The sequence below is a fragment of the Jaculus jaculus genome, chromosome 5 (genome assembly GCF_020740685.1).
Source record: "Jaculus jaculus isolate mJacJac1 chromosome 5, mJacJac1.mat.Y.cur, whole genome shotgun sequence".
Lineage (NCBI taxonomy): Eukaryota > Metazoa > Chordata > Mammalia > Rodentia > Dipodidae > Jaculus > Jaculus jaculus.
The window spans coordinates 23272304-23416482 of NC_059106.1; the positions used below are offsets into that span (position 1 = coordinate 23272304).

General features: G+C 46.0%; 3 protein-coding genes and 1 long non-coding RNA gene across 14 annotated transcripts in view; 2 read left to right on the top strand and 2 right to left on the bottom strand.

The window, feature by feature from the left end:
* Window positions 1-42262: 42262 nt before the first annotated feature.
* Window positions 42263-99873, bottom strand: C5H2orf76 (chromosome 5 C2orf76 homolog). Of its 10 annotated transcripts, none has more exons than XR_006637205.1 (8): window positions 99793-99860; window positions 75910-75978; window positions 74175-74319; window positions 65530-65580; window positions 59041-59078; window positions 55218-55299; window positions 43188-43327; window positions 42263-42444 (listed from the first exon to the last, which is right to left on the bottom strand). XR_006637205.1 is itself a non-coding variant. In XM_045150264.1 (8 exons), exons 3-8 carry the CDS (start codon window positions 74305-74307, stop codon window positions 43262-43264), a joined length of 411 nt encoding a protein of 136 aa, XP_045006199.1. In that variant the 5' UTR covers window positions 74308-74319; window positions 75910-75978; window positions 99793-99871; the 3' UTR covers window positions 43194-43261. The 10 variants fall into 10 exon arrangements, 7 of the variants coding, with proteins under 7 accessions (XP_004659792.1, XP_045006204.1, XP_045006199.1 ...); XM_045150264.1 differs by lacking the exon at window positions 42263-42444 and adding an exon at window positions 43458-43498 and having other exon boundaries at window positions 43194-43327; window positions 99793-99871; XM_045150267.1 differs by lacking the exon at window positions 42263-42444 and adding an exon at window positions 43458-43498 and having other exon boundaries at window positions 43194-43327; window positions 99788-99809.
* A 123-nt stretch (window positions 99874-99996) lies between these two features.
* On the top strand, window positions 99997-105784 carry Dbi (diazepam binding inhibitor, acyl-CoA binding protein). Its single transcript, XM_004659736.2, has 4 exons — window positions 99997-100150; window positions 101198-101315; window positions 103812-103874; window positions 105537-105784. Exons 1-4 carry the CDS (start codon window positions 100142-100144, stop codon window positions 105608-105610), a joined length of 264 nt encoding a protein of 87 aa, XP_004659793.1. The 5' UTR covers window positions 99997-100141; the 3' UTR covers window positions 105611-105784.
* A 15487-nt stretch (window positions 105785-121271) lies between these two features.
* Window positions 121272-135255, bottom strand: LOC123460894. Of its 2 annotated transcripts, none has more exons than XR_006637269.1 (3): window positions 135206-135255; window positions 134490-134667; window positions 121272-121686 (listed from the first exon to the last, which is right to left on the bottom strand). It is a non-coding gene; the product is annotated as an uncharacterized LOC123460894 (long non-coding RNA). The 2 variants fall into 2 exon arrangements; XR_006637270.1 differs by lacking the exon at window positions 121272-121686 and adding an exon at window positions 133128-133143.
* Window positions 135256-135755: 500 nt separating this feature from the next.
* The window catches only part of Tmem37 (transmembrane protein 37), a 9063-nt gene continuing 639 nt past the window's right edge, over window positions 135756-144179 (top strand). Inside the window, exons 1-2 of the mRNA XM_004659656.2 lie at window positions 135756-135832; window positions 143905-144179. The exon at window positions 143905-144179 is cut by the window's right edge and continues 639 nt beyond it. Coding sequence (XP_004659713.1) covers window positions 135812-135832; window positions 143905-144179 — 296 coding nt within the window. The 5' untranslated portion in view covers window positions 135756-135811. The remainder of the gene's footprint in view (window positions 135833-143904) is intronic.

The following is a 144179-nucleotide window of genomic DNA, read 5'->3' on the forward strand; positions in this document are numbered from 1 at the left end:
TTGAGACAGATTCTCTTGCTGAACTCGATTCAAGCCAGCCTGGGATCCGCCTGTCTCTGCATCCCCCAGTGCTGGGATTTCACGCGTGCTGGATTGTACGTGAGCGTTGGTGGCTCTGAGCCCAGGTCCACATGCTTTTATGGCATGCACTTTACCCACTGAGCTATCTTGCAGCCCTGGTGACCTTTTAAATAGGTTTAGTTCTGGTACAGTCAGTAGATGAAAAAGCTCTCGTACTCACAGATCTGGCAAGAGCACTTGTCATTGCATGGTTGGCCACGTGGGGGAGCACTGGTGTCAGTCGGGAGGCAAAGACAGACCAGGACGTGCTGGGTGACTTTCTTCATTATGGTTTCTGCCTAAGGTAAAGGCAAGGATAGAGGGTTTAAAATTTTTATGGGTTCTGAGGCATATGGGCTGTCTCTTGGCTGTCAGATGAATATGTGGGAGCCTAGTGGCCTGGAGTGAGAGCCCCATGCATGGAGGTGCTTGGGTTATAGGTTAAGGACTGTATTTGAAAAGTGCGCTCAGAGAGAAGGGCTCTTGCAGAAAAGGGAGGTGACAGAAAGGCAGGGGGCCAAGGCAAGGTGACTCGGAAGTCTGAAATAGACAGTAGGGCAGGTGGTAAAAGACTGGGTTTGCAGGAGCTAGAAACGTAGCAATCACATAACTTTATGCCAACATTGCTGCACATAAACAAAAGCCCAAGTCAAGTTGAGGTACTCATGATGAATAAGATGTGGAAAGTTGCCCTTCCAAATGTCAAGATGTATTTTAAAGTTATACTAATTAACACAGTATGGCAGAAGCACAGGAATAGATAGAGCAGAGAGCCTAAAAACAGATATGGAAACCTGACACACCATGTTGTATTGATTTCTGAGATATATTTTTTGCATATTTTAATTTCTGGGATATGAGAGTTCTTCTAACTGATCACCTGCATCACCATCACTGACCAGTAGTTATTTAAGCTGTTGTCTTTTGACTCCCATGGGCATACTTGGTCTTTGAGACAATGAGTTGATAGAGAAATGTCAGAAAAAGAAAGTGGTTTTGGTGGGTGACACACACCTGAAATTGCAGCAATTGGCAGGTGGAGGCAGAGGATTAGGAATTCAAGGTTATCTTTGGCTACACAACAAGCGTGAAGACAGATTTGGCTACTTGAGACAAGGAGAAAGAACGAAAAGGAAAGGGGGCAGGGAGGGAAGGAAGGAAGGGAAGAGAAAGAGAGAGGGAAGTAGGGAGGAAAAGATAGAAATGAAGAAAGAGAAGGGGAGAGAAAGAGGAAGAAGAGGATGGAAGGAGGTGGAAGGAAAAGAAGAAAGGAAGAGAGGGAAGGATGGAGAGAGGGAGGAAGAGAGAACTGGGCCAGTGTCTTAGTATGTAGCATCTGTCCTATAGGCATGAGGATCGGAGTTTTAGCCCAGAACTCACATAAAAACGCAGGTCATGGTGCCATGCACTTATAACCGCAGGCCAGGGAGGCTGGGAAATCCCTGAAGCTCATGAACCCACCAGTGTAGCCTAATTGGTGAGCTCCAGGCCAATCACGAACACCTGGATGATGTACCTGAGAAACAACACCCAAGGTTGTCCTCTGACCTCCACATATACATGCACACGTATGCCATCACAATCTCACACACACACACACACACATGTGCCCACACACATATACATACCACACAATGCAAATAATTTTTTTTTTCTATTATAACTTTCAAAACTGATTATCAGCAGCATGGAAGAAAATTTCAGAGAAAAGAAACATTCCCAGTGTTCTTCTGCAAGTTTTGCCTTATAAAAATCATTTCAGTCCTGATACAAAAGACTATTAGTTCATCCACAGAAAATTTGTGCTGACCCAAAAGAAGCCAGTCGCAGAAGAGCACACGCTCCAAATCCATTCACATAAAATTTTTGAGCAGGCAAAAATTAAGAGACAGGAAAAAGAATGCAGTAACATAAGGACCGAGAAGAGGGGCCCCTTGGGGGGTTGAGATGGACTGGGGGTGGACATGAGGGATCTTTCTAGCATGACAGAGATGTTCTGTATATTAGTTAGAGTGTGAGTTACCGGGGTGTAGAGATTCCTTACCACTGGGGAGAATCGGTGACAGGAGAGCTGAAGGTCTACGATTTAGCAGTATGCTTCTTTAGCCTGAAAACACAGAATATTAATTTTCTGTATGTGTGTGTGCTTTGTTTTGTGTGTGCGTGCAAGCACATGCATGTGCCTTGTGTATACACATACAGAGGCCTCAAGAAGATGTCTGGTGTCACCGCCTATCACTCTTCTGCCTTGTTTCCTCAAGATACAATCTATCATTGAACTTAGAGCTCCCGTGTTTTTTCTTTCTTTCTTTCTTTTTATTTTATTTTTTTGAGACAAGCCCAACAGATTGGCCACTGGCCTTCTTTTTTTAATAGGAGAAAGAGAGAGAGAATTGGCACTCCAGGATCTCCAGCCACTGTAATCAAGCTCCAGGTGTGTGCGCCACGTTGTGTGCCTATGCAACATGGAGGGCTTGTGTCACTGTACGTCTGGCTTATATGGGAGCTGGAGAGTTGAACATGAGTCCTTAGGCTTTGCAAGCAAACACCTTAACTGCTAAGCCATCTCTCCAGGCCCTCCCATTTTTTGAGTAGACCCTTTGGCCAGGGAACTTCAGCAAACCTCACATCTCTGCCTGACTCAGTGTTGGGGTTGCAGTCATGTGCAACACACCAGCCTGGCTTTTTGCATGGGCGCTGGGAATCAAACTCAGGCCCTCATGCTTGCATAGCAAGCAGTCTGATCCACTGAGTCATCCCCAAGCTCTCAACACTCTTTCTTCTTCTTCTTTTTATCCCAAATGTTCTTTATTTATGAGAGAGAAGTTTGGGCATGTCAGGACCTCCTGCAACTGCAAACAAGCTCTAGAATCATGCACCACTTTGTGCATCTGGCTTTATGTGGGTGCTAGGGTATAAACCCTAGGCTAGCAAGCTTTGTACGCAAGCACTCTTGACAGCTGAACCATCTGTGCAGCCCCAACACTATTCCTTTTTTTAATTTTAATTTTAATTTTTAAAATTTTTATTAGCATTTTCCATGATTATAAAAAAATATCCCATGGTAATTCCCTCCCCTCCCACACTTTCCCCTTTGAAATTCCATTCTCCATCATATTACCTCCCCAACTCAATCATTGTACTTACATATATGCAATATCAACTTATTAGGTATCCTCCTCCCTTCCTTTCTCTTCCCTTTATATCTCCTTTTTCACTTACTGGCCTCTGCTACTAAGTATTTTCCTTCTCACGCAGAAGCCCAATCATCCCAACACTATTCTTGATGGATCAAAGTTTTCATATTCTGTGAAAAACATGAAATCATTTACTCTAAATCATAAGTGAAATAACAGTAAAAATGATAGGACTTTCGAAATTCTCTCTTCCATAAAAAAAAATAAATAAAGTTAAATCTAGAAAAAACAGTCAGAAACAGGCCTGGGAAAATGATGGCTCAGTGGTTAAAAGTGCTTGCTTTCCAAGTCTGCCAGCCCAGATTCAAGTCCTAAACCACTCATGTAGGCCAGATGCGAAACGACGTGGCTTAAGTATTTGGCATTCATTTGCAGTGGCAAGAAACCCTAGCATGCACGCGCGTGCGCACACACACACACAAATAAATACATACTTTTTAAAAAATGGTCAGAAACAACTTTCTCTGAAATATGGAAATTAACCAAACACCACAATCTGGGAGCATGTCCGTGGGAGCAGCTGACTCAGAAAGAATAGAGCTGGGTGTTGTTTTAATGTGCACGGCTGCTATTCCTGGCCCTCTAGCTCTGAAAATTAGGAACTGGAAAGCCACAGGAGAGCCCAGGAGAGGTGTGGAGCCCTCTTGAAGCCTGGTTCACACAAAACTGTCACCACCTCAATGGCGTGGTGGTCCCCAGAAGACCTCAAAAGAGCAGGGCTGCCTTTATTTGGCAGATCTGAGTGTAGCCAGTGAAAAACATTGTTCCCCGGGGCCATTGAAGCTTGGTGACATTATTGCTGCTATCATGCTTTGTCGTTGTTTGGGGTTTTTTGTTCTATTTTGTTTTTGCTTTTTGAGTCAGGATTTTACTATGTAGTCCAGGTTCATCTGGAATTTACAAGGTAGCCCAGGTTGGCCTTGAACTGCCAGCAAACTTTATGCCTCAGTCCCTTGCATACTGGGATTATAGACATAAGTCATCATGTCCAGCTTTAAAAAACTTTTTATTGGGCTGGAGAGATGGCTTAGTGGTTAAGGCACATGCCTGCAAAACCTAAGGACCCCGGTTCAATTCTCCAGGTCCCACATAAGCCAGATGCACATGGTGGTGCATGTGTCTGGAGTTTGTTTGCAATGGCTGGAGGCCCTGGCATGCCCATTCTCTCTCTCTCTCTCTCACTCTCCCTCTAATAAATAAATAAAATTTTAAAAAAACAAAACTTTTTATTGCATCTGTGTATGGTGTCTCTGTATAGTCATACACATGTGGCCACATGTATGTTCGTAAAGGTGTGGGGACTTGTGAACATGTGTGTGGAAGCCAGAAGTTGATGTCAGGGGTTTTTCCTCGACCATTCTCTCTTATTTTTTGAGACAGGGTATCTTCCCTTTACCGATTTGGCTATTGCCAGAGTCCCAGGGATTTCCTGTCTCTGTCTCACCAGGAACAAGATAGCGTTGCCCAACATTTTATGTGCAAGCTGGGGGTCTAAGCCCAGGTTCTCATGCTTGTGTGGCACTGAGACATCGCCCCACACCTGACTATGTTTTTTTTTTTATTTCAAAATATTGTATTTAGGAATTTTAGACAAATTCAATATATAATATCTTTCTTTACATTTGGTATTGTGTACATTTGTCATAATTACGATACAAATTAATTGTAATAGATTTTTTAAAAAATATTTTTGTTCATTTTTATTTATTTATTTAAGAGTGACACAGAGAGAGAGAGGCAGATAGAGAGAGAATGGGCGCGCCAGGGCTTCCAGCCACTGCAAACGAACTCCAGACGTGTGCGCCCCCTTGTGCATCTGGCTAACGTGGGTCCTGGGGAATCGAGCCTGGAATTGGGGTCCTTAGGCTTCACAGGCAAGCACCTAACCGCTAAGCCATCTCTCCAGCCCAGATTGTTTTTAATTACTGGGACCTTTAACTTATGAACAGAGTGCAAACTGATTGTATTCCATCAGGTTATCGTATTTTGTCCTCTCTCCCTCATCCCCATTCTCCTCAGGACACTCCTTACTGGAGATACCAGTCACCACTGTTGGGTCATGAATGCACCAGCCAGTTCCCGTTTATGGCTCCTCCATCCTTTCAGCCCCTTCCGCGATGCTTCCTGAGCCTGAAAGTCTTTAGTTTTGAGTTCTCAGCAGCCTCTGATTTTCTGCTTTTGAGCCTCCTCAGGGTTTGCTGCCCTCTCCACAGAGAAGCTTCTCTGGCTCCTGCTTCAGTTTGCTGAGTCGGACTTTGACTCTGTAGCCTAAGGGTTCTCTGGAACTCACTATATGGTCCAGGTTGGCCTTGAACTCATGGAAAGCCTCCTGCGTCAGTCTCCCATATGCTGGGATTACAGACAAATGTAATACATAACACCATGCCAGGCGCATTTTTTTTTTGAGGCGGGGTCTTTCTAACTTGCTTACTGAACTTGAACTCACATCCTCTGCCTCAGCCTCCTAAGTAGCTGAAAATAAAGGCACATGCCACCACCATGCCCAGCTTAGGGACACGTAAAAACACAAATTCAGGTACAATTTACTTTGTAGCTGCCTGTTCACACGGGTTATTTTTCATCTTTAACAACAACTAAACCCAGCTCAGTTTGTTGATCCCCAGGTGGAGCTGAGAATCACCTCATTAGCTTTCATGATGATTAGAGAACTGGCTGTGGCCAAACGGCAGCAATGGCCAGCTCTGGAGTGCGACACTGACGGGCCACCATTCAGCAGGGCTGCGGCATCCGAGACGTTCTTGGGCAGGGCCAGGAAGTCTTTCAGCCACCTCCTGGAGTGCCTGTTGTCTGACAATCGGTCCTGGTGCTAACTTTTCCTTGGAATTTTTGGGATTATTGTAAATTTATTACTGCTCATTTTTGGAATTATTATAAGTTATTACTGCTTATTTTTGTTTTTATTTTCCCCCTCCTCAGTAGTAATAGGGGAATCCAATTCAGATGCATTTTTAGTCACCAATGATTAAACAGGAAAAGAATGTTTCTACAGAAATTTCTAAGGCTGTAATGTTTAAACAGATCCTGAAACTACAACTAGTTTGAATAAACAAAGTTTCTCAGCACCACAAATGTACATTTTACCTAATGAGACATGTTCCTCACAATGCTACATGCCTTACCAATTGTTCCCAAGAAACATTACTTTCCTGAACCTTCAGATGACTTACTAGGAAAGGAGCCTGAAATGCTAGGGAGCAAAAGTGAACATCTTTCAAATAATCGGGTTAGGCCCACACAAAGAAGTAAAACAGAATGTGTAACTTTCAGAATTCACAATACAGTTTGGTGGGCTCCTAAAGGTAAGACATCAATGCAAACCACTGGTTGGATAGATCAACCCTTACCATATATGAGGGCATACATTAATGGAGTAAGGATGGTCTGGAAAGATGGAAAAGAATTAAATATCAAAATCTTCCTTTTATGGAGAGACTTGCAAGGTCAGGACCAAACTGTAAAATGGAGCAACAAAGAAAGTTCATAGAGAGACAGTTAAATCAGGACAAGATTAGAAATAGGGAAGCGTACTGTCATTTAGGCCACAAGATAATATTATGTAGAGAGGGGCTGACACAGCAATAAAGACATAAAAATAACTGCTCTTTTTGAGGTCAAAAATGTCTATCACCTTATAACCGCAAGAGCTGCCTGCCAGGGCTCTTGGCTAGTTTCCATGAGCCTGGGTAAGATATTAACCAGCTTGCAATCTTTGACTTGCTGGTTAAAGATGTTATCAGAATGTCTATGGGGCAAGAGGTTCATGAGTTAAGCAGAAGCAGGAGAAACCAAGGGAAAAGAAGAACAGTGTGCAAGATTTCTTAGAGAAAAGAAGCCACAGGAATAAGTTGCTATGTCTTGCTTAAAAAAATATATAATGTATTGTAAAAATATAAATAAAGAAGCAGAGTTTTGCTCTGCATCCAGTATGCTTCACCTAAACTACTGGCCTAAAATATATTCTCATAACGCCAACTCCACACATCCCTTTTGAATTCTGCAACCCCGCTGAGGCTGGACCTCGGCAGAAAACTTGATGGTGTCTGGCTCAGTTACTGAGGCTCTGGAAGAGTTTGGAACTTGGGAAGAAAAGACCATTGTAGTCAGCTTCATGCTGCTGAGATGAACTTCCAAAACCAGACACAATTAATGGGAGGAAGAGATTTATTTGAGACTTATAGATCCAGGGGAAGTTCCACTGATGGCAGGAGAAGCTGGTCTCCTTTCACGGAGCCAAGCAGAGAGATACAACCTCCAGCCAGCAACACAAGCCTGAAGCAGCAGGACCCCCAGAGCTCACTCCACATACCTCAGGCTGGAGTTCAGAGCTGCCCCCCAATGACAGGCCCCTCCCTAACCATAGAAGGCATCTGCCTGCTAGGGGCAGAAGCTGCAAATTCAATTTTAATAACACCTGGGGGAGTACATATTCAAACTACCACAAAGACGTATGCCCTAAACAGAGTTTAATGGGCCATTCTGATTAGAGTTTGGAAAATCAAATGCTGACAGAAACATTGGCAGTGGAAGGCCAGCTAATGAGGTTTCAGAGGGGAACAAGGACTTTGTGAGAAACTTTGCTCCAGGCAGTGCATGTGATAAACGCTGGCAAAGAAACTGGCTGCATTCTGCCTGTGTCCTCAGAACTTGAATGAGGTGGAATTCATATGTAATGGGTCAATTTGTTTGGCAGAGGAAACCTCAAGACAGGATTACATCCATCTCAGCACCTCTGCTTTCTGACCACAGATGCGACGTGACCAGCTCTGCTTCTTCATTCTCCTGCCACCAAGTTCCCCACTCCATGATGGACTGTACCCTCAAACTGAAAGCCAAAATAAGCCCTTCCTGCATTAAGCTGCTTTCACCATGTATTTTGTTGCAATACTGATAAAAATAACTAATATAGGTGCCTCGTAGAAAAATCAGCAGTGGTGTGTGTGTGTGTGTGTGTGTGTGTGTGTGTGTGCACGCACATGTGCATGTGTCCACAAATAAACCAATCCCCACAAGGCTCTGCCCTGCAGAATCAACTCACAAGAAGTTTTATCAGAACCTTCAGGGACTCTTATTAAGAGTGTGCTGGGTCTGAGGCCAACTGCTTATTTTGCCAATTCCTTCTACGTTCTGTGGGCCAGTAAGCATTTGCTATTAGCTTATGAGATTCATCAAAGTTTCTCCATGCACTCAAAACAGACCTTTCATAGACAGAGGAAGTAATGTTGCAGATTTTGAACGTGATGGGGTCTCTTGGCCCAGGTGGGCTGGTCTTGATGACTAAGAACCTCAAGTCATGACACATGCCAAAGAAGAGGCACGGAATACAGACAGTAAGAAGAAGGGGCACAGGTAGACTTTAAGGAGCTGGGTGTTGTGACGCACACCTTTAATCCCAGCACCTGGGAGGCTCAGCTAGGAGGATTGCTGGGAGCTCAAGGCCAGCCTGAGACTACATAGTGAATTCTAGGTCAGCCTGGGCTAGAGCGAGACACTACCTCAAAAAAATAAAAAGAACTTTAAAAAGTGGACATTAAGGAAAATAGAGGAAAAAAACTCCCAGAGAGTAAAAGAGTTCCACAAAAGTAAGAGAGAAGGGGGTTTCTGGAGAAGGTGCTTGGAAAAAATATATAAAGATGGAAAAGCCAGAAAGTGCCAGGGCAAGCATGCTTAGGAATTCTGCCAACATCCAAAAAAGAGAAAGCAAAGCTACACTTTTTGAGTTAGAATTCAGAAAAAGGGGCAGACTCTGTCAGCAACTGTACCAAGTACCAAGAGAGGGGCTTCGTGAGGGTATAGCCCATTATCTCATTAAGGGGTAACTATCCCTCCTATTTCTTTAGCATGTCTGTAGGTGAGGGATGGTCTCTTGACCAGGTGAGTGATTGACAAGCTCTCAGGACCAGAGGTCTTTGTTTGGAAGTGTCTCTTTCCTTTGTAATGTTACCAGGGAACCAGGTGGTGGGGTCCTTCCTTCAGTGACCTGTAAGCCTAATGTCTACCTACCTACAGTATACTCAAGAGTTAAGACCCTGAAATCATGTAGGAGATGGATGACGACTCCAGGCTGTAGTGAGGTGTAGAGATGTTTGAATGTGTACCTTCGAACATTCAGGTCTTGAGAGACAATCAGAGGAGGACCCAGGTAGATGGAGTTAGACTCTTGTAAGACCATCTGAGGGTGGATTGACTATAAATGAGACGAGCAAACTTAAACAAGGTTTAAAGTTTAATAGGATAGGTGGGAGAGACATAGGGCGACTGTTGGGCTGGAGAAATAGAGTCGTGGTTAAGGCACTTGCCTGTGAAGCCTAAGGCTTTATATTCGACTCTCCGCGTCCCACATGAGCCAGATTCACAACATGAGCATGCAATGTCACACATGCACACAAGGTGGCGCATGTGTCTGGAGTTTGGTCACAGTGGCTGGAGGCCGTGGTGAACCAATTCTCTCATAAAAAAAAAAAAAAAGACCAGTCTGTTGGGCTTGCCTCAAAAAAAAAAAAAGTGACTGCCTTGTTCCTGATCTCTGTCAGTACTACTGAATGATAAACATCTGTACCATGAATTGGAAGGTTTATTTCTTGCCATTAGATATTGTGTATGTGTATGTATGTGCAGGTGCACATGTGTGTGCATGTGGAGACCACAGGACAACCTTGGGTGTTATTCCTCAGGCGCTATCCACCTTCTTTGACACAGAGTCTTTCACTGGTCTGGAGTATACCAAGTAGGCTAGACTGTAATCCTGACTCTATCTCCCTGTCTTGGTGATCGAACACGGGTCCTCATGCTTGTCCCATGAGCACTTTTCTCTCCCCAGGCCAAGCTGTTTATCCCCACACTGGGATTACAAATGCACACCACCATGCCTGGCTTTTTATTTTGCCCTGGGTTTTGCTGATCAAACTTAGTTTCTCATGGTTACAAGATATGCATGTCACCAACTAAGCTATCTCCACTGTCTGCCATAAGATCTTTAAAATATCTATATAAAACCTTGAAATAATTTTTTTAGTTATTTAAAAAATTTAAATAAAATTCTATTTGCTGTTAAAACCCTTAGAAACCTATTCTTTCTCTCTCTCCCACATGTGGTGTGCATGTGTGTGTGGGTATGTGTGTACATGTGTTTGCATATGTGTAGATGGAGGCACACACATGTATAGGTGTGTGTACACATGAATATGGAGGCACATATGTGTGTTGCTGTGTGCACATGTGTAGTTGTGTAGACACACACATGTCTAGGTGTGCAGCACATGAGTATGTGTGTGTTTGGAGGTACATGTGTGTGTAGGCACATGTACACTTGGGCATGCATGTGTGTGGAGGTCTGAGGTTGACATTGGGTGTCTTCTTCAGTCATTCTCCATCTCATTTTTTGAGACAAGATCTCTCACTGAACCTGAAACTCAAAACCTGGTTATACTAGCTATCCAGTGAGCTTGTGGGATCCTCCAGTCTCCACCTCCAGTGTTGGGATTACAGGTGTGTGGTGGTTTGAAATGTCCCCGTAGTCTCAAGTGTTTGGAATCAAGTCTCCTGCTGAGCCCCGCCCCCCAGCAGAGTTTTTAGGAGGCTGAGGGGTGGATCTTGGGGGCCGGTCCAGCCCTATGTATTTGGAGTTAGCTTGTGCTTCTGGCACTGGCCGTTCTCTGTGCTAGAGGTACAGTGAAATGAGCCAGCTTCTGCCACTGTGATGGAGCTTTCCCTCAAAACTGCAAGCCTACAACAGATACGTTCCTCCCCTCGGCTGCTTTGGGTTGTGTGTTTTGTTCCAGCAACAAGAAGGAACAATCTATAACAAGGTCCATGCCACCATGTTTGGCATTTCACATGGGTTATGGCGACCTGAACTCTGGACCTCATGCATGTGTAGCAAGCACTTTATCTACTTGGCCATCTCCCAGCTCACTTATTCTCTCTTTCACAAAATAAAACAGTAATAAGGAGACTGGATGGGGCTGGGGTGCTTCTAAGGAGAGACCCAGTAAGCTGAGAAGTCCTCTCCCCACAACCAGAAGGCCTGTCAGAGAAACCAGAGCAACTTTCTTTCTGGACCACCACCCAAGACTGTCTGGCAGCCCAACAAGATTGTACGTGTTCTAGAGAGTTCTAGAAAGGCCATTAAGATGCAGATAGTTGAGGGCTGGGGATGTAGCTGAGGGGGCAGAATGTTGCCTAGAGTGCACAGGGCCTGGCTTTCATCCCCAGCACTGCATAAAACAGGCCTAGTCGTCCATGTCTGTTATCTCAGCATTTGAGAGGCAGAGGCAGAGGCAGGAGGATCAGAAGTTCAAAGTCATCCTCAGCTACATGGCAAGTTCAAAGCTAGCCTGACCTACATAGACCCTGTCTTAGAAATAAACAGGGACTGGGGAGGACATAGCTCAGCAGTTAAATGTGCTTACTTTGCAAGCCTTCTGGCCTGCATTCAATTCCCCAGTACCTATGTAAAGGTAGATGTAAACCAGAACATGCAACTGAGACCCCAACAAGCCTAAAGGAACAGAGGGGGAGCGAGGAGAATTGGAGAGCTCATGGCCCAGATAAACTAGCTCATGCTAAATAACAACATCCTGCCTCAAAGCAAGTGAAAAGCAAGGCTGTCCTTGGACTTCAGTGTGTGCTGTGCATTTACATACCCCCATCCGCATGTCACACGTAAATTTTAAAAAGTAAGTAAAGTAAATAAATAAGAAGTTAAATAAATAAATGAAAGATAAGATGTAAACGGTTGAGGAAGTATGTTCCAAGTAGCCCATACAAATGAGAAACCCTGGGTAGCAGACGCCCCGTGTAAATCTGTTTAGCACAGACATCCCTGAGCTGAGAGGGAATTATCTAACAACCAAGACGCTGGCTCGGATGCAGGAATCTGTTTTCACTTTGAATTGAAGCTGTGTTGTCCTAGGTACCTCCAGGGTAGAGCTGTCACTCACCAGGCCTCCCTGCTGTCCTTGATCCTGGGATGACTCAGCGCTTTCCTGAAGGGGACTCCAGGTGACAGCCTGCAGCGCACCTCCCCTCTAGCCTGCTTCGCAGTGGAACTGATGCTTCATTTCCACGCACTTATTTCTTCACACTTGAGACAGAGGGCTAGAGGGTGTTAATAGATTTGAGATCTTGGCACCACGAAGCTTTCTGCCTGGTGTAGCTTAGGTGGCAAGCCTCTGGAAAGTGTCTATCTCAAGGGCCTTGGTGGACAGGGGGAGCACCTGTGCCTCCCCTCCCGTGGGAGGATCACGGAGTTGGTGGAAGAGCAGAACTTCATCCCTTTCTCCGAAGAGCAGCTGTCACGTTGCCACAACACACAGTCCTGCATAATCAGGCCAATAGAACAACAGAAATCGGAAGGGAAGATTAAAACAAATAATCCAGGTTTTCTAGCGCCAAGGGCTGAGATAAAATGAGAGTTGGGTGAAGACATAAAACCCAAATCACCAACAGTTCAACGTCCTCAACGATGCTAAGGAGATGGCTCAGCAGTCAGAGTGCTTGCTGGGCAAGCATAAGAATGGATTTGCAGGGACTAGTTGGAAAGGAGTTTAGTGGTAAGGGGTAGGGAGAAGGGGCAAAAGTGGGTGGCGGGAGGGGATTATGATCAGGGTACATGGTGCATATGAAGGGGTTGTCAATAAAAAGTTTCTGAAAAGAATCTGAGTTCAATCCCCAGCACCCAGGTAGAAAGCCAGACACGGTGACATGCATTTGATATCCCCCTGCTGGAGAGAGTGGAGATAGGCAGATCCCTGGGGCTTAATGGCTAGCTAAGTCTAGACAAATTGGCAAGTTTTAGGTCAGTTTTGTCTCAAAGAAAGGTGATGGCCTAGTGAGAGCTGAGGTTGTCCTCTGACTTCCACATGCACACGAACATGTGCCCTTCACACACACACACACACACACACACACACATTTAGAAGAATAAAGGGGAGTTGTAGAGTGGATCAAGGAATAAGAGTGCTTGATACGTAAGATGAGGACCTGAGTTTGATCACAAGCACTCATGTAAAGAGCCAGACATCGACACACATGCCTATAACCTCCGTGCTGAAGGAGGAAGAGAACGAGGGATCACTGGGGTTCACGGGCCAATCAGTTTGGCCAAGCCAGCAGCTCCAGACTCAGTGACTCTGTCTGAAGGAAGTAAGGCACCAGAGTAATAGAGGAAGATACCCAGTGTTTTCCTCTAGCCTCTACATAAGTGTGCGTAGGGAGTATGCAACACACACACACATAATTGAAACCCACAGACTCCTATCGGAAGAAACCCACCTGCTCTTGAAAGAAGTCTTCAAAAAGTTCTTTCTGAAAGAAAGAGGGTCTCACTGTGAGAATGCACACACAGGAGAAGCTGAGAAAGTCCAACTTTCTTGGCGGCGGGGGGGCACAAGTTATTTGCTGGTCTGGTCACTCTTGGGCCCTCTTCACTGCCCTCCCTGACCAGGCCCTCTGCACAGGGCCCAGGTGCTAAGAGAGATGCCGGGACACACTTGGCTAGGTGCCAATGGGCGCTTCAGAATGCGAAGCTGGGCATGCACCAGGACTAATAGCTGCCTGGTGGTTAACCCCCGCCCTCCTATTCTGTGGTTTGTGTATGGTGCTTGGCAGGGGAAGTTCCAAGCCACCCTCCAGCATGGCAATCTCCTCTCCCCACGCTCCTGGGCACTCAGCCCAGCGTCTCTGCATTGGTTCCAAATTTCTCCTCCCTCAGTCATCCTCACATTCCACTCTCTTCCTTTCTCCCCCATGTCCATGCCTATTTTATATTATTTAAAGACTCAGACTTGAGGATTTTTCTTTGCACGTGTGCGTGTGTGTGTGTTTGTGTAGTGTGCATGTGTGTAGTGCACGTGCACACGTGCGTGCATATGTGTAGAGGGCAGAGGTTGACATTAAGTATCTCTCTCGGCCATCTTTCCAGTTTATGTGTGACGCAGTCTCACTGAACCCAGAGCTCACTATTCAGCTAGACTAGCTCGCCAGCAAGCCCCAGGCTTTCGCCCGCCTCCAGCCTCCCATGCTGGCATTACAGGTGCGCACACCACACCCAGCTTTTATGTGTGTGCTAGGGACCCAAACTAAGGTCCTTATGTGTACAGGGGAAGTGCATTACCAATGAAGCCATCTTCCCACACCTGAGGACTTTTAACTTTTTATTTTTTAAATTTTTATTATGAACATACTGCAAAGTGGTCTTATTTCCATTGGGTTATCCACTTATGACCCCTCCCCCTGACCGCACTGCCCTGAGGGCCCTGTCCAATGGGGTATTGGTAGTCACTGCCACATGGAATTTACATCATACTATCCGATCCAGAAATCAGAATTTGAACTTAGATCATGAGATGGAATATTAGACACTGTGGTTTCCCAGAAAGTCCTGCAGGAGAGCCACAAGCGATGACACGATGCAATGACACAAACTTTCACAAGCTTGTTAAAGAGAGTACCTGTTGGCTTGTTTTTCCCTTTCTGCATATGAGTCTGATGTGTGTATATGTGTGTGAATGTGTCAATTCTCACCCTCCACCTTGTTTGGGACTGAGTCTTTTTGTTGTTCACTGCTGTGCGTGCCAGACTTAAAACCTTCAGAAGATTCCCCCATCTCCATCCCCCTTCTTACTGTGAGAGCACTGGGATTCTAGACACATGCTACTGTGTCCTCTTATGGCAGTTCTGGGGGCCTGTATTCAAGTGTTCAGTGGGGAAAGGAAGCACTTTACCCACTGACCTGTCTCCCAGCCTCATGCTGGCTTGTTAGTGGCATATGTTGTCCCACTCCCTGCTCACCCATGACGGGAGACCCCTGGGACCTCTCCTCCTCAGAGCTGTGTCCTTTGTTAACTCCAAGCCCCAAAGTTCCCAGTCATTTCCAGTAGTAACCAGCACCAAATTCAGACTTTACAGGCACCTTATAAACCAGTGTGGTGGTGCTCATCTGTAATCCCACCTCTAGTGACATGGACCAGAGATCCAAGGATGTGTTTGTCTACATAATGAGTTTGAGGCCAGCCTGGTCTACACGAAACCCTGTCTCAAAAAGAAAGAGGGCTGGAAAGATGGCTTAGCAGTTAAGCGCTTGCCTATGAAACCTAAGGATACAGGTTCGAGGCTTGATTCCCCAGTACCAATGTAAGCCAGATGCACAAGGTGGTGCATGCATCTGGAGTTCGTTTGCAGTGCTTGAAGGCCCTGGTGCGCCCGTTCTCTCTCTATCTGCCTCTTTCTCTTTCTGTCTCTCTCAAATAAATAAAATAAATAAACAAAAAAAATAATTAAAAAAGAAATAAATAAACAGTGCTGAGGAGACATCTTTTTACACAACCATGGGAACCTGAGTTTGGATCCCTGGACTCACCTAAAAGCCAGGTGTTCCAGCATGCACCTGTAATCCTGGTGCTGGAGAAGCAGAGACAGGAGAACTCCTGAGACTCGCTGGCTAGCTAGCCTAGCTGAATTGGTAAGCTCTAGGTTCACTGAGAGAACTTGTCTCAAAAAATAAGATGGAGGGTGACTGAGGAAAATATCCTACATTGACCTCTGGTCTCTACAGACATGTACACATATGCACCCACACAAACACACATGCACAGATAGCACACGGAAATATGCACACTAAATAAACAAACCATAGATATTAACATAACCTTATGGTTGAGAATTTTCTAAAGGATTTAACCCATAATTTCAGGAACTTAGAATGAACTCAGATTTGAATAACCTATAAATGGCATAACATGAAAGTCTGAAAATGTGAACTTGTCGTGCAGGCTGTGAGAGGCCTTTGACAGCTCTATCTGCCTGAGCTTAGGTGTAATCAGTAGCGGCAAGGTTGCGGGGCGGTGGGGGGGGGGGGGTCCCATGAGGACAGAGACGCGAGGCTCGCTGGTCCCAGCTCTCCCCAGACACTGCCGCCCTCATCATTGTTGTCTCAGGTGCTCCCAAACCAGAAATCCAGATTTATTTACATGTGACTTCTTGAAAATTGACAATGTTGTCAAATCCACATCATACAAACATATAATGAACTTCCCTCTGTCCATAAAATCCTTTGAAAAGAATGACACAATAACTGCCAACTGACATTTTACTCAACGTGATATAGTGCTACGGTCTCAGCACAAAGTGACCTTAACTGCTTCCAAATTCCTTCCTTATTTTTACTGCAACAAATCATACGGTGAAACAAGACCTTCGTCAGGGTCACACAGCTTTCACACTCGAAAGTTCTTCCTCCAGATATAGGCAGGCACCTCTGGGGACGTTGGAAGAAAGTCTCATTAATTGGCTTTAATGGAGTTTCCACCCACCCCAACCAAGTAGCTGTCTTATTTGCCTTTTTTATCTGTCAGGTCTTGCATACCTGGGACATTACCTCTGTTCTGTGAGAGAGAGAGAGTATGTGTGTGTGTATGCACGTGCACACGTGTGCACATGTGCCAGAGGTCACTGTGACTTGTCTTTTGTCAATTGCTATCACCTTATGTTTTTATTTTTATTGTTCATTTTCAAGTAGAGAGAGGCAGAGACACACATACACAGAGAAAGAGAGAGAGAGAAAATGGGCACAGCAGGGCCTCTAGCCATTGCAAATGAGCTCCAGATGCATGAACCTTTTTGTGCACGTGCCTTTACATAGGTACTGGGGAATCAAACTCAGATTGTTAGGCTTTGCAGACAAGTGCTTTAACTGCTGAGCAGTCTCTCTAGCCCATCCAACTTCTTCTTATTATTATTATTATTAGTCGTAGGAGTAGTGGTGGTGGTATTAGAGACAGGATCTCTCCCTGAAGGGAGGGGGAAGCTTGCCAATTTGGCTGAACAAGTTAGCCAGCAAGCCCTATGGATCCTGTTGTCTCTGCCTCCCCAGCACTGGGATTACACACACACCATGACACCCAGCTTTTATGTGGGTGCTAGGGATCCAAATTCAGATCCTCTTACTTGTGTGGCAGGTCCTTTACCCACTGAGCCATCTTCACAGACCTTTTCCTTTGTGTTTGATGCCCCATCTCCAGCACCCACATGGACAAATAAACTGTAAACACGTCATACTTTTCCAACACGGAGTGTCAGGGCACAGAGACTTCTGCAGGCATAACTTGTGGTCTTAACTGAGAGGCTCAGATAATGCTGACCAGAAATTATTGTTGGTGTCAGCATGTCTTTATTTGAGTTTAGCAAAGCCCAGTAACTTTTAGGAGAATATCCAACACAACAGGGAGAGATGATTCACTCATCTGTACACAAACAGATCAGTAGTTTTGTTAATTCCCAGTATGCACCACGTAGTGGAGACACAGCAGCAAACGAGACTTGTTCTCTAGTCTCAGGGAGAACCCCATCTTGTAGGGAAGGTAAATACACAAAAGGCAGGAAGGGTGAGGAGATAGTTCGGTGGGTAAAGCTCTTGTCACGGAAGCATGAGGACCTGAGTTCATATTTCCAGAACCCATGTGTTCACCTTGATGGTAGAAATCACCCAACCAAGAGCAGCTTGTGGAGAAAAAGAGGTTTACTTTGGCTTACAGACTTGAGGGGAAGCTCCACGATGTCAGGGGAAAATGATGGCATGAGCAGAGGGTGGACATCACCCCCTGGCCAACATAAGGTGGACAATAGCAACAGGAGAGTGTGCCCAACACTGGCATGGGGAAACTGGCTATAACACCCATAAGCCCACCCCCAGCAATACACTGCCTCCTGGAGGTGTTAATTCCCAGATCTCCATCAGCTGAGAACCTAGCATCAGAACACCTAAGTTTATAGGGTCACCTGAATCAAACCACCACACTATGTAAGATAGACACAGTAGCACACATCTAGAATCCCAGCGTTCATGCAGAGAGATGGGAGGTGGAGACAGAACCCCCAGAAACTCATGGGCCAGTCAGCCTGGCTTACGCAGCAGTGAACACCAGAGAGACCCTTGCTTAAAGTAGGTAAAAATGAAGACCAACTCTCAAGGTTGTCCTCTGTCCTCCACACACATACCATGGCGTGCGTGATGTGCACATACATATCATGCCTACACAACAAAAAGATCATGGAGGGGGTTGGAGAGAGGGCTCAGTGGGTAAAGTACTTGCTGTGCAGGCATGAGGACCTGTGTTTGGTTCCCCAGAACCCACATAAAATGTAGGACCTGACAGCGTGTGTCTTTAATCCCATTACTAGGGAGCTGGGGACAGGTGGATCTCTAGGGCTCACTTATTGGTAGTGTAGCCAATGTAGCAAGCTCTAGGTTCAGTAAGAAATCTTGTCTAGAAGATAAGGCGGAAAGAGACTGAAGAGGTCACCCAGCATCAATATCTGGCTTCCACATGCCCATGCACACATGCACAAAAGCACTCCCACACACATACACAAATGCATGCACACCACGCACACGTACACATCCCCCTCCCCGCCAAAGCAATAAGGAGTGACCATAGCTGAGGTGCAGTTCAGGGGTGGAGTGCTTGTCTAGTAGGCATTAAAGTCCTGGGTTTGGTCAGTCCCAGCAATGCAAAACAAACAAAATAAGGCCAGTGGTATTAACAGTGCCCCGAACACAGTGGGCAGGTCATGGGGAGTACTCAAAATAAAACAGAGTTCCATCCATTAATAATGAGGTGATAGAAGGGATGGGACAGGAACTGTCTTAGGGACGTGATCCTTGCTAACAAATTCCAAGGTGAAAGCAAGTCTGGGGTGGGCTTGGGGTGGCCATGGTTGAACATTCCGGAGACCAAAGGAAAAAGTCCAAGGAACGTGGCAGCCTGTTGAATTCAGGTAAATGGGACAACAGAGAAATGTGTTAAGGCAGGCTGGAGTACCAAAGAAGATAGCAAGAGCAATGGTGGGAGATGTAGCTGAAGACTGCATCAAGTGAGTAGTCCCTGGATGCCCTATGAGAGAGCGTGCTTTATCGTGAGTGGGAGCAGCAAGCCATCAATGGCTATACATAGGGAGGGCTGTAGTCAGACTTTCATTTTGAAACGATCCCTTTTCTCTGAACAAGCATGAAGGATGGACTCAGGAGAAGAGAGTCCGCAAGGAAGGTCACCTGACAAGACAGTGTGCTGTAGTTAAGATGAGGAATGAGGAGGCATGAACCAGGCAGCCACAGAAAGGGGAGGGTGTTCTTGGGATACTGAGCTGACTCCTAGGGAGGGGTGCCAGCAAGAGGTGAAAGGCAGGTGACTGAGACAGTGAGTCAGGCAGCAAAGTGCTCGCCGTGCAAGCATGAGAACCCGAGTTCAGATCCCTGGCACCCACATAAATGCTGGGTGGGCATGGTAACCCACCTATAATCTTAGCACTTAGGAGATAAAGAGAGGAGATCCCTGGAGAAAGCTGGCTAGCTGCACTAGCAGAATGGGCGAGCTCTAGGTTCATGTGAGAGAGTCAGCCTCCATAATTAGGATGAAGACTGACCGAGGAAAACCCCGGATGTCAACCTCTAGTCTTCACACATATGAGAACATGGCACAAGTGTGTCCACACACAAGGTAGCATGCATACACACATGTACACATGCCATCCATACACACACACGGAAAACAAAATAAAAAGGGAGTGATGGGCACATCGGGGTGTCACTCACTGCAGCCACACCAGGAGTCTGTTTCAAGCCTCCCCCGCTCCCCCGCCGTGAGGACAGGGAATTGCGCTTGGCCTGAAAGCTAGTTATGAGACGACTCCTCCATCATTCATTGACCAGGTAGCTTCAAGCAGGACACTGTATCTTACAAGGCCTCGTTCCTCATCGCTAAAATAGCCCTCCGTATCTGTGGGCTCTGCATGTTGATCAACCAACTAGATATAGGAAAACACAAATCCATGCACACAGAAAATAAAATTGTACTAAATGTACTAAATGTACTAAATGTGTATAAGCTTCTTTCTCTTGTTGTGATTCCATAAGCAGCGCAACAAACAACTGCGCACACAGCATTTACCCCGCAGTTGGTATTAGAAGTGATTTAAAGTATACAAGAGGATGAATGCATTTAAAGGCAAAGGCAAGCTGCATGTCATTTGGTATAAGAGACTTGAGTGTCCTTGGACTTTGGTGCCGATGGGGCCCTGGAACCAACCTTACATGGCTAGGAAGTGACAGCTGTAGATACTCATGCTTTAGGGGAGACCTGGCACAGTACGTGTCCCATAATCACTGCCTGGTGTGCTGCAGCCTCCCTTCTCCTAAGAGCCTGCTGAACTTCATTGTTGTGAAAATACTTGGGACAGTGAAATATGGCTTTTGTCATTCACAGAAGATATAATGTGAGTGACCGCCAGACAGGAAGAAACCAAACATTGGTACTCCCTAGTCCTCACCACCCAATAATACAAGTCAGCACCTGTACCCTTGGACAGGACCTAAGATCTATCTGTCACCACAGCGCCCCTGTGAGGAGGGCCTGGAACACCAGTCTGGTCAGCCGAAGATTGTTTGAAAGGAGAGCTAATTATACAAGGGCTTGTCCTGGTGACAGATTAGATACACAGTTGAGCCCAGTGAGTTCCAGGTTTAGTGCAAGACCCTGCTTCAAAGAATAAGATGAGCGGCTGAGGAAGACACCCTGTGATGGTTTGAATGCAAAATGTTCTCCATTGCTTCATGTGTTTATGATTAATCTTCCTACTTAATTTCCAACTAGTGGAGTCTTTGGGAGGCAGAGCCTTGCCTGAGGAGATGTATCACGGGCGGGGGGTACTTTGGTGCGTTAGAGGCCCGCCCTGCTTGCTGCACTTAGCTCATTCTCTCCCTCCTTCCTCCCTGCTGATAGGACATAACATCCAGCCGTCTCCTTCAGCCATGCTTTCCCTACCCTGGTGAAACTTCCCCCCTGAAACTGTAAGCTAGAAATCAACCCTTTCCCTCTGCCAGCTGCTTCGGGTTGGATATTTTGTCCCAGTAATGAGCAGATACACACTGGACACCTGTTGTCACTCTCTGGCCTCGACACACATGTGCATTTACACCCCACCACAAACAAATACACAATTAACAGATCCCACCCAAGCACAAGGATTGATTCAGCATTTCAAACTTAAACACGTGGCCATCCGAGGAGGGCTGCTACCAGGTAGGGGGGGAAACAGAAAGGGAAAAAGAACGCTAGAGAAATAGGTAATGCAAGGAGCAGCATAACATATCTCCATGAAACATTTTTTTTTTTTTTTAGAGAGAAAAGAGATTTTATAACAGGGCCTCTTAAAATGAAGAGTTTAAAAGGCCCTAAAGGGAAAGGAACACGGCGCAGTTAGTAGAGTACTTGCCTGGCACGTTCAAATTTGATCCCAGCACCACATAAACTGGCCATGGGGGCACATGCTTGTAAGCCCAGGACTAGGGCGGTACAGGCCAAAGGATGAAGAGTTAAATGTCATCTTCAGCTACATAGTGGGTTCAAGGCCAGCCTGGTCTACATGAGATCCTGCCTCAAAAAAATAAAGCCTCCAAATATTTTTTTTTTTTTCCTGCTAACTTGTTTTTTAAGCCGTTTCTCTATCCCATGTGGAACAGAAGCTGAATTCACCTCCAGAGCACTGGCCCATGTCAGCCAGGTGGATATCACTGACTGCTACTCATGGGGGAGGCTGAATCTACTCAGGCATATTTCCTGGATTTTGTTCTGGTCTATCCTTCCCATAATACATAACACTGCCATGGGGGGCAAATAGAGAATGGCTAATTCCCCAGTTCTGGCTAAACTGTAAATAACTCCATTTTCCATTTTATATACTTTAGTTTTATTTTTCAGATTTAAGCTTTGAGCTCCTATGTACCTGAGATGACCTTAAACTTCTTATCCTCCTGCGCTCAACTTCCAAGTGCTGAGATTATGGCTGTCAACCACCACAGCCAGTTTAGGGTATACTGGTGACCAAACAAGGGCCTCAAGCATGCTAGGCAAGCACTCTACCAACTGAGCTACATTGCCCAGCTCCTCAATATGTACAACATTTTCACTTACTTCTAATGTAGGCCAGCAGTGGTGAGGAGTTAGGCTATAATTGTTTGTATATCACAAGTCATTGAGCCAGGCTCTCTACAATTAGGGCCTGATTTTTTTTTTTTAATTTTTATTTATTTATTTATTTGAGAGCTACAGACACAGAGAGAAAGACAGATAGAGGGAGAGAGAGGGAATGGGCGCGCCAGGGCTTCCAGCCTCTGCAAACGAACTCCAGACGCGTGCGCCCCCTTGTGCATCTGGCTAACGTGGGACCTGGGGAACCGAGCCTCGAACCGGGGTCCTTAGGCTTCACAGGCAAGCGCTTAACCGCTAAGCCATCTCTCCAGCCCTAGGGCCTGATTTTTAAAAACCGGGATTTAGGACTAGAGATATGGCTTAGCAGTTAAGGTGCTTGCTTGGGAAGCCTAAGGACCCAAGTTCAACTCCCCAGAACCCATGTAAGCCAGATGCACAAGGTGGTGCATGCGCACAAGGTGGCATACACATCTGGACTTCGTTTACAGTGCCTGAGGCCCTGACATGCCAATTCTCACTCACACTTGCTCTCTTTCTCTCTCATAGACAAAAAAAAATCCAGAAATTAAAAAAATAGAAAATAGCCAAAGAAAAAAAATAGCTGGGTGTGGTGGCGCATGCCTTTAATCCCAGCACTCGGGAGGCAGAGGTAGGAGAATCAACATGAGTTCGAGGCTACCCTGAGACTACATAGTGAATTCCGGGTCAGCCTGGACTAGAGTGAGACCCTACCTCAAAAAAAAGGGGGCGAGGAGAATTTTAATTTTATTTTTAGCCTTTTTGTCTCTACTATTATTTGTATGAATTTGTGGTTACAAATGTATGTGTGAAAGAAAAATTACTAGTTCTCTACTTTACAAACTGGATTCCAGGTTCTCATCTGACTTGAAATTCGATTTGTGCTTCCCTGTCTACCTGCACCTGCCTCTCAGTTCCTGAGTAAAAGTATTCCAGAACTGTTTTTAAAGAGAGAGAGGAGTGGGACTATGAGAAGAAGGAGGACAAGCTCAGGTGGTGGTCCCCGCCTTCCGCCTTGGTTGACCCAGGACCTCTTGTTCACCATTGTGTCTACCAGGAGATCTGGCCAGTGAACTTCTGGGGAATCTCCTGTCTCTGCTTCCCATCACGAGAGGGCCAGGATTACAGATGTGCACTATAGCATCCAGCTTTACATGGCTTCTTGTACCCTGTGGTGGTTTGATCCAGGTGTGCCCCATAAACTTAGGTGTTCTGAATGCTAGGTTCCAGCTGATGGGGATTTGGGAATTAACACCTCCTGGAGGGAGTGTATTGTTGGAGATGGGCTTATGTGTCTTATAGCCAGTGTCCCCTTGCCAGTGTTTAGCATACTCTCCTGTTGCTATTGTCCACCTTGTGTTGGCCAGAGGGTGATGTCCACCCTCTGCTCATGCCATCATTTTCCCCTGCCATCATGGAGCTTTCTCCTCAAGCCTATAAGCCAAAATCAACCTCTTTTTCCCACAAGCTGCTCATGGTTGGGTGATTTCTACCAGCAGTGTGAACCTGACTGCAACACACCCTGAATTCAGGTCCTCACACTTGTGTGACAGGAGCTTTATCCACTGAACCATTCCCCCAACCCTCCAGGAGACTTTGGTGCTCAATTTTCAGTTTCCTAGAGATGCCCATTGTCTCCATCTAGAGGATGTTCCTAGGAGAAGCCTGGGATCTTGGATGGACCTCCCCACAAGAGACACCTCCATCCCCCGCCCCCCCCCCCCCCCCGTGGGGTTTCCTCCGGTTCCCAGCCATGAGCTCCCTCCCCTCCCCTCCCCTCCCCTTCAAGCCATCTAGCAAATGCTCCCCGACTGTCTGAGGTCCTGAGAAAAGACTCTGTGCCGTCCTGCCTTCTACCCTACCGGCATTGTTGGGATAGGACAGGACAGAAAAGACAGAAAGCTGCATGCAAACGTTCATTGCGTGTTGCCACGGCACCCATATGGAGGTTAGAGGACAAACTCGGGATGTTGGTCCTCCCCTTTCACCTTGTTTGAGACAGGGTCTCTCATGGTTTTGCCGCTGTGAAGGACTAGGTGGCCCACAAACTGATTCGCCTGACTCCAGTTCCCATTAATGCATGTGCACTGGGATTACAGAGGTGTATGCCACTTATGTCCATGTTTATGTGGGTTCTGGAGGTCTGAACCCTGGTCATCAGGCTTATGCAGCAAGCACTTTTAACCACTTAGCCAAAACCCAGCCCCACCATAGTCTTTGAGTTTGTGTGTCTGCGTGTATGCGTGTGCATGCACACACATGCCCTGGTGTGCATAAGGGGGGTAGAAGACAACCTTGTGGGGTTAGTTCTCTTCTTCCATCTGTTTGTGTGTGTGTGTGTTTTAAATACATTTTTAAAAATTTATTTGTTTATTTATTACAGACAAGGGAGAGAATGGGTGTGCCAGGGCCTCCAGCCACTGCAAACAAACTCCAGACATATGCGCCATCATGTGCACCTGGCTTACGTGGGACCTGGGGAATCAGACCTGTATCCTTAGGCTTTGCAGGCATGTGCCTTAACCACTAAGCAATCTCTCCAGCCCTCACCTGCTTTTCTTTTATTTATTATGTATTTATCTATTCGTTCATTTGAGACAGGGCCTTTCTTGTTATCATTTTGTCACTGGGAAGGCTGGTCTAGCTGGCCTACGAACATTGGAATTCTCCTTGGTCCACCTCCTGTTGCTGCAGGCACACTGGGAGACCAGACATGTGCTGCTTTGCATCCAGCCTTGTGTGGGAGGATCCAACTCGGGTTGACAAGCTTGCTGAACAAGTGCCTTTAGCTACTGAGTCATCTCCCCTTCTCCTGAACTGTTTTGTTGTTGTTTGTTTTGTTTTTCAAGGTAGGATCTCGCTCTAGCCCAGGCTGACCTAGAATTCACTGTGTAGTCTCAGGGTGGCCAGCAACTCACAGTGACCCTCCTACCTCGGACTCAAGAGTGCTGGGAATAAGGGTGTACGACCCCACACCAGGTCGGACTGTTATTTTGACAAGCTACTCTGTCCCCATGATCTGGTGACCTTGAACAAGACCAGGTAGCCGGGTTCCTGGACCCTTGCCAAGCAAGTCCCAGCACTTTTCCATCGACTGTAGGGGAGAGGTGTGGAGACTGTGGAGGCACACTGGGTCAGGGGAGTTCCACCTAGTTCAGGACGGCAGGAATTGGGGACTGGAGAGTGTGAGTGGCAGTGGGAACTCTGCACCCACGCAGCAAGCCCCCCACGAGCCTCCTCGCACCCTTTTAGCTCTGGTTTCTCCTACACTTAATCAAGTCTCACTTCAGCTGTTTTCTTTTTTATTTTGCTTGTTTGTTGATCATTGTTTTGTGTTCTGCATATGTGCGGAGATGTACTGCATGTATGTGCATATGTGCCTTTGGAGAGGACATCTGGCATCATCCTCAGGAACGCTATCTCTTTCCTTCGAGGTAGTGCTTCGCAGGAGGCTAGTGAATTCCAGGGATCCTCCTGTCTCCATCTTCCCAGCACTGAGATCACAGGGCGTGCCATCACATCCAGACTTTACATGGATCCTGGGCATGGAACTCAGGGGCTCATTTTTGTGAGGCAAGTACTTTCCTAAGTAAACCATCTCCCCAGTTCCACTCCTCAGCTTCTTTTTTTTTTTTAATATTTTTTTTGTTCATTATTTATTTATTTATTTGAGAGTGACAGACACAGGGAGAAAGACAGATAGAGGGAGAGAGAGAGGATGGGCGTGCCAGGGCTCCAGCCACTGCAAACGAACTCCAGATGCGTGCGCCCCCTTGTGCATCTGGCTAACGTGGGACCTGGGGAACCAAGCCTCGAACCGGGGTCCTTAGGCTTCACAGGCAAGCGCTTAACCGCTAAGCCATCTCTCCAGCCCGAGCTTCTTTTTTATACTAACTTTATTTTTATTTATTTATTTGAGAGAGAGAGAGAGAATGGGCATGGCAGGGCCTCCAGCCACTGCAAGCAAACTCCAGACACATGCACCCCTTATGCATCTGGCTTACATGGTTCCAGGAAAATAGAACCTTGGTCCTTTGGCTTTGCAGGCAAGAACCTGACCCACTAAGCCATCTCTCCAGCCATCTCCTCAGCTTCTTAATACGGAGGCCTCTCCAGCTGGGTGTCTGCTGTGACACACTGAGAGGACTGGGGACTGAACTGACACACAAGGAAGTCGCCAAGGCTGTGAGGAAGCCTACCACCGGAGCCCCATTGCCAGGCTCCTCTCCTCGCCTCACCTCCATGCCCCATCGTCGGCCCCCGCAGAAATGACCCAGGCAGAGAATCCACAGAGCCATGGCACATCGGGTTTCATTCTGTCTGTGGTACTTGGGATGGTTCATCTTGGCTGGCAACTTGATGGGGCCTGGAATCACCCAGGAGATAAACTTCTGGGTTGTGTCTGTGAGGGCATTTCCAGAGAGGATTAACTGAGAGAAGACCCTCAAGGTAGGTGACACCTTCTAAAAAAAAAGGCCATAGTCAAAGCAGAGTTGCCCAGCCTCACTTCTTGCCAGCAAACACATCTCTGTGCCAAGCTTCACTGACATCAGACTCCAGCTTCTTCAACCTTCCCACATGGACCAAAGACCAGTGACTCTCCAGGAATCTTCCAGACTTTCAGCACCAGATCTGAACTGCAGAGACATCCAGCTGGGTCAACTGAGCAGCTTCCAGGTTCTCAGCTCTCTGGCCTGCAGACGGCCACTGCTGGACTGCCCAGCCCTATCAAGTAAGCCAATTGAATAAATCCCCTTTGTATTATATACTCATTCTATTGGTTCTGTTCCTAGAGAACTTTGTCTAATACACTAACCAAGTGTGAATTTGAAAAAAAAAATTATTGATTTTTATTTGCAAAGAGAGAGAAAGAGAATGGGTGTTCCAGAGCCTCTTGCCACTGCAAGCAACTTCCAGATGCATACATCATTCTACTAGTATTTGGAAATTGAACCTGAGCTGGCAGGCTTGGCAAACAAGAGCTTTTAACCATTGAGCCAACTCACCAGCCCATGAAATTTGAAAACAATCGACACACATGTCAAGGCATTTGTACAAGATGCAGAGTTAGCAGCACTGCCCAATCCCATGTGAGAACAAAAGACAAGGGGAACCCCTCAAAAGGTGATTCTGCGTCCTTACGGTGTCGGACCCTGTGCCTCCAAAATGCAGACAATGTCGTGTGCAAAGAACAGCTCCTCAGCGCTCCCTGCTGAGCAGAGATTATCTCTGCAATTGCTCAGGAAGGGTTTTATCTCAGCATCCTCCAGGGGCAAAGCAACTGTACAGAACTCGCAGTCTTTCAATCCTCAGCTTTGAAAGGTAATCCTCGACAAATAAGTGGGGGCATTCACTGAAGTGTTTGCATGTCATTGATATTCTAGAAATCAGTAAGAGGACAGAGGTAGAACCAACTGAGGGTGGGTAGTATCTCTGAAATGATTAGCTACTGCCTTTTAAACTGTATCCAAAAGTTAGTGTCTGAACAGAGTTAGTTCTGAATAGAGGACTCTCAGCTTTTTTTGGGGGGGGGGGTGGGTGTCCAAGGTTTTTCTTAGTACCAGTGAGACAGCAAAAGAAAATGATGGAAGGGGGCTCTGAACTGAGAAAGAAAGGTCCAGGGCCAGAGGACTGGAGCAGAGCAAAGGGGGAAGGAAGTTCTGAACTGAAAAGGAGAGGAGAAGAGGAAGTCTGGAGCAGAGAGGACAGGTGGAAGGAACCGTCTCGGAACCTGAACCTGGGGGCAGAGAGAGCGAGAGAAAGAAGAGAGACAGGGAGTGTATACACGACAGACAGACAAACAGAGAGGAGAGGGGAGGAGTGAAGGGAAGAAGGGAGAGGAGAGGAGAGGAGAGGAGAGGAGAGGAGAGGAGAGGAGAGGAGAGGAGAGGAGAGGAGAGGAGAGGAGAGGAGAAAATAGAGGGGAAGGGAGGAAGGAGAAAAGGAGGAATGTTAGCACCTGGAATAGGAAAGCCTAGAAGAAAGAGAGAAGACCAGGAAGAGAGTTTTTAAATCCTTTGGGAGAAAGAAAGGAAGGGAGAGATTATGCATTTTACCACAGGGGTGGGAGGCAGAGGACAGAGGAGAATCTGCAGCAGGTAAACTGGCTGGACTTCCTGCTGAGCTCCTTTGGGGAAATTAGCCTCCTCGCCTCCCCCCCCCCCCACACACACACCAGTCAACAGGGGATAATAGGAAGTTTTTCTCTGAGCTCTGGTGCAGTAAAGCTCAGTCACAACACCATGATAGGAGGAGGCGATTCTAAGATCAGCAGACCTAGTCTGAGCAAACAGGGAAGGGGAAAAGACAATGAACACTTTTAAAGTCTCAATTATCATTACAGGAGGATATTGCTTAGCAGTTAAGGCGCTTGTTTGCAAAGCCTAAGCACTCATATTTGACTCTCCAGATCCCATGTAAGCCAGACACACAAGGTGATGCAAAGTCTCATATGTGAACAAGGTGGCGCACACGTCTGGAGTTCTATTGCAGTGGCTAGAGGCCCTGGCATGACAATTCCCTCTATCTCTCTTTCAAAAGAAAAAAGGAAAAATTAGATGATTGAGTGGTTACAGTGCTTGCCTCACAAGCTAGAGAGAATGCCTGGGGCTCATTGGCCAGCCATTCTAGCCTAACTGGTGAGTTCCAGGTCAATGAGAGACCCGGTTTCAAGGAGGTGGCTAGCCCTCGTGGACACTATCAAGGTTGTCCTTTGGCCTCTGCATGAACAGACACACATGCATGCCCAACACACACACACACACACACACACACACACACACACACACACACAATTTAAATTGTTTGGCTGTTGCTAAGTAGAATATAAGCCAAGCAGAAGAAAGGGGGTGTGGAACAGGATGTGACAGGTAGTGTGGCCAGAGTTGTCTACATCCAAGGATGAAACACCTGAGAAAAGGCAAAGGGAAGTCAAGGCGTCTTAGAAAACAACATGAAGTTCCTGTTTCTGAGACCACTGCACACGGGTGTTGCTGGGGTGGGCAGGCAGGGTCCTGTCGTGTATGAAGAGACCTGGAGCCACCACAGCTGTTTGATGTGAGGTATAGTGTCTCCTCTCATGTCTTCACTATCTTTGTGTTTGTACATGTGCGTGTGCATGCACACACGTGCCACAACACAAGTACGGAGGTCAGAGGACAACTCTGGATGTAGGTCTCAGCCTTCCATCTTGTTGGAGGCAGGGTGTCTCCTTCTCCACAGGGTTCACTAGGCTAGCTGGCCCAAGGGCTTGAAATGATCTCTGGTGAACAGACCTAAGGGAAGCCATCTTGGGCCACTCAACCATCTTGACATTCTCAAGGAGCTAGAAAAGATTAATGATTAGCACAGAGCATTAATTACAAGAATGGGGATGGGTCCCAGTAAGGCATCTGCTGTTTGCTCTCACCCTGAGGTCAAGATGTCCTGATATTTGGCATCTACCTCAAACCTGGTGCTAACTGTAAAATTTCTGCTTTTGTAATTATGCTTGCTTGCTTGCTCTTGCTAAGGAAAATTGTGTGTGGAGGGGGTGGCTGGGGGGTTTTCAGATCATTGTAAAGGAATGTGGGGTCTGCCTTTAAAAACTCACTGTAAAAGTAGGATGGCTGCTCTCCTTGCTGTGAGGAGACTGACACCGGCTGGCTTAATAAAGACTCTCCTTTTTCGTTTTTATTTGGGTGGTCTTCTGTTCATTTGTGGTCTGGGACTCACTATAAGCTTCTGGGCAATTCTCCAGCCCCTGCCTCCCTTCTCACCTTAGGCATGATGGGATCACAGATGCTGGCGCTAATGTCCAGATCTATGTGTGTTCTGGGGATCTGAACTCAGGGACTCAAATTTGTGAGGCAAGCTCTTATCCCCAGCGCCATCACCCAGGCCCCTAGTGTCTATACCTCCTAAGTGATGAAATTAACTATGTTTTTGGTGAAACATTCAGGAGACAGAATAGTGTATGCATGGTAGGCACAAGGCCAGGTTATTTTACTGCAGCCTTGGGGTAATTCTGTGAGGTCAGTGTCGACATCCCGTCCAGTGGAGCAGGAGACTAAGGGTCCAGGCCAGCCCTGGTCGCACGTTCTTCCACGGCACAGCTCCCTCCCTGCAGAGCCCAGCTTCTGGTCTCTTTCTCATGCCTGTCTAAAGCAAACACAGCAAGACAAATAATTCCAAGCCCCGCAAAAGTGCACCATTTGCCTTTTCCAATTTGTATAATTTTAAATGTCACCACAAGTTCACTTCTAGGTCACTTTTAAACAAGCAATTTTGCTTTAAGGCAAGTGGGAAAGAATTTGGCTGTAACCTGTACAGTTGTAGAATCCGTCCTTCAGTTTTCTCTACTCAGCTTCCCAGGGACAGTTCAAATGGAAGCAGATGACAATCTAGGACACTTATCTTGTCTATTGTGAATAATGAGCACAATGGTTTGTTTATGCAGGTTGAAAAAAACGAAAAGAAAGAAAGAAAGCTTTCACAAGGCGCAGGATGACCCCTGGGCAAACACGGGAACTGCGTGGCAGGAAAGCACGTCCGCCGCGCGGAGATGCAAGCGCGTTAGCAGTGGGATCCTGATGAACGCAAACCAACTTCTAACACAACTTCAAATCGCGGTTTCCAAACTCTCTTTGAAACGCATAAGCACTTCGGGCTTCTGAGTAATTTATTCCACATCCCAGTCTATGCCAGTTCACGAAGCTGTTGAATGTTAATTTGTTCCGTCTACACAGACCCACAGGATCTACTTTGCTATGAGATGAGTGCTAAGAATCAGCCAAGTTTTGCTTTAAAATTAAAACACAGTACTGGAGAGATGCTCAGTGGATAAAGTACTTGCTGCACAAGCATGAGGACCTGAGTTCAAATCCCCAGAACCCACATAAAAAACCAGTTGTGGCAGCATGTGCCTGTAACCTTAGCACTGGGGAGGTAGAGATGGGGGGGGTCCCTAGGACTTACTGACTAGCTAGTTCCAGCCCAATTGGTGAGTTCTAGGTTCAGTGAAAGACCCTGTCTCAAAGAATCAAGTCTAGGGTGACTGAGGAAGACACTGGATATCAACATCTAGCCTCCATACACATGCACACATACATGCATATGCACCTACATACACATTATGAACACACATACATACATGTGTACTACATACATGCATAAATAAATATATAAAACTGTGAATATTAAAACACAATCTGAAGTTACTCATTTATCTAAGAAATATTCATGCTGGTCTATACATTGCATTTTTGCTTTTTAACATATTTATTTATCTGCAAGGTTAAAAAGAGAGAGAGAATAAATGAGAATGGGTTCACTAAGGCCTCTTGCAACTACAAATGAACCCCAGATGCATGGGTCATTTTGTGCCTCTGGCTTTATGTAGGTACTGGGGAATTGAACCTGGGCTGGCAGGCTTTGAGAGTGAGTGCCTTTAACTGCTGAGCCATCTCCCCAGCTGGCATTGAATTTTTAATAACAAGAAGCAAGGCAGGAAGTATGCAAAGGCCCTGAGGCATGAATATGTTTGCTGTGTGGAAGAGAAGAACCAAGAACATTATGACTCTTTCTGGGTAAAAGGGATATGCTAAGAGATGGACATCTGAGAGCTGGGTGGAGCTGGTCACCTAGTATCTCAGAAGTTTCCTCAGGAAACTGGCTTTATGGTGTTTGAAGTGAGGCAGGACAGGATCTAACAAATGTTCTAGAAGAACACTCTGACCACCTGGGGGAAGGATGGAAATGGGAAGCCCAGTTAGCATGAAAACTGTGATAATAATTAAGTGGGGGAAGAGGAGGGAAGAGAAAGGATTCCAAAGTTTGGGCCTGTAGGAAGGGAAGGTTGAGTTCATGTTCTTTGCTGGGGAAACTGAGGGAAGAGGGGAGGGGGAGAAAGCACAGGAGCTCAAGGCTCACTGTGTTGAAGTCTGAGGCACATACTAATGGAGACATTTGCTTATTTTCCCTTTTGTGTGTGTTGGGGGGCACCCATGGCATGTTGTGCAGGTGAAAGTCAAGACGACAATCTCAGGTGTGAGTCCACCCAGGATCTCCAGGCCGGCTGACCCATGAGCTTCGGGGGGATTCTCCTGTCTCTGCCTCCCATCTTGCTATAGTAGGCACACTGGGATTACAGAAGTCCTCTACAGAGCTTAGCTGTATAAGATCCAAACTAGGCGCTCACACCAGTGTGGCAAGTGCTTTATCCACTGAGCCAGTTCCCCAGCCCACTCTTTTAACAGACACTGAGTAGCTGGTGGGATTCAAGGGCTTACCTGGGTAGGCTGATACGGCACTTAACTGGGCGTTGGTAGCATCTGCGGTTTCCCAAGTCAGTTCGAGGAGTGGATGAGACTCGAGATGACAGCAGACCTGGGGTGGACCACTGAATTCCATGGAATTGCCAGCCACCTGAAGAAAGTGTCCACAAGAAGAGTGTCTTGAGGCTCAGTTGGTAAAGGGCTTACCTTGTGCAAATATTCCCCACACAGCTGCCTCCACTTACTTCAGGAGTCATGTGACATCACCTGAGACCCAAAATGGATTTTCTTCAACCTAAATCTCACTGAGGTCACCCTGTGGGAAGAGGGAGTGTCAGGAATGTGAAGGAGCAGAGACTGGCAGATAGGCACAGGGGCAGGAAGAGGGTGGTACGACCCACACACTTGTAAGTGGGGTGGGGTTGAGAGACTTCTGGGGACACTTGTGGAAGAGAACTGGAACAATGGAGGCATGGGGCTTGGTGTGGCCTGGGCTGTGGCTAATGTTAGTGACTAAAGGAGGTGATTAAAATATCACAGTTGAGGGACTGGGACAGATAGTTCAGTTGGAAATGTGCTTCCCTCATGTGGTGGTTTGATTCAGGTGTCCCCCCATAAACTTAGGTATTCTGAACGCTTGGTTCCCAACTGATGGAGGTTTGGGAATTAACACCTCCTGGAAGCAGAGTATTGTTGGTGATGGGCTTATGAGTGTTACAGCCAGCTTCCTCTTGCCAATGTTTGCACACTCTCTTGTTGCTGTTGTCCATCTGATGATGGCCAGGAGGTGATGTCCACCCTCTGCTCATGCCACTGTTTTCCCCTGCCATTATGGAGCTTCCTCTCAAGTCTGTAAGCCAAAATAAACCTTTTTCCCCACAAGCTGCTCTTGGTCGGGTATTTTCTGACAGAAATGTGAACCTGACTGCAACAGTGAAGTTAGCACTGAGAAGTGGGATCATTACTGCTAGAAACCTGACTGAATGGCTTTTGGCCTTTTGGAGCTGATCTACAAGAGGAATATTGAAGGATTTGAAATCTTGGCCTAAGAGATGCCTTGTAGTGCAGTAAGCACAGCTTGATGAGCTATTCTGGTCAGAGTTGAAAGACCTGAATGCAGTAAGAACTATGGACTGTGAGGTTTGGCTTATGAGGATGAGAAAGAGCTGTGCCTGGTCTGGGTTAGAAGCAGTTTGTATGAGAGGCTTGCTGTTATGCTCATGTCCTGAGAAGTTGTGCAGAGTTGTACTGCATAAAAATGGACTGGTGTGAGCAGAGGGCTATGGCACAGAAAAAAAATGAAATCTTTGGGCTGAACTGCTGCCCATTCAGCTGCAATTGTATGAGAGATTACAACCATTGAGATTGGACCAGCTGAGCTGCATTGGGACAACAAAAAGAATGAGACTCTTTAGAAGGGGCCTAAATGCTAAAGGAGTGTCCTGTTCTTCAAAGTCTGCTTTATTCCCCCCTGGATTAACAAGACAGCAGCCCACCTGGCATTAGGAAGTACAGCAAATGCAGGAAAGAGAAAGCCATTGAATTTGCAACATAGTTATTGTTTTGGAAATGGCTATGGGAAGTGTGAAGCAGGCTTGTTGGACTACCTGTGTGGAGCCCAATGGAGCCACGAGAATGAACCGTGGGTTGCAGTAGGGACCTAGTGGAGATGCCAGGACTATAGAATGGCTGCCAAGAAGAGCTGCTGGCACTGGTAAGTAGCCTAGCTGGAGGGGTGGAATTGGAACCTCAGAGATTTGTTGCTGGTTAGAATTGTCAGACTTAGACACTTGACACTGGTTAGCTATTGGACTTGGAACTACAGAGTTTGATGTTCTCCCTGGTTGTTTTGAATCTTGCATTGGTTGAATGTTTATTTATATCCAATGCCATCTTTTGCAGTGTGAATGTTTATTCTATGACATTATGACATTGTGCTCTGGCACACATACACACGCATACACACACACCAACAAATGAATGAGCACACATATACATAATTAAACAGGTAGGTTACCGAACTGCAGAGATTGCTTAGTGGTTAAGGTGCTTACCTACAAAGCCTAAGGACTCATGTTCAACTCCACAGATCCCATGTAAGCCACATGCACAAGGTGAAGCATGCACAAGGTCACGCATGTGCACAAGGTGGTGCATGCATCTGGAGTTCGATTGCAGTGGCTAGAGGCCTTGGTGCACCAATTCTCTCTCATAAAAAAAATTACACAAAACAGGTAGGTGATAGTTGAGCTGACTGGTGATCCAAGAAGCCCCCAGAATGTAAAACTCTTGCCTGTGTCTACACCGAATGACTTACACCAGGAGTCCTTTTGCAGACAGTGAAGAGTAAGTTTGTCTGGGAGCAAGGGAGAATGCCATGTGGCCCCAACATTTCTGCAGTAGGTGACAGGGGATGGAGAACAAGATATAGTCTAATGGCATCAGGATCAAAGCTAGGGTTATAATGAAGAAGAAAGGCTGTGATAAGGAAATTTTAAAATGCAGTGTTTTTTATTGTTTTTGTTTTGTTTTGTTTTGTTTTGGGTTTTTTTTGCCAGACAGTATAGTGGAAGAATTAAAGACCTTTATTCTCTTTCTAGCACTTATGCCCTGCCAAGTCAAAAAGCAGGGGGTAGGGGTGCCCACCTAGTGAAGTCCTTGTCCTTGTTCCCTTAGGAGTAACCAGGTCTCTGTTCTGAATGAGTGGATTTGACTGATTCCAAGAATGCCATTCTCAATGGAAATATTTTTCCTGTGCAATGAATTTAGGAGGAATAAAGCTAAGACAAGCATGCCTTCCTCACACCAAAGTCCCTCAGTCTTCCTTTACTTATTTCAAAAGAATCATATGCCATCATCTGGGACCCAAAATGGATTTTTTTCTACTTTGTCTCACTGCCTATGAATGGCATCATTTGCTGAGTACTCAAACGGAGTGCCACAGGCAGAGAATAGAGCAGGGCGCCACTCTCTACAAAGCACATTGTGCGGCAGCATGACACACTTCCGGATGCTTCTAGTAAGTCATTACACTTACCTGATCCTCTTATAGACTAATGTCCGAAAAGATGAGTCTCCAAAAACCATTATCTAAACTCTTATGTGCATGTTCTCACCCAAAATCCATGTTTGGGGGGGGCAGCCGGATGTCAAGTCTGATTCATTGAATAAATGTACCTGGTAGAAAGAACAGACACACGCCTCATCGTTCTCCTCCTCAGGGATGCTGGTAATGCACAGGGAATGTAAAGGGAGGGCCTCATACCGGATCACTATGAGATGTGGGGGTCTTTCCAGGCATGTGGAACCTCCAAACCCTTTGCCCTGATGATGGAATTCGAACCAACCTCAAACCAACAAATGAATGTTCCACTTACTGAGTTGCCTGTGCTAGGCTGAGGACTCAGGGGTTTTTAAAGAATACAGTGAGGCCAAAGAGCCAGCCATCACATGCACACACAATGAGAAAAAGATGACCCAAGTCCAGTCGCTTGGACACTGTTGTGGTTTGAAAGACGTCCCCCATAGGCTCATGTACTTGAACACTTGGGCCCCAGCTGGTGGTGCTGTTTGGGAAGGTCACAGCACCAAATCCCTTCATTTCTTATGTTGCTTCTGATCAGGTATTTGTTCACAGCAATGGGAAATAAACTAGTATAGACCTCTCTGCCCACTGGTAAAGTGATTCAACAATTCAGGCCTTTAATCATCTTAAAAATATTTTAATTTATTTGAAAGCAGGGGGGGGTACACCAAGGTTTTCTTGTACTCCAGACACATGTGCCATTCTGTGCATCTTGCTTTACATGGGTACTGAGGTATTGAACCCAGGCTGTCAGGCTTTGCAAGCAAGCACTTAAGGCACCAATCCACCTGCCCAGCCCACCTTAGTCATTTTTAAAGACATTTATTTTCTTTTTTATTTTTTTATTTTTATTTTTGTTTATTCTTATTTATTTGAGAGTGACAGACAGAAAGAGAAAGAGGCAGAGAGAGAGAGAGAGAGAGAGAGAGAGAGAGAGAATGGGCGCGCCAGGGCTTCCAGCCTCTGCAAACGAACTCCAGATGCGTGCGCCCCCTTGTGCATCTGGCTAACGTGGGACCTGGGGAACCAAGCCTCGAACCGGGGTCCTTAGGCTTCACAGGCAAGCGCTTAACCGCTAAGCCATCTCTCCAGCCCTAAAGACATTTATTTTCTTTGCTGAGTACAAATATTGCCATTATATTGAGCTTCCATATATCCATCAGCTTCCATACTTTATGTCACTAGTCTTTGTCTCTTGCCATATCATTATCAAGCTATTTGGGTTATGACTTTAAAATATACCTTGGCATCTGATAGGCAACACTCTCACCTCACATCTTTCTTTTCCAAGTTGTTCTCAACTCTTCTTGTACATTTACTTTTTCAAATGAATTTTAAGGTCCTTTGATTATGGCTGGAAAAATTACCAGCAGATAAATGACTGCCATGCAAGCACGGAAGCCTGAGAGGACCCGGGTTTGGTTCCCAAGACCCACGTTAAAAAAAAAAAAAAACACCTTGGCATGCTCACATATGCCTATAACTTCTTCCTGAGAGGGGCAGAGCAAGAATGGCTGGGGAGCACTGGTCAGCCAGACCAGTGCTGCTCCAGGTTTTGTGAGAGAATCTGTGTCAAGGAATGAGAAGCAGAAGAGCAGCGCTTGGGGGATGGCTCAGTGGTTAAGTAAGAACGCTTGGGGAGCATGAGGGCTTGGGGCTGCCCGAGTTTGACTCCCAGAGCCTATGTAAAAAAGCGGGGCATGGTCACTCATACCTAACACCAGCCCCTGGAGAGTGTGGGGGAGACGAGACGAGACAAGGATTGCTGGAGCCCACGGCCCTACAAGTGCAGCTCTGGAGGCTCATGGGAAGCAGTATAAAGGGCACCTAACGTTCTCCTCTGGCCTCTACCCACGTGTCCATGGAGTATATAGTTGCACATACATGCATATAGCACACACAATACACTATGCCACACATACCCCCTCACACACACACATGGAAATAGGTGTAAAAAAAGGGTAAAAGAGCGATAGAGCCCTTCTCTGACCTCTTTATGTATGTGTATGGGGCATGCACACACTATGTAAATACACATACCATTTCCATGCCCCAAACACCACACCACACATGCCAATAAAACAAATAACAATAAACAGACCCTTTGGTCCTGATCATGGTTCCTGGGGTATCTTGATGGAGATTACACTAAATTACAGGTGAGGCACCCTCCTACAACACTATACTCTTGTATCTGTCTATGAACATGCAATCCCTGGATTTAGGTGTCTTATAACCCTTTAATAACATTTTACAGTCTTTGTGAACAGTTCATTTTAGGCTCATTATCCAGCACTCTCAAGGTCTCCTAGTTGTAATAACTTGTCACTTGATTCTCTTGCCACCATATTGTCTGCAAATGAATATTTTAGTCTACTCCTTTCTAACACCTATGACTCTTACTTCGTTGCTTACTGTATTTGTGAGTGACACCACGAAGCAATGCTAACAAGTACCTGGTCACCCCCCTCCCCATTCATAGGCAGTGGATTTGTTGAAACACTTCTCCATTAAAGAGTTCTCTTGAGTGATCTTCAGTCAAGTTCAAGACATTTTCCCCCAGTGCCAAACCTATCTATGTCTGCGATGAACAACAGCAGGGTTTTTCCTTCTTGGCATCTATTGAAATAAGCATAATTTTAAAAAATATGTAGATAGGTTTTTCTAATTTTGAACCAATCTTCCATTCCAGGTGAAAGCCTAGTAAAACTAAAAGTATCTAGGGGCTGGAGGGATGGCTTAGCGGTTAAGTGCTTGCCTGTGAAGCCTAAGGACCCCGGTTCAAGGCTCCATTCCCCAGGACTCACGTTAGCCAGATGCACAAGGGGGCCCACGCGTCTGGAGTTTGTTTGCAGTGGCTGGAAGCCCTGGAGCACCCATTCTCTCTCTATCTGCCTCTTTCCCTCTCTGTCACTCTCAAATAAATTTTAAAAAAATCTAAAAATGTCTATCAACTATCATCTCTATATGTGTGTGTGTATGTATGGAAAACATACACTCAAAGTCATTATAAATGGTTAAATATAACTAAAAAATGTTAAGTCATTATACACATATTCTCACGTTTTTGTTAAAAAGAAAATATATGGGGGAAAACATGCTGATCTTATACAAAAACAAAAAAAAAAAAACCGGTGTGTACATCAAGTATTTACAAAATGAGCAGATTTTCACATATCCTGTGCACTCCATGAACATATGTATGGAAGCCAGAGATGACCTTCAGATGTCCTTTTCTATTGCTTCTATCTATGAACCCCAGAGCAGCAGTTTTAAGACAGTGAGCCCAGTAATCCTTATCTTCACACTCCCCCCACATGTTCCCCAGGGGCTGGTGTTCCACTCACTCACTCATGTCCCCACTTCTGCTCTCCCACTGTCCAAACTCAGGTGTTCAAGTCCCAAACATCCTACCCACCAGCCATTCGATTCACACTTCCCCTGGGGGGCCGTGGGTGGAAGAGCTACGCTCCCCTCCCCCCAGTTCCCTCATCTACAAACAGAAATGCCGTTATCGCTACCAGGTCTGAAGAGCCCTGATCACAGCTAAATCAGCTGACATCTGGGAAGTGCTTGCCACTTGCAGCACCTAACAAAAGAGAAGGTTTGTAGCTGGGTGAGGTGGCGCACACCTTTAATTCCAGCACTCGGGAGGCAGAGGTAAGAGGATCACTGAGTTCAAGGCCACCCTGAGACTATAGTGAATTCCAGGTCAGCCGAGACTAGAGTGAGAACCTACCTTGAGCACCCCCCTCCAAAAAAAAAGATAAGGTTTGTGATGAGCATGCCAAGATCAGCTCTTCTCAACCTCCCATGTCTCTGCTCCAGACTGGTCCCTCAGTCTTCTGCTTGTCTGTACCACTTGCCTTCTAGTCTTTGTGGTATCTGGGTTCTGTCAAACCAATCATGTGATCATGTAGTTCACCTGTCTGGATCTTGCCACTGACACTCAACTACCTACCAGATAAAGAGCCAAGGCCTCGGTATGACTTACAAGACCTGGGCCAACCCACTGACCCACCCAGCCTCCCCACCCTCCTGTACTCTAGAGTGATGAAGTCAGCACTTTCTGCTGAACCCCTTGCTCACCCACATCATCATGCCTCAGTATGAGCTAGTGTTCCTCCCGCAAAGCCTTTCCCATCTTTTCCTCTCTGAAAAAAAAAAAAAAAAAAGCCTGTGTTGCCTTTGACAACACAGCACAACCAGTACTTTTTCTTTTGCATGTGTATGTGTTCAAATATGTGGGCACACGTTTGTGCGGGGGCATTCACATGTGTGTGTGAAGACCAGAGATTGACACTGGTTATCTTCAGTTTTTCTTCCATCTTATTTCTTTAATTCTGTTTATTTGAAAGGAGAGAGAGAGAATAAAAGACCTGGGTGTGTCAGGGCCCCTAGCTACTGCAAATGAACTCCAGATCCATGTGCCACTTTGTGCATCTGGCTTTATGTGGGTACTGGAGAATCGAACCTGGGTTGTTGGGCATTGCAGACAAGTGCCTTAACTGCTGAGCCTTCTTTCCAGTGCTTCATCTTATTTTCTTAATATTTTATATTTATTTATTTGACAGAGTGAGGGAGAGAATGGGCACACCAAGGCCTCTAGCCACTGCAAATGAACTCCAGACTCGTGTGCCCCCTTGTGCATCTGGCTAACGTGGATCCTAGGGAATTGAACTTGGGCCTTTGGCTTTGCAGTCAAATGCCTTAACTGATGAGCCATCTCTCCAGCCCCACCTTTTTTTTTTTTTTTTTTTTTAAAGACAGGGTCTCCTGCTGAATCTAGAGCTCATTGATTTTGGGGTAATGTGCATGTGTGTACATGAGCACATGGAGGCCTGAGGTCAACAATGGGAGTCTTCCCAGTTTGTCTCCATCTTACTCTTTTGAGACAAGGTCTCCTGATGAACCTTGGCCTCATTGATTCAAGGTAGACTCGCTAGCCAGCAAGCCCCCGGGAGTCCCTGTTTCCGCCTCCCCAACACTGGGGTTATAGACATGTGTCCAGTGTTTTCAATGGATGCTAGGGCTCCAAACAGGTTCTGATGTATGTACAACACGCACTTTTCCCACTGAGCCATCCTCCAGCCCTCAACCAGTAGTTTATTTTATTCACTTATATTTATTTGAGAGACAGAGAGAAGGGGCGGGGAGAGAGAGAGAAGGGCATGCTAGGGCAAGCCATTGCAAATGAACTCCAGAACCATGCACCACCTTGTGCATCTGGCTTACGTGGGTCCTGGGGAATTGAACCTGTGTCCTTTGGCTTTGCAGACAAGTATCTTAACCACTAAGCAATCTCTCCAGCCCCCAACCAGTAGTTTTTAAAAAAATGAAACAAAAATAAACCCACACAGGACTGATTATTGTTCATGATCCTGTTGCAGATTTTACTGCTGTTCTACTAAAATCAGTTAAGTTGCATCTTTCCCTGACTCAAAGGCAAAAATTGTCCAAGGTCATCTATGTAGTCAGCAGTTTGTTTAATAAGTGAATGAATAAGACAAATAGAATTTCTGATTTTAAAAAGATTCTTAAATCTTTCATCAAAGCAAACCTGCTTCTGACCATATTAATCAGACTTTCAATGTTCTTTTTTTTTTTTTTTTACTTTTAATACGTTGTCTTAAGCTAGATTCTCTCATCATAATGAAATAAGTTTGCCCTCTCAACAACATAAATGGCCAATAAAGAAATTGCAAAACCAGCTGGTCTTGAGTAGTTCTTCTAGACACATGTGGGTTGGGGTCTAACACCATGACGGCTCAACCACTCTCAGGAACTGAAAGTTCTACATTATTCTGAAAGAATGCATCATCCAGGATACAGAGTTGTTCTCCATGAATAATTTTTTTCCCAGAAGTACAAATATCTGGCTAGCTCCTCTCCAAATCAATGAGTTTGATTCTATTATAGTTTGCTATAATAAAAGTCAGGTAACGGTCCAGGAAAAAAAATGCCAGCAGAATTATTTGTGTAGACTGAGATGGTAAAAAAAGAAAAGCAACCCTCTTATGTCATAAGATCTCCCTAAAATAAAGACTACTCAATGTCCTGTGTGGGGGTGTACATCTCACACTCCCCGAGCTAAGAGCCGCTCACAATTTCTGGTAGCAGACAGTGGCAGCTGTTCTATCAAGAAGCTATGGAAAAGTACAAAAACAGTATGATCTTGGTTACATTTTAAAGAAACTAATATATTAAGTCACCAAAATAACACATACATTTAGAAAAGGAATGATAGTTTTCTAAATGAACAAATCAAATGTTTTCCTCATTTTTTTAAAAATTTATTTATTTATTTATTTATTTATTTATTTATTTGAGAGCAACAGACACAGAGAGAAAGACAGATAGAGGGAGAGAGAGAGAATGGGCACGCCAGGGCTTCCAGCCTCTGCAAACGAACTCCAGACGCGTGCGCCCCCTTGTGCATCTGGCTAACGTGGGACCTGGGGAACCGAGCCTCGAACCGGGGTCCTTAGGCTTCACAGGCAAGCGCTTAACCGCTAAGCCATCTCTCCAGCCCCTGTTTTCCTCATTTTATAGGAAGTTGGAGGGGGAAAGGAAGTGAAGGAAGGGGTGAGAGGAAAGAGGGAAAGAGAAGGGGACCCATATGGAGAAAAACCATCAAGCTAGGGGTTGAGTTCTTAAAAATTTATTTATCAATTTCAAAATCTCACTGCTGAAATAAAAGAGCTTAACACAGGTATGCAAGGAGGACGCTCCTCCCCCTCAAAGATTTCTTCACCAAGATGATATGGGATTAGCTTTGTATTTCTCATAATCTTCTTCACAGAAGAATGCAATTTCAGTTTCACTGGCTGAAAAAGAAAAGCAGAAAAGAGGGAAAGATTTTAGTGTGAAACTAAATTTTAAACAAGTATGGAAAGCCATATTACCTTGCTTCATTATGACAGCAGACCTTAGATGCTTAAAATGAGAAAATTCAGCTGTTCGTTAGGTTATGCAGTAAGCCTTACCAGATCATAGTGAAACTATGGGTATGGTTACAAGTCTGGAGTTTACAAAATTTTAAAAAAGGAGAAGAAAAACCCCAAAAATTAAAACCAATAGTTAACACAAGAATTAAGAGTTTCAAGAAATCATAACATTGCTCAATTATATCCCCCTTCCCCTGTCCTAGAAAATAACAAACCTTGATCTTTTTGAAATAAGCTACTTGGGTCCTAAAGGGAGGGTCTCTTCCCCCCCTCTGAAATTAGCCTGTAGGTATAATCATTTAATACTTAGAGGATCAGTAGAATATTTTACAGATCACTTTACATTCTCCCTCATGACCCATCAAAATATGTGTCTGAAGAAGTTAATTTTTTGCCCTGCTCATGAGTAATTCATGAGGCTTCAACAATATGCAAAGTAAAAGACACAAATTGGCTTCCACTGCAATGCCTTCAAACGCCTCTAATTATTCGCGGGGGAATGGCACCGCTAAAGGACCCACAGAGGTTCTGAGCAGTGACAATTCTTTCAACCTAGCAGGTCAAGGACTCTGTCTTCTAAAACAATAAGTCAGAAACATTACTCATTCAGACTGGAAACAAACCTGATGGAAAGCCTTCCGATTATTAAGCATGCAATTCTTTAAGGTGTTGCTCCAACAAGTTCCACATTGGCTTTTTAAATTAAACCAGAAGTTAATACAGTCTGCTGGCATTCATGGAAAGAGCAAAAGGGCTTCGGAATCTCAATGAGAAAACAGATGCGATTATTTGTAATGAATACTGAGTACTCAATTAACATATACGCTAAAAAACAGACAAGTAAAACTCTTCAAGCCCAACACACAGGATAATCATAAAGTGCCAAGGATTACCACAGGTCTGGAGTTGAGCGCTCTAATCACATCATTAGAACCTATCACAAAAGAATGAAATTAAAGAGATTAGTGCAATCTTGCATTAAGAATCTTTTTGCTATGTGCAAGAATATTGGACATAATATCCCTCTGCCATAAACTGACAATCAGACTCAAACCAAATATTAAGAGAAGAACATAAAATCAGCCATATTTAGATCCTCCTTCCAGACTATGTCCTGGAGGTCAAACTTAATCTGAGTAGATAAAAATGAGATTGCAAACTTTTATCACATAGAACCTGTGCAGATGCAGCAGAGAGGAAACAGAATTGGTGAGGAGGGGGTGAAAACAGAGGCACCTTGTACAAACAGTAGATTAGTGTGCAGTAAATGCTGCAAGAAGTCACATTTCAAAGAATAACAGAGGTTTCACGCCTAAAAAATTGGTAACATGTCAGAAAAGGGGCTTCAAAAAAAGTGGATATTCAAAGGTAAGCTGTTTGCAGATCTATCCTTTGTACAAAAAAGAGAAAGAGCCTCATTGGGTTTCCTTTTTGAAAGAAGCATGCTCAGAGGCAGACTTCATAATATACCATGATTCTAGCCGTGTTCCCGATGGAGAAAGCAAACAGCACCCTGTTCTTAATAACAGCCGGGAAGGCTTCCCCTGCGAGGTGCTATTTACACACAGAGCTTTACACCACTTCTGCCCGCCCATCACATCGCTCAAGCCATTGCAGCGTTAATTACAGTTTTCACTTAGTGCCTCTGACATTTTGACTTTTGAGAAACAAATACATCCTACAGCTTGGAATAAGCTGATGGAAAGTGAGCGCTGATGGGACAGTTTTGTTGACAGGCGTCATTAGAGAGTGTCTATGAAGACATGATGGCATTGTATAGGCTCAGAATAAAACCATCAAGGATAAAGAGCTTATTGTCACATCATTGAATTGTCCCCCTGCCCCAGAAAACTAGATCAACAAATGAGTCAAACTTGAACACTTCAAGTTAATAAGGACAAAAACGTTCACCTTTAGTTAACTGGAAAACACAAATTATTCTAAACATTCAGAAGTAAAATATAACATGGATTTTAAACCAGTATGGTGGGGCGTGCTTATGATACCAAATTCTGGAGGCTGAGGCAGGAGGGTCATAACTTCAAGGCCACCAGCCTGGGCTCTATAATGAGACCTGTCTCAGCAGAATAAAAAAACAAACCCTACAACCAAAACTAAACAAACAAAACAAAGTATATTTTAAACTTTAATAATCTCCAAAGGGGAGAAATGATGTTTAATTAAACCTGTGGTTTAATTAAATGGTTAAATGTTTGAGAGATTGAGTTGGTGTGCTTAGGTTGCAATAACAAATGATTTTTTTTTCCCCCAAGATAGGGTCTCATGTATCCCAGACTGGTCTTGACCTCCTTATGTAGCTGAAGATGACCTTGCACTAACTACTAATCTTCCTGCCTGCAAGTCCTCACTGCTGAGATTATACCTTCGTGCCACCACACCCAGTTTATATGACATTGGGGCTTGAACCCAGGGCTTTGTTCATGCTAAGCAAGCACTCTACCAACTGAGCTACATTCCCCAGTCCATGAAATGATTTTTTTTTTTTGCATGTGTGTGGTATTACATGTGGTGTGGTGTGTATATGGTGCACTGTGGGTGGCATGTGCCCTTGTACAGATGGGTGGGCCGTATGTCCACGGGTGAGGTCAGAGAAGAACTGCAGCGTCCCCTCTAGCACCCTTCCAAGATGTCTCCTTGACAAAGAGTCTCTCACTGAACCCACAGCTGGCATTTTAGGTCAACCTGGCTGAACAGAAAGCCTGGTACTTCTTCTGTCTCCACTCCCCACAGGGCAGGTTACAGGCATGTATGGCCACACCCAGCTGCTTGGGTGGGCGCTGGGGATGGAATGCAGACTACTTCTGGCCCCCAAGCTTATGTGGCAAGCTCTCTTACTTGTTGAGCCACCTCCCCAGCCCCCTACAAATTATTTTGAAGATCACTATGTAATCACTCTTTCCATTGGCATTCCTTTAATTGCTGCTGTCCAAATTCTAAATAAAATGGCTCCTTTAAACACAGCAGGGGATGATCCTGTGGGATGCCTGTCCTGAGCTGTCCCTTAGGGCACCTGGCTTTAAATGAAATGCGCTCCAAGCACAATGTAGCCAGGTGCAAAGGACCTTGGCATGGGGATCTGAAGTAAATGTGCAATTTAAAATCTAGTAAGTCCATCACACCTCATCCCTTTATCTTACTGTCATATGAAGTCACATACAGCCTCCAACACACCCGTGAATCATTTCCACATTGATGTTCCAGGTCAATGAAATGAACACACGCTAGGACATTCTGACTGTAGATGTAAATGAACAGTTTTATAATACTTCCAAAGAGATGAGATGTGCCCAAAGTAAAAGAATAATGATGACTTGAAAGAAAATAAGAAATACCTTTTTAAACTATGAAATCCCAAGAAAACTTGAATGTGATGTACTTAAGATTCTTGGACCTAACCCAACAAACTCATCAGGAATCAACAAGGACCCTCTTTCCAAGTCCCTGGCCTTGTGCTGGTCAGTACCTCAGTGACAGAAAGCACACATTCTGTGATGTGTGCACCATCTCTGTGGGACAACCAGGGCTGGCTTTCATGTGACAATAATGGCAGATTAAAAACAAAGATGGGGCTGGGTAGACTGGTCCATGGGCAAAGCGCTTGCTGTGCAAGAATGAAGAGCTGAGTTTGTTTCCCCAGCGGCCAGTCATCTAAGTGCGGGGTGGGCAGGGAGGCTGGCCTGTTCTCACAGTGCTCAGCAAGTGCCGACGGGATCCCTGGGGCAAGCTGGCTAGCTAGACTAGCTGAACCAGAGAGCTCTGGTTAGCACGAGAGACTCTGTCTCCATAAATAAGGTAGAGAGAGATAGAAGACACCTGGTATCAATCCCTGGTATCCACATGCACATATGTGTACACACACATATGTGCAGGCATACCACACATGCTGAAAAGAAGTGGCTCATGGGGCAAACTGAGACGAAAGGGCAAAGTCACTCCTGCTTAGGAAAGCATCCCATCCTTTCGAGGATCACAAAACATAAAGTCTACATCATTCATGTAGAGCTCGCGGCTGAGTGCAACTTCTTAATCTTCACCAGAGGATGCTGATATCCAAGGAAGAGGTCTCCACTACCGCGCTTTTCATTTTAAACGCCTGTGCTGGATCAACTGCACAAAGGACTTGACTGAGACGTTTTCAAGTGGCACAGTGGGGACTACACACGATGAAAAATCTGATCTTTCATAGACCAGGCACAGGCCTGTACAGAAAGTGAAAGGGAAGACGATGTTCACGGGGGAATGCCACCAGTGTGCACACAATGGAACACCATTCAGCCATAAAGAGGACGAAATCCTATTGATACTTGGCGGCCAGAGGAATAAAGCAGTAGTTAAAGGCACTTGCTTGCAAAGCCTGACAGCTAGGAGTTCGACTTTCTAGCACCCATGTAAAATCAGATGCGCAAAGCGCACATGTGTCTGCAGTTCATGTGCAGCTGCAGGTGGCCACAGCATGCCCATACTCACTCTCCCTTTCTCTTTACTTATCTCTCTCAATAATAAAAAATATAATACTTGGGCTGAGAAGTGGGTTTAGTGGATAACATGCTTCCACACAAGCAAGAGGACCTCAGGTCGGATCTCCAAAATCCATACAAAGATGAATGTGCTTGTGTGCATCTATAATCCAGTGTTCCTAAGGCAGGATGCAAAGAGGAGGCAGAATTCCTGGAAGCTTGTGGGCCAGTTACCTTGGCATATGTATCAGCGAAAAGAGGAAATCCTGCCTAAAACAGACCTGACACTGAAGGTTAACATCTCACCTCCTCACACACCATGGCACACATACACCTGCATACCACACACTCAAAAATATAAATATACATGTCTTTCATACTCACACAAAGATTTTTTTTTTTTTAATGATGCCTTTAAAAAAACACCATAGGGCTAGAGAGATGGTTTAGCAGTTAAGGTGCTTGCCTGCAAAGCCTAAGGACCCAAGTTTGATTCGCCATTACCCACGTAGGCCAGATGCACAAGGTGGCCATGTGTCTGGAGTTCGTTTGCAGTGGCTACAGGCCCTGGCACACCAATCTCTCTCTCCGCCTCTTGCTCTCTCTCAAATAAATAAATAAATAAAATTTTAAAAATTCAAAAAAAAAAAAAGCCAAATCAAGGCTGGAGGGATGGCTTAGCAGTAAGGCATTTGCCTACAAAGCCAAAGGACCTAAGTTTGATTCCCCAGGAGTCACGTTAGACAGATGTACAAGGTGGCGCATGCATCTGGAGTTCATTTACAGTGGCTGGAGACCCTGGTGCACCCATTCTCTCCCTCTCTCTCTCTCTCAAATAAATAAATAAAAATTTTAAAAAGCAAAGCAAAAATAGCTGGGCATGGTGGCACATGCCTTTAATCCCAGCACTCAAGAGGCAGAGGTAGAAGGATTGCTATGAGTTCAAAGCCAGCAAGGGACTATAGAATTAGTTCCAGGTCAGCCTAGGCTACAGTAAGACTCTACCTCAACAATCAAAAAAAAATTTTTAATTGCAAAACTATAAATAATAACAACCAAAGAAGAGGAGTTATGGGGTGCATTCTGAACCCGCTGCAGAAACACAGCGAATCTCACAAAGTCCCTGTTACTTTACAATGCTGATACAAAGCACAGCCACCGGGGTAGTCTGTCACAGAAGACACGCGTATCCCAAGATACTACTGCCCAGAAGAGGAACAGGAAACATGAAACTCAACACAGTCCTCATAAAGAAATGGAAGGCAGAGCATCCAACAGCATGAGCTGAGCATAGGACATGAGCAAAAGGTCTGAGGCATGGAGACTGAGGTCTGGATGGGGGCAGATGACAGAGGTGAAGAGGTGACAAGCAAAATGAAAACAAACCCCAGGGGAGTTTCAGGATTATTACACAACCCGGCTTGGTCAGAGTGCTTCCCTCAGATAAGCGCTTCAGATGCGGCCACCTCACCTCACTCTGAACTATTTACAATAAAATGCAGCCAGCTTTGGAAGAGATACCCTGCCTCCATTTCTTTCTTAACAGAGCAGATTCAAATGATAATGGTAACAAGATAAAGCAGAACGAAACAGAAAATATTAGCAAAAAGAAAAAGACATAAGTGCACTTATATTGCTAGGGAAAGTTGGTCTGTGAAACTTCACCTGAGGGGTAGAAGATGGCTTTACTCACAAGCATGTGTACCTGAGCTCAGATCCCCAGCACCCATGTCAAAGCTGGAAGCGGTAGTGCTGGCATATCTAACCTCACTGTGCTTAGGACAAGAAGGAAGGCAGAGACAGGAGAATCGCTCAGAAGCTCACTGGATAACTAGCCTGGTGTATGCAGGGGTGGACAACAAAACAAGGGACCCTCCCTCAACTAACATAGACAGGGAGGGCCTGACACTGTCCTCTGACATCCACATGCAATCCATGGCGCATGTGTGTCTGAACTCACACACATGAAATGCACAAATCTACACACATACACTTCCATTGTTAAGTACAATATAAAATACCTTTAGGTCATAAATGACATCCCTAGGTGAAACTTCCTCTTCCCCTTTCTTCCAAGAAACAAATCATTTCATTCACTTATTTTACACTCACTCCACAAGCAGTAGTATTAGATGTGGAAACATCACAGGGCAACACAAGAAAAGGCCGGAGATGAGCTGAGGTCTGCTCTGTGAGAAGAGCCTTCACACCAATTCTCCTTCACTCTCCTCCCAGCCTTTCCCAGCCTCTGCTGAAAAGCCATGAGGGTACGTATGTTACACTGGCATTATTCCCATGGCAACTAGCTGTGACAGCCAAGTGACAGCTATTCAGCACGATCAAAGTAGTAAAAAGAGAGCGAGTAATGACTTGAAGTTTTTCTCTCAAACATCTTAGAAACCTAATCAGACTCAGGAAGGAGGGAAAACTCCCTAGAAAACTATCAACACTTGACAACTCCACTCCCACTTGTTAATTCCCTGTTGCTTTCTGGGGACCTCATGTCCTTCCTCGGTGTTGCAGTCCAGTTCGCATTGCTGGTAGAAATCACCCAACCAAGAGCAGCTTCTGGGAAAAAGAGATTTATTTTGGCCTACAGGCTCGAGGGGAAGCTCCACAATGGCAGGGGAAAATGATGGCATGAGCAGAGGGTGGACATCACTGCCTGGCCAACATAAGGTGGACCACAGCAACAGGAGGGTATGCCAAACATTGGCATGGGGAAACTGGCTATAAAGCCCATAAGCTGGCCCCCAACAACACACTCCCTCCAGGAGGCATTAATTCCCAAATATCCATCAGCTGGGAACCTAGCATTCAGAACACCTAAGTTTATGGGGGACACCTGACTCCAACCATTCTGCTCCCCGGAGGTCAGAACAGTGCTCTAGGAAACAAGAAGAAAACCCTTTGGACAAGGCTCCAAGTTGCTGCATTGACTGCTAGCCTACAGGGAGGTTTGGGGTTCCTGTGTCACCACAAACTCCATGGAGAACCTATAAATTAGATGACATTTTGATCAAAGTCTGATCAAATGACAAAAAAGATGGGGCTAAGGAGATGGCTCAGTTGATAAGGGCTAGCCATGCCAGCCAGAGGTCTGGAGTTCACATCCCCAGAACCCCCCTAAACGTTGGGTGGGCAAGGTGGCTGCCTGTAATCCCAGGGCACAACAGATGGACACAGGAGACCCCTGGGGCAAGTGACTAATTAGACTAGCTAAAGTGGCAGGCCTTGGGCTCCACCAAGAAAACCTGCCTCGGTAAATAAAGAGGAGAGCAACCAGGAAGACATCTAATGTCAACCTCTGGCCTGCGTGCCCTCCCTCCCTCCCTCCCTCTCTCTCTCTCTCTCTCTCTTTCTCTCCCCCTCCCCCCCCCTCTCTCTCTCTCTCTCTCTCTCTCTCTCCTCACATACACTTATATGCCTGCACACCACACATATATCCACATGCTAAAATGGTTGGGACGTGACTCACCCTTTTCATATGGTGTGTTACCTAAGTCAGTCTGAAGATAATGACACTGGGGCCAGTTCTGGGCTTCACTAAATTCAAAATAGTTGGAAACTGCTTTTTCCAGAATGGTTTCCCAATAAAATAGGCATTTTCTCAGAGTCTGTCATTTGCATCATTCAGGTGCCTGTGTTCAGTACCTCAACTCTCATTACAACCTTCAAAAACAGGTTTCACTGCTCCCATTTTCACAGGAAATAAAACAAAAGTTCAGAGATATCAACAGGCACATGAAAGGTCACAGGCACATAAAGTATGGACTTTGCTTAAATTAATTTTGATCGACTTCAGATTTATCCTTTAAAAACATTAGCTTCTCGAGTCGGGTGTGGTGGTGCACACCTTTAATCCCAGCACTCGGGAGGCAGAAGTAGGAGGATCGCTGTGAGTTCAAGGCCACCCTGAGACTACATAGTGAATTCCAGGTCATCCTGAACCACAGTGAGACCTACCTTGAAAAAACAAAAAAGAAAAAAAAAACCCACAAAACATTACTCTCTCAGGGCTGGGGAGATGGCTCAGCAAGTCAAGCACTTGCTGCACAAGCTTGAGGACCTGAGTTCAGATCCCCAGCACCCACGTAAAATCTAGGTGTGGTGACGCTCACCTATAACCCCAGCACTGGGGAAGCAGAAGCAGTAGGACCCATAGAGCCTGCTGTCTAGCTAGTCTACTCAAATGACTCCAAGTCATTGGAAGACCCTGTTTCAAAAAAAAATATTGGGCTGGAGAGATGGCTTAGCGGTTAAGCACTTGCCTGTGAAGCCTAAGGACCCCAGTTCGAGGCTCAGTTCCCCAGGTCCCACATTAGCCAGATGCACAAGGGGGCGCACGCGTCTGGAGTTCATTTGCAGAGGCTGGAAGCCCTGGCGCGCCCATTCTCTCTCTCTCTCCCTCTATCTGTCTTTCTCTGTGTGTCTGTTGCTCTTAAATAAATAAATAAATAAATAAATAATTTAAAAAAATGTTAAGGTAGAAAGCAACTGAGGAAGACATCTGACATGTATGTGCCACTGGCCTTCATGTGCACCAGCACACACCTAGACACGTGCATGCCCAAACTCAGACAAACACACATGCATACCACACATACACATGCAAAAATAAAGAATGTTTAAAAATCCATCTCTCTTAAGCTAATTTTAAAAGAAAATATACCAGTTTCTTAATTACCAGAATCATATAACTATATAAAGATTTAAATTACAAAACAGAGAGGAGGAGGAAAAAAACCAATTACTGGCAATGCCAGTACCCTAAGAAACCATTTCTATAATTTTGGTGGATGATCTTTTTATCCATACATACTTATGAATATGTAAATATGTACATTTTAAATGATAGTGGTATCACACAGTATATAATCTATTTCCATGCAATAAATATCTCCATCAGTGATTTCACCATCAGGGAAAGCTTGAGGAAGCAGGCTCTGGTTGGCTTAGGAAAAGATATAACATAAAAATCACCCTTGCCTTGCATAATGTTTAAGGCAGCCCACATTACCAGAAATGGCACAGAGAATATCCTCTGTGTGCACCATGACCTCCTGGGGATGTGGCCACTTTGGGCCATAATTGCTCATCTTGTAACAATTGCTGTTGGCGCAGAGTCACATGGATGGACAGTAAGAGGCAGAGCCGTGTTCTGAGCCAAACAGTCTGGCGTGATAGGTGGTAATTCTGGGTCACTCAATTATGCAAGGTAGAGTGGTGCTGTGTTTCCCTGCTAACTAGTAAGGTAGAAGTTGTTTCATACATTAGCTATTTCTTCCATTAGTACAATTTCTGGTTTATCTTTTTCATTAACTACAAGAGTCATTTATAAAAATCACACCAGCAAATTTTATCCATATTTGTGCTACACATATATTATTTTTCATAATTTGTTAATTGTCCTTTAGATCGGTTTACAGTTTTTAAGGTTATACATGGCTTTTCCTCGTTTTTGACCTCTGACTTTGAGGTCATGCTTTGAAAGCTCTTCTCCCATGATTAAGAAATCATAGAGCTAAATGTCCTTTTTTAAAATCTCATTTAATTTGCATATAGTTTTACAAAAAGCACTAAATTTTATTTTCCCAAATATTTTTTTCATTGCCTCATGCAATTTTATGGCTAATTCATTCTTTTACCACTTATTTTAGATGCTAAATTTATCATCTTGTAAAATCTTACCTTTTTTTAAGTTTGTTATTTTATTTTCTCATCCTTTTTTTTTTTTTTTTGGATTTTCAAGGTAGGATCTCGCTCTAGTCCAGGCTGACCTGGAATTCACATTGTAATTTCAGGGTGGTCTCAAACTCACGGCGATCCACCCACCTCTGCCTCCCAAGTGCTGGGATTAAAGGTATGCAACACCACACCCGGCTATTTTCCCACCTTTTTCATGGAGCTGTCAGTTCCCACATCAATACTAGTCTGTTTTATTCATGTCAAATTATACCTTAAACATAAACCAAGCTACCTCTAGCTTTCACAAGTTGTGAGATATATGCCACCTGATAGAATAACAGTATTTGAAGAAACAACTATTAAATTAAATTTTGTTTTTACCTTTATTCTTATTTTATTTATTTATTTACTATTATTATTATTTTTTGGTTTCTTGAGGTAGGGTCTCACTCTGGTCCAGGCTGACCTGGAATTAACTCTGTCATCTCAGGGTGGCCTTGAACTCATGGCGATACTCCTACCTTGGCCTCCTGAGTGCTGGGATTAAAGGCGTGCGCCACCACGCCCAGCTTTTATTTTTATTTTTATTTTTTGTTTTTTCCAGGTAGGGTCTCACTTTAACTGAGCCTGACTTGGACTTCACTATATAGTCTCAGGGTGGCCTTGGACTCACGGCGATCCTCTTACCTCTAGCTCCCAAGTGCTGGATTTAAAGGCATGTGCCACCACGCCTGGCATTTTTACTTATTTATGAAAAAATATTTTTATTTATTTATTTGAGAGAGTGAGAGAGAGAGCACAAGTGAGCATCGGTACACAAAGACTACTTCCTGTTGCAAATGAACTCCAGACACATGTGCTACTTTGTTTATCTGGCTTTATGTGGGTCCTGGGGAAGTGAACCCCAGACCAGCAGGCTTTGCAAGCAAGCATCTTAAACTGCTGAGTCATCTCCCCAGGCCACAAATTTTGTTCTTAAAGTAGAATCAGCCTAGTGTATTCACCGTATGAAAAGACAGTAATTCTAGCAAATAGTATAGACATAACAAAGAAAGCAAGTTTATGATTTCATAACCGGTTACTTTTTGTGCACATGTTAATATGCATGTGGCCACATGTGTGCAATGTGCGTGTGGAGGCCAGAGGACATGTTGAGTGTCATCCTCAGGGACACCTACCTTTCTTTGAGTGTGGGTCTCTCATTGAACCTGAAGCTCAACAGTAAGGCTAGACTGGCTGGCCTGAAGCCCATGGATCCTCCTGTCTCCACCTCCCTAGTACCCGGAATATGTGTGCTACCATAGCTGGGTTTTTTAAAAAACATATTTTATTTTTATCTATCTATTTGAGAGAAAAAAATGGAACGAGAGGTAGGAAAAGAGAGGGAGAGAATGGGCACTCCAGGACCTCTAGCCCCTGCAAATGAACTCCAGACACATGCACCATCCTGTGCATATGGCTTACGTGGGTCCTGGGGAATCGAACCTTGGTCCTTTGGTTTTGTAGGCAAATGCCTTAACTGCCAAGCCATCCCTCCAGCCTATGGTATTTTTGTTTTGTTTGTTTTAAACATGGCATCTGACGACTGACTTCAAGTCCTCGTGCCTGCAAGGCACGCACTATACCGACTAAGCTATCTCCCCACCCTCTCACAACCTATATTAAATCCTATATAAATGGAAAGATCCCTGTCAGTAATTCACACATGTCACATGAATCATTCAAAGTGAATTCCTGACATGTGTGATTAAAGTCACTCAACAGAACAGCTGTCAAAAAGATTCCCAGCTTCCCAACATGGACATCACTTCCCAACCCAGTGTGTGTGAGGACTTAGGAAGGTGGCTGTATGACTCTCCCTCATGGTCACTGGCCTCAGAAGTCTGTCATAGGCACATGCCTTTGACTGTTCAGCACTCTTCACTAACCTTCATCATCTGTTGCTAGACTAAATTTAGGTGAACATATATATGAGTAGAATAACAGTGACATCTAATGGCCAGGAGATGTGCCACATAGCATTTCTTCTAAACAGAGCTACACACGTGTTCCACTTTGAGAGGTTAAATAGTGTAATTGTTCCAATTGTACACAATAAGGTCCTACTTTAAATTCCATGCCTTGGCTGGCCCTGAGTGACTTGGATTACAATCAGAAATCACATGGCACATTGTCCAAACAGAATTTCCCTTCATTACTACACATTATTTCTACTCGGTCCATTTCTCTCAAATGGTCAGTTGAAATGGTACTGAGGAAAGTGAGCAGCCAATCATTTAAAAAGACCCAAGATAGAATCCCGAGCAACCTTCCAACAAGAATCTGCGTGTAGCCAATCTAGTGTGCAGACACCCATGTGCCTGGTCACCTAGTGAGAACCCACATCATTCTGGGCATGGAAACAGAATTTTCCAGACACCATCCACAAGAGCCACCACACAGGCTGGGAAAACAGGTGCCCCTCACGGGACCAAAACCCCTTCTCACCGATTCCAGCGGCTTTCAGTGTGCAGTCTTCCTTCAGCAGGAGTCGATCGTCGTCCTCCAAACTCAACACCAGCTCATTTGTCTAAAAAGACAGACACCTGCACTCCGTCAGTACTTCCATAGGTTTCACACTGGTCAGGCTTTGAAAGACATGAACGGTATTTGAGTGGCTGAGGAGACGGTTCAATCAGTCAAGTGCTTGTCGTACGAGTAGGAGGACGCGCGTTTGCTGCCAGAACGCGTCTCACGACGCTAGGCTGGGGCTGGAGAGACTGTTCAGTGGTTAGGTATGCTTCACGCACAAGCATGAGGGCCTGAGACTGTCTGAGTTCACATCTCCAGCACCCATGTAAACAGCTGGATGGGGCCACATGCACCTGTATCCCCAGTTCCACAGAGAAGCAGGAACCCCAAAATCTATGGAGCTCTGCAAGCTCCGGAAATGGTAAGAGAATCTGGCTAAAAAACAAGGCCAAGCAGAAGAACAAGGAGCAGAACACTTGATGTTACATTTCCACTGCTGGTGATCAAACATACGGGAGAATAGCAACATATACATTTACATATGCATGAACCACACATACCACATACACACACACACATATACACACACACACACACACACACACGTGTAAAAAAATAAATTTAGAAAAATGCTGGGCATGGTGGCATACACTTATAACACCAGTGTTGGGGAAGCAGAGACAAGAAGATCCCTGGGACTGGCTGGCCAGCCAGTGTGTTCTAATTGTTGAATTCCAAGCCAATGAGAGACTGTCTCAAGAAGAGGTGGACAGTGTAGCTGAGTAACAATACCAGAGGCTGGCTTCTGGCCTCTACATGAGTGTGCGTGCAGATGCACATACACACACACATACACCCATATCTGTACACATGTACCCTTGCACACACACTACAAAGAGTTGTGACTCGGAGTCCCAGCAATAATCAAAGTCACGCTGCACTCCCACTATGGTGAGGAGGGAAGGGAACAAGTGTACCATGTAGACCTACTAAGAGCCCACACTGCACCGCACCACAGATAATACTGCAGACAGGCATCGGTGTCAGACCTGGGATCCAGGGCAAGATCTTTCCATACTCAGCAGTGTGTTCTCTCCACATGTCTTCTCTCAGCATCAGGATACTCATCTCCAGAGAAGGGAAGAAGACACATTTTCCTCATTCCCTTGCAGTGAGGAGGACATGAGATGAAGCCTGTTAACCTCGGCATGCAGAGCAAGCACCGTGTTAGCTGACAACCCAGGAAGAGTCCCAAAGACTGAGGTGCAGGCCCTAGGGGCCAGTGTCATCAGCAGTGGAACTCAAAATATGTTCTTGCTGTGTGCATGTTCTTGGTGTGTCTTCTGACAGATGAAACTTGACCTCAAGTGGCCCAAGTCTACATTTCTAAAGTCCTTGCCCAAGTGACAAGGGCTTCAGCCTGTGTCATATAAACTCTTGTTACCCTCCTATGTGATTTGGGGTGGGGGATGGGAATGAGTTAGCTTCTCTGTGACATTTTAAAAATCCAATTAGATATCATAAACATAGAAGAAAACTAGCATACAGGAAGACATCAGGAAGACCATCACCATGATCAAGTGGATTTTATTGCAGAATGCAAGAGTGGATCAGCACACACAAATCAATAAATGTAATACGCCATATAAATGGACTCGAGGACAAAAAGCACATTATCACCGCAACAGACATAGAAAATGCATTCAACAAAATCCAACATCCCTTGATATAAAAGTCCTAAAGAAACTGGGAATAGAAGGAACATATCTCACAATAATAAAGACCATTTGTGACAAATCTATAGCCAACATTATGGCAAATGGGGGAAAACTTGAAGCATTTCCACTGAAACCAGGAACAAGACAATAGTGTCCACTTTCTCCACTCTTATTCACAAATAAAGGGATACAAATTGGAAAGGAAGAGGTCAAATTATCATACTTGCAGATTACATGATTCTATACTGAGGGAACCTAAAGACTCTCACCAGAAAACTGTTAGAGGTGATTGATGCTTTCAGCAAAACATCAGGATACCAGAAGTAGTCTTTCTACATGCTAATAACATGTGATGAGAATGGACTCAGGGAAACAATCTCATTCACCACTGCCTCAAAAAAAAAAAAAAAAAAAAAAAAGATCCACCTCCAGAGCAGCAGAGACGGCTCAACAGTTAGGTGCTTCCTGTGCAAGCATGAGGGCTTCAGACTACAGGTGCTCAACTCTCCAGGTGCCATGTAAAAAGCTGGCTGCAGCCACCTGTGCTTCTGACCCCAGATCAGAGAATCAGCAGAGCTCTGAAAGCTCCAGAACCTGACATTGTTGCACTCCGGCCACTGCGGATGAGCAATCCCCACAGCAGACAAGCGTATGAGGGACGGGGCATCAAGTGCACATACATGTGCATACAGCACATACCACTTTACATACACGCAAAAAATAAATACCTTGGAATAAACCAAACTAAGCAAAAGACTGCTACAATGACAAAACAAACCTGTAGTGCTAGCACCATGAACCCTAACATGCCTAGGATAAGAAGAGAGGGGGAGGCAGGAGAAGACCCTGGAAGTTCATGGCCCGGCGAGGTTGGTAAAAACAGTGGGGACAAACATGAACAGCAGGGGCCACTGCCTCTAGCAAGGGAAAAGGCAAGCCATGACACCCACCTGAAGTTGTCCTATGACCTCCACACACGTGCTGTGGCAAGCATGCCCTACTCACGCACACACACATCAACATGTACATACAGACTCACATCACATGCACACACACACACACACACACACACACAAAATCTGTATCCATCAAAGTACATGGAATTCTCTGGAAGCACACAGAATCATGCCCAGGGTACAGAGTACGTACTTCACAAGAACTGGTAGAGTTTAGATGAAAATTTATAAAACCAGAATCTGGGAAATGTCCTAGCTGATTTCATTTTGCAAATCCTGTGAAAATGGCTGTTATATGATACTGACGAGGGAATAACAAGACAGAACGGTCTTCGCATGTAGCACTGACACAGCCATCATAGGCCTACCTATGTCTCAGTCTACAGCTCAACAGGCCAAGACAACGTGGGGATGGTGGGCTATGCCGCTATGAGATGAGCTCCCCAGAGTCTACATTCACAGCCAGCACCCAGATTATCTGTGTCTGCATCTGGCCTTTTGCTTCTAAAAAGAGGAAAGAGAAAAGACTATGTAGAAAGTGGCTTCTTTCTATTTATTGTTTTGGTGTGTGTGTGTGGAGTATGTGTGGTGTGGTATGGCGTGTGCACATGGGCTCACCCTGTGTACACGTGGGAGGAGACCAGAGGAGAATGATGAGCATCCTTCTCTATCATTTATCTACTTGTTTCCTTGAGGCAGTCTCTCGGTGAACCTGGAGCTGCTGTTTTAGCCAGAACGGCTCATCACTGAGCTGGTGTTACAGGTGTGCGTGGCCATGCTCCGCTTTTTGTACGGGTAGTGGGGACAGAACTCAGGCCCCCGTGCCGTGAAGCATGCGTTCCACTGAGCCACTGCCCCAGCCCCTGGCTTCATTACATGCAATGGCAGTTTATGATGTTTTATGATTATATAAAGTTTTGTTTATTTTGTATAAATATGTGCTGGATATCCTATGTTATTTAACCTTTTTTTAAAGGAAGGACTTACTATTAATAGGTACATGTGACTTACTTGGTTATGGGAAAGGAAGGCCACAAAAATTATGATAATGGGAACAATTTCAGACACCAGTTTAACCAATACCCATCACTGTTATGCACCAGATACCACATCTGTGAAACATACCTTCGACTTATGAGCCTGATGAATAATCTTTAGTTTATCTGCAATAAACAAAAGAAATTTTTATATTTACATAGACTATTCTAAAACTTCTTTTGAAATTATTAGTTGAATAAAAGGATGCCTATGGCATTGAAAAATTTAAATCCTTGTTTCTATGGAAACATAGCATTTCTATGGAAAAATCTGTTACATGTTAGAAGAAAATTTAATTTTATAAATTATTAAAAGTATAGGGGGCTGGAGGTATAGCTCCGTGGCAGAATACTTGCCTAACATATGAAGGCCTTAGGCTCAATACCCATCCTGAAAAGTATACACACTCCAGGAGAGGGGCAGCGAGAGAGGGAGAAAGAAGGGACAGAAAGAAAGAGAGGGGGAGGGAAGAGGGAGGGAGAGAAAAAGAGGAGAGAACTAAAAGAAAGGGAGAGGGAAGGAGCAGAGAGAGAAAGAGGAAGAAGGAAGAGCAGGGGAAGGGTGGGGAGGAAGGAAAGGAAGGAGAAAAGGGAGGGATTATCAAAGATGCCATCAGCCAGTGACCAGGAACACTAGAAGCTGGCTGGGGAGATGGCTCAATAGGTAAGATGCTTGCTGTGCAAGTATGAGATCATGATTTTGAATCCCTAGCATCCATGTTTAAAAAGAAAGAGAGAGAGAGAGAGAAAGAGAGAGAGAGAGAGAGAGAGAGAGAAGCAGGGAGAGGGGAAGGAAGGAAGCCAGCCAGCCAGTCCTGGCAGTGTTCTTGAAACCCCAACACTGAGGAGGAGATGGGAGGATCCGTGGAGCCTGCCGGTCAGCAAGTCTAGCTAAACTTCTAAGCCTAAGGCTCAACCATTCTATCTCACCTGTCTCTCTTTCTTTCTCTCACTCTCTCTCAAATAAATAAAATTGTAAAAAATTAGGTGGCCCACGACTGAGGAAGACACCCAGTGTCAACCTCTGGCCTTGCACAGGCAGCTGCACCTGCACCCACACATGTGCACACACATTTTTGCAAGAATATACAGAACACACAGAGCAGAGGGGGAGATGCAGATATTTTACCCCAGCTTTGACCTTTGATATATTACAACAATATGTGTTTACCGAAAATCAACTCAGCACATTTTCTTTCCCTTACCCTACAAGAAAAGTGAATTGTACTACTCCATTTTATTTTATTTTGAACATTTAGGTCTGTTTTATTTTTTACTTACATTATACACAGAAGTATAACAATGTGTATATTTTAGACAAGTCTCAGGTTGTTATTCTGAGTAATTTCTACTTGAATTAGAAAGCTCTGCATCCATCCATGAAACACGAATTTAGCCATACAGGGATGACTAAACATTCAGCCAAAAGTCCTTAAACATCACACGCGTCATTATCTTACTTAATCCTTCATCTTTATAATATGAATTTCTAAATATTTTTCTACTGATTTTTTCTTCTATTAAGAATAATTGATATTCTTCAGGTCTCAAAGGCAAAACTTCTGTCTGCCAATCAAAACTTTACTCAACAAAAGCAAAATGTTATGAGTTCATATGATCATGTGAGTGATAGTCTCATGGAAGTTCTGAATTACTTTGCATTTTCAAATAACTAATGAATTCCTCAGTGGCTCGGGCCATGGGGGCTTTTTCAAGTGCCCAGGCGTGTGTTCCGGCTCTGGCAGGAGCCACCATGTAGACAGCATCCACCCTAGGTCTGTGTGTGTGGAGATGCTAAAGCATTTAACTGTTGCTCACAACCTCACAGTAAACAGTACAGGTCGGTATGCTGCAAGTCAAGAAAAAAAGCTGAGGATTTTTAAAGTTTATAACTCAGTGGTGATGTGAATTGTGTTCTATCTTATCTTTTAGAGTCAATGAATGCTAAAGGCAAATAATACAAAAAATAATTTATGTCGTAAATGCAGAAGTTAACAAAAGCAGTTAAAAAATTACTAAGTTCTCAGAGCAGGCACAGGAGACACGAGAGGTCAAACTATCACAGTGACAAAGAGCACGGATGTCACTCACTGAATTCAAGCACCACTTAGGATCACAGGTAATCTGAGCAAGGCTGCATCACAATCTGCTTCTTGGTTTCCCATCACTGCGCAGGCTCTGCACCTAACTTGCTTCCCTTGCACCAACCCCACTCCCCATCTGTTCAGCTGCAGTCAGGTCACACTGTGCTTTTGCAACAGGCTGTTTCTCTAACTCTGAGATGATCACTCCTTAATTATATGGCAGTAGACAGAGCCATTCAAATTCCAAGTCTCCAGTTCTCCACTCAGTTCTACTTAACCACTTAATTACTGTATTACAATCACAACATGTGATTATATGCAAATAAGCTCAAGAGTGAACTAAAATTCACTTCTACTACTCATACTGTAATAAGGAATTCCAACTGTGACATAAGAAAGGAAATGGGCCTGTTTAAAATACAGACCTCAAGGGTAAGGAAGATGGCTCAGCAGGCAAGATGTAAGCATGAAAACCTGAGTTCAGATACTCTGAACCCACATAAAAGCCAGGCATGGTGGCAATCTCCTGTAATACCAGGGATGGCAAAAGGCAAGTAGATCCCTAAGGCCCCTTGGCTAGCTAGTCTAGACAAGTCAGTGGGTTCTAGGTTCAGTGAGAGATCCTGTCTCAAAGAATAGGTAGACAGCTATTGAGGAAGACACATGGTATCAACCCTTGGCCTTCACATGCACACACATGCAAGTGCACATGCACCTAGACACACACATGAACATGCATACATACATATGTGCACACATACATACAAAACACATCTAAACATAACTATAGATATCATAAGAGGGTGCATCATGGAGGTAAGACGCACTCTGAACAACGAGTCGTCATTTTAAACACTCAACTTTCAACTACTGCAGTTGTTTCCTGTTTCAATTTTGTTTTTCTTTTTAAACAATATTTTATTTATTTATTTATGTGAGAGAGAGAAAGAGGAAGATAGAGAGAATGGGCTCACTGGGGCCCCTAGCCACTGCAAACAAACTCCAGACACATATGCAACCTTGTGCATCTGGCTTATGTGGGTACTGGGGCATCAAACCTGGGTCCTAAGACTTCACAAGCAAGCGCCTTAACCACTAAGGAATCTCTCCATCCCATCTGTTACAGTTTTAACACTAGGACCAGTACCCTGGGATCAGAACTCTATTCTTAAAATGTTAAAATAAATATAGCCTAAATAAACTATGCATCTTAGAAATGTAAATATGCCACAGATGCTAAAAATAAACTTATGATGGACACAAGAAAATAAGTAAATGTGATTTAGACTATTAGTTTTAGTTGCCACTTTTTCTCACTATAAATAGACATCCATTTATTATTTGAGACAACCTAAAGAGGTCAACAATAATTTTTAAAAATAAAAAAGCTCTATGTCTATTAAAATCTACCTGCAAAACTGCATTTTCACCTTATGAATATCAATCACCTTTTATATATTTTGATAAGAAATTCTGTTAATGATAAATGGCTTTGCTCCAGTAGGTTCAGCAAATCCATAAAAAGAAGGCTACAATTATTTTTAGCAGAAAAAAATGTTTTGTACAGAAATCTCTTTTCTTTAACAGAAATTGTCAAGAGGGTAGGGAGGAAATGCTAAACCAGCAGAAGGTGTAGCAATATCTTCGTTGAGTAGTCTCTGCACTTATTTTGGCTTTGTTTCTGAAAAAGTATCTACTGTAATCCAAATTGGTTTTGTACCTGCTCCTTAGCCAAGGCTGGCCTTGAACTCCTGATCAACTTGAACTCTTATCTTCCAGAGTGCGGAGACATCTGTGTGTGGTATGTGTGAAGGTATGTTTGTATTGTATAGGCACACTTTTTAAGTGGGTGTGCACGTGTGGGGAGGCCAGAGTATAATCTTGGGTGTCATCTTCAGGCGCCATCCACCTATTTGTTTGTTTGTTTGTTTTTTGACACAGGGTGCAATTCAGACTAAGCTGGCTGGCCAGCAAGCCCCAGGGATCTTCCTATCTCTGCCTCCCCAGGGCTGAGATTACAAGCACACGCCACCGCACCTGGATGTACGTGGCTTCTAGGGTAGGACTCTAGCCCTCATGCTTGTAAGACAAGTTCTTTACCCGCTGAGCTACCATCCAAGTCCCTTTGACATCTTAAAAAACCAATAATTTCTTAACAAAAACAATATCCTCCCATAATGAAAACTCCTTTGGAAAGTTAGCTTTTTAAAAAATGGTGCCATATTTGTGGTCATTTAACATGTTAGCACATGTATCTTTTAATCCCACATAGCCTCATAAAGCAGACAGGGATTAACACCTTTGGACATGAACTGCAAAGATAAATGAACCAATCTTAATTAAATTCCCACTTAATTAGATGTAGATGTTAATTAAATGAGAAATCTCAGTCATGAATGACCCAGAGAACCACTTAGAGAAAAATAAAGGGGGAAGGTTGGGAGATGGCTCAGCAATTAAAGGTGCTTTCTTGCAAAGCCTGCAAGGCCAGGTTCAATTCGCCATTACTCACATAAAGCCAGATGCACAAACGTGACCCACGCATCTAGAGTTTGCAGTGGCAAGAGGCCCAGATGCACCCATTCTCTCTTCTCCGCACCTCTCAGATAATATATATATATATATGTGCGTGTGTGTATATTAATATGCCTATGTACATACACAAACACATACCACATACATATTTAAATTAAATAAATGAATTAAAACTTTTGGTCCAATAAATTAAAGTGCTTTCCTCTCAGTGCCCTCCTCTTCTGCTTGGCCGCCCCGGTAACCTCACAGTTACACCCAGGATATTGAGATACACAGAGAGAAGACTGGGGCTTCAAAAAATTCAGGGCATTGGGTGCCCATCAAATGGGAACAGAATGAAAAGTCACTGAAAAATGATCTACGGGAATAAAAAAATTATACTCTAAAATGTCTGCAGCAATGAACAGAAATGTTTATTAGGTGCACCATGACTTTTAAAGCCACTCAAGTCCAACTTTGCTGAGTGTCACTCCATTGAGGGTTGGGAACTATAAGGTCTTTATACAGAATAATGACAACGAGCCTCTAGCTTTGATAATTGCACTTTTAAATCACCAACTGCAGCAGATAAAATTAACATGCTCAAGTTACTGGCAGTTAAAATGTTAATTAGGACTGGGGAGATGACTCAATGGGTAAAGTGTTTGTTGCCCAAGCACAAGGAACTGGGTCAGATCCCTAACAACCACAAAAAAAAAAAAAAAAAAAAAAAAAAAAAAGTGATTGCAGTGGCATACTCCTACAATCCCAATGCTGGCAAGGAGGAAACTAGAGGATCCCTGGGGGTTTGCTGGCTAGCTTGTCAAGCCAAGTCGGTAAACTCTAAGTACAGCAAAAGAACCTACCTCAAAAAGATGAACCAAGCAGAGAGCTACCGAGGAAGGCACTGACCTCTGGCCTACACACACGTAACCATACATATGTGAATGTGAATACCCACATAAATGCACCACACACACGCTTTTTCCTTTTTTTCCTTCTTTTCTTTCTTCTTCTTCTTCTTCTCTTTTTTTTTTTTTTTTTCGAGGTAGGATTTTACTGTAGCCCAGGCTGACATGGAATTCACTTGTTGTCTCAGGGTTGCCTCGAATTCACAGTGATCCTTCTACCTCTGCCCCTTGAGTGCTGGGATTAAAGGCGTGCACCACCACGCCCGGCTCTCTTTTCTTTCTTTTTGAGACAAGATCTCATGGAGCTCAGGCTGACCTCCAACTCACTATGTAGCAGGTGGTCTGAAACCCTGGATCCCCATTTCCACCTTGCAAGCAAAAGGATGATGGGCCACATTTTTATAGGGATGAGGATCAAACCCAGGGCTTCGTGCATGCTAGGCAGCTGAGCTGTCTTCCAACTGAGCTACATTCCAGCCCTAAATTGCTTCTTTTGCTTCTTAGTCCTCAAACTGTTTTCTCTTGTTCGATTACTTAGCAAAGAAATCCATTTTAGAAACAGTTCGGGGCTGCAGAGATGGCTCAGCAGTTAAGGCGCTTGCCTTCAAAGCATAAGGACCCAGGTTCAATTTCTCCAGTACCCATGAAAAGCCAGATGCACAAGGCAGTGCATGCATCTGGAGTTCGCTTGCAGTGGCTGGAGGTTGACATGCCCATTAATTCTCCCCCCATAAATAAATAAATAGATACGTATTAGAGACGGTTTGGTCAAGCACGCCACTCCTCACAAACCCGCCACTTCCACACGCTTGCAGCCAGCTCTCCCAGCACTCCAGCACTGCTACGCTCCTGAATAAACTCACAAGCTGATCTAGGTGCCGGGGAACAAACCGCAGCCTTGCATATACTAAGCATATACTCCACCAGGGAGGTATGTCTCCTGCTCTTCCAAAGTGGATTTATAGACAGTAAGTTAATATCTCCAGGCCAAACTTGAATTCATAGCAACAAAAACCCAATGCAAAATTATATGAGTAAAGCATTTATAAGAATAAGAAAAACTGTTACCATATTTATAATTTCTGAATGGTGGTGGTAAGCTGGTCCTCAAAGGAATATCTATGAGAGAAAGATTATTTTTATTACAAAATATTCAACTAGAAGCCAGATGTAGTGGCACATGCCTATAATCCCAGCACTCAGGAGGTAGAGACAGGAAAATTAGAAGTTCAGGGTCATCCCTGAATACAGAATGAGTTCAGGGCCAGCCTGGGATACATGAGACTCTGTCTCAAAAAAAAAAAAAAAAATTCAAATAGAATACATAGGCCTTGGCTCTGTTCTCTGATATCCACCAGCTAAGTTACTCTGAAAAAAACCTAATATTATATAAAAGAAGCTAACACAGCATGAAAATCTAGAAGCATCTAAAACAATGAAGCCACCACTAAGATGCTGGACTGTTTCTAACAAAACTAAATGTTTAGTGACACTATTAAAAATAAGTATGTTAAGAAGTACAATAGTACCTACATACATTCAGAACCTGAAATACACATGTGTGAGAGACATTATTTACTTTCTATTGTTGATGTTTGCTTAACATGAGAATCTAGAAAACCTTGGAGGGTCTTTGGTCATTTGTGGGAAGTAATGACTTAGAACGATCATGACTCATCAAAATTCAGATAACCAGGACTGGGAAGATGGCTTAGTGGTGAAAGTATTTGCTGTGCATGCATGAGGACCTTGCTTCAGAAGCACAGCACCCAGGTGACAGCCAGCCTGGTGGTGCAGGCCTATAGGCCCCAGCACTGGGGAGGCAAAGACAGGAAGAATGCTAGGTCACTAATTAGCTGGTCCAGCCAAATCCAGCTGAGGAAAACTCTGACATTAATCTCTGGCCTCCACACACATATGCAGATACATATGAACATAAGATAATCTACAAAATAAGTACTGTAATTCAGCAAAGATAATAAAATGAACACTCCTCATAAAACATATTCATATGGAATCACAAAAGACCTCGGATGGCCAAAACTATCCTCAGCAAAAAGGAATAACCCCTGGAAGTGATTTCAAGCTATACTACACAGCCACAGTAATAAAAACAGCATGGCACTTGCACACAAACAGACAAGTGTCAATGGACACACTGGAGAAGAGACAGCATGCTCAACAAATGGTGCTGGGGGAAATGGATAAATACAGGTAGAAGAATGAATCTAGACCCTTATTTATCTCTCTCCCTGCACAAAAACCAATTCTAAATTGATCAAAGATATTAATGTAAGACTTGAAATTTTGCTAAGACTAGAGGGAAAATTAAGGAGAACACTTCAAGATATAGGCATAAGGAAGGACTTTCTGAATAGGACCCCCATAGCCCAGGGCATATGGTAAACGATCAACATAAGGAACCTCACAAAATTGAAAGCAAAGGAAACTGTCAACCAAGTTGAGTCACCCTACAGAAAATCTTCATCAGCTGCATATCTGACAGAGGATTAATCTAGAATATAGAAAACTCAGAAAACTAAGCACTACAAACCAAAAAACCCAATCAAAATTATAGGCCATGAAACTGAATACAGAATTCTCAAGAGAAAAAACACAAATTGATAATAAATATCTTATAAAAACTGCTCAACATCTCTAGACATTATGGAAATGAAAATTAAAACTTCTTTGAGATTCTATGTCTCTCTATTCAGAATAGCTATCATCAAGAAAGCAAATGATAACAAAAGCTGGCGAGGGTATAGGAAAGAAGAACCCTCATCCACTGTTGGTATGAGTGCAAGATTGTACAGCTACTATAGAAATCAATATGGAAGTTTCTCAAAACATCAAAAATAGATCTACAATATGACCTGCCTATACTACTCTACACTTTCCACAGATTCCTTCTCATCCATATTTATTGCTACAATCTTCACAATAGCTAGGAAATATAATCAAACTAGATGTTCACAGACTGATTAATAATGAAGATGTAGTACATACACACAAAAGAGTTAAATGCAGTTGTAAAGAAAAATGAAATTTGCCAGAAAATAAATAGACATAGAAAATATCAAACTGAGGTGCCTCAGGTACAGAAAGACAAATGCCACATGTTTGCTCTCATATTCATTTAGTTTTTAGATTTGTATGTAAGATAAAGTTAGTACTAGAAGCCAAAAAGCTAAAAGGGGACTATGAGGAGAAGGGAGGAGGACCTAAGGGGAGGGGAGAGCAGACATGTAAGTAGAGGGACAGAATACTGGGGGTGGAAGGATCTGAGGTGGGGTCAGGGGAAGGAGATAGAAGCAAGGAACAGTTGGGTTGGCCTAAACCAACTTAGTGATGATATAATAAAGCCATATGGAAACCTACTTCTTTGTTAATTAAAAATAAAATTCAAGTCATAGGTTGTTAGAGGAAAATCTCAGTTCTGTGGGTGAGAAACTTCCCAGTGAGTCCCCCCAAAACAATACTACAGAATATTGGCAATGCTCTTTGCTTGCCACTAGAACCACTTGTTCTGGGTGCAGGACAATCAGTAATCAAGCTGGTACTGAGCTGAAAGCCTCCTCTCCGCTGGCTAGTTGTCATAGTGCTAGAAAGTGCTGTGCAGGCTGCTGGGGGAGAAGACCCACCAATGGCCTTTAACATCAGTGAACCCTGCAAACTATGTAACTGTCAGTCAGGCAAGATGAGGCTACTGTATAATAATGGCATCACTGTTAAGGAGGTAACCAACTGCCCTCTGATTGGATTTGATACCCTCTCCACAGGAGAGAATTCATGCCTGATCCTGAAAACCGAGTCAAAATCCTATGGCTTGGAAGGTTACAGGTGCGAGGGTGAAGCTTCCACTGTTGTGTGGCTAAACTGATATGTTGTACCTGTCAAACCATCCTCTGAATACTCAGATGTATGCCCATAGATGATTGCTGCTCCCACTTCTGTTCAGAGAAGCTTCATTCTGCATATGGCTGTGACTACTGGAGAGATTCACACTCATCAAAGTACTGATAAGAAATGATAGTTAAATGCTCAGGAGGGAAGATGTAGAAGGTTTAGGTTAGACTTGATCCTACCCTCTCCAGTGTCTTGTGGTTCAGGTGTTTCCTGTAAGGGCCTGGTGAAGGTTCAACTATTTGGTCTGTATTTTAGGAAGTAGATTTTTATGGTACCATTGCCGTTTGGGTCTAGATTAGTGTTTCCCACCCCTTCAATGCCCTCCCCTCTCTCCCTGTCCATCCTAGTGTCTAGTCCATGAGATGCTTGCTGGGTATGTAAGGTATCTTGGGTAGATTCAGGTTAGGTGCTGTAGATGAGTGAGACTACGTGGCAATCTCTCCCTCTCCCCTGCCGTAACTCTTGTACATTAGTTATATTTTTCTGCATTTTCTTAGTGGTCACTGACCTGTAACTCCGAGTACCAGCATGGGGCTATCATCCACAGTGAGCTTTTGATCAGAGAAACCTACAAGGTTTCCTAAAAGAATGACAGATTTCTGTCAGAGTACTTGATGACCCACCAAAGGTTAGTGGTAAGACCCTATTGCTGAAGACTCCATATGCAGCTGACATGTAAAATGGAACGGCATGGATGGAGGCCAGGAGAGAGTCAGTCCCCAGACAGTCAGCGTATCTAGTGCCAGAAGGTGCTACATGGGCGACTGGGGGAAATGACCAGTATCTGTCCAAGCAACTCATGGTCTAACCTACTTAGCAACAAAAAACCAGTTGTGATGCCCACACAAGTGCAATAGTGGCACACAGCCATAGTGGGGAACCAACTGCTCTTGGTTTGGCTAACTGATCCCCTCAGTGGTACGGAACCCATAGCTGGAGCTGAGAAACAAGTCAGAATCATATCCAAACATATGCCCTCTCTCCAATATCAAGCTACCATCAATCATGAGCTACAAGAGGGTCTACACCTATTAAACTCTCTATTAAAAAAAGTAAGGGTTATTTCATTTGTCCTGGAGATAACTTACTCTCTGTTGGAGAATCTGCTTCTCTTTTTCAGATAGATACAGATCCTAAAGAGAGAGCCACCCCATCATACCTCAAAAGGGCCCTGGCTGAAACTAAGGAAAATTGGCGAAACAAACAAGGGTGCTGTTTTCCTGATGAACTGGATACCAGCACAAGGGGGAAGGAGACCAACACAGAGAAAAATCAACTCCTACCAAATCAGAGAGCCAGAGCCTCAGAGGCCCCCAACACCTCATCACTGAAGCAGACCAAAAATGAACCCAACATGGCTCAGGGAAATTTTGCGGAAAAGGGGGAGGAAAGAATGTCAGAGCCACATGTTGGGTCAAGATATGCAGAAACATTTATTGTACCAATAACTGTGGGCTAACTCCACAATGCATGACCCATATGCCTCAACAAGGAGGGGCCAATGGGGAGGTGGTAGGTCATGGATGAGCCTAATAATGGTACCAAACTGCCTGTATTTGCTGAATAGAAAACTAATAAAAAATGCAAAAAAATAAATGCTCAGGATTAAATAAGACATATATTAATAAAACATATAATAAGATAATATCACACCCTCCAAGGCTGGGTGAACATTGTGTTTCAGGGGGGCAGAAAGTCCATGAGAGCCAGAGGATGGGAAGAAGTGCAATGGAACATGGTATTCTGTTCACTGGTGGCTGCTCCACTTATGACCTCACAATGACATTGTATTCTGTACATGTGGGGGCTGCTAGATTTATGACCTCACAATTGTTACTGTTACCTGCACCATATTAGGCTCAGCTATATATTGTCATGAATGATGAAGGCAGGCCAAAAGAAAAATATCAAGATACTAAAGGGACTGGCTGGAGGGAGGAAAGGATTCAGTGGAAGAGGTATAGGGAGTGGATGAAAGAGAGTGTGATGGGAAGAGATTATGAGCAAAGTACATTATATACGTATATAAAAATTTGTCAATAAAAAGACAAGAACCATCCACAAAAAATCCTTCAGATGAATTTTGCATAAAAACGTTTTATTTTATTTTTATGCATGAGAGAGAGAGAATTGGCACACCAGGGTCTCCAGCTACTACAACTGAACTTCAGACACATATGTCACCTTGTGCCCATGTGTCACCTTGCACATGTGACACCTTGTGTGTCTGGCTTACATGGGATCTGAGCAGTTGAACATGGGCCCTTGGGCTTTGCAGGCAAGTACCTTAACCACTAAGCATCTCTCCAGCTCTAAAAATATTTTAAAATATGGAATTCATACTGCTCCAACAGGCAAACAGAGCAGGGTAAGCAAGAGGAAGTCAGAAGATATGAGTACCTGTGCTCATCAACAGGGCTCACCATTCAGTTACCACTGATTACAGTCCTTCCATGCACAAGGGCTCCTGCTGGCCAAAATGTAGTGGAAACACTGGGAGTCCTGAGGTAAAATGTCTAACATTTAAAACCCTGTAGATAGGCTGAGGAAATGGCTCAGTTGGTATAGGGTCTGCCTTGCACAAGGACCTGAGTTCAATCCCCAGAAGCCACATAAAATAGCTGGGTATGGTAGCATACTGATAACCCCAGTGCTGAGGCAGAGACAGGTGGAATCCTGGGGCTTACCTCTTGGACATAAGGACTATTTGGAAGTAAAAGGCAGATACTGAGCTCTCTCTGTCCTTTCTCAGTTTGTCTAAGATAAGGTCCATACCACCTTTCCTCTACCAGCCAGAACCAAGTTTCTTGTCATAAAAGACTGGAACAATTCTAAATCTTAAGAGTCAATGGGTAGCTCAGCTAGTAGAGTGCTGACCTAGTATGCATGAGGTCCTGGGTCAACCTTCAGCACTGCATAAACCAACTGTGACGGTGCATGCTTGTAATTATGGCACTTGGGGAGGTACAGGCAGAAGGATCAGAAATTAAATGTCATCCTTAGCTACATAGCAAGTTTGAGGCCTGCCTGGCATATATGAGACCTTTCTAAATGAATGAATCAATGAATCTCAATGTCAAGTTCCACAGTTTGATCATTTATACTGAAGTTATATAAGAGAAAGGGTATTACTCAACAATAAACCTTGAGGCAGGCTGATAACAAGGCCCAGTACAAGAATCATCTCTGCATCCAGATTAGACTGTAAAACACTATCTCCCCAAATACCTTTTTTTGGCAATTCTTTCACTTTAAGAAGTAAGCACTGAAATATCAAGGGGTGAGGGTTAAGTAGTGTCAGCAATTTATTTATTTGATTGTTATTTTTAAAAGTCTCACTATGTAGCCCAGGCTGACTCTGAATTCAAGATCCTCCTGTCTTGGCCTCTTAAATGCTGGGATTAGAGGTAGTCTCTACCAGGCCAGGCTCAACAGTATACTTCTGAATAGTTCCAGAAGTTAAAAAAATGTGGACGAAAGGCAGCAGGTTAAGTGAGTGAAAAGGTAGAGGAGAGGGGAGGGGAGGGGAGAGGAAACAAAAGTAGCACTGGGTCAACACTTGTAGTCTCATGAAGACCATGAGGAGCCTTGTCTTGTTCTTGCAACTTTCCTGCCTCTCTGTAAGTATGTCAAAGTAAAATAAAAAGTTAGGTACAAAATGGTACATTGATTAACTCATGGGACCATATATTGAGAGCTGTATATTGCACGGCATACAAATTATGCTCCTATTTGGGCTGAGGAAATGGCTCAGTGGCTAAGGGCACTTGCTTGCAAGGCCTGATGACCTGAGTTCAATTTCCCAGTACCCATATGAAGCCAGAGGCATATGTATCTGGAATTCAGTTGCAATGGCCAGAGGCCTTGGTGTACCCATATGCTCTCGCCCCCTTCTGTGTGAGGGTACACATACTACTGAAGGTATACCAGTGAGAATATGAATACTGCTGAAGGTATACTGGGGAGGGCATACATACTACTAAAGGCACACTGATGACAGCATGCGTACTACTGAAAGCACTGGTAAGAGCATGCATACTACTGAAATATACTGGTGAGGGTATACATAGTATTGAAGGCACACTGATGAGAGAATATGTGCCACTGAAAATATACTGGTAAGGGTATATAAAGGAATATTGGTGAGAGTGTACATACTACTGAAATATACTGGTGAGGGCATATATACTATTGCAGACACACTGATAGAGTGTATGTACCACTGAAGGTGTACTGGTGAAGGTACATATATTACTGAAGGTACACACACTGGTGAGGGTATACACAGTATTCAACAGTAAACCTTGAGGCAGGCTGATAACAAGGCCCAGCACATGAACCATCTCTGCATCCAGATTACACTGTAGAACACTATCTCCCCAAATACCTTTTGGGTTGGGGGGAAGGGTTGCTTTTCAATCCATTAGTTTGTGTGCTTTTATTTTTTCTGTGTGTGTATGTGTGTGGTGTGCATACACATGCTCCTATGAGTGTGCACATGCATGTGTGTGTGTGCACAAGCATAAGAATGATAGAGGTCAATATGAATTATCTTCCTCAATTACATTCCACCTTGCTTTTGAGACAGGGTCTCTCACCAACCCCAGAGCACACTGATTCAGCTATGCTGGCTTGCCAGGGAATGTCAGGGACTCTCTTGCATTCATCTCCCCAGTGCATACATGGATTACAGGCACACATGGCCAGGCCTGGCTTTTCAGGGAGTGCCAGGAATCTGAACTCAGGCCCTCATTCTTGCATGGTAAGCATTTTACCAACGGAGCCATCTCCACAACCCTGCTTTGGTTTGTTTCTCTAGTTTGGTTTTCTTTTCTTTTTAATATTTTATTTTTACTTAAATATTTATTTTATTTGAGAGAAAGGGGGAGAGAGAGAGAGAATGAGTACTCCAGGGCCTCCAGCCCTTGCAACTGAACTCCAGACACACGCACCACCTTGAGTATCATCTGGCTTACGTGGGTCCTGGGGATTCAAACCTATGTCCTTTGCCTTTGTAGGCAAGCACCTTCACCACTAAGCCAGCTCCTCCAGCCCTCGCTTTTGTTTATTTTTTGCTTGTTTGTGTATATGTGTGTAATGTGGTGTATGAACACGTATGTGTCCTTACGACACCCCATGTGCTTGCCTGCAGTAGGGTGCACTGTGGTAGTCAGAACTCTTTCACCCATTTTTGGAGCAGAGTATCTCACTGTGTCTCTACTCTCCTTTGTGACTACATTACAGGCAATGTGTGGCCACACCCAGCTGTTTAACACAGGTTCCGAAAACTGGTACTTGGATGGGCCCAGGCACCTTCACACTCTCACTCTTGCACGGGAAGCACATTTAATAGCTAAACTACCTCCCTAGCCCTGGTCGGTTTTTTTGTTGGTGGTGATGGTAGTTTTTGTTTTTTGTTTTTTTGAAGGTATATTGGGCTATGTAGCCCAGGCTGGCCTAGAACTTGCTAGGCAGTCCAGACTGGCTTTGAAATCATGATCCTCCTGATTCCATCTCCTTAGTGCTGGGGTTATAGGTATGTGTCACTGTGCCCTACCTAATTTCTAAAAAATTATCATAGCTGGGCGTGTGGTTCATATCATTAATCCCAGCACTCAGGAGGCTGTGGTAGGAGGATTGTGGTACTAGAGTTCAAAGGCAGCCTGGGCTACAAAGTGAGTTCTAGATCAGTGTGGACTAGAATGAGACCCTGCCTTAAAAAAAAAAAAAGAGTAATCATTAACTTCATAACCAGCTGGTTTTTTCAAAATCAAACAAAACAATGTGATTCTAATGTTTCCTACCTTTCTTTAGAAATACTATAAATTCCTTCACAGTTTGGTCCAAATGAACACCATGATACACCACAGGTCTGAAATTGCGGTGCTCAAATGAACGAATGAGGCGAACTGTAATGGTCACGTGTTCAGCAGCCATGTGAAGAAATACCTGTGGTAAGAGACATGAGCACAATTTAAGAAAAGCCAGCCGTGGCGCTGCACACCTTTAATCCCAGCACTCAGGAGGCAGAGGTAGGAGGATCGTCGTGAGTTCAAGGCCATGCTGAAACTACATAGTGAATTCCATGACAGCCTGAGACCCTACCTCGAAAAACCAAATAAATAAATAAATCAGCTCTCAAGTGCCTGCACGTGACTAGTCTACATGTCCACATATCCACATCAGCTCTCTGGCCCCAGCCAGTCTCCTCCATGCTGAATGGCAACAGACAGGATCTATCAGATGGAAGCTAGATCCCCAGGTACTCAGAAGGGCCCCAAGGTGATGTCTCTCCCCCCCCCCCCCCCACTTTAATCCTGTAGAAACAGTGTATGCATGCAAATCTAGGAAGAACCAGGCGGCCAAACATGATAGCTCCCATTCTCTATGCTAATGGGCACCTCCAATGGTCCTGAAATCAAATACATTTAAATTAGAGTCCCCATCTAAAGGCAGCATTTTAATCTTACAAATGTCAGATATCAGGACTGATTTACATATATACCTCCTGCCACTACAAATGAACTCCAGACGCGTGTGCCCCCTTGTGCATCTGGCTAATGTGGGTCCTGGGGAATCAAGCCTTGAACCAAGGTCCTTAGGCTTCACAGGCAAGTGCTTAACTGCTAAGCCATCTCTCCAGCCCTCCATATATATTTTAAATCACTTCTGGATTCTCACAATACCTAGCACAATGAAAATGCTAGGTGAACAGTTGTTATGCCAAACTGTTTAGGGAATGTGACATGAAAGGAAGTCTGCATGTTCACTACACATGCATTATTTTTCAAATATTTTAAATCTGCACTTAGTTAAATCCATGTATATAGATCCTAAGATATGGAAGGCTGGGTGCATTAAGAAGAAATACTGGGCTGGAGGGATGGCTTAGTGGTTAAGTCATTTGTCTGCAAAGCCAAAGGACCCAGATTCAATTCCCCAGGACCTACATAAGCCAGATGCACAAGGGGCACACACGTCTGGAGTTCATTTACAGTGGCTGGAGGCCCTGGCATGCCCATTGTCTCTCTCTCCTTCTTTCTCTGTCAAATAAATGAATAAATAAATAAAATGATATATAAAAAATAAATAATTATTAGACTAATAAGCATAAGAATAAAAGTTCAGAGCTGGGCGTGGTGGCGCATGCCTTTAATCCCAGCACTTGGTAGGTAGAGGTAGGAGGATCGCCAAGAGTTTGAGGCCACCCTGAGACTACATAGTGAATTCCAAGTCAGCCTGAGCCAGAGTGAGACCCTACCTTGAAAAACAAACAAACAAAAAAAGAATAAAAGTTCAGCTGTGCACCATGGCACACGTCTCTAACTTCAGCACTTGGAAGGCTGAGGCAGGAATGAGAGTACCAGGACAGCCTGGGTGAGACCCTGTCCCTGACTAAGTTCAAATTAAAATCTGGCAATATCCAGTATTAGCAAAAGTGAAGAGCATGAGAGAGCCTAAGTGGAGGAAATAGGCATCCAAATGGGTACTATTCTTGGTAACAATATGGCAATATTTAGTAAAGATAAAAACACATACCTTTCAATTCAGCAATTTCATTCATAGGCAGGTTCTCTAAGAAACTTCTCACATCTGTGCCCAGGAGAACTGTAAAAGAATATTTAACAGCATTTGTTAATTTAAAAAAACAAACAAAAGAAGCCAGGCATTGTGGGATAGGCCTTTCAACCCAGCACTGGGGAGGCAGAAGTAGGAAGAATGCAGTGAGTTTGAGGCAACCCTAAGACTACATAGTGAATTCCAAGTTAGCCTAGGCTAGAATGAAACCCAATCACAAAGAAAAAAAAGAGTGGGCTGGAGAGATGGCTTAGCGGTTAGGCACTTGCCTGTGAAGCCTAAGGACCCCAGTTCAAGGCTTGATTCTCCAGGACCCAGGTTAGCCAGATGCACAAGGGGGCACATGCATCTGGAGTTCATTTACAGTGGCTCTCTATCTATCTATCTCTATCTGCCTCTTTCTCTCTCTCTGTCACTCTCAAATAAATAAATAAAAATGAACAAAAATATTTTTTATAAATGAAACAATTAACTGCCCATCAATAGGAAGATGGGTAAATGGCAGCATAATCATGTAGTAGAAATCCCAAGCAAAAGCTGGGCATGATGGCACATCCTTGTTATCCAAGAACCCGAGAGACTGAAAGAGGAGTACCACAAGTTCAATGTCACTAAGCTTCATAGAGAGTTCAAGGTCATCATGGGATACACAGTGAGAAATGAGGGGACTGAAGAAATGGCTTAGCAGTTGTAGCATTTGCCTGCGAAGCCTAAGGACTCAGGTTCGATTCCCCAGGACCCACATAAGCCAGATGCACAAGAGGGCATATGTGTCTGGAGTTCCTATGCAGTGGCTAGAGACCCTGGTGTGCCCCTTCTCTCTTTCTCTCTATCTGTCTCTTTCTCCCTCATAAATAAAGAAATAATTTTTTAAAAAATATAAAAAATGAAAGCACTCGGAACTTCTCCTTCCCCTCAAAGCGAAGCAGTCCTCCAAAACACAGCCACATGCACAACTCACCCCACCCTCTACCCCTGGGCATAGAGTTGAACAAATTAACTTAATGGTAAGACCCTACTGCTGAAGACATCATATGCTATTGGTACGGAATATGGAGAGACCTGACTGGAATCTGGAAGAGAGTCAGTCCCTAGACAGCTTGTCTAGTGCCAGAAAGGAGCTACATGAGCAACATGGGAAAATGACCAACAATAGTCTAAACTACTCAGCAGCAAACAACTTGACATGATGCTCACACAAGTGTACTAGTGGCACACAGCCATGGTAGGTAACCAACCACTCTTGAATTGGCTCAGTGGAACAGAACCCATAGCTGGAACTGGGAAACCAGTCAGAACCATATCCAAACAGACAAGTCCACTCACCAATATCAAGCTCCCACCAATCTTGGGTTACAAGAGGGTCTACACTATTAAATTCCCTCTAAAATAAGTTATCCCATTTATATGATGACTTCACTCAGAATTTGCTTCTCTTTTCAAGATAGATGCAGAACATTAGGAGAGATTCAGCCCCATCGCACCTCACCAGGGGCCCATAGAGTATTTGGGGAAGTGAGTAAGAGTGTTGCTTTCTTGGTGTACCTAGTACAAGCACAAAGGTGAAGGAGATAGACAGAGAATAGCTAACTCCTACTGAACCAGAGATCCAGAGACACAGATGCTCCCAAGACTTCATCACTGAAGTAGACCTAAAACGAACCCCAAGTGACTAAGGGAAATTCACAGAAGAGGGGGTGGAAAGATTGTTAGAGCCACAAGTTGGGACATTATCCACAGAGACATTGTCCCTTACCCATAACTGATGGCTAACCCCAAAATGCACAACCCACAATCCCCAATGAGGAGGGTCCCTTCAGAGGGGGGCGGAGGCTAACAATGGTACCAACATGGCTGTTTACACACTGAATATGTACATAACTAATAAAGAAAAAAATAAGTTGAGCAAAGAAAAAAACCCAAGTAAAACATGTGTTATGGAAAATGTTTACATTTACTTATATTCTGTTTTAAAAACATAGAATGTGGTCAATGTTATATAAACAGCACAATGCTCTGTAGTTATCATAAGAATTTCATGTACCCAGGGATAAATTCTATGGTGTTGATTTTATTTTTTAATTGGCTATATAATTTCATTAGGCAAATTTCTAATAATTTTGTATATGATTTTTTTTTCATGAAAATATACAACCATACAAATAAAAAAAAAAAAAATCAACCCTCCTACCTACCAGTATGTGACTGGTAAAATGGGGAGAATGCCTTAGAGAGCTAGCCAGTGGACTTTGAAAAGTTAACATATGGGAACCATGAAGTACTTTGGGCAGTGCACATGGGAGGCTGAGGGGCTTCCACACTATTCTACTGGGTAAGACAGCCCTGAACATTAAAGACAACTCACACAGGCAGTAGCAGAAGACAAGGCCCGGCACCATGAGATGAGTCAAACACACCAGAAGTGAACAGCTCAGACAAGACCAGACAGGCTGACAGACGTGTGTCTTGGGAAACTGTTTTAAAATTGTAGGCTGGCTTTTGTTACTTAAAAAAAGTTGCCCACATGCTGTACTGGAACAGGTAAAGTTAATTTAAAACTACAAATCTGTGCAGACATAGTGGCAAGTCTCTGTGACCCCCACACTCAGGAGGCTGAGACAGAAAGACATTGAGATCTTGACCAGCTTGAGCTACACAGTAAGAATCTGCCTCAAATGATGAATCAATAAGTGAGTTAACAAATGAATGTCCAAACTTGCATTAATATCTAATTTTGGTTAACAGTGTATCATCTACAAGCTTCCTCAGAAACTTGTTGGTGTTCTACTCAGTAACTAAACAACAGCTACTATTAGAAGGAAACTATGATTCAATTTGCCTTTATAATAATGGGAAATACACTTCATTAGCTTAGAGAGGCAGTTTAGAAAGCAAATAAACATTAAAGATTATAAAATCCAACATTTTCCCCAAAAGGTTTAATCTACTTGAAAAAAAATTGTATCTGACCAGGTTTAAAAGGTGTTGATCAAATAAACAGAGAAATCAATGCTAATAAACTTAGGGACTATTGCAGTCAGACTCGCATTGCTGGCAAAATCACCTAACCAAGAGCAGCTTTGGGGAAAAAGGGGCTTTATTTTGGCTTATAAACTCGAAGAGAAGCTCCATAATGGCAGGGAAAAATGATGGCATAAGCAGAGGGTGGGCATCACCACCTGGCCAATATAAGGCGGACAACAGGAACAGGAAAGTGTACCAAACACTGGCATGGGAAAACTGGCTATAACACCCATAATCCTGCCCCCAGCAATACACTCCCTCCAGGTGTTAATTCCCAAATCTCCATGAGCTGGGAACCTAGCATTCAGAACATCTAAGTTTAAGGGGGACACCTGAATCAAACCACCACAGAGACAAAATCAGAAAGATATTCAAACATGTAAGATAATGAAGGGTTCCTTTCGGGGGGGGGGGGGGTGCGCATATGTTGATGTGTGCACATGTAAATGTCTAAGAACAACTTCAAAGGATTTTTCTTCTCTTTCCAACTTGCTTGAAACAGGGCCTCCCTTGTGACTCTCCCAGCCCCCTGCTGTGTGAGCACCAGGGCAACTGGCCCAAGTGGCTCCTGGCTCCATCTCTCACTGTACCAGGTATGGTGGGATTACAGATGTGTGTGACATTTGCCACTTTGCATCCAGCTTTACATGAGTGCTGCGGAATTGCACTCAGGCTGGCAAGCTTGCAAACAAGTGCCTTTAACAGCCCTAAGGACTATGTTATTAATTATAAAGGTTCAAAATTGTACAGAAACTAATTTTAGCCAAGTATAGCTAGCATATCCCTATAAATCAGCACTCAGGGACTGGGACAGGACGATCCTGAGTTTGAGGCCAGCTTGGGCTATGCCGCTCCAGGCCAACAGGGGAGGGAAGGAAAGGAGGAGGAAGGGAATGAGGAAGAGAGGGAAAAGAGCAAGAGGGTAAGGGACAGGGATGGAGAATTTTCCCCATATTATGTATGTATGTATGTATGTATGTATGTATATATGTGTGTGTATGTATGTATACACACACACACACATAGTATATATGTATAAACTGAATAAATCCCAATCAGAACACAAGAAAGATGCTTGTGGAACATGACACAACTATTCTTTGAAGAATCTGTGAGCAGGCTAGGGAGATGATCCCGTAGATAAAGCACTTGTCATGTAAGCATGAGTGCCTGGTTTTGGATCTTGAGTACCCCTTTGTAAAGCTGGGTGAGTGGTGCTAGCATATGTAATACCAGCACACTTTACCACAAGAAGGAAGGTGGAGACAGGAATGTCCACAGGCCAGCTAGCCTGGCAAATGCAGTAGTGAACAAGAAACTGTGCCTCAAGCAAGGTGGAAAATGAGAACCAGCACCAGAAGTTGTCCTCTGACCTCTGCATATGGTCCCATGGCATGCGCACTTAAACACACACAGATGACCACACATACACAGACATACGTGAATCTGTACCAATTGCCAACAAATCGTCAACCCAAACACTCTGGAAGTGCATACAGATGGACATTCAAGAGACATATTGTCTTTCCCCGAAGTGTTTCCAATAGAATCCATCCAATTGTCCACCACTGAAGAACTGGTGCAGTACATTATGTCAGAACTAGTCACATTAACAAGTGATTTGCATCTATGGAGCTTGCCATGGTTAAGTGACTCCCTCACTTAAGCCATAAGGTTTACTGTACTGGAAACCTGGTCGCAGTGTGGTGATGGGAGACGGTATTAGGACCCCATCTGGAGCTCACTGGTAGAATACATGCTGAGCACATAGGAGGCCCTGGGTTAAATTCCTAGCACCACACAGTCACACTTGCTATTACTGAATGGCAACAAATAAGTTCAAAAGCACTCGCACTTGGGATGTCAGAAGCATGCCCAGGAGGAGTCTGAACTTGCTTGAGATGGCATGAAAGGCTTTCCACGCTCAGCCCCTCCCTGACTCTGATGGCATTTGTCATCAGCACAGCCTACTTCTCACATGTCCCTCCAGCAGCAACAGCAAGAGACAGCTCTAGGCTTCCCACACAGACACCAAGGCTGTGTCACACACCCATCCACCCTCAGACTCTCCACTCGCCAATGAATACACCCTTCGAGACTCAAGCCAAGGACCACCTTCCGTGGGCCATTTCCACGTTCAGCTCCTCCTCCCCCAGCCTGAGCTGTGGGCCCTTTCAAGGGGTCTGGCCCACATCTCCTAAAGGAAAACATGGTCTTTTTTTTTTTTTCTAGATCCAGTAACTTGCATTATATGAAATACATCACAGGCCACATATGGCACTGAGGAGCAAAGCTGAGAAAAACTTGAATTCTTCTTTTCCCAAGATGGCATTCTTGAGGATGGCACCCAAGTCTGAATCCAATGCATGTGTACCCACACATGAACATGCACACACACAAACATAAACATGAAAAAATTTAAATATCCACAAAATGGGAAGTTTTGACAGCAATTCAAATTTCTTAATAATCATTCACAGGTTCAATATAATGTGAGACACGGGTGTATCTTAATGCACAGGACACTGGGTAGGGTTTTGCAAAGTGAAAGGGCCCAGGGCTTAGGAAGGTCTTTAAACTTCCCCACCTAAAAAACTTGTCCTGGCCTGTGCCTTCTGGAGCTCCTGGTTCCCTGGCTCCTGGGCAGCTAGCTCGGCACCCTGTCCTGGATCCTCCCTGAAAACTGAGGGCTGCTTCCTGGCCCAATCACTGGCATGGCATGGCAGCTGTAAACCCATACAACTGGGATGTGCTTCCAGGCTCCAGTTCTCTGGGCCTGTGGTGGAAATTCAGCTACCAAGGCAGGCTGCTACCAGGCTCCCTTTATCATTGGCCCTGATGGCACAACTTCCCAAGCTGGCTCCTTTCCAGTGGCCACGTTCCCAGCGAAGGATCACACAGTAACCAGGCTAGCTCCCCAGGCTTCTGACACTGCCAGCCCACATTATGGTTAAGTACAAAATATGCATACTCACATCGAGCTTGATTGTTGACTTTACAGAGCTTTCTATCAGCTCAAAAAAAAAAAAAAAAAAAAAAAAACCACCACATAACTAGGGTTGATTCTGGCTACTTGTCAGCTCTGGTCTAGAAAGTTGGCTGCAAAGAGTGAATTACCAAATCTCTAACCACCATTGCTACAGGAAATACAGGGCTTGGTTCTTGGAACCTCTGCTCACAACCGTTTAATCAATCTATCAAAACATACTATCGCATCATGCGTGTTTCCGTTGAAAGATACTGTTAGGCTAGTACGGTCGATTCGTAACATGGAATGCACACTCAACAACATGCAGCTCCTGCCTGGGCAGAGCTGCCTAATGCCCTATTTCCTCTGGAAGGCATATTGTGGCTGTCCTGCATTTAAGAACACTTGAGAACACCAGTTCTACACCCAAGGGCAATATGTACAGCAAAATCCCCAAGAGTAAGATAGGGTTGAGGAGATGACTCGGCAGTTAAGAGCACTTGCCGTGCAAGCATGAGGACCCGAGTTTGCTTCACAGCGTCCACGTAAAAAAAAAGCTGGGCCTGGAGAGATGGCTTAGTGGTTAAGCAATTGCCTGTGAAGCCTAAGGACCCCAGTTCAAGGCTCAATTTCCCCAGGACCCACGTTAGCCAGATGCACAAGAGGACACATACGTCTGGAGTTCTTTTGCAGTGGCTGGAGGCCCTGGTGCACCCATTCTCTCTCTCTTTCTCTCTCTGTCACTCTCAGATAAATAAAATTTAAAAAAAAAAAAAAGCTGGGCGTGGTCTCACATGCCAGTATCCCAGCACTGAGGAAGGGCAGAGCCAGGAGGATTGTTGGGCTTTCCTGGTCAGTGAGCCTAACCGAATAAGGAGCTCTGGGTTCAGAGAGAGACTGTCTCAGGGAAGAAAGGCAGAAGAGCAACAGAGGACAGCTGGTATTTCTCTCTGGCATCACACAGGTGAACATGTGACATGCATAGTTGAATATACAATGCACACAAGATGAAATGATGAATGAACAGCCTATAAACTGAGTGCTTGTTTATAGCAAAGGATCTGAAATATGAAAGAAAAGCATCACCCTGCCGGTCCTGGGCTGAGAAAGTGAGTATTGGGTGACCTACAATGATCACTGCTCTCGACATGTCTGTAACTGACTGAGAAAGAACTCGGAGTATTGCTTTTTCATGTGAGCAATGGATACAATTTACTAGGTGAGTTTGCAAATACAGTATCTACAGAACATGGATTTATCTTACCAAGATAATAGCACATCTGTTATCATCTTCTTGTTGCTGACACAAAGCACCTGACCCAAAGCAGTTACAGGAAGAAAGGGTTTATTTCATCTTACACACTCAAGGAGAAGCCCCATGATGGCAGGGGGCACAGTGGCACAAGCAGAGGCTGGACATCACCTCCTGACCAGCATCAGGTGGACAACAGTAGCAGGAGAATGTGTCAAACACTGGCAAGGAGAAGTTGGCTGTAACACCCATAAGCCTACCTCCAACTACACACCACCCTAGGACTGCCAATTCCCCAAATGCTACCACATGGCAACCTAGCATTTAGAACACATGAGTTTATGAGTGACACCTAATTCACACCACTGCAACATCGGACTTCTAGTATTTGTCTTGCTTTGACTTGCCTTTGTGAGTCAGGATCTAACCATGTTGCACAACTTGGTCAGAATCATCAAGAAGACAAATGACAACAAATGCTAGTGAGGATGTGGGGAAAAGAAAGCCTTATAGTCCAGACACTAAGGAAATCAGAATGGAGGTTCCTGAAACAGTAAAAGTAGAATTACCTGGGCATGGTGGCACACACCTTTAATCCCAGCACTTGGGAGGCAGAGGTAGGTGGATCACCCTGAGTTTGAGGCCACCCTGAGACTACATAATGAGTTCCAGGTCAGCCTGGACTAGAGCGAGACCCTACCTTGAAAAAACAAATAATACTAAAAATAATAAAATAAAATAAACAGTAAAAGTAGAACTGATTTATGTTCCAGCTATACCACTCCTTAGGCAAATGACTACAAGCAGCAAAATCACCAAACAATAAAGATACCTGCACATATTTACTGCAGTGCCACTTAGCACAGCCAAGTTATGCTACCAGCCAAGTTGCACACCCACCAAGAAAGTGTGTGTGTGTGTGTGTGTGTGTGTGTGTATGTGAGAGAGAGAGAGAGAGAGAGTGTGTGTGTGTTATTTAGTTCTCTAACAAATGAAAATCACAATGTTTGCAGGAAAATGGATGGAATTGCAAGACTCGAAGACAAACATCACATGCTTTCTCTTCTATGCAGAATCTGTATTTTTTAAAAAGACATGAGAGTAGAAAGGGCACTATTTAGGAAAAGGGGACAGTAGTACAGGTGGGGATGAGTGGGGGTGACTTTGATAAAAGTAAATACAATACATGCATGAAATGTCATATGAACCCCATTCTTTTGTACAGTATTTCCTAAAGTGAGGAAAATAACAGAAGTTTTAAGTGCAAGCAGAGCTCCAAAGCACGGAGACAGCGGACTTGGGAATCAGGACAGTGCACTAGCTGTCTTTACACAACAGGCAGTCTCCGAGAAAGGGAATGGATTGTCAGTTCTTCTTTAAGCTTCTTTATTTTCTAAGTTAGTATAAAAGTGATGGGTTTCATAACATTTTCACATATGTGTCATTGTACTGGGTTATATTCCCCTCTCGCGGTGCCCCCCCCACTCCATCCCCTCTGCTCCTCTCCTGCTGGGCTCCTTACCATCCCCACCCTCATGCCCCTTCCGCTTTCATGCCACATATACCCATTACTCCCTTTCGTCCCTTCCCCCTGAAGATGTCCTCCTCTCCTCATGGTCCCCTTCTATTTTCATGGCACATACATACCCTCTACTCAGCATAAAAAAAAATATGCAGTGTTTGAATTTTTGAGCCTGACTTGTACTTTTCTAACATAATGATCCCCAGCTGCATCTACTTTCCTGTAAATATGATTTCATTTTTCCTTACGGCTGAGTAAAATTCCATTCTCTTATACATACCACATTTTCTCTACGCACTTGTTTAATGGCCATCGGGGCTGGTTCTATTTCTATTTCTCAGCTAGTGTGAATGTTGTGGTATGTTGCCTTACAGTGAAGAGAGAACCAAGCAGGCTATGGCTGGGTAACTCCACTCTCCACTCTCCACTACTGATTTCCATAGTGGCTGCACCAGTTTATAATCCCATCCAAAGAAAATAAGGGTTTTCTTTCTCATTTCTTTTCTGATTTTTTTTTTTTTTTTTTTTTTGAGGTACAGTCTTGCTCTAATCTTAGGCTGGCCTTTAATTCACAGCGATCCTCCTACCTCCGTCTACCCAGTGCTGGGATTAAAGGCATGTACTTTTTTTTTTTTAAACTTAAGAACATACTTTGTATGGATACATCATGTGTTGGTACCATCTTTTCCCTCCTTCTTTCCCCCATTCTGCTGGGATCCTCCTCAGTAGGGTTGCTGGTATTCCCCATGGGGTTGTGGGTCATGCATTGTGGGAGCAGTGATCAGTTGTTGGGGGGAGGCAATGCCTCTGGGCATGATGTCTCAACCTGTGCCTCCCACAATTTTCCATTCCCTCTTCTGCAAAATTCCCTGACCCTTGGTGGGTGAGTTTTAAGTCTGCTTTAGTGATGAGCTCTTAGGAGCCTCTGGTTCTCTTGAGGATAGCCACCCTGACTGGAGTGAGATTAAATAAATCTCAAAGTAGTTTCAATTTGCACTTCCTTAAGTGGCTAAGGATTTGAATATTTTTCAAATATTTACAGGCCATGTATATTTTTTCTGTTGAGTGTTTACAACTCGATTACTAAAGAGATGGTTTGTCTTTTCAGTCTTTAATTTTTGCAGTTCTTCATATTTCCCAGGCATCAATCCTTATACAATGCATAGTTGGCAAAGACTTTCTCATTCTCTATTTCTTCACTCCGATGGTTGTTTTCCTTTGCTGTGCACAAGAGTTTTCATTCATTGTCACCAATTTGTCAGTTTCTGGGATTATTTCTTGTCTTGGGGTCCCTCTCACAAAGGCCTTGACTATACCTGTGTCTAAAAGTGTTTTCTCTATGCGTTCCTCTAACAGTTTCCAAGTTTCAGACCTTACATTAAGGTCTCTGGTCCATTTTGAATTTTGTGAGAGATCTAGATCTGTTCAATGTCCTACACATGTCTATCCAGTCTTCCCAGCACCATTTGTTGAAGAAGCTGTATTTTTGACAATGTATGTTTTGAACACATTATCAAAATTTGGGGCTGGAGAGATGGCTCAGTGGCTAAAGGTGCTTTCTTGCAAAGCCTTACAGCCTAGGTTCAACTCCCTAGTAGCCATATAAATCCAGATGCAAATGTGGCAAGTGCATCTGGAATTCATTTGCAGAGGCAGGAAACCCTGATGTGTATCTTTCTCTCAAATAAAAAGATTTTTTAATTAGGTTGTTATAGCTGTGTGGGTTTATTTCTGGGTTCTCTATTTTATTGTACTGCTCTGCACTGGTCTGATTTTTAATAGATTCCAGCAGGGAAACATTTTGAAAACCTGAACTATTTCATAAAGTTTCACTTATTACTAAAGGGAGAAGAAAATTTTGTTCCAAACGTGATCTCAGTAATAATGAAAAATTAAAATCTCATTAATGTGATGGGGAAAAAAGGATAACAAGAATTTTATTTTAAAAGCATGACTGAAAATTTAAAACTAAGCCAAGCATGCAGTCTATAACTTGTTATCCCAGCAGTTGTGAGGCCGAAGCAGAAAAATGGAGATTTGAGGTCAGCCTGGGCTACACAAAAATTCTGAGGCCCAAATAGGTCACATGGTGGGACCTTATCTCAAAAAACTAAAATAACAACAAAATATAAACTAAGCAGATAATAAACTTATAAACAGAGACAGTGTGAGAATCAAACACTTGAAGAGTTTTTGCCCTTTTTAGTGTATGTGCATAATACCAACTAAAGTGTCATTATTCTAGAAAAGCTCCGCAGGTAGAAGGCTTGCTTCGTAAGCATGAGGACCAGAGTTGACTGCCCAGTACTCATGGAAATACTTGGAAATTGATAGAGAAGCACACAGAGAAAACAATTCAAGAGATAGGCATAGCCAAGGACTCTGTGAGGAGGACCACAATGACATACAAAATAATCCCAGAAAGTGACAAATGGGATAATATATAATTACACAGTTTAAAACAGTAAAATCTACCTGTTGGAATTCACACACAGGTTCAAAATAAATATGAGCTAACTTGAACAACTACACACCTGATCCCCCATGCGACCATCACATTGCCTTGTGACCTGAGCAGCTGAGAATGGGTCATCATGCCACGTTAAGTAAGCCTGAGATCCCTGATCATGCCTTGAGCCTTCCACCTGCTGATGCCAACACCCACAGCTCCACAGACTCGTCCTGGCTGTGACCTTCCATCTGAGGCAAATGAACAAAACCATCACCTTCTCCCTAGTAAAGACACTCAGGTTGGCAGATTGTTCCAAACCTGGGAGAGACAAGATCGCTCATGTTCCTTCTTAAAGAAGGCATACTGAACATGCAGCCAATTTTCCTTGACCCCCAATCATCAAACAGTCAGACTGCTGAGCAATGTGTCGAGTCTCTTCCACTCTGGCAGGTACTCCAAGCAGAGGCGCTAGCTCTGAAGCAGCCTTCAAGGATGCTGGCCTCCGGAGCGGCCCAGCAAGACAGAGATGGAATCTCCCACCAGCATGGGGAACAAGCCTGTTTCCTATCAATAGATAGTATCTCCCACCAGGGATAAGTTGCTTGTTGCCCTTATAAAGCTTTTAGATTACCTAAATTTGGGGTTCTACAGTTGTAACACAGGTAAACTGCACATGTAGCAACCCCTGGGCCACCATGTCCTGACCTGTGAGATTTAGGGGAACTGACATGCATGAGAAGTTCATACTGTTTGTTCTACGAGGAGAGATAAGAGTCCTTGTCTCTGACCCAGAAGTCTCATGTCTTCCATCAACATCAGGTTTCATATTACTTAAAAATGAAGGGCTCAGGCTGGAGGGATGGCTTAGTGGTTAAGGCATTTGCCTGAAAAGCCAAAGTACCCAGGTTCGATTCCCCAGTGCCCACATTAGCCAGATGCACAAGGGGGCACACATGTCTGGAGTTTGTTTGCAGTGGCTGGAGGTCCTGGTGCACACATTTTCTCTCTCCCTCTCATTCTCTCATCTGTCAAATAAATAAATACATTTTTTAAAAAACTGAAGGGCTCCAACCCAGACACAAAGCCCTGAGTGTGCAGCAGCCATCTATGACACTGATGAAACTGCAGGAACTGATAGAAACATATAGCTTGTTAAAACACAAGAGCTACTAGCCTGTGGTGGTTATTGTAACTAGAGCTCTTAGGTTAGCAACTGGGAGATTAATCCGGAAATATTAATGTAATATCACAAGCCGACAAACAGCAGCTCCTTCCCCCAGCTTCTGGTTTTTCTTTTAACACGTGCATGCTGTTGGCTATGCCATGCGTACTGTATGATGTGGATAGGGTCACATTGTCTCTGCACCTGGATGGACCACAGAGAGGGACATGTGACAGACGTTTGCTCTGCCCCACCCATGTTGCCAGATGTGCTTCTCCCTGCTGTCTGGAAGAGATGCAGGTGGAGAAATGTTATTAGGACAAACTTCCCGTCATGTATTTCCAGTGGGTGGTTAGGATTTACAGCAGCTGACCCTGCCCTCAATGTCCCAAGCCTCTGTTACATAAAGTGACAACCTGGAGGCTCCCGAGTCAAAAGCCTGCCTTATCAGTGGTGTGTCATGATCCTCCTGTCAGCAAAATTTGGGGTTTACCCAACCAAGTTAAGTTTCTGGGGACTAGGTAGGTGGTCTCATGATGTCCAATCCCTTTTGGTGTGCATGTGTATGAATGCACCTCTGTGGGGTAACTGGAATGTACGAGACCAGAACCTTGTCAAAGGGGACCCAGAGAGCTGCCTTGCCCTTCTACCGCATGGGAACACAGGCAGAAGGTACCGTCTATGAACCAGAACACAGGCAGTCACCAGACACCAAACCTGCCAACTGCACCATCTTGGACTTCATAGCCTCCAGAACTCTATGTCTGGGTAGGGAGATGGCTCAGTGGGTAAAGTGCCTGTCATGCAAGCATGACAACCTGAGTTTTATCCCCAGTATGCACATTAAAAAGCTAGGTGTGGAGGTGCAGGCACCTGTGATCTCAGCAATGTGGAGCTAGAGAAAGGGAATCCCGGGGGTAAGCTGGCTAGCTAGTCTGAATCAGTGAGCTCTAGCTAGGGTCAATGAGATAGCTTTTCTCAAAGAAAGGACAGAGTGACTGAGGAACACACCTGATGTCCACCTCTAGTCTCCATAAGCACACGTACACACATGCACATGTAGCTATACACATGTACACACACACAAGCTGGTATTGCTTACAAGCCACCCAACTTTTTATTATGATGATTAGTTGAGAAAGAGAGAGAGAATGGGCATGCCAGGGCCTTCAGCTGCTGCAAACAAACTCCAGATGCATGTGTCCCCTTGTGTACAGGTGCAATATTGCTTGCATCACCGCATCTGGTTTACGTGGGACCTGGAGATTGGAACATGAGTTCTTAGGTTTCGCAGGCAAGCATCTTAACTACTAAGCCATCTCTCCAGCCCCCACCCAGCTTTTGGCATTTTGCCATAGCAGCCTGAACGGATTAAGGCAAGGAAGACTGGTATCCTTACAAGCAGGCAGTCTTGTAATACAAGGCAGTCGTAAGGAACACTGCATGAAGACAGGACAATAAAGCTTCTATAAAGCAAATGCCAGGCACCAGAAGAAACAGGAAGGCAGAGATAAGGCAGGTTCTCCCAAACCTGGCTGACAACTTGATTTCAGACTGCCAGCCCCCAGAACACTGAGACAGCAAATTAGTGAGATTTTTTTCTTTTTTAAGTTATTCAGCTTGTAGCACTTTGTTCAGGCTATCCTTAGAAACATACAAATGTCCAACTGTTAAGATATAAGCAAAAGAGGCTCCCGGGGAGAAATGAACAGCGCAAGAAGGGCATGAATGACAGTTTTAATATGTTTCTTCACTTAAACTCACACTTCAGGGCTGAGGAGATAGTTCAGGGAGTAGAGCACCCATCATTTAAGCCTGAGGACCTGAGTTTGGATTTCCAGAACCCACCTAAATGTTGAGTGTGGCAGTGTTCCTGTAATCCCACAGTTTGGGAGACAGGGACAGACAGGTCCCCGAGGTCAGCTGGCTAACTAGATGAGCTGAATCAGCAAGCTCTGGGTTCTGTGAGAAACTGTCTCAACAAAAAAAGAGGTGGAGAAAGCCAGGTGTGTGGCTCATGCCTCTAATCCCAGCACTTGGGAGGCAGAGGTAGGAGAATCAGCGTGAGTTCAAGGCCACTGTGAGACTACATGTGAGTTGTAGGTCAGCTTGGGCTAGAGTGAGACCCTACCTCAAAAAAGAAAGGGGTGTGGAGAGGGGCCGGGTGGAAGGATTGCTTAGTGGTTAAGGTGCTTGCCTGCAAAGGCTAAGAACATAGGTTTGATTCACCAGTACCCAAGTAAGCCAGATGCACAAGGTGGCACATGCATCTGGAGTTCATTTGCAGTGGCTGGAGGCCCTGGCACACTCATGTTCACATTCTCTCTCTCAAACAAATAAATTAATTAAATAAAAGGTGGAGAGTGACTGAGGTGGACACTCAACAGTCCCTTCTGGCTTGCACAGGAGAACATATGCATGCACACCCACCACACACACAAACAAGCAAAAAGAATCCTAAAAACCTAACATTTTCACTTCAAAAGTAACCTAATTATTAAAATATAAAATGCTGGAGTAGGAAATGGCTCAGTGGTTAAAGGCATTTGCTTTCAAAGTCTACTGACCCAGATTCAATTCCCAAGTCACCCACTTAAGCCAGATGGAAAAAGTTGCTTGTGACCAGTGTTCCCACACAGTAACAACAGGCCCTAGTGTGTCAAAATACACACACACACACACATACACACACATATATTCGAACAAATTTTAAAAAAATTGGGGACTGGAGGGATGGCTTAGTGGTTAAGGCATTTGCCTGCAAAGCCCAAGGACCCAGGTTCAATTCCCCAGGACCCATGTTAGTCAGATGCACAAGAAGGCGCACATGTCTGGAATTCGTTTGCAGTGGCTAGAGGCCCTGAAGTGTGCATTTTCTCTCTCTCTCCCTCTTTCTCTGTCAGATATGAAAATAATTTTTAATGTAGAGGACAATTCAAGACAAGTTTCACTACCAGCTCTCCCCCAGAAGTCAGGCAAATATATCATAGTGTGCTAATCCATGGCAAAAAGAACAAAATAGTTCCTCACAAATTACAATGGCCTCAGTGAAGAAACTCCACTGACTGGGGAAATGGCTTTAAGGCACTTGCCTGTAAAGCCTAAGGACCCCAGTTCGATTCCCCAGGACGCACGTAAGCATGGGGCGGGGTGCATAAACCTGGAGTTCATTTGCAGTGGCTAGAGGCCCTGGCGTGCCCATTCTCTTTCTCTCTATCTGCCTCTTCCTCTCTCTCTCAAATAAATTATATATATATATCTCCACTGACTCTTTGGACTCAATTCTATGAACTTTACGGTACAAACAGGAGCAAGCTATTTGAACTCTGGCTTTGCTGTGTGCTTGCTTCAGACTTCTGGGTTAAGAACCTGCACTTGGCATGGTAACAACAGCTGCCCAGTGTGTGTCAAACACAATACTAAGTATGTCAGATTCATCAGCTATAATCCTCAATGCTCCAGCAAACAGGCTTACCCCCACTTCACAGGTGAGAAGAGGAGGAAGTGTGAGTTAAGAATAACTGCTAATTCAGTAGCAGCAAGATTGAATGCATGACCTCTGCCTTCCATCCGGAGCTGACTGCTATACTGCACCAAGAAAGTACCTGGCATGCTCTAAAGAGTAGCCAGTTTGGGGCTGGAGAGATTGCTCAGTGGTTAAGACACTTGCCTGCCAAGCCTGAGGACCCAAGTTCACATCACCAGTACCTACAGAAGCCAGGGCCAGAGTGGCACATGTATTTGGAAGTCATTTGCAGTGGCTGGAGGCCCTGGTACACCCATATAGACTCACACACTCTCTCACTCTGTATCTCTCTGTTTGCAAATAAATAAGTAAAATATGTCAAAAAGGACTTTTAAAAAAGAATATACAGTTCCACTATGGCAATGAGAAAATGTACAAAATGCTATTGGGGGTGGGAGACATGGCTCAGAGGTTCAAAGAACTTCCTGTGCAAGCACGAGGACCCAAGGCAGCCTGAGACCACTTGAGTTCAATCCCCAGAACCCACATAAATAGCTGGGTGTGGCCACATACGTCTGCAACCCCAGTCCTGTATGGAAGCAGAGACCCAAGAATCACCAGAGATCACCAAAAACCAGCGAGTTCAGGGATCAGTAAGAGACTCTGGCTCAAATAAGAACAGACAGAAGCGCAATGGGGCAGGACACCTGATGTGATATCAGCTGTAGCCACCATAGCCACCACTCCTCCACAGGCGAACACTCTGTACCTTGCCACAGTGGAGCACACGGGGCATCACAAGGGCACATACATGTGCATAGACCATACACTACACGCATGCACAGCCACATGCATGTGCACACACACACACACACACACACACAAGCAAAAAAATGATGCTTTTATAAAAATGTTGATGAGGAATATTCAAAAATGCACATTTTGGGCTGGAAAGATGGCTCAGCAGTTAAAGGTGCTGGTTTGCCAAGCATGGTGGCCTGGGTTCAATTCACCAGGTCCCACATAAAGCCAGATGCACAAAGTGATGCATATGTCTGGAGTTCACTTGCAGTGGCAGGAGGCCCTGGCATGCCCATTTACATATGCTTTTTCTCTCTCTGCAAATAAATAAAAATCTTCAAAAACGTACATTTTAACAAGCACTGAAATGGGATTTGGCCTTATTTGAACTTATATGTTCCACAAACAAACCAGTAAGCTAACCACTTGTACTCTTTTTAAAGCTAATTAATTTATTTTCATATGCGTGTGTGCATGTGTGTACCAGGACCTTCTGCCACTGCAAACGCAGTCCAGATGCATGTCATGGTACTGGGGAATGGGACCCTGGTGAGCAGACTTTGCAAGCAAGCCCCTTTAACTGATGAGTAATTTCTCCAACCCTCTGGACTCTTTATTCTTAATTTCCGTGTGTGTGTGTGCGCACGCACGCGCTCGCACGCACGAGTGTACACACGAGTGAGTATGCCAGAAGACAACTTCAGGTACCAATCTCCTCAAAAACACTGTCTACCTTTTTTGAAACAGGGTCTCTCACTGACCTGAAACTTGCCAATTAGGCTAGACTGGTTGGCCAGTGAGCCCCAGGGATCTGCTTGTCTCTGCAGGTGCCAACACACCCAGCATTTCATAGGGGTTCTGGGGATAGAACTCAGGTCCTCACACTTGCATGGCAAACACTTTTCCCAGCCCACCACTTGGATTCTTACAACATCCTGCTATTAGATTTGGGGCTGGAGAGATTGCTCAGTGGTTAAGACACTTGCCTGCCAAGCCTGAGGACCCAAGTTCACATCCCCAGTACCTACAGAAGCCAGGGCCAGAGTGGCACATGTATTTGGAAGTCATTTGCAGTGGCTCTGCCTTGTGGCCCAGCTTCCCAACCATGCCAACATTCGTGGTCCTGGAGAAAGGGAAGTTCAAGGAGTCTTCATCAGACTTTAGGAGCCACAACAGAAGTTACAAATTCAGGAGCCAATGTGCTTCCCAGGATACATAATAAAAAGATAAGTTTCACTTGGCTTTTCTTTTGTTTCGTTGAAGGTTTTTCTTTTCCTCTGCTAAGACAAGACTTATTGTGTAGCTCAGGCTGGCCCTGAACTTGAGATGACCCTGCTTCATCTTCCCAAGTATTGGGAATACATATGTATGCTACCATGCCTGGCCAAAAAAAAAAAAAAAAAGCAAAACTTTAAATGGCACTTGTCCTATATAAGGAAGACAGAATATACTTTCCCCTACACTTCCTGCTAAGTACAACTTAAATTTCTGCATGTTAAATATAAAACAAACAGAAGACCAAAAAGTGGACAGAGAAGAGCAGACAGGCTTGGAACTTGAGGCATGATGCAGTGCAGAGATCCAACCTTAGAAATGCCAACACGTAAAGAGAAAAGTAAAAGCCTCAATAAAAGTCTGCTTTTCCCAGGCAAGTCCCAGGATGAGGGGAAGCGAACGGGTAGAAACCTTTCAGTCAGTTTCAACTCTGCCTGTGGTCCCACCTCCACCGGTGCTGGCCATGTCTGAGGGGACTCTGAGTCCCATCTTTGCCAGGCTTTAGTGAGGGGTCAGAGGAAGGAAGGAGCCAGGCCTCAGACAGCCTCACTCTCATCTTCCCCATGGCAACAGAAACTCCAATAACAACCAGTATCATGGATTGTACTGAAGAGGTCTTAGCAGAGAGCCAGTACTTTCACCCCCATGTATCATGAGGGTGAGGTCACCCTCCTACCCACCTCAATGTCCCTGGAAGACAGATCAAGAACAGAAAGAGCGGGGCTGATGACATAGCTCAGTAGGTAAAGGGGTTGTCATGTAAGCATGAAGACCAGAGTTCGGATCCCCAGCACACTCAGGTCTGCTGGCTTGTGCCTGCAAGCCCAGCACTGTGGAGCCTGGGTGTGGTCCACTTAAGAAAATAACTGGGGCCGGGAATGGGGTGCACTCCTTTAATCCCGGCAATCTGGAGGCGGAGGTAGGAGGATTGCAGTGAGGTCAAGGCCAGCCTGGATTAGAGTAAGACCCTACCTTGAAAAATCAAACAAACACACATACTAAAAAAAGAGAACAACTGGAAGGATGAGGTCCTCCGGGCTTACTGTAACCTTTAGGCAGTTCTGAAGGAAGTCTTCTTCCCTCCCTCAATTCCAGCAAGCCTAGGCTGACTCTACATAATCTCCTTCCCACAGCTCTCATCAGCTCATCTAACCTTGGCCCTAGTTTCACCCTCACCCTGCCTGGTTAGAGAGGAGGTGTGCAGGGGAGAAATTATACCAAGGAAATGCCACACAGTCTTTCTTCTCTTGAGCCCATTTTGCTGTCATCCTTTATTTATTTATTTATTTTTTAATTTGAGAGGGAAAGAGACAGAGAATGGACACTCCGGGGCCTCTTGCCACTGCAAACAAACTCTGGACACATGTGCCTCCTTGTGCATCTGGCTTTATGCGGGTACTGGGGAATCAAACTCAGGTCCTTCGGCTTTGCAGCCAAGCACCTTAACCACTGAGCCATCTCTCCAGCCCTGTAATCCTATTTTTTAATGTGTTGTAAGGGGGTATTGTGTGTGTTCATGTGTTCCTGGGTGTAAGTGTGCACATACATGTAGATGCCAGATGAAAATCTCATGTTAGCCTCAGGGATGCCATTCACCTCCTTTGAGACAGGGTTTCTCATTCATTAGACTTGCCAAGCAGTGAGGCCCGGGGATCCTCCTCCCTCGTCCTCCCAAGCACTGGGATTAAAAAAGTGTGCCACCACAATGTGCTTGGTACTTTTACATGGGTGCTGGTGATTAATCTCAGGTCTTCATGTTTGGGAGGCAAGTATTGTACCCACCGTGGTGCCTCCCCAGCCCCAGACGAGGTTCTTGCAAACATGATCACCAGGAAGAAAAGGGCATGAGAGACTTGCTCAGACCTCCAGCCGCCAAGCTCCTCTCATGGCAGTTGTAGGGAATGACATACTGTCTTCCTAACACTACCCAAAGGCTCTCACCTCCCTCAGCCTTCAAAGGGCCAAGAAGTCCACCCTTTGTCCCCACACCTGCTTCCTTTTAGAATACACGAGCCTCCTCCCAGCTTTGCTGGAGCCCTGCCACAGGGTTATGTTCCAAGAAAACAGGAATCAAGTACAGAGGGTATTCACCATTTGCAAACACACTAGCCCTTCCAGGAAAGCTCTCTTACAATGGTAACTCACTTCTTAACGATTAAGTTACTTTTAGAAATGAGAGGTTTCATTTGTATCAAGTAACCTAATCTTATGCCACTAGTCACACCCACTGGCCAAGAACAGTAATAACCTATTCATGTATCGTTTCTATCTGGCTTAAACTGAGAACCAGTAAGGGAAGCCTGGGGACAGTCATCACGGTATCCCATGGATGTGAGGGCAAGCTGGAATGGTGACAATGGCCTCTCTGTTGACGGTCACTCAGACTTCCCATCCTCCCAAAGCTGAGGATGCTAATGTCCCATAGGCACATATATTATACTTAATACACTTGGTCCATAGTTGGTTGTGTTGTCTGGGAAATTTGTAGAGCCTTTAGGAGGTAGAGTTTTGCTGTAGAAAAATGGGTCCCTGGGGGCAGGGGGGAGGGGCTTGAGGTTTTATAGTCTGGTCTCATCCTGTTCACCCTTTACTTCCTGGTTGTGACCTCAATGTGACCAACCAGCCTCCTGCTCCTGCTGCCGAGCCTTTCCTGCCATGATGGACTGTATCCCCTAGAACTGTAAGCCAAAAGAAGCCCATTCCTTTCTTTCATAAACTGCTGCTTAGGTGTTTGGCTATGGCAATAGGTAACTAACACAGCTACCAAAAGATGACGTGGGTGAAGCATGGCCCAGAGTTCACCTACTTTGCTCTAAACTACAGTTTCTCACTCAGTTCAAACAAATTTAGTTGGTTCCCAAGTTCACAGCTAAACAGAAGGAACAGAACTGTTTTCTTGGCTTTATAAGACAGGGTCTCACTAGGTCACCCAGGCTGGCAGCTTTATAAGACAGGGTCTCACTAGATCACTCAGGCTGGCGGCTTTATAAGACAGGGTCTCACTAGGTCACCCAGGCTGGCTTCCAGTTCTTGGTGATCCTCCTGCTTCAGCCTCCCAAGTGCTGGGATGAGCACCATGTACCACCAAGGCCATCTAGAAGAAGCACATTTCCCTGGGGAGGAAGTATTTCATTCATTCAACAACCATTTGCCTAAAAGTGCCTATGAAATGCAAGCAGTAGGGGGCAAAAGAATGAGCATGGCATAATGACCCCCCCCACCCTCTCCACCTAGGGGTGGAAGATAGTGCAGATGGAAAATCTAAAGTGACAGTACATGATACTTGCCTACAGGGGCCCACAATGAGCTGAGGACCTCGCACTTTCTTAGAATAAACACTGAGGCTCCTTCCACCTCAGGACTCTAGTCCAAACTTCATCATGAGTCTGGAGAGAGACCTCAGTGGTTAAAGGTGCTTGCTTGCAAAGCCTGAAGGTCTGGGTTCAATTCCCCAGTACCCATGTAAAGCTACATACACAAAGTGGCACATGTGTGTGCAGTGGAGGGAGGCCCTGGCATACTCATCCTCACTCACTCTGTATCTCTCTAATAAATAAATATATTTTGAAAAATGTTATCACACGAACTGACCTTTCAGAAGTATGTATCAGGAAAATTATATTAAAGAGGGCTGGAGAGGTGGGTCAATGGTTAAGGCATTTGCCTGCAAAGCCAAATAACCGGGTTCAATCCCCTGATGCCCAGGTAAAGCCAGATGCACAGTGGTGCAGCAGCTGGAGGCCTGAGTCCATTTTCTCTCTATCTATTTCTACTTGCAAATAAATATTTTTTCTTAATTTAGGGAAAAAACAGCCAGACATGATGGTGCATGCCTTTAATCCCAGCACTCGGGAAGCAGAGGTAGGAGGATCACCGAGAGTTTGAGGCCACCCTGAGACTATATAGTGAATTCTAGGTCAGCCTGGGCTACAGTGAGACACTACCTCAAAAAAACAAAATAAAATAAAATAAAAACTAAGTTTAAGAAAAAAAAAAAAAAGAAAATAGAGGCATCTATGTCATTCCTGAATTTCAGCACCAAAATTAAAATCAAACAAATAAATAAAATAGGAGCGCTGGGCATGGTGGCACATGCCTTTAATCCCAGCACTTGGGAGGCAGAGGTAGGAGAATCATCATGAATTCAAGGCTACCCTGAGATGACATAGTGAATTCCAGGTCAGCCTGGACGAGAGTGAGACTCTACCTCAAACAACAACAACAACAACAACAACAATAATAATAGGCAGTATCTAATTCCCCAAATATGCCACAGATATTTATCAAAGCCAAAAATAAAAAAAAAGGGGGCTCTGAATTGTCACTATGTAAGAAATCTGCATTCTTCCAGCATGCATAAGGTACTGAATTCAATCCTCAGTACTGTATAAACCAGTACTGGTTTGGTGGTATATGCCTATAATCCCAGCGCTAAAAGAGGTAGAGAGAGAGGAGGATTAGGATTCAAAGTCTACCTCAGCAAAACAGTTTCCAGGCCAGTCCATATGAGACCCTGTCTCGAGAAATAAAAACAAGCAAAATATCAATCAACTCTGAAAAGTTTTGAAGATGTTCTGCATTGTGCAGTACCAATTATTCAGCCAAGGTTTAGTTTTATATAAAAATTTAAAAGTACATCTATTGTATGAGTACGCAATTTTTTGTCTTTAGTAAATAGTGAAACTGTATTATATCAAACAATTTTCTTAAATATTATCAGAAAAAAAATTGCATTCCTTAGTTCTCTGCAATCCTCCTACCTCAGCCTCCCAAGTACTGAGATAAAGGCATGAGCAACCACACCTGGCAGCATCCGCCTTTTTACGTGGGTTCTGGTGATCCAGGCAGGTACTCACAAGGGCACGGCAAGTGCTTTATCCACTGAGCCATCTCCCAGGCCGGCCTTCTATTTTGCAGTGCTAAGGAATGAACGTGGGCCTCACCCATGCTGAGCAAAGGCTCAACCGGGGAGAAATAGCCTCAGCTCTCCTGGTCTCCCTTAGTAAGCCCTGTCCACAGCTGTAATCCGCTGAGGAGCAGCAGTAAGATTCCTAAGGAAGGCTCACAAGCATCAGGCCTCACTCTTCCATCCACCTTACAAAGAAGCCGACCTCCCTGACCTCTGCTCAGAATTACCTCCCACCTCAACCAGAACGAAAGCCCAAGTCTAGAAAGGCCAGTCTGCAACAGCTAGCCAGTCGGCCACCCCCACTACCTCCCTGCCTTTTTTACGGGGGTTCATTCAAATGTCATTGTCTCAACGCTTCCTCCCTCAAGTAAAGCTCACAACTCCGTGCCCTTTAAAAACTCCGTAACTGTATTAACCACTGACCCAGTATAACTAAGAAAATCCACGATTGCAGAAATTCATGTTGTGCCCAGGGCCGCATTCCCGAAGAACCAGAACAGTGGAAGTTAACTGACAAGTGTCCTGTAAGCATTCGAGAAGTCATTCACTGAAGATTTTTGGCACCGCTTCTGGCTTAAGTCAAGGCAAGACACCGTCCCCCTGCCTTCGATAGGCTTCTGATGGGACGCTGCCCCAGGAATAGAAATCATACACGTGTGAGGGGTATGGGGCTGAAAACCAAGAGAACACACAGGCCAAAGAATGTGCCAGCAGTCCAGAAGAGGCTTGGGGTAGGCCTCGCTGGACCACCGTGCAGTTCATCAAGGGACAGCTCCCCCAAGGGTCTCCCCGGGATCCCCACGAAGGGTCGCACTCTACCCATCTCCCGGACTGAGAAGGGAGATCAGAGATGCGACTTCCAGCCTCGTCCCACCGGGCAGGAAGAGTCCGAAAGCCCTCTGCCCCCGGGGCCGTCGGGCAGCACTCCACCCACCCCAACTCCCACCTTCCCCGCCCTGCTCCCGACCTACTGCCCGCATCACAAAGTGCTCCCGTGGGACCGCGTACCCCACCTGCTCCCGGCGTGCCCTGCGGCTCCTCCCCGCGCGTGCGCAGTCAAGTCCTCATAAACCCAGGGCGGGCCCGGAGACCGCCTCGGTAGGGCTGGACACGCCCCCTCCTCGCGGCGGCGCTTGCGCATTCAAGTCCTCATAAGCCCGGGTGGGACCGCAGCCTCAGCTAGAATGGACACGCCCCCAAACGTACAGGCGGCTCCCGATTGGCTCCCGTCTCTCGCCCGAGCCAGAGGTTGGAACGCAGGGGCTGTGCATTTAAAGGCGCTTGCCAGCGCGCTGTGAAACGCTCTTGCTGCCGCTCAGCGCTTCCTCTGCTTGATCTCGGGAATCCTGTCGCCTCACCAGCATGTCACAGGTACTGTGCGTGCCCACCCGGCTGCAGAGGTGCAGCGGGGTGCGTAGCGGAAGTGGGGACCACCCGGCAGCTCGGATCCCCCTTCCCCAGTATCTTTGATGCCCAGGAGTTGCTCTTGGCTCCATGCCCAAACCCACTGCCTGCGGAACAGAACTTTTCGTATGGGCATTTCTAAAACTGCTGGAGAACTGCCCAGGGATTGAACTTTGGGGTGAAGCAGACATGGGGTGGGTGGCAAGGGTCCTCGATTGTAAAATGAGGTGATTGGGGGATGGAGGATTGTGTGGAGTGAAGGAGGGGGTAGTAAACTTGAGTCCCACTCCCGGAAGGACCCGAGCAGGACTGAGGGACGTGTGGAGGCCATGGCCGGGAGCTTGGAGGTCAGGGGAAGTAGCCATGTGGTCAGAGTGCCCCTAGAGAAGAGAGACATGACAGGGAGAGGACTCAGAGACCTTTCCTTTCCCTCCAGGATAGACCCTTGTCCAGGATTGAGCTATGTGGGGCCACTTCTGGCTCCTCCCACTTGCCTCTCCCCAGTCTGGGCACTGGGACAGAGGTCAATGCTGGACGCCAGGCCCCAGTGGGAACGGGCTTCTTTCTGCCTTGGATTCCACTGCACTCATGCCCTGAACCCCATATAGGCTGTTTGATCAAGCCATGCCTCCATTCTCCCTACCCCGCCCACTGACCATAGTTCAAGTCTTCACTGGGATCCCAACCATTCCTGTCTGTCGGGATGGGGGTCTGTCGAGATGGGGCCTAGACTGGGTGGCCGGAAGCACCTACTTTGGGCCAAGTCTTGCCCTGTCTCCTTCACCACTGTATTCCAGCACTTTAAGCCAGTTGTGGATTGAATGAGTGAACCACAGGGCTTTCTTGTATTCCTGAATATTTCTAGCTGCCTTTTGGGGGTGGGGAGAGGCAGCTGGTAGGAAGTTGGGGTGCCCTGCATGTCAGGAGGAGTGATATTTTTCTACCTTCTTGAACCCCCCTGGGCGTCTGCCACTCCGCAGCAGCCTTCATTTCTCTCCTCTGCCTCGCACCTAGGCTGAGTTTGACAAAGCTGCTGAGGACGTCAAAAACCTCAAGACGCGGCCAGCAGATGATGAGATGCTGTTCATCTACAGCCATTTCAAACAAGCCACCGTGGGCGACGTAAACACAGGTATGCCCAGTTGCCAGCTGGCTCAACAGCCTTACTTGGAAGTCTGTGGGAACTTCACTTTCCAGCTGCCCGAGGCCCTCCAGTGCAAGCAAAGCATGATGACAGTCTGTGGGTTCCAGGCTTTTAATGGAAGAATTTTCCACCACCACGACGCCCCAAAATCATCTTCTGGGATGCTCAAGAACTCAGGGAGCAGAATTCCGATCTTGGTTTTACAAGGACCACCAGCAGTTACCATGTGCTGGGAAAGAAGCAAAGGCCCAAAGCAGAGAAGCATTGTTCTAGGCCCTCAGCTCAGTCATACGTTGTTTAGAGATACTCTCCATTCTAATTGAACAGGGTCAGTAAGCACTTGGCAGCTTCCCAAAGCCTTGTGGAGGAGCAGAGCCATACCTGGCATCCTGGGGCAAGTTGGCAGTATTTCTTGCTGGCTAGGATCTGTCCTTGTCTGGTGACTATTTTTTCCCCTGTCCAGAAATCTTGGGTCTGGACTGGGGAGATGACTAGTGAATAAAGTGCTTGTCATGTCCTGGGGACCTGAGTTTGAATCTCCAGAACCCTCATAAAAATGCAACGTGTGGCAGCATGTACCTATAGTCTCAGCACTGGGGTGCTGGTGACAGGAGGATCCCTGAAGCTTAATAGCTAGCTTGTCTTGCCAAAATGGTGAGCTCTGGATTCAATGAGAGATACTTTCTCAAAAAGTAAGCAGGAGAACAGTTGAGGAACACATGCTGTATTGACTTTTGGCCTCCCCATACCTGTATGCACCCACCCACACGTTTATGAATACACACACATCACACACATAAATATCGGGGGGATCTTGTTGGAGACTTTGAAAGCTATGCTTGGAGTTTTCTGGTCTATGACACTGTCTTTCTTGCTGCTTTGGACAGTTGTCATTCTGTTCCAAGGTGACTCTATACTGATGCAACAGTACTGTGCATTTTAGCAGTGACTCAAAAGTTGGTGGCCATGGTTACACAGAAGGAAAATGTGCCCCCCTCATTTTCAAGAGAAAGGGGAATATGGTCCCCAATTCTGTCAGAGCTGCGGTGGCAGGCCAAGCAGGTGGGCGGGCTGCTGACCAGCTGTACCAGGAGATGACTGCCTAGAGCTAAGGATCATGAGCATTGCCAAATCAAACACAGCCTCTTGTAGAGGGCTTAGTTAAAGATGGTCTTGTGTTGAAGGGCTTATCATCTGTATTCCCTGGGGAGCAGAGGGAGCAGAGAAGGGGGTGGCCACAGAGGCTAAGATACTTTTCTGCCAGACAGTAGCTTCTCAGAGCCTGGCTTCTGGCCACGCTTGAAGTAATTAATCTCATGTGAGCACAGGTCGGGTGGCTTGGACTCTGTCGCTGCTTGATCGAGGAACTGTGGCTCTTCCAAGGGCTGTACAGTCTAGCACAGTAACCACTAGCCCCATGTACCTACTTAGGATGTAGAACGTGGTCCAAATTAAATAACGGCAAATGTTCAGTCTTTGGCCACGTGAGCCATATGTCCGGGTCTTGGTAGTCGCATGGGGGTAAGTGGCTCCTGAATTGTGTGCTGCAAATATGCGCGTCCATCGAGGCAGTCAGACTGGCAGGGAGTGCAGTGTTAGGATGCCTCTACCGGAGCAGCCTTTCCAGGCCGCCCAAGGAATGCTTCCTGCAAGCACGCCACATTTTTTTTTTTCTCAGACACAGCGCTCCATGCCCTGGACCCTGCAATCACTCCCCATAATGGTGAAATAGGACCCAGGGAGGTGAGGCAGGAGAACTGCCCAAGTGAAAGGATAAAATCATAATATTACTTGAAGAAACCTTGCCCTCGGTAAAAATCCTTACAGATCAATGAGAAACAGACCAACAGCATGGTAGAAAAAATGGAGCCAGAGTACAGACAGTTCACAGGCAAGGACCCCAGGCTGAGAGCAGAAGTTAGAAGAGAAGCTTAGTGAATGTCTCAGAGCTTTTGAACTCTGAATCATACGAATGGATTATCTTATTCTTTAAAACCAATCAAAGTACAAGTTGTGTGTGTGTTGTTGCTATTTAAAACAGGGTTTCATATAGCCCAGATAGTTCTTTAATTCCTTATGTCGTTGAAGTTGATCTTGAAGTCCTGACTTTCCTGCCTCCTCCGAGTGCTGGGGTTGCAGGCATAACGGCCACACCTGGTTATCTCAGTGCTTAGGATGGGATGCATGGCTTTATGCATGCTGGACAAGCACTTTACCAGCTAAGCCACTTCTCTAGCCCCAAGGTACAGTTTGTTAAAGGGGAAACTTGGGAGTTTAAAGATGTTAACTTGCAGCTCAAAACACTGAGCAGTTTTTGTCCTGTTTCCCTTAGATTTTAAGTTTGGATTGTTATACATCTGGGTTTCTTAAAATAGAATCCAGGGGAGGTCAGTACACTATAAGATGGATTACATGGGGGAAAAGGTGATAAAGTTCTCTGTTAGAACTTGTAGCAAATTTCATGCTGTCTTTCCTTCTCTTAAGAGCGGCCTGGGATGTTGGACTTCAAAGGCAAGGCCAAGTGGGATGCGTGGAATCAGCTCAAAGGTAAATGTTCTGATGACTTTCACTCCTTTCTTAGGTCAGATTATGAGAGACTGTTAGTTCTGGAGTGTGAGGGGGAGGGAAAGGAAAAAAAAGTCCAGGAGGTACCTTCTGGAAACCAGAGGAGAGGAAAACTGGGCCACCTACTATCCCTCTTGACACTGTCCTTGCCTCTTCTAGGAGTATGTGGGCAGAGGTGCCATCTGGAGAGGGGGAAGGGGCTGGTGACCCAGCCACTGAAAAACAGACCCATAGTGATCTTGTTGCTGTGGGCTTCGGATGGATGTGTTTAGAGTTAAGGAGTGTTTTCCTGTTCACATTTCCATCTACCCAGCAAGGCTTGGCAGTGGCCCTTTAGCCGAGTAGCCCGCTCCAGTTCCCTTCCTGGCAGAAGGGCACACGAAAGAAGGGAGTGAGGTAATGTGTGGCCGGGCACTGCTAGGCTCAATGAATGGAACCATTATTCCCTGAGCACCAGCGGCCGAGAAGTGCCCCGGCTTCTACTGTGTCACGTGCCCCCGTGTGGAAGCAAGACCCACAAGTTGGCACCAACACTCCTGGCAGCTTTTGTACTCTTGCGTGAGAGTTGCTGAATAAGCTGTCTGTCTTTCTGCAAAGGAGAAACCCCCGCATTCAGGAAGGACGGAGGCACACCACACACACTGCTGGGCAGGGTGGTGGGGGCTGCCCCTCTGGCTGTCCGTCTTCATAGGACACTCCCACACCATTCTTAGGCCCCAGGCACAACAAGCACTCTCAGTCCCCAAGGGCCTCCCTGTCCCCTGAGAATCCAGGAAGCTGAATGTGACTGTCTCTCGGGGTGTGTTCAGTGAGCTCCAGCAAGGAGACAAAGGTTGGCTTCACTCCCCTCCAAGGAACCGCTGCTTTTGCTCCATCCACAGCCTCTTCTCGTAGCTCCTCTCTGGGGAGAAGGTGACTACTGGCCTGTCTTTTTCATGGCCAGCATCATAGCCCATGGCGATAACCTAACACAGAGATACTTGATAATCCAAAGTCAGCCATGAAGTCAGCAGTACTAGGAAAGTCACCACAGTGACAGTTCCCTGCCTCTCTGGCAGCCAAGGCCCACACTGACTGCCCCTTACTGCGAAAGGGACCCGTAATGCATGGGCTCCTTGCCTTATGAAGCAGAACTAAGTGCTTTGGGTGCTTTAAGTCCAGTCCTCGGTCCATCTCTGAGGTGGAGTTAGAAGTTAAATCTGGAGGCTGGGGAGATCGTGCAGGGGATAAAATGCTTACTGTGCAGTATGAGGACCTGAGTTCAGGTAGCCAGTGCCCACATGAAGTGGTGGGGATGGCAACGCACACTGGCAGTCCCACCCTGGGGAGATGGGTGCACAATCATCCTGTGGAGCTTGCTGGCCAGCCAGTGTAGCCTCACTGATGAGCTCCAGGCCAATGAAAGACCTGGTTCCAAAAAGAGGTGGATGGAAGTCCTGAGAGTGATACTCAAGGATGTCTCCTCTTGTCTGCACACACACACACACACACACACACACATACACACTAACATGCCTGCACACCTACATAGACACACATGTGCAAAGAAAAGAAATAATGATCCCAGAATGATTTGGCTTTAAAATCTATTTTTGTTCTATCATGCTGCCCCCATGACATGTAAGTTTCCTTGACTGCTTGCAGGGACTTCCAAAGAAAGCGCCATGAAAGCCTACATCGACAAAGTAGAGGAGCTGAAGAAGAAGTACGGGATGTAGAAGAGTGGATTTGGTTTCCACCAGCACACGGGCCTGAAGTGAGGAAATGCCTTGTTTTTTCTAATACTGTAGATCATGCAGCTCTTATCAGTAAGGGCCAGAATTAATCACTGACCCACCTCCCTTAGCAGTTTTTACCTGAAATCAATTAAAAGTACCTTTAGCACTTTTAAATCTTTAGTTGTCTGATTTTTTCTTTAAAAATTATCTATGAAAGAATGGGCATGCCAGGGCCTCTTGCTGCTGTGAATGAACTCCAAACACATGAGCCCTCCACATCTGGCACTGAGAAACAGAACCTTAGCCCTCAGCCTTTGCAAGCAAGTGCCTTTAACCACTGAGCCATCTCTCCAGCCCATAGTTGTCTGGGTGCTTGAGAAAATATTCCCTGTTCCAATCTCTTAGCCCTGCTTCTTTCTGTATTCTGAAGTTGGGACTGTAACTCAGTGGGTAGAGCACTTGCCTAGCGTGTGCAGAGCCCTGGGTTCCATCCCCAGCAATACAGAAACAAAGTGGACTGGCACATGCCTATGATTCCAGCACTTGGGAGGTAAAGGTATAAGAATCGGAAATTCAACGTTATTCTAAGTTGCATAGCGTGTTTGAAACCAGCCTGGGCTACCTGAAACACTGAGTCAAAAATACACAAGACAGGTGGGCTCTGGACATGCTGGGCACTCTTCCCTACTGGAATGTGAGGGGGCAGTCATACCTGTCCCAAACCCCATGTATGCTCAGCCTTGGGGAGAGACAAGGTTATAGAAGTGGCATTTCCTCCTGATCCCAGCCATCCTAAGGAAGATCAGATGGTACTTTAGTTCACAGATTCTTTCAGCCAGGTGATGGGAAGATGGCTGGCCTCAGGCTCTAAGGAAGGCTGGGCTGACAAGTTTTGAGGTTTGTTTGAAACCCAACCTGTGGTGGTTTGAATTGTAAAACGTCTCCCATAGCCTCAAGTATTTGTGATTAAGCCTTCTCCTTAGTTTTGCAGTTGGCAGAGCCTTTGGGACACGGAGCCTCACTGGAGGAGGTGTGTCACAGGGACAAACTCACTGGGTGTTCAGAGCCAGCTCTTTCTTGCTGATTTCTTCTTGCTGCGGATATGTGACAATAGAAGCCAGCTTCCTGCAGTGCAGTGCTTTCCCAGCCATGAGAAGCTTCCTCTTGAAACTGAAAACTGAAATAAACTCTCCCTCTGTAAGCTGATCTTCTGACTTTAATCCAGCAACAGGAAGATGGCTGCAAGAGAAAATTGGTACCTTGGACAGGAAAGGGGTTATTTCAGCTTACAAGTTATTTAAAAAAAAAAAAAAACCACACGTTTAGTTTAGTTTATTTGTTTGAGAGAAAGAGGCAGGTAGAGAGAGGATGGGCGCACCAGGGTCACTGCAGACAAACTCCCAGACCCATGTGTTGCGCCACCTTGTGCATCTGGCTTACGTGGGTTCTGGAGACTTGAACCTTGGTCCCTGTTTGAGTAAAGCCTGAGAGTAACTTGCCCAAGATACCCCAGCTGGTAACTAAATGTAGTTAGCTTTCCAGTGCAGATCACCCCAGTCCAAGGCCTGGGCCTGCAGCAGAAATGTGGAGGACGGCTGTCTATGTTGCTGGGTTGTGGCATCCTCTGTGTGGCATAACTTGGGAGAGGGTGGGCTTAAAGTGTGAGGTTTGACCCTAGGCAACAGGAGGCCATCGGGGTGAACCAACTGCTCCAGCCCTGGCCCAGGAGCACAGTTTGGACTCCTAAACCCACCATGACTTCCTGAGTAACAGAGCTGTTTTCCTGGCTGCTAAGTGACAAACGTGTTTGAGCAGTCCTGCTCCATTCCACCTGGCTCCATTCCGCCAAAGCTGTCAAGACCCCTTGGTCATTTGCTTTGCTCAGCTATCAGCTGCTGTGACAGTCCATGCAGGCCGAGAGTCCCAGCTGCTTGCGAGGCTGAGGCGGGAAGATGACTTGAACTGAAAGCTCGCTGCCAGCCTGGGCAGCATAAAATAGCAAAACCCCACCTTAAAAAAAAAAAAAAAAGAGGTAAACCTGTCTCTCAACTTGAACCCCAGCATTCAGGAAGCTGAGATAGGATCGCCATGAGTTGAAGGCCATTTTGGGCTAGAGAGTGGGTTTTAGGTCAGCCTGGGCTACAGTGAGAGACCCTGCCTAAACCAATCATGAAAAAAAAATCTATATATATTTGGAAAATTTTGGTGGTAGGTGTCATGTTTAGTGAGTACAAGGCACCTGCTTCAGTCCCCAGCGTGTGCGTGGGGTGAGGGGTGTGGAAAATAGTCCTAAGTAGAGGATGAGATGTTCCGTCCATCCAGGTCCAGTTCAAGGCTCGGTTCAGCCGCTTTCCTGGAGCTTGCTGATGAGCATTGTGTGATAAGCTCCGACGAGTGGGTTCCCAGTGTAGGCACTTTGGGGACTCTGATCCCACAGTATTTTTCTAACCTGGCCCTGGCAACTTCCCCTGCACTGGCCATGTGAGTCATGTGAGGAGGACTCCATTGCAGAGCAAATTATCACTAGTCTGGTAACACCAACATGAATGGATGAGAAGCACTCGCCGGACTTCTGACCTGTTTCTCACTTGTGGGATACCTGCGCTGGCAGACTGGGGTCCAAACACCATGTCCACTTCCCCCTACTAGCCAGAACCAGTGACCCTTGGTTACACTGTACTAAGACCACATTCTGACAGCTCGGAATGGGGATGGGAAAGAAACATGAGGGGGAAACAAAAAGGTTGTGATCAAAGGCCCATTAGGGCCACATCTGCTATGGCCTCCAATGAGCGGCCTTTGTTTACTGATGACCTGCTAGATCTGAGCTCCAACTCACATTCTTCACTTTACTTCTTGCATTTCACCCCACATTTCTTCAATGTGGGGACTACACATCCTGACTGTGTCCCCCTTGTTCTTGGGGCGTCATTCCAGGACATTGCATAGATGCCTGAGACCCCCAGCAGTACCGAACTCTGTCCATTATGTTTTTCCTTTATATCTTGGATTCGGTTTGTGAATTATACATAGCAAGAGATTAACAATATCATGGTTTATTGTCTATAATTATGGAAGCTGTCAAAAATTTTAAAAAAGATTAGCAATTACTAATAAAATACAACAATAACAATGCTGGTACTCTACTCAAGTTACTTAAAACTTGTGAATTGTTTATTTCTTTTCTTTCCTTTTTTTTTGTTTTTTTTTTTCAAGGTAGGGTCTCACTCTAGCTCAGGCTGACCTGGAATTCACTCTGTAGTCTCAGGGTGGCCTTGAACTCTCGGCGATCCTCCTACCTCTGCCTCCTGAATGCTGGGATTAAAGGCGTGCACCACCACACCCGGCTTTATTTCTTGCATTTTCCTTTGTGTACATGTGTAGTGTTTGTGGTGTGTGTGTGTGCATGTGGAGTATATGTGTGTGTGTGTGCAGATGTGCTCCTCTGTGCACATATATGCAGAAGTCAGAGTACAACACTAGGTGTTCTGCCTTATTTTCTCTAGATGGGTCTCCCACTAAACCTGGGGTTCATTGTTTTTCAGCTAGACTGACTGACCAGTGAGCTAGTGATCCCTTGTCTCCACACTCCTCTGCTCTGGAATTACAAACGTGTGCAGCCACTTGGAGCTTTTTATGTGGGCAGCGAGGATCCAAACTCAGTTCTTCGTGCTTGTACAGCAAGCACCCTTCCCCCCTAAGTCATCTTCTCAGCCACACCTTTTTTCTTTTTTGGAGACAAAGTTTTGCTATGTAGTCCAGGCTGGCCTCAAGCTCGGGTGATCCCCCTGTCTCCGCCTCTCAAGTGTTTGGACCGCAGGTATGTGCTACCACACCCAGTGTTTTGGATTCATTTATTGAATGTTCAGAAACCACGGAAAGCAAACCTCTGCTGAGGGTGGGAACGGAACGGAGCTGTGTGTGTACTGCTGAACCATCGTCCACGTAAGGAGATTAAGGCTGAGGTGATGTACTTGGACCCGAGCCCAGGCTTTCTAGATGGGAAGACACTACCTTCCCTTTCTGTCTTATGCTCTGTCATGACTGCTGGCCACCCCTCAGTTCTACTTGCCATTGTCAGGTAACAAGAGTGGCATCATCGTGGACCAGCCTGAATGGCCCTTGTGAAAGCTGTGGGGTCCACTCTGAGGAAGGGCTCCTAAAAGCTGTTCCCATTTCCAGTCTGGAGGGGTTCAGATGAGCTTGTTTTTTAAGTCCCCCAAGGGATTCTGGGGCTGAGCCAGCAACCCTCCTTGCTCTTGCACTAGAAAGTGGTCGAACTGGTTTCTGGGGCACATCTGCATGACGTTCTGAGAGGGAATTAGCAGCAGTCTCCCCTCAGGGACTCTGCTTCTAGGCTCCTGAGACAACTCGGGTCCTGGCCTGGCTCCTGGCTCCGTGTTGACCGCCCCTCACTTGGCAGAACTCCTGTACAAGCAAACATGGGTTGTTGAAGGATGTCCTTCCCATGCCAAAGTAGTCCCGAGATCCGGAAGTCTGGGGACCAGACGTCAAGATGGAGCATGAAAGAGTCTCACGCAAATACAAGTCTACAAGTTCAGGGTGGAGGCTTGGGGGAGTGCCATTGACTCAGCTGCTGCCCAAGTTAAATAGACATGGGACAAATTATGTCACCTCTAGGAGCCTTGGTTTCTTCAGCACTAAAATGGAACTTGGCCCATGGAGATGGATCAGCTGTTAAAGCACTTGCTTTGAGAGCATGAAGACCTTAATTTGATCCCCAGAACCCACATAAAAATGCTGGATGTGGTGGTGAATGCTTATGACCCCAACACCGGGGGGGGGGGGGCAGAAACAGTAGGGTCCCTGGGGCTCGCTGGCCAGCCAGTCTAGCCCTATTTGACAAACTCCAGGCCAATGAGACACTCGGTATTAAAAAAAAAAAAAAAAAAAAAAAGTGGACCACATCTGAGGAATGACACACAAGGTTGTCCTCTGACATAGGTGGACACAAAACTACAAGTGCACATGAAAACACACACGACTGGAGCCAAGCAGAAGGTCAGTGTCCCATGAAAGCCACAAGAAAACAAAGACAAGGCCCCCGGGGTAGCTGGCTTGATTGGAGCCAGGCTGGGAAGACTTGAGGGGGTGGGTTAAGCAGCCCGATGATTAAAGGTACTTAAATTAAATTACAGGTATTTGGAGCTGAAGATGAGCCCAGGGGAGCACCAGTGGACAGGCTTTCACGAAGTTGTGCCTTTGGGGTCTGGGCGGAGCAAGATGGTTCGGGTACTGCGCTGTGGTAGAGGAGGCCAGGATGTTTCTTCCCTTGTCAGCCCACTCCTCCTCTCTTCTGCAAGGACTTGAAACTTGGAGGGCTAATACATTTTCCACCATTTATCCTATTAGGCTCTGCACTTCTTACGTACTGTCAGTGTTCTTGTTTTGTTTGGTATTTGTATTTTTTCATTGTTTTCGAGTTAGGGTCTCGCTCTAGCCCAGGCTGACCTAGAGTTAGTATCAGGGTGGCCTTGAACTCACAGTGATCCTCCTACCTCTGCCTCCCAAGTGCTAGGATTAAAGGCGTGTGCCACCACGCCCAGCTCTGTCAGTGTTCTTAACAGTAGTATGAGTGGGAGGAAGAAAATCTCATCTTAGGTGTCTCTGGGTCAAGTCGGCATGAAGAAGGATGCCCACAAAAGTCCCCCACTGAGAGCTGGAGAGATGGCTTAGCACTTAAGGTGCTTGCCTGTGAAGCCTAAGGGCTCATGTTTGACTCCCCAGATCCCACAAAAGCTAGACGCACAAGATGGCACATGCACAAGGCTGCTCATGCACACAAGGTGGCGCATGTGTCTGGAGTTTGATTGCAGGGGCTGGAGGCCCTGGTGTGCCAATTCTCTCTCAGTCTCCCTCTCATTAAAAGACCCCCGTGGAGAGGGAGCCTTCAGTGGAGCAGCCACCACTAAGTTGCCCATATTCTGGCCAATAGCCCCCCACCCATGTTCATGCAAGCAGCTCTAATTTAGCTCAGTGGCTCTCAAACACAAAAAGACATGAAAGAAGAAAGAGTGCTAGTAGAGAAGAAGAAAGAGGTAAGTAGAAAGGGATCAGAAGGCAATGAGGAGGAGCATATGATCAAAATGCATTATAATATGTGTATGAAGTTGTCAAAAAAGAAAACATGAAAAAATCCTCCCGCACTGACAAGGGAAGGGGCATGGCTTAGCCCACTGTGGGAAAGTACAGGACTGCCCCCAGTGCTTGCTTATGTCCTCCTTGTGGACCTCCCACAGCTGGCTGGGGAGATAGTTCAGTCAATAGTGTTTACCTTGCAAACATGAAGACCTCCGTTCGCTTTCCAGAGCACACATTTAGAAAACACTGGGCATGGCAAGCATCTATAATCCCAGCATTGGGGAGGCAGAGACAGGTGGATCCCTGGGGCTCGCTGTCCAGCCAGTCTAGCTTACTTGGTTAAGTTTCAGGTCAATGAGAGACACGGTCTCAAAAAAGGTAGACGATGCCTGAGGTTGTCCTCTGACCTCCCTGTGCATTCACACCACCCGTACACACACCCCACCCACAAAAGCACGACCCACCTGAGGCTCTCACTACGCCACTTTGAAGAGCCTCCAGGAGAGTAAGTGGAGTGTTCATATGGCTCTGTGCTTGGTCATGTGACTTGCTTTGGCCAATGAACTGCAAGTGAGGAGGCATGAGGAAAGCAAAGCTTTTAACTGGCTTCCTTGGCAAGGCTTGCCTTCTTGTACTTGTGTTATGTACACTAAGAAGAGTGTGCACAAGGAGCAGCTGGTGTCAAGTGGATGAGAGACAAACCAAACAAAATGGAAACTAACCCTCAATCTCAAGTCAAGTCTGGCTGAGCCCAGACACACACGGCGAAGCTTCCTGCTGCTGAGCACCTCTGAGACAGATAGAGACGGACCCCTGTGACCATGAGCAGCCGTGTCTTCGTGTTTGCTGGGGCAGCATCATTGCACACATGTTCGGTATAGACGTCCAGTGTGTCTGTCGATCAGTCATTTCACTCGTCCCAGTTCTTCTTGCTTTTGGGCAACTGCTCAAAGGTGGCTCTGGCAGGCTGTCCATCAAAACACCTCATTACAGAATGGGGCACACCGCTAGTTCACTAAAATAAGCAGAAAAGAGCCTGTGAATACCTGAGCTGGCATTGCATGGCAAAGGGGAACTAAGGGCGCAGATGGAACTAAGGTTACAAATCCACGGACTCTAAGCATATCAGAATGCTCCAGAAAAACCCAGTGTAATGACAAGAGTCCTTAGGTGTGAAGGGGGAAGGAAGAAGAGGCACTGTCAGTCATAAGGACAACTTAGGCACCACTGGCCTTGAAGGTGGAAGACGCTGTGAGCCAACACACTGGAAGTTTCTAGAAACCAGAGAAGTCAAGGAAATAGGTTCTGCCCTGGAGCCTCCAGAAGAACAATGGTCTCGACTTTACCCCAGTAAGAGCCATGGCAGACTCCCAACCTGCACAAGTAGCAGACAATACCTCTGAGTTGTTTAAATCATGATGACGGGTGGCACCACAACAAACTAACATGGGCCTTTCCACAAGGGACGCACTCTTCTGCTTACATAGCACTGGCCATAGTTTATCCACAGTCATGTCTGGCTACAGGAATGACTGGGCAGACTGCCACCCTAAGTAACATCAGGATTTCATTTCTAGGCTACCTTTGTCCCTTTTCTATTGCTAGGAGTGCTAGGCATAGCCAGGGGAAGTTATAAAGAAAATAATTTATTTTTGGCTCATAGTTCTGGCCAAGGGGTTCTATTTCACAGACGGTAGTCTTGGTGGTGTTGTACAGTGACTTTTTTTTCTGAATTCAAACACCATTTAAATTTAGATTCAAATTCAAAATTCAGATTTCATTCAGGAAATACAGCAGTTAGCTCTTTCGTGCTAGGACAAAACACTCAACCAGAAGCATTTTACAGAAGGATTTTTTCCAGCTTACAATTTTAAGGGGAAATTTCATCATGGTGATTGTGCAGGGATTGAGGTGGAGGGGGTTGTGGTGGTTTGATTTAGGTGTCCCCATAAACTTAGGTGTTCTGAATGCTAGGTTCCCAGCTGATGGAGATTTGGGGATTAGCGCCTCCTGGAGGCAATGTATTGTTGGGGGCAGGCTTTTGGGTATTATAGCCAGTTTCCCCATGCCAGTGTTTGGCATACTCTCCTGTTGCTATTGTTCACCTTATGTTGGCCAGGGCATGATGTCCACCCTCTGCTCATCATGGAGTTTCCCCCTTGAGCCTGTAAGCCAAAATAAACCTCTTTTTCTCCACAAGCTCCTCTTGGTTGGGTGATTTCTACCTAAACCTGACTGCAAAAGGGTGTTGGCATGGCAGCAGAAGACAGCAGGTATCACATCTCCACAACAGCAGAGAGGAAGTACAGAGAGTGAGCTGAGCGCAACCAGTGGGGCTGAGCTGTAACACTGCAAGGTCCAAGCGGCACACCTCCTCCAGCAAGGCTCCTCTTCCCAAAGGCTCTCCCAGCTGCTGGCTGGGTGTGACTCTCCCACAAACACATGGGAGACATTTTACATTCAAGCCATCATAGGAATTCAGCACAACTTAAGTCTCAGGAAGCTTCTGAAAGTTACAAGAATCATCAAGACTTTCCCCAAGGTTATAAAAGCAGTATCCCTTGCTGGGGAGAGGAGACTCGAACCCATAAGCTACTGCAAGCTGTGCAGGGAGCTCCAGGGAGGGAGGCAGCTTGTGTGAATTGTCGCCCATGCTGGAGTGGGCTTTTTGGTGACCCCGTGGCCTTTGAGTCACTTGTGCTTTATATGTAACCCAAATAAAGTCACTGGTTCAGTAAGCTAAACTATGGTGGAATTGTGTCTTTGGTCTGTTATTGGTGCCTTATCTGAGGTGACTAGACATCTCTCTAGAAAATCATACAACATTTGGTCACGGAATCCCATTCATCTGGTCATGGTGATTCTAAGAGGTACATATAAGACCTATCCAACCATGTCTTCCCTGTGATTTTATTTGGAAATTACAAGAAAATCTTTCTGGCAGTTTCCTAGCAGAAATGAGAGAAGCCTGAGAATAGCCACTATCTAAGCTCCCTACCAGGACAGAGTTTAACAACAAAAGGAGAGCTGAGAGATGGAGAGTCCTACTTATCTACCCTGGGTTAGCTGCTCCTGTTATCTACTCGCAGTTATCTAGACTCTAGAACTAGATTAAAGTAAGAATAGTTCCATTGTCCACATGGTTCTGGAGTTGGCCTAGCTCAGCAGGGGGTCCCATGGCCATAGTTAGGTTTAGGCTTGAGTCATCTCAAAGCTTTCCTCGCTCACAGGCTGATGGCTGACACTGGCCATGGCCACACATCGGCATGTACCTCTCCATATGGCTTGAGCTTCCTCACAGTGTGGCCATTGGGTTCCCAGGTGAAGTTTTCCCAGAGAGCCAGGCATCACCTTTATGATGTAGCCTCACAAGTCACACAGCATCACTTCCACTGTGGCTCTAAATCAACCCAAATTTAAGCAGAGGAAACCCAAACCACCCCATCCCAGCTCTTGATGGGAAGAATGTCAAAGTCATGAATTGTGGGATTGGTCTGTGGGATGGGAGATTCTGTGGCAACCATTTTTGGAAAACACAAGTTGCCACAAAAAAAAAAGTTGCCACAGATTTGTGACATTCTTTGTTTAAAACTTTTATTTATTTATTTATTTATTTATTTATTTGGTGTGAGAGAAACAAAGGAAGAGAGAGAGTGTGAGCGTGGGCATACCAATGCCTCTTGCTGTTGCAAATGAACTCCAGACACATGCACCACTTTGAGCATCTGGCTCAAAAACTCCAGATGCGTGGGCTACTTTATGCATCTGCCTTTATGTGGATATTGGGGAATCAAACCTGGGCTGGCAGGCTTTGTGAGCAAGTGCGTTTAATTGCTGAGCCATCTTTCCTGCCCTGGTTTTTTGTATTTTTAAAGACAAGGTTTCAGGCTGGAGGGGTGGTTTAGCTGTTAAGACATTTGCCCCCAAAGCTAAAGGACCCAGGTTCAATTCCCCAAGACCCACGCTAGCCAGATGCACACAGATGCACAAGGTGGTACATGCATCTAGAGTTTGTTTGCAGTGGCTGGAGGCCCTGGTTTGCCCATTCTTTCTCTATCTTTCTCTAATAAATAAAAATAAAATATTTAAAGACAAGGTTTCATGTAGTCAAGGCTAGCCTTGAACTGGACTTGTAGCTAAGCATGACCTTGAACTTCTGCTCCACCTCCCAAATGCTGGGATTATATGTTGGGCCCTGAGAGGCCTGGACGCGAGGCCTAGTGGAACTTCCTGTGGCTAGCTAAAGTTTGGCGACATGTCTCTGGGCAGCTGGGACTCAGCAAGACACCTAATGGCTTCTGGCCTGCTACTTCCACGTAGGAGTTGGAACTATCTTTTCAATGTCACAGTTTACTATTGGCCCTTACCGGTCCCCCATCCTAGAATCCCCGCCTTCGTTCTCAACATGATATAGGCAACAGCCTGTAACAATAAAGCGAGTTCCTGTTTTGACAAGACTCCCGACTCAGTGTGGTTTTTCTCCGGTGACCAGGAGAGGCTCTGAGTCGTCCGACGTCCACCCTCTTCCTCAACCCCTTGGGAGGAACCAGCGGGCCTGGTCCTTCCTCAGCACTACCCGCCGGGGGAGCCCAGCAGTTCACCACTGCATTCACCAGGCCAACTGTCCCCCAAGCTTTCAGGAGAGTTCTGTCTCTCCCTAGGCACACTGGGACTACAGGCACCCTCCAAAACATCTGGCTTTTACGTGAGTTCTGGGATCTTAACTCAGGTACCCGAGGACAATAATACAGTAGACACTTTCCCCACCTAGCCATCTTCTCATCCCTAAACATGTTTTTAAGAACTGTTATTATTACTCAGTTTTGACACTCAAAATTGTGATAGTTGTTCCTAACTGTTACAGTTTGCCCAAGCAGTCCTTTTGTTCTGTATTACATCTTCAAAACCCTACATTGTTTGAGGCAAATAACAGGATAGATTCCAGTCCTATTCTGTTCTTTCTCTGCTCCCGAGACATCAGCTCCTTTCGACCAGAGTCCAGATTTTTCTTGGTATATAATTATGTTACAGTAAAAAACCTAGGCACTTGAAATACACTGCAAATACTGTCTTTGTACAAAAACACTATGCCTGAGATATTTTTGACATGACAAACCTATCTTTTGAACGTGTCATTGTTCACCCTTCAAACTGATTTTTTTTTAATGCTACAAAGGACAATCTTGAAAAGTTGATTTTCTAGAGGAATGATACAGGTTTATGAAAGCTTTCTGTAACTAATCAAAAGGAACGTTTAGAGATGGGGTGTAGCTCAGTGGTAGGGTGCCTGGACACAGTCCTCACTTCCACCCCCAGCATTACCTGATTTTCTGTAACCTGTTTACCTTCTGTTTCCTTCAACGTATTTGAAAAGCATCTTCATTCATGATTTTCTTTGTTCTGTTGCTATAAAAACCTCATGAGACTGTTATCACCCTGGAACATGAAATTTGGAGTGACCTAAATCTTTGTTCCCTGGTCATGGTCACTCATAATTTGGCTGAAGAAAAAAACAACTCTTTTTTTAAAAACACACTATTACTTATAAGAAGAGAGCGCGAGAGAGGGAGAGGGCACACCAGGATCTCCAGCAGTTGCAAACAAACTCAAGATGCATGTGACACTTGGTGCATCTGGGGAATTGAACCCAGGTCATTAGTCTTTGCAGGCAAGTGTCTTAACCGCTGTGACATCTCTCCGTATACAAGAACATACCAATTCCTATTCCCTCTGAGGGAAGGGCTGTGTTTCTGCTACAACAGTTTATTCAGCCAGTCTTCTGCCTGGCCTCTTTGCGGTTTTACCCTCCAACACCGACAGGCAAGCTTAGGGAGGCGCTGCATTTTAGACGTCTGGCCTCTAGAGGGCGCGCGCTCGCCTTAGGTCCACTAGAGGCTCTGCTTTTTCCCAAGTGTTGCAATGCTGCGGGGAGTTTTCTTCCTTTCCCTACACCTGCAAGAGCGTGGATGCGCATTTCCTCTGAGCATCGCTCTGGAAGACTTGTTTCCTGGGACAGCCTGGGGTAGTCCCCATTCAGTAGAAGTAGCATCTTCTCAGAACCTTCCACCTGTGTACTGCAGGGAGGATGAAAAAAAGTCTATTCTGCCAGCCCTCCCTCCACTGAAGGACGAGGGTTTAATGTTGCCCTGGATTATTTGCTTAACGAGAAGAGAAAGGGCAAGCAATGCTCACTTCCTAGAGATGCAAGGCCCGGGGTTTGTGCCACCTTAGCCAGGGCTTCTCATAGTTCCCCACCTGTGCCCTTTAAGGATCCCAGGAATTATCTGTGTATTCTGCACGTGTGTGTGTGTGTGTGTGTCGTGCACGCTTTTACATGGGCTTACTTGTGTGCATAGCTACACATACATATGTATGCTCATGTGTGTGGAGGCCAAAGGGCAACCTTGGGTTCCTGGAGAATGCTGCCCACTTTTTTTTTGAGCTTGAAATAGTGGGCTGTTCCCACAAATTAGGTTAGACTGGCTGGCCAGTGAGCCCCAGGAAACCTCCTGCCTTCACCTCTTCAGTATTGGGTTTACAAACATGCGCCACCACACCCAGCATGTTTTATGGGTCCTGACGACTCAAATACTCATTCTTGACCAGGAAGCAGGTTACTAACTGAACCATCCATCTGGCCTATTTCCTGGGGACTGAACACTATTCAGCAACTAATCATGAACAGGAATGCCTACTGAACTGAGTTTGGGAGCTAAGCAACAAGGTTATTCTAAACCACAACATAGAACAATGCTATGATTTGGTTAAATATCCCACAGAGGCCTGTGTGACAAAGGCTTGGGGACCAGTCTGTGGAGCTACTGGGAATTGGTAGAACCTTTATGAGTGGGGCCTAGCAGGAGGGGCATTAGACATTAGAGGTGGGTCCTTGAAGGGAATATTTGAGACCCTGGCCTCTTCCTGTCTTTCCTCTACTTTCTCCCTGAGGTGAACAGCTTCCTGCAGCGGGCTTGGCCTCACCATGGGCCCACCGCACTGGGCTAAGGGACCAGGGATGAAATCTCTGAAACCACGAGTGCAGTTAAACCTTCCTGCCTTTTACATTGTCTGTCTCAAATGTGTGGGCTCAGTGATGGGAAGGTGACCAGCACACCTGCTGTATTGCACGTCTATGTTGGGCTCTGGAAAAACAGAAATAAATGAAACTCGTCCTGACCTCCAGAGCTGTCTCTCACCAGGCGTGGTGGCTCACGCCTGTCACCCCAGCACTGGGAAGGCTGAAGCATGAGTTCAGCGGTGGCAAGAGCTACACAGTGAGCTCTGGGTGACCGGGGCTGCACTCCAGAACCTTGCCTCAAAAGCGGGATGGGGGTATCTGTCACTTGAGAATGGTAAGATACAACCACTGTCCCATCTTTAGGTTTTCTTGTTAAGTGTATTGTTTGGCGTGTAAATGTGTGTGCATACGTATATGCGTGCTCATATGTGTGATGAAAATGTGTGTGCACATGGAGGCCAGAGGTTGATGTTAGGTGTCTCCCTTTGTCACTGCCCACCTTAGGGAGGGCCTCTCTAGACTAATGAGCCAGGGGGCCGTAGAGATCTGCCCATCTCTGCCTCCCCGTGCTGGGATTACGGGTACCAACCACCTGCGCAGCATTCAGACCGCAGGTTCTCGTGTTTATGTCACTTCACCCCCGGAGCCATCCTTGCAGCTAAGGGGTTATTATTTCACAGAGGAGAAAACGGAGACAGAACGTGGGAGCGAGGCCCTGCATTGCCTGGGTCACACAGAACGCCTCTAAAGCAGCTTCCTTGGTCTTCGCCCATTGTGCCTTACAAGAGCTTGTCCCAGGCTAGCTCCTGGGCCAGCAGCCTCAGCCTCTCCCGAGAACTTGGTAGAACGTTTCCAACCCCAGCCCAGTCCGGCTGAACCGGAGTGTCCCATTATCTGGGTGCTAATGGCCCTCCTGGTGATTGTCATGCACTGGCAAGTTTGAGGACTGCCACTCTGAATCCTGCTGCTTCTTCGGCTCTCCATCCAGCTCAGAAGAAGCCCTGGGCCCCGGAGCAGCTACTCCCCAGCTGCGAGGCCCAGAGAGGGGCAGGACCGATATGGTAGGCAATGTTTTTCTAAGTGTCAAAGGGCTGCCCCACGTGACTAGATGGTGTCCTCAGTGCAGGGCGAAGGTTTCTAGTTTATGGCCCATCCTGCTATCTTACACTCCGTGCTGGAGCCTCTGCAGAGTTTCCACTCAGCATTTGAAATATTGACCCAAACAGATACTAAGCTAGAAGGCATTAGGGGCAAATTTTGTAGGTGGGTGCGGGTGTTCCTGTGTGAATTGCAGGTGAGCATATGCCACGTGTGGAGGTCAGAAGACAACAGGGGGTGGCCCTTGCCCTCCACCTTGCTCAAGGCAGCTTGTCCACTGGTCCCATGCCGCAGATGACAAGCTAGCTGGCCCATGAGCTTCCAGGCGATGCTCCTGTCTCCATGGCCCTAGTTCCCATAGGCACGCTGGGATAGTGGCCATAAGGTGCCCGGCTTTAGGTGCATGATCTCGCAGCAGAGGGCTTTCCTTTCGCTGACAGGAGGGCCAGGGCCACCCAAGGATCGGCTGACAGTCCCACCTGCTACCTGAGGAAGAAGGCGCTTCGTGGTCAGGACGTTCCTGTCTAGGTCACGCACCCACCTTTAGACCCACGATACCACCAACCAGGGGCTTCAATGCCAGGGAATTCCGAGATTGTAGCTCCATTGGGACAGGGGGACACTGCAGTGAGAGAGGGGCTGAGCTTCCTCCAGAGAACGAGGAAGTGCCCCGAAGAAGAGAAGACAGGACGCCAGAGCGGGGACAGCTGGTGGCCGAATTCAATGATGCTTTCGGTGTAATTTCAAGCAGAGTCCAGCAGAGGAAGGTGTTGGGGTTTGTTGGGAGGTGTGGTACTCCTTGGCCCACACCTTGCGAAGCCAAATTGCTCCCAGCTGACGCCATTCTGGTGACGGGGTGAGTGTGAACACAGCTGCAGTCGCTTCTTGTTTTGTTACCAGCGCCTCCCAGCCCTGCCAGTCTGCCCAGGGACGTGGGGTAGGCAGGCTGAGAGCTGGGGATCCACTATTGTGCTGGGCACCGTGCCTACTGGGCTTTCCCCCCAGAGAACAGTGTTTGCAGGTTTTCGGCTCACCGTCTAAGCGGATGAGCATTCTGGAACGTGTCTAAGTACTGTTAACACAAACAAAACACCTGCACAAACACCCAGGTAAGCCCACCATGGAGGTGTCAGGCCAGAGACTGATCCAGAAGAGAGGTCTGGGTTGAAACCTCCCACAACTGCCATTCCTAAGCAGGAATCCCTGGGTGAGCGCCTTGGCCTGCTCTTGTTTCTGGTTTGTCCTCTAAAGGAGACCTAGAGCAGCGCGTGCCTTCAACGGGACGTGAGGAATACACGACACAGTGCATTCGTCAAGCTGGTACAGTACCCAGTACGTATGTAAGTGCTTGACAAAGATTATAGTTTGTGTGCTAAAACACACGCACACGCATTTTTTTATTACAGACATGCTTAATATGGATATATCATGTGTTGGTACCATTCTTTCCCTCGCCCCTGCACCCATTCTGCTGGGGACCCTCCTCATTCCCTGAGCCATGGCAGGCGAGTTCTAAGTCTGCTTGGGTGACGAGCTCTCAGGAGCCTCCAGATCGCTGCTTTGGTAGGTGTCGAGTATCCTCAGCGTCAGCCTCCGTCACATTGGTGCTGATTGCCAGGCTCGCATTGGAAGCTGCATTCTTGCTCATCTCCCCAGTTCCTCTGTCAGATCCACATGTTAGTGCCCCACTTGTTTGGTTGCCCATACATCTATCTCCCATACATTTTTGCATGTGTATGTGTGTATGTGAATTCATGTGACGTGTCTGGGCACACGTTTTTCTGTGCATGGAGGCCAGAGATGGACATCAGGTGTGCTCCTCAATCACTCTCCACTTTGCTGAGGTGAGATAAACTGTCTGTACACAAATATAAGTAAGAAAATAAGTAAGTAAGTAAAAGAAAAGGGAGGGTCTGGCCTCACAATCCCTTCTGTGAATATGCCTGCCCCCAACGATCTGAACTGATTTAAACACATCAGTGCAACTGAGTCAAGATCTCTCACTTGAACCCAGAGCTTGCTGAGCTGATCTAGCCAGCCAACTTGCCGCAGGGAGTCCCCATCTCTCTCTGTCTCCTGAGCGCTAGGAATGCAGGCACATGACACCATTCCTGGCATTTACTTGAGTGCTGGGAATCTGAACTCAGGTCCTCATGCCTACATGGTAAATACTTTATCCACTGGGCCACCTCCCCAGGTTCTCGCAGCTCTGTTAGTACGGAAGAAAACCCTTCTTAATGCCTGACTGCTCCCCACAGGTGTGAATCAAGCTTTCCTGCAGACCTGATGCCATGAGAACACCAATCCGGGTACTAAATTCATTCAGTAGTAACCTCGGGGGTCTTTGGCGTTGGAGGACTTCAAGAGGGCTTATTGCTCTCACTAGTGTTGACATACACCAATAGGGGACGTGTGCCTAAGGAAGGATAATGTCTCTGTCCCAATGTGTCCATATGCACAAACACACAGGCAGCCTCTGGTCACCACTTCCACCCCCAGGAAAAGCCACGCCCCAAGCCTCTCATTCTGAGCCCACATTGCTCTGTGGGCAATGGTAAATAAGGAAAGACTAAGATATCTCCTGAGAATTCAGAACAAGGGAAGAATGTAGTCCAAGAAATTAAGGAAAGCAGAAAGCCTGCAGGGCTGAATTTTCCAACGGCAACTGCACATTGAAACCACTTGGGGGTAGGCTGTCAGTTTCCCATCACTGTAATAAAAGTTGTTCACCAAAGCGAGGAAGTGAAAAGAAAGAAAGAGGAGGGGCTGGTCCCACAAGCCTCTGCAGGGACACCCCACCCCAATGATCTAACCTCCTAATAGGCCTGTCTCCTAAAGGTGCCACTGCTTCACAGTATGCCACAGGCTGGTGAGCAAGCTTTCAACACATGGGCCTTGGAGGACATGGATGTGAATCATATGGGGAGGGCTGGAGGGATGGCTCAGTGGTTAAAGGCACTTGGTTGTCAAGCCTGATGGCCCAGGTCCAATTCTCAGTATCCATGTAAGGCCAGATGCACAAAGTGGTACATGGATCTGGAGATTGTTTGCAGGTCCTGGTGTGCCTATTCTCTTAATCACTCTATTTCTGCCTTAAAATAAATAAACATAAAATAAAATAAACCACATCCAGGAACTTTACAAAAGAATGCCATTTATCAAAGTAGAAAACCAGAAGCTACAGAGAACTCAACACTGAGTTAGACTTCTAACATGCCTGCTAAGGCTCCAGGAACATTGTAGAAGAAGGGGTAGAAAGAGTGTAAAAGCCACAGGGTGGGTGGGATTATCCTGAGGCACAGCCCCCAACACACACACACATACACACACACACACACAGGAATGAGGCCTTCAGGACCCCACAGTGAATACCAATAACCTCAGTGAGGTGGGCCCTTGGTGGAATGGGAGCAAGGGAGAGGGGATAAAAGAGTATAACCTTCTAAAATATAAATTTTAATTTTTTTTCAAAGCGGAAAATAATGCCATGTTATGCCCCATGGAGATGCTGAGCCCACGGCTTGGGGTGGAGCAAGATGTAGAAGATTCTAATGTGTGATTAGAATTAGTATTCCTGCCTCAGGGTCTGACTTCTGCAGGACGGCTCCAACTTCTGATCCTCCTGAGAGCATAGATACATGCCAACACACCTGGTTTATGTGGCTCTGGGTGTCAAACCCAAGGCTTTCTACATTTTAGGCACTCTCCCAGGCACTCGAACAGCTGAGCTATACCCCTAGTCCTAGGTAGTATTTTTTTTTTTTTAATGTTTTTCAAGGTAGGGTCTCACACTAGCCCAGGATGACCTGGAATTCACTATGAAGTCTCAGGGTGGCCTCAAACTAATGGTGATCCTCCTACCTCTGCCTCCTGAGTGCTGGGATTAAAGGCACGGGCCCTATGTAATATTTTTTTAATATTTTATTTATTCATTTATTTATTTGAGAGGGAGAGAGAGAGAAAGGCAGATAGAGACAGAATGGGCATGCCAGGGTCTCTAGCCACTGCAAATAAACTCCAGACACCTGTGCCACCTTGTGTATCTGGCTTACATGGAACTAGAGAATCAAACCTGGGTCCTAAGACTTCTCAGACAACCACCTTAACAGCAGGAAGTTGATGCTGGAGTTGCTGCTTGCAGCCATCTTGCATGAAACTGGATCAGGTGTGAGTTCTAGTTCCGCCAAGGCAGGCAAGGTGGCATCGATTAGAAGAAAAGCTACCCTTAGAGATCCTTTATGAGAGATCCATTATATTTATCATTATGAGAGATCCTCTATGAGAGGGTGGGAAAGGTGGCTCAGTGGTGTAGGTGTTTGCATGGAAAGCCTAACGACCCAGGTTCAGTTCCCCAGGACCCACATAAAGCCAGATGCACAAGGTGGCACATGTATCTGGAGTGAATTTGTAGTAGCTCGAGGATCTGGTAAGTCCATTCTCTCTGTCTCTCTTCTATCTCTCTCTGCTTGCATATAAACAAATATTTCTTTTTTTTTTTGTAAGAAAAGGAAAAGATAGCTTTCCTAAGGATAACACTCAAGGTTGTTGTTGGCCTCCACATATATATACATGCCACATACACATGTGTGTTTGCATGTCTATGGCTATGCATACACATGTAACACACACATATAAATAAACAAATAGGTATAGAAATTCGTAAGCTATGTTGATAGCACCAGGGTCCATTTGTACTCCCATAGCAGCTCATTTGCCCTCTACTCAAGGCATGTTAGCCCACTCTTCTTGTTGGGCCCTCGAAATTGATCTAGTAATTGTGACACAAGTACCCCTATATAAACCGTGTAATCAGACATAACCCACACAGCAAGCATTTACCATTTCCTACTGTTAGGATCTTCACTTTTCAAAACACTGGTTATGCCCCAACCCCACTAGTTTCAGTGGGACCTAACTGCCCTGCCATTTGAAAAACACAGGAGTAGATCCACAGGAACATCAGTAGGAATGGTCTGAAATCATGTTGTCAGGTAAGAAAAGCAGGAAAGAAACAATGAAAGTTTACAGCACTGTGTGACTTCAGAAAGCAAAACACACCAGCACATCGATATAGTAAGTACACAAAACATGTTAGCTATCAGAAGGAATGAGAAGGGAAAGGAGACTGAATGCAAGGATCACATCAGTATGCCATCACCTAGAAAGAATACTTAATTAGTTCTAAAACTGGGACAACCAGATGAAAAGAGGGAGTCTTGCTAGAAACCTTTGAAAGCAAGGCAAACATCTAGAAATGACCCAAAGCTGGAGAATGCATTTAAATGTATCTGTATAATCCGTCCACCAGGGTCAGAGGCAGAATACCTTCCAGTGCAAAGTGGAAGGGAAGGGCTGGAGAGATGGCTTAGCAGTTAAGCACTTGCCTGTGTGGCCTAAGGACCCTGGTTCGAGGCTCGATTCTCCAGGACCCTCGTTAGCCAGATGCACAAGGGGGCGCACACGTCTAGAATTCTTTGCAGTGGCTGGAAGCCCTGGCGCGTCCATTCTCTCTCTCTCTCTATCTGCCTCTTTCTCTCTCTCTGTCACTCTCAAATAAATAAATAAATAAAAATGAACAAAAAAATTCAAAGTGGAAGAGAAGAGAAAGCATTGCCTCACTGTGGACATACATGATGTCTGCTGAGAAGCAAGTGATCATTTTAGAAGCTTGCAGAGGGGACAGAGGTACAGGAGTTACCAGGGTACACACTGGGTGTTTCAGGGGATAGATTTGAGGCTAGGGCCACTGTAACTCCAAGGAGGGGCTCTCTGTATTCTCAGGGTTGCCTCCAACTCACAGCGATCTTCCTACTTCTGCCTCACAAGTGCTGGAATTAAAGGCGTGCACCACCACGCCTGGCTTTCTTTGCTTTTAATTAAATAGACTTTGTGGCCAGGTGTGGTGATGCTCACTTACAGTTCCTGTTACTCAGAAACTGAGGTAGGAGGATTGCTGAAGGCAGGAGTTTGAGGCCAATCTGGGCAACATAGCATAAGTCCATTTCATACACAAATAAATACTACCATGTTAACTAAAAACAAATAGAACGGAAGGTATAGCTGAGTGGCAGAACCATTGTCTAGCATATTGATAGGTTTGATTCCCAGTATCACAATACATACACACACACACAAACACACATACACACACACACACACAGTTTTAAAAATGACTTTGGGTTGACTCGTTGGCAATTTAGGGGGAAAATTCTTACCTTATATAACAAATTCTCAAGCTGAGGGGTATGGCTCAGAGGTGCTTAGCCTATGTGAGGCCCTGGGTTCAATCCCCAGCACCACATTAAATAAACAAATAAAAACGAAAATAGCTGGGTGCAGTGTCACATGCCTGTAGTTCCGGCTTCTAGAGAGGTCCAAGGAGGAAGATGACTCTTTAGTCCAGGAATTTAAGACCAGCGGGGCACCATAGTGAGACCGTGTCTCAAAAATATATGCATGTATGCATACGTATTTAAATACATTAAACAGTGGTGTAAATTAGTGGTAGAACACTTGCCTAGCATGCACAAGGCCATGGGGTTTGATCCCCAGCACCAGAAAAAAACCTTACAAGGGAACCAACACGGGGCATCAAAACACCCATTTCGGTCTGGAGAGATGGCTTAGTGGTTAAAGCACTTGCCTGGGAAGCCTCAGGACCCATGTTCAACTCTCCAGGTTCCACGTAAGCCAGATGCACAGTGACACAAGCAAGCAACATTGCACATGTGGGGCTGGAGAGATGGCTTAGCGGTTAAGCGCTTGCCTGTGAAGCCTAAGGACCCCGGTTCGAGGCTCGGTTCCCCAGGTCCCACGTTGGCCAGATGCACAAGGGGGCGCACGCATCTGGAGTTCGTTTGCAGAGGCTGGAAGCCCTGGTGCGCCCATTCTCTCTCTCTCCCTCTATCTGTCTTTCTCTCTGTGTCTGTCGCTCTCAAATAAATAAATAAAAATTTTTTAAAAAAAAGATTGCACATGTGCACAAGGGGACACACATGTCTGGAGTTCGATTGCAATGACTGGAGGCCCTAGCATGCCAATTCTCTCTCTCTCTTTTTTGTTCTTTCACTCTCACTCTTGTATAAAAAAGGGGGGAGTCTGTTGGGCAGGTCTCAAAAAAAAAAAAAAACCCACCAAGTTCAAGGTCCAGAGCTGCCCCTGCCCTCCCTTCACAGCAGTAAAGGCCCAAGATAGTTCTGCCCCCCCATCCCCGCCCCGCCCCCTGGCTCCCATCGTGGTAAATAGCAAATGCAGCAAGCACTCCGGTGGGAGAGAGGGACTTTCCTGGACTTTCCTGGGGGGGAGGGTCATGCTATGTTTACCTTGCTCACTGGTGCTTGGTGTAGCTTCCTGGGACCTTTGACCTCTGCAGGGTTCCAGGTGAGCTAAGAATACTGACACATTCCTGGAAGTGATGAGTCTGCTCTTACAGTGCCTCCAGGCCTGTTTACTGCCTCCCAAGACAAGCAAAAACATGATCAAAACATGATCAGAATCTTCACTTCACTTCGGGAGCATGAGGGGTCCTGGTGTCATGGAGGGCTCCTAAATTAGGGGAGGACTTGATTTATAAATGTGGGGACCCTGCAGCAAGACTTTCTCAGTGGTCCCATCATCTCGTCTAAGTGCAGAGGCACCTTCAAATGCGGACGCAGAGTGGGGAAGAGGAGATTTCCCAGCAACCACAGAGGTCCATCCAATCCTTCAGCTAGCTCTTCCGGCGGCACCAGAGGCAGGAATCACCAGCTGGATCACCTGCAGCTCCTTGGATGATACAAGCCCTTCTTTAAGAAATGGGCTGAACTTCATACCCATGGCCAGGGAGGAAAGCATGGGCAGGATGGGGTAGCCAAGCATCCAGCCCCATTAGAATGCGGTTAACCGGGTTATGTTAATCATGTGCAATCAGGTACTTGCTAGGAGATGGGGGGTCAGACTGCAGGCCTAGAGCTCAAAGGGCACCTGGGGAAAGGGAACGGGCAGGGGGCTGGCAGGAGTATGAGGCCCAGAATGCAGGTCATGGGAAGAGGTAAGAGAAGAGGCAAAGGGCTGGCCCACAGCTCCGTCCCCAAGGCCACCCAGCACAGGTGCCTCCGAGGTCAGGAGTCCAGGGTGTGGAAGGAGGGAAGGTTAGTCATCGCGGCAGCCGGCAGTGCTCAAGCTAGCCTGTGAATCCTCTTGGTCCATTATGATCTCTGGGCCTCTGGAGTGTGTCTTCCCTGTGCCACCTTGAGACCTGGAGTCCTTGTTCCCTCTCACCCCTATCTACAGAGAAATAGCAGCTCAGCTTTAAAAAGAGATTAAACACTGGGTGTGGCGGAGCCTGTCTGTAATCCCAGCATAAAAGAGGGGAAGGCAGGAAGATGAGTTCAGGTTCACCTCAGCTATGTAGGGAGTTCAAGGCCAGCCTGGGCCACATGAGACCTTGTCTCCAAAAGAATTAAGTTATTAAAAAATAGGTTCTTTTAAGCCAGATATGAATGACATGCCCAGGAATATGGTTGCAAGTTATCCTGAATGTATTTTTTGTCCCCAGTGGAAGAGACTGTAGGGAATTTTATATTCACAGAACAAAGGAAATCACAAAACAATCCCTTTACCAATTGCACTGGTGGGAATGGCGGGTACATGGAGATAGCTCTTCTGTAGGTTTCACGTGCTTTCTTAAGGTCAGTAGAGTCCAGAAGTCTGTCAAATTTGGTTACGCATCCAAGGTGCTAGCTCAGATTCCGAAGGTAATTCTCTTCTCCTTCCCCTCTTGCCTCTCCTTTCTCCCACCTTCCTTCCTTCCCTCCCTCCCTCCTTCCTTCCTGTCATTTCCTCTTCCTCCCTCTTTCCCTCCCTCCTTCTTTCCTCCCTCCCCTTCCTTCCTTCCTTCCCTCCTTCCTTCCTTCCTTCCTTCCTTCCTTCCTTCCTTCCTTCCTTCCTTTCTTTCCTTCCTTCTTTACTTCCCTTCCCCTCCCTCCCTCCCTTTCTTTTTTTCTGAGGCATCTCACTAGCCCAACAAAAAAAGAAGCTACCTCAAGCAAGGTGGAAGGAGAGGACGACACCCCAAGGCTGTGGCCCTGTGTGCTGCAGTGTACTGGCCCGTGACTTCTGGGTCTCCTGGCTCCACCTCCTATTGCCAAAGGCTTTGTTGGAATTACATGCACGTGCCACTTTATACCAGACATTATATGGGTTCTGAGAAATTGATCTAAGGTCAACAGGATTACAAAGAAGCTTACAAGCTTCTTTCCTGAGCCATCTCCCCCACCCTGGGAGGATTTTTACCATCAAGCCCAGGCACTTTATCCCCGGGAGGCTTTCAATTTTCTTGTTTGTTCCTCCCCAGCAGTACAGTAGTAGGTACCAAACAGACTGATCAATCCATCCAACCCATGGGTCCTGACTGTCTTCATTGTGCCTGGCTCTGTGGTGACATGGCAAAGTCCTTGGCCTCTTTGAGCTGTAAAATAACAATTGTAATTCCCAAGCTCAAGAGGTTGAGACAAGAGAATCGATGAGTTCACAAGTTTCAGGCCAACAAGGAAAACATAGTAAGATCCAGCCTCAAAACTAAAATTAATGAATTAATTCATAACAGAAGGCCATTGTTACAGACTTAGTTCCTGGACTAGGCCTCAATAGACCAAGCTCAAAAGCAAAGAAAAGCTCCAGGGCTCCTTCAAGAGTGATGACCTGAGTTTAATCCCCAGAACACTCACAAAAACCCAGGGTGTGGCAGCACAGGCTCGTGACCCCAGGGCTGGGGAGGTGGAGACAGAGAATCCCTGGGGTTCACTAGCCAATGTGTGGTGCTGCAAGCCAGTGGGAAACCCTGTCTCCCGATTCTCCTGCCTCCAGCGCCAGCAATTTCCTACCTGTGGGCACCACCACAATTGACAGAGACCCTGTCTCAAAAAAGCTAAATTATGCTGGAAGAATGACACCCAAGGTTGTCCTGTGGCCTCTACATACATGCACACAGGCATCGGCACAAACGTGGAAACATGCGTGTGTGAACACATGCACATGCCAAGGCCACACACCTGAGACAAAGTTGTCTACTTCACCTTCTCGGAAATGAGGGTTAAGAGAAATGACAGGCAGATTTCCCAAACAGGCCAATTTCAGTTGGCATGATAAGGAAGTTCTCTGTCCCCTTTTACAGGAAAGTTAACTTGAAGTCATTTGAGTCTGGTTATTTTTCTATTGCCTGCTTACCTGTTTCTACCTTCCACAGGAAGAAACTTTGAAATGATCAACTGTCCTTTTAGTTTCTTATAGTTGCTTAAATTTTGTCAAGTACCTTTCTGTCCATAAACCAACCTCGGCAGTTCCATTCAATTAGGAATGCAAGTTCTCTTTTTAAGAAAGACGATCCTGTTGTCCAGCTCCAGAAAGAAAAATAAATCCAATTAAGACTGTAACAAACAGCTTCAGGTTCGCTGAGATGAACTTTCAGACCAGGCATAGTTATGGAGGAAGGGATTTATTGAAGTTTACAGATCCAGGGGAAGTTCCATAATGGCAGAAGAAGCTGGCCTGCCTGCACAGGACCAAGCAGAGAGAGAGAAGCACAAGCCTAAAAAGCCAAAAGCCTCAGCACACTTCAGGAACTCCAGCTAGGCACGCTTTGCATATCTTTAGATTAAAATCAGAAACCCATCACCACAATTTAAGACCCACCCAGTGACATTGCCTCCATCCAGGTAACCAGCAGATGCAAACTACAAACAAACAACTGAATATATTGGGGGCCACCTTTTCTATTCAAACCACCACAAAGACCATTAAACTCAATGCTGGACTTTGTTCTTGGACAGAGCTAACACTGTAAAGGAAGACGGGGTGAGGCAGGAAGGAGAGATGAGAAAAAGAACAGAGGAGGCTGCTTTACATGTGGTAGTCATGGTTGTCTTGTCTGATAAGGTGACATGTGATCCCAGAACTCAAAAGGATGAGTGATGAGTTATATATGAATACTTAGGTGTGTTTTTGTATGTGTTCGTGTGTGTGTGTGTGTGTGTGTGTGTGTGTGTGTGTGTGTGTGTGTAAGCCAGAGTTTAATGTCAAGATGTCTTCCTCAATTGCTCTCCACCTTGTATTTTGACATGATATCTATCTCTCTCTCTCTATCTCTCTCTCTCTCTCTCTTATCCTAGAGCTCACCACTTCAGCAAGCCCTAAGGATCCTCCTGTCTTTGTCTGCCCCAGTGCTGGAATTACAAGCATATATTACTGTACCCAGCTCTTTTTTTTCATGTGGGTGCTGGGGGAGCCAAACTCAGGCCTGCACTTTACAGACTGAGCCATCTCCTGACCTGATCTTTTTTTTTTTAATTTTAGTGGTGACGGCAGTGAAACCTGAAATGTGTACACATGATCAGGCTAGGCAAGCGCTCCACCACTGAGCATCACCCCAGCCCAGAGAGGATGTCGTGAGGTACAACTTCCTGGGCAGAAGTACAAAGGTCCAGCCGCGAGAGACCCTGTTGACTGACTGATAGACCTAGTGTGTACTACTTCCCCCATCGGCACCAGTAGCCTGAGACTCTTAAGAAACTTGTCTGCTCTTTTCAACCACACCAAAGTGGTTGGGAGCACTTCCTCCTTTAATGACATTCCTTTTCCCCCAACCCTGGCTGGCTTTACAAGTGGGAGTGGGGAAGAAACACGGGTTCAATCTGTCACTCTGTCTGGAGAGAAGACAGAGGGCCTGTGGTACCTTACAGCTCGCCTATCTCACCCATGTTCATGCCTATGCTGTTTCTGGTTTCAACAGCTGGTTTTAGCATCTGGAGACCACCCTGTCATCCCACTCCACCTCTGTCTCTGTCCTTGCCATGGCCCCTGACACTCCTGCTGTTACCAGAGTTGTTAGCACCTGGCAAGATAGGATTGGCCTCTCATCCTCTGATTAAGAGACAAGTTATAGGGAGGAGAAGATAAACAAGACATTTATTTAATTGTGGCAGGAAGAAAGAGGCACTGAGATGAACATATGAAAAGCCAGGCACGGTGACACATGCTTTTAATCCCAGCACTCAGGGGGCAGAGGTAGGAGGATCACTGTGAGTTCAAGGCCAGCCTGGGACTACATAGTAAATTCCATGTCAGTGTGGGCTAGAGCAAGACTCTACCTCAAAACCAAATAATAATAATAATAATAATAATAATAATAACAACAACAACAACAATATATGATGACTGAAGAAATGCCTCACTAGATAAAGTGGTTGCCATGTAAGCATGAGAACGTTTTTAGATCCCAGTACCCATGTGCAAATGTTGGGCATGGTGGGGCAGTCCTATGATGCCAGCACGCGGGAGGCAGAGACAGGGATCCCTGAGGGTCACTGGCTCCCTGGTGTAGCCAAATCTGTTAGCTGTAGGTTCAGGTAGAGAGATCCGGCCTCAAAACATAAAGGAGAGAGTGAAACAGTAAGCCACCTGACAGCAGACTCTGGCCTCCATGCTCGTATGTGTGCGTGGCCACACCCACCACGTGCACATGTGCACCTGCACACACACGCATCCTAACAACCTACAAAGAGTCATGAGGCCGGGGATGGAGGTGGAATCTTGGACCTGGCCCAGTTCTCTAGCCCACTTTCATTTTGGGAAAATTTTTTAAATATTTTATTTATTTGTTTGTTTGTTTATTTGAGAGAAAGAGGCAGTGGAGGGGGGGGAGAGAGAATGGGCACACCAGGCCCCTAGCCACTGCAAATGAACTGAAGATGCATGCACCACCTTGTGCAGCTGGCTTACATAGGTACTGAGGAATCAAACCTGGGTCCCTAGGCTTTGCAGGCAAGTGCCTTAACTACTAAGTCATCTCTCCAGCCCAATTCTCAGAAATTCGTTTCCTTTTTCTTTCTTCGTAAACTGTCTGTTTCTGTGTCTGCATCCCTCACCCAGTTCTTTGCTCTGTGTCACAAGCTGTTGGAAATCTTATCAGTTGTCCCCTGAACTCCCATTCACCCCTATAACACAATGAGGCCACATCGGAAGAGAAACAGATAGGTCCGGTAACCCTTCCTCCCAGTCCATCGTCAGGGGTCCTGGCATGAGGTTTGGTTTAGTTTTATTTATTTATTTATTTATTTATTTATTTGAGAGCGACAGACACAGAGAGAAAGACAGATAGAGGGAGAGAGAGAGAATGGGCACGCCAGGGCTTCCAGCCTCTGCAAACAAACTCCAGACGCATGCGCCCCCTTGTGCATCCGGCTAACGTGGGACCTGGGGAACCAAGCCTCGAACTGGGGTCCTTAGGCTTCACAGGCAAGCGCTTAACAGCTAAGCCATCTCTCCCGCCCTGGTTTAGCTTTAAATAGAGGACAAGAGACATACATAATTGAAAGGTATTTCTCCAGGTGTAGTCCCACTTGTCCCTGACCCTTCTCTGTCCAGGCTCCAGTCTATCCTGCAAGGTGGTCTGATAAGTTCTCCAACTCTGTGTGAATTATCTTCCTGGAAGACAAGTGCCTCCTCTGACTGGTACCAGGCTTCAGCTTTTTCCTTCTCCCAGCATGGGATTCCAATTCTTCAGGGTCTTATTGTTTCCATGGTCTGACAGCCAAAGGGAGGGGCACAAGTGTCTATAAAATATCTTTGGTCCTGGTGGGGGGGGGCAGGACATTTACACTCACAGTCACCTATGAGCTGTCTGCTTCTCCTGTCTCTCCAGGGAGGGGGGCACTCAAGGAGTGCCGTGGGCAAGGCAAGAGGGTCAGGATCTTAGCACAAACCACCCAGACCCCATGCCTGGTGTTCTGTGCTCCTTACAGGCAAAAACTGGTGGAAACTGGACAGTCACTTCCTCTTTAATATTCCTAAGGCATTTCTGCTTCTCCAGCCCTTTTGCTGACAATTCCTCTAAATTCTACCGATTCAAGACTTTTCTATTCTTACAAGCAAAGCACAACACGCACCCTCTGTAAACATGCCAGTCCCTCGAGACATCTCAGAAGGCACAAGATGGGCGCTGATTGTGCAACCTTTCTCTCTCTCTCTCTCTCTCTCTCTCTCTCTCTCTCTCTCTCTTTCTTTTTTGAGTCAGTATTTCATGTAGCTCAGGCATGCCTCCAGCTTGTTATGTAGGGGGAGGTTGACCATAAACTTCTGGTCCTTTTGCCTCCACCTCCCGGGTGTGCAATTATGGTCGTGTGCCACCACACCTGGTTGATGCAGCTCTGGGGATGGAGGCCAGAGCTTTGCGCATGCCAGACAAGCCCTCCACTGACTGAGCTCCAGCCCCAGGAACAGCTCCTTATAGGTGAATTACTGCAACCCAGGATCCTTTGCAGAGTATTTTAGGGTTTGGTGAGGTGATCCCCAATAGTGTTAGTTCCTCTTTCTCTGGGAGCCACTCCTCTGGAGCCCAGAGCTGCAGGAAAAGGAGTGCCTGACTTCTGGTACCCCTGACTGGGGGAAAGCACATGACATCAGAGGGAAGGCCTCAGGACAGAAAAAGGCTGAGCTGGCTGGACTGGACGTGGCCCACTGCCCTTCATTTTAGCCCAGCGTTCCCAGAGGCCAGCTCCCACACCAGCAGCACCAATGCCACTCCAGCTCTCACCCCCAGACCCACTCATGGCAACTCTGGGGAGGGACCCCACAGTGTGCGCTTGAACAAGCCCTGCAGGGGGTGCCCATGCGCTGCCTCCGCACCTCATTCGCCCATCCCCAGCATGGCTATGTGGTTGTCCAAGGTCTCTCCACTAGTGACGGCACCAGGTGACAGGGAGGTGGTCGATGCACACACTGCTGTGGCTTCCAGTGTGTCTCCCAGGCTCGTAAGTACAGCCCTCCACATGTCTTTGGGTGAGTCGCAGAGACTGCTGCTTGCCTGCCAGAAAGAACCAGATGGTTTCATCAACCCCATTTAGTAAGGAGCTGGCTTTCTAGGTGGGACCCCTGACACCACCCACTTCCTCACAGCAGGGGAAGGGGAGAAGGTGCTGGCTGGAATTCCAGGAATGGTACCGAGGGCTTCCTGCACACTAGCGCAAGCTGTGCACTGAGCTACACCTTAGCCCTACATTTGTATTTCCTCTTCCTCCTCCTCCTTCCCCATCTTCCCACTTCCTCCTTCTCTTTCTCCTCCTCTCTTCCATTCTTTCTTTCTTTCTTTCTTTCTTTTTCTTTTTCGAGGTAGGTTCTCACTCTAGCCCAGGCTGTCCTGGAATTCACTGTGTAGTCTCAGGGTGGCCTCGAACTCATGGTGATCCTCCCACCACTGCCTCCCAAGTGCTGGGATTAAAAGCATGAGCCACCACGCCAGGTTTATGATTTCTTTTTGAGACAAGATCTCACTTTAGCCCAGGCTGGCCTTGTACTTGCAGCAACCCTCCTTCCTGCCTTGCCCTCCTCAATGCTGAGATTACAGGCGAATGGGTCTTGTCTTGGTCATATCTGCATTTCTGTTAGTCCCTGTGAGTCGTTCCTTCTTCCTTACTGGGTAGAGAAGGTCTAAGGTAAGCAGGCTCACTCCAGAAGATTCCACTAGACTCACACTTCACAAGGGCCCAGCCCTATCGCATGCATTAATCTCACTTATTAACCTGGGCTTCGCAAAGTTAAACAGCCCAAGGTCACACAGCAAGTGCTGAAGGCTGAAGACTTGGGACGCACGCAGGGTTGGGCAAGCTTGGGCTGGAACCGAATCCCTGACCTTTCCATCACCCTGCGGGCCTAGGAAGACTCTTCACCCCCTCCAAGGCGAGGTTCGCGACTGACGGGGCGGGTGGGGGGGGCATCAAGTCCTCCTTGCTGGTACCCGGGCGCTGCTTGAGACAGCCTGGTAGACGCAACTCAGCGCAACCCGTAACCGTGCGGCGGGGCGCCGAGTGACCGCGGGCCAGCGACCAGCGAAGCCCCCGCCCCCGGCCGCGCCCCGCCCCGGGCGAGGACCAGCCGGACCGGCCGCAGCCGGGCGGGCGCAGCAGCGCGCGGGAGCCACTCGAGGCGACGGCACCGCTGCCCCGCGCAGCATGACAGCTATCGGCGTGCAGGTAGCTCGGGGGCCCCGCTGCCCACCGTGGGGAAGGAGAGGGAGGCGAGGCGACCTCTGCTTTGGATCGGGGTGCCGGCGCCCAGCCTTGCCCAAGCCCCTCTTTGAGGTCTCTCCCCGGGGAAGTGTGGCGGGAAACTTGGGGACACCTACCCACCAGTGCAGCTGGTGCGCGGGCACGGTGTCCCCTGCCTCTGCTCCGCGACTCCTGGAGCACCCGAAGGCTTTGTGTGAGATCACTGGCAACCTCTTGGTTAGGTTAGGGTACCCAGAAGGGTCCAAGCTTTAAAACAAAAAGGTGTCCGGTGAATCAGCTTGCAAGGTGGGGCTTGTCTGTGAGAGACAGAATGCGTTTGCTTGCAGAGCCAGAACTTTCTGGGAGTGGGAGCTACAAAGATTATCTACCCTAAGATGTGTTTGGGGTGCTGGGGTGGGAGGGGATAAAAATGGACTCTTTAGCCACTTCAAGAAATAGGGAGAGGCTGCTTTCCCTAAGATTTAGCTTCCCTCGGAGCAGTGCGATGTGTTTATGTTGGCAGAGAACCTCCACATTCCTGCCCTCTTCAAAGACTGGTTTCCTCTACCCTGCAGGCCGGCTTCCTGCTAGCCCGGGCATCCCACTGGCTGGCTCTCCTCCAATGTATCTACTGTCCAGTCTTGTCTTGAGAATGACAGAGGCCAATTGACTTGGCTTTCAAGTGCTCAGGTCCCATAACACTGCTCTTGTTAGGGACATTTCTTCCCAGTTAATCATCACGTTATAATCATTATTGGAGACAGAGCCTATGTCGCACAGGCTGACTTCAAGCTCCTGGGCACAGTCTTCCTGCCTCAGCTTCCTGAGCATTGCAGGCACAGGACACCCACCCAGCTCTAGCCATTTTACAGAGGAGGTACCTGGCTCAAAAGTGACTGGCCCACGGTGGCCAAAGTGATGGAGTGTAGACTGGAACCTGCCTCCAAATTCTATTCACCCCTTCTGTATTTGCCTAACAGGAAGAAGGCTGGGTACAAGCTGCACCCAGACCCTTCTAAGGTATGGGCCAGCTGCTGTTGAGGCAGGAAGCCCAATGCAGTACATCCCTCCCCTTTGTTCTGGGGCAATTCCCTGGGTCATCTCAGGTGAGAGGCCATGGGAGCAAGGGGTCCAGGTGTGGGCGCTCCCCAGAAGGAGCACCCCCTAGGGGAGTCAACTACCCAGTGAGAAGACTTGGAAACAAGGAGTCATTGTTGGTATGGGAAGCTCTAAATTAACTGGTGCAAAAAATCACAGGCAGGGTTCCCTTTGTGGAGGGGGAGAGTGCCAAGAGAAGAAAAGAAAGGAGAGGACCCAGGGAGAAGAGAAGGAATGGCCAGAGGCGGAGAGGGAGGAAGGAAGGGAAGAAGCAGAAGAGGAAGGGGTGGGAAGAGGGGGAAGACTAAGGAAAGGAAAGGATGAGAAGAAGGTGGGAGAGGGAAGGAGAAGAGGGAGAGGACAGTTCAGATGACTTGTGTCAAGCTCCGCTGTGGGAGGACTTGGGCACGGCAGGGAGAACTGGCCTGTCCATGCACGAGGACAGCGGGGGTCTCCTTGTCCCTACTTACATGGGCACCTGGTCAATGACTTCACTCCCACAGCAAGCTTAGGAGCTACGTATTCTTTTTAAAATATTTCATTTATTTATTTGCAAGCAAAGAGATACAGAAAGAGAGAAAGCATAGGCATGCCAGGACCTCCAGCCACTGCGGATGAACTCTAGATGCACGGGGTCACCGTGGGCATCTGGCTTACGAGGGTGCTGGGAAATTGAACCTGGGTCCTTATGCTTCACAAGCAAATCCCTTAACTGCTAAGCCATCTCTCCAGCCCACTCTGTTCTTTTTAAAGACAAAAATTTTTTTGAAAACTGTCATATATGGAATATATTTTGATCGTAATTCCCTTCTACCACCCTCCCTTCTCCCCCTCCCAAATACTTCCTCCACTGGATCCCTTCTTCTTTTCAACTAGTCTTTCTTCTATTTCAATGTCATCATTTTTTTTCCTCCTATTATGCAGGTCTTGAGCAGGTAGCATCAGCAGCCACTCTGAGGTCATGAATACCATGGCCACTTTGTGTCTGGAAAACAGTGAAGCACTCTTCACCTTCCTTTGGCTCCTACATTCATTCTCACAATGGTCCCTGAGCCTTGGAGGGTGGGATAGAGATGTTTCGGGAGCTTGGTTCTCTTATTAGCACTTATGGATGAGGAAGTGGAGAGGAAAATACAGGATAAATAACAGGCAAAAAGCAAGACGTAGAGTGGTGGCACAGGCCTGCCATCCCAGTTACTCAGGAGCCTAAAGCAGGAGGGTGACAAGTTCAAGGCCTGCTTAGACTACAGAGTAAGTTTAAGGCCAACCTGGGTAACTTCGGGAGACCTTGTCTCAAACTTGTAAGTTAGCAAAATAAGGGCAAAGTGGATGGTCTGTGGGTTTAGCTCAGTGATAGAGTGCTTACTTGGCAAGCAGGAGGCCGAGGTTCAATCCCTGGCAGCAGGGGTGGGTACAAAGCCCGGGTCGTGCGGGCAGGAGTAGGCTGGGCTGGGCTGAAAGGAACAGCGCGCTGTGGAAGGAAGTTCAGAATGTGAACGGCACTGCTGGTGGTGGTGGACTGACGCAGGCCTGGACAAAGCGGGCATTGAAGGGCAGCAGGTACAGGGATGTTGGAAATGAGTAGAAAACCTGGGTGTCTACTTAGGGGTGCTATTGGTCAAGGAGAGCAGATGGGTTACCAAGGTACAGAGGAGGGCAGGAGACGACACAAGCAATGAGCTCAGTAGCCCAGTGGCGCTGAGACAACCTCTTGCCACAGTCAATAGGAAACCGTTCGAGGTCACAGAACAAAAAGGGAAACGGGCAGCGTGACCTTAGCAGAGAAAGTCAAGGCTCTGCAGTTTAAGGGGTTGTTCTAAAGCACGGAGCTGCGGCAGGCCTGGCTGGCCGTGCCCCTTCTTTCCTGCCCTTCCACTGATGTGGCTCAGCTGCCCCACAGGCAGGGATGCCAGGCCACCAAAGCTGACTGTAGGGGGCACGGTGTCCAGTGGTTCCAGGTGAGGACTCCAGCACACACAGCTGTTAGCAGGGCCGTTAGCCGAGCCCAAGAACGGTGAACCGCCATTGGCCACACACATAAACATGATCCTTTAAAGCTCTGTAGTTAAAAAACAGTACTCGTTCATTTAGTGTGTGTAGTATGTGATCATGTGTCTGAGTGAGCACATGTTCGTGTGTGTGAGTAAGGGCATGACCATGAGGTCAGAGCACAACTTTCAAGTCTGGCGTTGCCTTCTAGCTCACTTTGAGACATAGTCTCTCATTGTTCACTGTTCCCTTCATGAGCTTCCAGCAAATTCTCCTGTCTCTGCCTCTCTTCTTGGAATAGGCTCATTAGGATTACATAAACCCACCATCGGCTTCTGGCTTTTCCTAGGGGCTTGAGATCTGAACTCATGCTCAGAATTGCATGGTAAGCACTTTATCTGGGGAGCCATCTCCCCAGCACCCACGCTGTGCAGTTTTACTGGCGCTCAGCGTTTAAATGAAGTCTGTTTTGAGGGAGGAGAGAGAAGGGTGAAATCAAATCCGCTGTCTTCTCTTTCTGGTCCCAGTGTGATGTCTTTAATCCGCCTGAAGATTAAAGTCCAGACTGGGCCCAGGACAGGCGGGGCTGAGGAAGGGACAGGACGTGCCTGTTTTCCAGACAGTGCGAGGCCAAGGGTCAAAAGGTTTCTGGGCCTTATATCTTGTGACTTGCTCTCTGCATCTGAGGCTGTCCCGTTGTCTGACCATATCAATCTTTAGGGATTTCATAACATTGCCAGGTGGCTTCCCGACCGCTGCTCTCCTGCAGGACTCACCAGCTTCATTTAACAGGGAGGAAAGCCAGGGCAAAAAGGCGAAGGGACTGCCAGGGAGCAATACCTCTGCTTTGCACAGCAGATAGAAGAACTGGGGAAGTGGCTCAGTGGGTAAAGTGCTTGCCATGCAAGCATGAGGGCCTGAGTTCAGATCCCCGGCGCCCAGGTAAACGTGCATGCATTTGCACACCCACACATACACATGCAAAAGAACAAGTAGGAGGAAGAGGAGAAGAAGGGGAAGAAAAGTAGAATACGAAAGTCAGATATTGCTAGGCAGTCATGTATAAGGCAAATTACTTCCTTATTCCTGTGACCCCCTGATTGAAATGAGAGGTACCTCAGTGTCTGAGACATGGTGGAGACAGTCTTGTCATAGCAAGCCGCAGCATTACACCCTGCATGAAGAGGTGTGGTCCCTGCTTGCTTCGGATTGGTACATAGCACGAGGTGCACCCCTGGTCTCCTTTCTTCACCACTCTGATGTTCTAGGGACAGCTGTCCTGTGAGAGCTGTCTGTTTTGTGTACCTTCCAGACAGTGGTGTAACCTGCTCCCATATACTCTGTAAAGTGTGTAATTTAATTTATGATGGGACAAGAGCTCAATATGTTTTAATTTATTTACTTGCTTATTTTGAATGCTTTATTTATTTAAGAGAGAGAAATTATGCACCAGGGTCTCCAGCCACTACACTTGCCACCCTGTGCATCTGGCTTATGTGGGTACAGGGGAAGCAAACCTGGTCCTTAGACTTTGCAGGCAAACGTCTTAACTGCTAAGTCATCTCTCCAGCCCAACTTACTTATTTTTATGCACTCATGTGTGTTAAAGGGTACACATGTATGTGCATGCGTGAAGGAGCCAGAGAACCACCTCAGGTGTTTCTCTCAGGTGCTGTCCACTTGTTTTTTCTGAGACAGGGTCTTTCATTGGCCTGAAGCTGCCCTGTGAGTCCCAGGAAGCCGCATGTCTGCTCCCCAGTGCTGGGATTATAGACACGTTCCACCACTCCTGGCTTAAAAAAAAAAATCAAAATACTTTACAATTTATTTGCAAGAAGGGGGAGTGTGGAATGGGTACATCAGGCCTCTTTCCACTGCGAATGCACTCCAGATGCATGTGCCCCTCTGTGCATCTGATTTCCTGTGGGTACTGGGGAATCAGACCCAGGTCAGCAGGCTTTGAAAGCACGTGCCTTTAACCACTGAGCCATTTCCCAAGCCCAATCTTGTTTGTTTGCTTTTTAACTTGGGTTTTTAGGATTGAATTTAGGTCCTCATGCTTTAAAGTCAAGCACTTTGGGCTGGAGAGATGGCTTAGCGGTTAAGCGCTTGCCTGTGAAGCCTAAGGACCCCGGTTCGAGGCTCGGTTCCCCAGGTCCCACGTTAGCCAGATGCACAAGGGGGCGCACGCGTCTGGAGTTCGTTTGCAGAGGCTGGAAGCCCTGGCACGCCCATTCTCTCTCTCCCTCTGTCTTTCTCTCTGTGTCTGTCACTCTCAAATAAATAAATAAAAAAAAATTAAAAAAAAATAAAGTCAAGCACTTTGCTAAGCTACGTGGCAGGTAGAAGGGACAAGTTGCAAACTTCACCGTCCATCCCAATGTTCTTCCTCGAGTGTTAATCAAATGCACAGGTCTAGCACCGTGCTAGGTGTGCTAGGAACAGCGTTGTCTTGACGTGGGGGCTTGCCCTCCTAGAAGACACGTTGTTGTCCAGCTAAGACAGCTCCTAGCATGTTAGTCCAAACTGCCATCGGAGGGAAGCCGAAAGGGAAGCAAGGTGTCCAGTAGAGAATAGAAAGGCCCCGATGTGGGCTGGATGGGCAGAAAACACTGCCCTGAGGAGAAAGGAGAAAAGTAATAATCCAGGGGTCCATGAAGTCTGAGGGAAGAAAGTATGACGCATGGAGCTCTATAGGTCTCCCTGCCGTGGGACCAGTGCATGGTGGCACGTGAGCCAGGAACTGGGGCTGGAGAGAGGGGCGGGCATTTGATAGGGCTTGTGGGCTACGGGAAGAAGTTTCACTCTGTAGTCTCTTTCTTTCTTCCTCTCTTTCTTTCTTTCCTTCCTTCCTTCTTTCTTTTGCTTTGTGGGTTGGGAATTGGGGTTGGTACCCAGGAATGCATGTCGGGTGGAGATAGACAAACCTCTGTGGACACCTAGCTCACTGGCTGGGAGGCAGGTAGTTGGGGAAATGGCGTTTTTATGCCCAAAGCTTCAGTGGCTTCCTTATGCCCAGAAGAGACTAGAACAACCACATTGCTAGGTCAGCTGTGGGTGGGCCACGGACTGAGCAAGGCTGAAGGGTGAGTTAGAAATACCATTTTGGAGCTGGGCATGGTGGCGCACGCCTTTAATCCCAGCACTTGAGAGGCAGAGGTAGGAGGATCATCGTGAGTTCGAGGCCACCCTGAGACTCCATAGTGAATTCCAGGTCAGCCTGGGCTAACATGAGACCCTACCTTGAAAAAGCAAAAAAATAAATAAATACCATTTTGGGAACTTGGGATCTCGCTCAGTTGGGAGAGTACTTGCCTAGCATGCATGAGTTACTAGGTTTGAATTCCAGTACCACATAAAACTGGGCATGCTGGTCATATCTGTAATCTCAGCACTTGAGCGGCAGAGGTAGGAAGATCAGAAGTTCCTGGGCCTATAGAAGTGTATTCAAGGCCAGCCTGGGCTGCATGAGACCCTTACTCAAACAAACAAACAAATAAACAAAACTAGTATTAATATAATAACATATGAGCTGGAGAGATGGGTCAGTGGTCAGAGGTAATTATAAAGCCCAAGTTCAATTTCCCAGTACCCACCTTAAGCCAGATACACAAAGTGACACATATGTCTGGAGTTTGTAGTGGAAAGAGGCCCTGGTGCACCCATACTCACTCTCTTTCTATCTCTTTCTCTATCTCTCCCTCAAAGTAAAAAAAAAAAAGACAACAAACAACAGATATCTTTGGTCAAATCTAGAAAGCACAAAATCAAGTGGGTAGGGGCAAAACTGGTAGCAAAACCTTACATAGGGCTATGCCCATGGGTCTCTGCTTGACACACTCTGTACTCTGTGACAGACAGTATTGTTTCGTGTACAAAGGGGCAGAGGCAGCATGCCTATTCAAGGCCCTGGGATCCAGGCCAAACAGGTATTCTGAATACAGAACTAGGGTAGGCATTGCGTGATTGTGTGCCCATTTGTGGTTTAAATTCATGGTAGAGCTCATGAAAGGAAGAATGGTTAGTTCCTTATAAACACCTGACCAGGTGAGAACAACTGGGAAAGTGGGTAGAAAGAGGGGCTTCAGTGAAGGTGGGTGTATTTTTACTGTTACTTTTCACATTGCTGTGACCACTATCCTGACAAAAGCAACTTGGAAGGAAGGGAGGGAGGGAAGGAAGGAGGGAGCAAAAGGAGGGAAGAAATGAGGGAGGGAGAGAGGGAGGGAGGGAGGGAAGGAAGGAGGGAGCAAAAGGAGGGAAGAAATGAGGGAGGGAGAGAGGAAGGGAGGGAGGGAAGGAGGGAGGGACGGCTTAGTTTAGCTTACAGATCAAGTTCACAGTCCATCATGGTGGGAAGGCATGGCGGTGGGAACATGAAGCAGAGCTGGTCACACCGAATCCTCAGTCACGAAGCAGAGAGTGATGAGTGCTGGTGTTCAGCTACTTTTCTCCTTTTCATACAGTTCAGGACCCTCAGCCCTTGGAATGACACTGCCTTCACTTAGGGTGGGTCTTCCCATCTCAATTAACCTAATCTAGAAAACCTATAACAGATATGATATGAAATCTGTTTCCGTGATACTTTTATTTACTTGAGAGAGAGAATGCACACACCAAGGCCTCCAGCAGCTGCAAACAAACTCCAGACACATGCACCGCTTTGTGCATCTGGCTTACATGGGTCCTGGGGAATTGAACCTGGGTCATTTGGCTTTTCAGGCAAGCACCTTAACTGCTAAGCCATTGCTCCAGCCCTTCATGATGATTTTAAATCCTGTCAAATTGACAAGCAAGTTTAACCATCACAGGAAGTCTGCTGGGAAGTTTGGGGGAGGGGAGGGATGCCGTTCCAGGCTTCCCATGAGACAAGAGCAGAAAATAGGGTTGGGGGAGATGGGAACTCACGTTTGAGGTCTTCCTCGGTGTTGCATGCTCTCACTGACTCTGCACCCTGTGGGATTTTCCAGGCCCAGAGGCTGGGGGGCCCTAAGAGGCCCCGTCACTCCTTCTTTGAGTCATTCATCCGGACGCTCATCATTGTGTGTGCTGCCCTGGCTGTGGTCCTGTCCTCAGTCTCCATCTGTGATGGGCACTGGCTCTTGGCTGACAACCACCTGTTTGGCCTATGGCACTTCTGTACCCTCACCAACCACAGTGAGCCACGCTGCCTCAGAGACCTGAGCCAGGCTCATGTGCCTGGGCTGGCCATCGGCTTGGGCGTGGCCCGCAGTGTGGCTGCCCT

Excerpts from the sequence above, each read along its gene's own strand:
- C5H2orf76 (XM_045150264.1), bottom strand. The coding sequence starts at position 74,307 with ATGGCTGCTGAACACGTGACCATTACAGTTCGCCTCATTCGTTCATTT. Across the intron at positions 55,300-59,040 it reads ATCAGGCTCATAAGTCGAAG|ACAAATGAGCTGGTGTTGAG; the intron begins GTATGTTTCACA and ends CTGTCTTTTTAG. Across the intron at positions 43,499-55,217 it reads ACTGAAAGCCGCTGGAATCG|GTTCTAATGATGTGATTAGA; the intron begins GTGAGAAGGGGT and ends CTTTTGTGATAG.
- Dbi (XM_004659736.2), top strand. Across the intron at positions 101,316-103,811 it reads CGTGGGCGACGTAAACACAG|AGCGGCCTGGGATGTTGGAC; the intron begins GTATGCCCAGTT and ends CCTTCTCTTAAG. Across the intron at positions 103,875-105,536 it reads TGCGTGGAATCAGCTCAAAG|GGACTTCCAAAGAAAGCGCC; the intron begins GTAAATGTTCTG and ends GACTGCTTGCAG.